Source organism: Onychomys torridus, chromosome 1 (genome assembly GCF_903995425.1).
Source record: "Onychomys torridus chromosome 1, mOncTor1.1, whole genome shotgun sequence".
NCBI lineage: Eukaryota > Metazoa > Chordata > Mammalia > Rodentia > Cricetidae > Onychomys > Onychomys torridus.
This window is the reverse complement of record NC_050443.1, coordinates 162,196,559-162,340,737: the sequence shown is the minus strand read 5'-3', so window position 1 is coordinate 162,340,737 and position 144,179 is coordinate 162,196,559. Positions and strand designations below refer to the sequence as shown.

General features: G+C 42.2%; 4 protein-coding genes and 1 pseudogene across 5 annotated transcripts in view; 2 read left to right on the top strand and 3 right to left on the bottom strand.

Moving 5' to 3' along the window:
- Abcc2 (ATP binding cassette subfamily C member 2) overlaps positions 1–24,720 on the bottom strand; it is a 58,580-nt gene extending 33,860 nt beyond the window's left edge. Inside the window, exons 1-11 of the mRNA XM_036179152.1 lie at positions 24,655–24,720; positions 23,552–23,725; positions 12,962–13,087; positions 11,532–11,666; positions 11,244–11,348; positions 10,665–10,720; positions 9,161–9,392; positions 6,663–6,826; positions 4,927–5,104; positions 1,695–1,949; positions 637–702 (exon numbers count right to left, since the gene is read on the bottom strand). Coding sequence (XP_036035045.1) covers positions 637–702; positions 1,695–1,949; positions 4,927–5,104; positions 6,663–6,826; positions 9,161–9,392; positions 10,665–10,720; positions 11,244–11,348; positions 11,532–11,666; positions 12,962–13,087; positions 23,552–23,725; positions 24,655–24,720 — 1,557 coding nt within the window. The remainder of the gene's footprint in view (positions 1–636; positions 703–1,694; positions 1,950–4,926; positions 5,105–6,662; positions 6,827–9,160; positions 9,393–10,664; positions 10,721–11,243; positions 11,349–11,531; positions 11,667–12,961; positions 13,088–23,551; positions 23,726–24,654) is intronic.
- Positions 24,721–36,144: 11,424 nt separating this feature from the next.
- LOC118578305 lies at positions 36,145–40,498 on the top strand (annotated as a pseudogene).
- A 4,233-nt stretch (positions 40,499–44,731) lies between these two features.
- On the bottom strand, positions 44,732–68,458 carry Cutc (cutC copper transporter). 2 transcript variants are annotated; one of them, XM_036180150.1, is made up of 9 exons: positions 68,305–68,458; positions 66,083–66,154; positions 62,255–62,314; positions 61,139–61,348; positions 60,037–60,072; positions 57,461–57,594; positions 49,270–49,297; positions 46,031–46,136; positions 44,732–45,172 (listed from the first exon to the last, which is right to left on the bottom strand). In XM_036180150.1, the coding sequence occupies exons 1-9, from the start codon at positions 68,360–68,362 to the stop codon at positions 45,058–45,060; spliced, it is 819 nt and encodes a 272-aa protein (XP_036036043.1). In that variant the 5' UTR covers positions 68,363–68,458; the 3' UTR covers positions 44,732–45,057. The 2 variants fall into 2 exon arrangements, with proteins under 2 accessions (XP_036036043.1, XP_036036052.1); XM_036180159.1 differs by having other exon boundaries at positions 57,461–57,564.
- An 87-nt stretch (positions 68,459–68,545) lies between these two features.
- LOC118571002 (cytochrome c oxidase assembly protein COX15 homolog) lies at positions 68,546–84,473 on the top strand. Its single transcript, XM_036169844.1, has 9 exons — positions 68,546–68,706; positions 69,955–70,145; positions 71,782–71,904; positions 73,908–74,094; positions 76,307–76,474; positions 78,728–78,809; positions 80,427–80,581; positions 82,248–82,361; positions 83,552–84,473. Exons 1-9 carry the CDS (start codon positions 68,617–68,619, stop codon positions 83,681–83,683), a joined length of 1,242 nt encoding a protein of 413 aa, XP_036025737.1. The 5' UTR covers positions 68,546–68,616; the 3' UTR covers positions 83,684–84,473.
- A 3,903-nt stretch (positions 84,474–88,376) lies between these two features.
- Entpd7 (ectonucleoside triphosphate diphosphohydrolase 7) lies at positions 88,377–128,711 on the bottom strand. The gene is made up of 13 exons (XM_036189401.1): positions 128,527–128,711; positions 128,138–128,240; positions 127,247–127,429; positions 115,809–116,014; positions 115,326–115,476; positions 108,064–108,167; positions 103,547–103,603; positions 102,807–102,940; positions 98,792–98,958; positions 95,639–95,963; positions 93,368–93,453; positions 91,428–91,589; positions 88,377–89,545 (listed from the first exon to the last, which is right to left on the bottom strand). The coding sequence occupies exons 2-13, from the start codon at positions 128,143–128,145 to the stop codon at positions 89,314–89,316; spliced, it is 1,815 nt and encodes a 604-aa protein (XP_036045294.1). The 5' UTR covers positions 128,146–128,240; positions 128,527–128,711; the 3' UTR covers positions 88,377–89,313.
- Between the last annotated feature and the right edge of the window lie 15,468 nt (positions 128,712–144,179).

Here is a 144,179-nt window from a genome sequence, read left to right as displayed (position 1 = left end):
CCCGTTTTCTGTTCATGTGACACCATGCTCATGAACTCACACAGCTGTCAGCATCTGCTGATTGAGGTCCGCAACATCCCCCCACCAGTAGGGGAGGAGCTATAGGTAGTTAATGGCTCCTAGGGAGAGGAATCATTTTTCTTCCAGTGGTAAATTTCCATCATTGAGTAAATAACTCTACACTCATGTATGTACAAATAATCCTAGTTACACTCAGTGGGTTATATTTTTAAAAAAGAGGAAATTAGAGGGGTGTGTGTCTAGAAGAAGAAAGGGTTCAGAGGGAATAGTAGGGGATAAGAGAGAGGGGATGGTGTGTGTGTGTGTGTGTGTGTGTGTGTGTGTGTGTGTGTGGTGTGTGTAAGTGTAATCAAATTTTGTTATTTATAAAATTGTTAGATAAATTTATTTTAAAACATTTCTACAGTAAAATATAAAGACAAATCATTTATTGTAAATAAATAGAAATCAAGGTTCAAGAGTATCTGGAAGGGGCAGGGACAGAAGAGGAAACAGAGACTTGTGGGTAAAGGAATCAGCAGTCATGTGACACTCAGCAGCTGCGTCAGTCCCTTGTTCTGTCTGTACCCAGAGGATTTCCTCGGCTTGGCTTTTTTTTTTTTTTTTTTTTTTTACCTTAATTCCATTGAGAATCTCATTCATGATTTTTAACCGCCTGTCTTTATACTTCATATTTTGGACCTGCCAAGAGAAAGAAAGGCAAAAACAATGTTTGCTGCTAATGGCAGGCCCTCGTGGAAAAAGTGGCTGCCACGTTATCAGAACTTGAGGTGCCCAGTGATGTCATTTATTTCTCTCCAACTCTTCCTGTCCCGTTCTGTTCCTTCTGTCCCTGTCCTCTTCCTGACCCTGGAAGATGCCTAGCTTGTCTTCCCTGCTCTCCTGCAGCCTTTGCCTGACTGTGTTCTGTCCTTGGATTGTTCTCCCCCTGCTGTTCCCAAGGCTCACTCCTTCATTGTCAGGACGCGTCACTCAGAGTTCAGCTTTAGATGGCCACCTCAGAGGACTCCTTTGACCTCCTATTGAAAACATTGACCCACTCACTACCATTTCCACTCAGTTCTTTCTCTGTGTAGTTCTCAGCAGGAGTTGATTATTTTTCTCTGTCTGTCTCTACCCTGGAAGCAGAACACAGTATCATGAGAGGAGGGTCCTTGTCTGACTTCTTGCTATGCTCTTGGCAAGACATGCAATAGAGTTTTAAGACAATCTTTGCTACTAAATGAATATGTGATTCCTGGCACAACTGTCTGCTTGGAGGGTACCACCTGGTGATGGCAGAGTGACTGTCAGGACATAAGCTGAAAGTTGGGATTACTCATGTGACAGCTAGTGTGGTTGCTTTATTTTACTATGAGGGAGAATAAGGTTTTAAAAATCACTTCTGAAGGAAGCTTTTTCTGGGTGGTTGGAAGCCAAAAGAGAAGTTAGAAAAATCTAAGTACATTTAGGGTGGTAGAAAGTCTCCCATCAGCTTTTCCCTTCCCAAGTCCCCTCTAAGAGTTAGTAGCATAGGTCAGAGTTCAAATGTTAAAGAGTTAGTAGCATGGTTCAGAGGTCAGATGTTGAAGAGTTAGTAGCATGGGTCAGAGTTCAGATGTTAAAGAGTTAGTAGCATAGGTCAGAGGTCAGATGTTAAAGAGGCGCATGCACACAGGTTACTATTCCTTTACCTGAATCTTCCTGTTCTTGGTAGCCAGTACTGCATTCACTGGGATGAGGAGAACCATTACCCCAACACCTGCTAAGACTGAAGGTCCCAACTCTCTCCACAGGAAGAAGATGGATAAGGCGATCTGTAAAACACTTGACCACACCAAGTGCATGTAGTTGGTCACATCCATTAGCTTCTGGGAATCCACAGACATCAAGTTCACTGTTTCTCCAATAGTGTACTGCCTCTTGGTCAAGTTAGATAGGCTCAGTGCCTAACGATAAAGATTAGGATTGGGGATCAGTAGATAAAACAAAAGATAGTGGGGAGCAGAAGAGGACCTCAGGAAATGAGAAAACAATAGAAGAACGGGCTCCATATGGACATAACTGTTCTATGGGACCAAACCTTAACACAACAGTGTTAGCTCATTTTTGACCACTTGTGCCTCTTATTTTCACTTTCATCAAATCCCACTCACCTATATACACTTCTTTGCCCAGAAAATTCCCATCTATCCCTTGGTATCAACTTAAATGCAACTTTTGAAATGACTACCCAGACTCCCAAATTTACAAGAGTTACCTCTTTTGTGTACCCTATACCATTCTGTGGTTAGTTCTATCTTTCCCTTAATTGTAAAGAATCATAGTGATTTTATTTTTCTATTTATTTATCAGATGTAAACTGTGAAGACAAGGTCTACATTTACCCATTTCACTATTGTATCATAGGCAATTCAATCCTGGAGAATGGGAGAAAATGAGGACACTAAAGATGGAAGAAGAGAAGGAGTAAGACAGCATTGTTGATTCTTGCCTTATAGATTTAACATTTTTACTATGTCTTATTTATTTATTGTGTGTGTGTAATGGAAGGGTCCCATAGTCATCAGCTTGGTGGCAGGCATCCTTACCTGCTGAGCCATCTCACCAGCCCCTTTGGGCTTCTGATGTAGCTAACTTATACTCGGCCACAGTCTACAGAGTGCAAGCACTATGAAAGAGGACCAGATTTTTAGACTAGAGAGGAAAACTGCAGAGGTCACACATCTGAAGTGATGTGCTTTCTCTCTTGTTCACAGGCAAGTTCTACATGCCTGAACCTCACAATATAGACTTTGTGCCTTCCCGCTAGGGAGATCAGGATACTGATACTCACACCTCTGTTCCTTACTATGCCTTACAGAACTGGAGTAGCTTATACCTGTGATCACAGCACTCGGGAGACTGAGGCAGGAGGATTGCTGGAAGCTCATAGCCAGACTGGGCTACATACTAAGTTCTAAGCCATCCTGAGCTACAGTGTGAGTGAGATGCAATATATTATGGTTGATTTTAGTGTCAACTTGCCACAAATTAGAATTTTTTTTAAAAAGTAGAGAGCCTATCCTGAAGAACTGTCCCAGTTGCTTTAATTGATTGATACCAGGTCCAGGGAGATGACTGGGGAGGTAAAGACAGTTGCTACCAAACCTATCAACCTGGATTTGATCCTCAGAACCCAAATAGCAGGAGGAGAGAACCAACCCCTGCAAGTTGTTCTCTCACTTCCACCTACCTACACACACACACACGCACACACACACGCACACACACACACACACACACACGGACATACGACTACACACACACACACACAGACACACACACACGCGCACACACACACACAGACACACACACACAGACACACACACGCACACACACACGTCTACACACACGCGCACACACACGTCTACACACATGCACACACACACGCGCACACACACACACACACGCGCGCACGCACACACACGCACACACACGCGCCTACACACACACGCACACGCACACGCACGCACACACACACACGCACACACACACACGCACACACGCCTACACACACACACACGCCTACACACACACGCACACACACACACGCACACACACACACGTCTACACACATGCACACACACACATGTCTACATACGCGCACACACACACATCTACACACACACATCTACACACATGCACACACACATGTCTACACACATGCACACACACACACACACACGTCTACACACATGCACACACACACACACACCACATCTACACACATATACATACACACATTTACACACATATACCTATATATACACATACATACACATGCACACACATAAATGTAATTTAAAAATGTAAACCATGTATCAGAGGAAAGATGAGCAAAATCATTTCAAGCAAATAGAACATCTCCCTGCAGAACTTGGTAATGAGAGAATGTAGTTGAAATAAGTAAGTAAATAAATAGGCAGAGGAAGGTTTGGTAGCTGCTAAAGATAGAAAAAGGAATTGCTAGGCTGGGGATGGAGCTCAGTGGTAGCACCTTTATGTAGCACACAGAAGCTCTCAGTTAGATTAGCAGCACCCCCAAAATAAAACAACAAACACAAAGAGAAGAAAGAATCTGGAAAATAAGTTTCTGGGAAAAATATATTCTTGGGTGATGGGGCCATGACTCACACAGCAATCTAATCCACTGGTAAGATTATAATTAGGGACAAATATACCAGGTCTTTAAACCCATGCTAGTAAGTATTTGAATTAAGTGTTGAGGGTCAGGGGCTGGAGAGAGAGATGGCTCAGTGGTTAAGGGCACTGGCTGTTCTTCCAGAGGACCTGGGTTCAATTCTCACCATCCATATGGAAGCTCACAGATGTCTGTGACTCCAGTTCTAAGGGACCTGATGCCCTCTTCTGGCCTCCACAGGCACCAGACACACATATGGTGAACATACATACATATAGATAAATACATACACCCGTGCACAGAAAATAAAACAAAAATATTTTAAAAATTAACTGTTGATGGTTTTGAGAGTGTGACCCTCAGTGCCTTCTTCTCCGACTTTATCTTATTTCCTAAGGCTCTCCATTTTGTCAGGAGAGGCAGGAGAATGGTGTCTGAGCTTTCAGGGCTGAACACAGACCCTGGGCAACTTGCTAGCTTCTCCACAGGATGCTCAGTAGCATGAACACACTTCATTTTTTTAATTTCCAAAGAAGGATTTAAGAAAACCTTATAACTAATCAAAATTAAGTGTTGACATTAATTTTCATTTCTATTAAAGTTTCCTTAATCTTGGAATAAATGTTCACATTTATTAAGTGCTTTTTCTTTGGTTTGATTCTTTTCTTTTCTTTTTTCTTTTTCTTTTTTCCCCTTCCTTTCTTTCTTTTCTCTTTTTGGGCTCACTTGACTTGATTGCTTACCTTCTTATAGACAGAAGCCATGACAGTTGTCCGCACAGTCATTCCCAATAAGAAGCACAACTGGAAATAATACTGGAGGCAGAAAGACTGGAGGAGAGTCACAGCAAACATTAGGATCGCAGACACATAGCCAAGCCATGCATATGTATCAGGATTGCTCACAAAGGCGATGAGAAATCTGCGGGAACAAAACCAGACGAGTGATACTCACTCATTAGGCCTCCAAGGGCTCCTCCTTTACTTACGCACAGCCAAAGCCTCACTCTTGCTCTATAGGTAACAAAACAACCAAAATTGTCCCCAACACAAGCTAAAGTCACCTGACAGTAGCAAACCTTAATGAAGAAAATGCCTCCATGAGATCAGGCTGGACGGGCGGTGGTGGCGCACTCCTGTAATCCCAGCACTCGGGAGGCAGAGCCAGGTGGGATCTCTGTGAGTTCAAGGCCAGCCTGGGCTACCAAGTGAGTTCCAGGAAAGGTGCAAAGATACACAGGGGAAACCCTGTCTCAAAACCCACCCCCCCCCCCCCCAAAAAAAAAGATCAGGCTGTAGTTAGGCCTGTAGGAATTTATTTTTAAGTTTTCTTTCTATTTATGTATGTATGTATATATGTATGTATGGTTTTTCAAGACAGGGTTTCTCTGTGTAACAGCCATGGCTGCCCTAGAACTCCCTTTGTAGACCAGACTGGCTTGAACTCACAGAGATCCACTTGCCTCTGCCTCCTAACTGCTGGGATTAAAAGCATGAGCCACCATGCCTGGCTGGGAATTTTTCTTAATTTGTGATTGATAAGAGAGGGCCCAGCCTGTCGTGGGTGGTATCATCCCTGGGCTGGTGGGCCTGGGTTCTATAGGAGAGCAAGCCATGGGGAACAAACCAGCAAGCAGCACCCCTTGATGGCCTCTGCATCAGCTCCTGCCTCAACGTCCCTGCCCTGTTTGGACTCTTGCCTTGACTTCCTTCACTGCTGGAGTATGATGTGGAAGCATGAGCCAAATAAACTCTATTGCCCGCAACTTGCTTTTGGTCATGGCATTTCATCAAAATAATAGTAACCCTAAGATATGCAATTCCAGTACTCAGGGACGAAGGGAGAAGAACCAAGAATTTAATGTCAGTCAGCCTGGGCTACATAGAGAGACTCCAAAAAGGAAAAAAAAAATCTTTAGAGAAATCTCTGTCTCTGTCTCTCTCTTACACACACACACACACACACACACACACACACACACACACACACCTGCTACTGTAATGTTCCAGCCCTGTCACAAGGAGTGGGAATAGTCAATTCGTTTTTAGACAAGGCCAGCTCATACCCAGATGAGGCAAAGGACCCTAGCTGGTCGTTCATTCCATACAGTGGCAGATTCAAAGATCGTGAACACCCTGGACCTCTAAAAAGGTGCTGGCTATGAAGAGATGAATTTATTCACTCTCCTGAAGCATGCTACTCATCTCTTAAATGTGGCTCAGTTCATACTAGTTCAGTTTAATAACAAAGAAGTCTAACGAGTTTGTGGCCTCCTCAAGAGAGGGACACGGAAAAGAGAGGAGCTAACGTGTCATCTTAGATCTTGGAAATGGCATTGTGCTTTTTCATGTACACAAGGCTGGAAGGCAGGGGTGCTTTTCAAAACAGGAACGCAATGACCACTCTTGCCTACACAGACACAGGGCAGGGGAGGGTGGCAGGGGAGCTCCAGACAGGACAGCAAGTCCTGGGCACTCACTTCAGTATCTGAGGATTCAGAAACAGAAGAATATCATGGATTAATTTCAATATAAATGATTTCAAGATCGTCATATAGAAGGTTTTGAAGAGGGCCTTGATCAGCCAGGATTTGGGATAGTCTTTTGTGGTCCCAGACTTCTTTTTCTTCTTTTTAGCTTCTTCCTAGGTACAAAACCAAAAACAACCATGTCCACAAAATTGCGCGGTGTAAGCCTCCTAAGCCTGTGCTCTGAATGGCTCCAGGCTCCAGCAGGGCCTAAGAGCCCACTGCCCTCTGTGGACCCTTGTAATCTTCTCTTCACCTTATTATTGTTGCCCACCTCCTGGCCTCTTCATCCCCACCTAACTGACACCATAACAGCGTTTGGGTTGGAAAGCAGCCAGCCCAACTAGAGAGAGTACATCATAAAGACAAGCCCAGACAGACACGGGAGCTCCCACACTCAGGAGGCTAGAGCAGAAGGATTACAGATTATTAACTTGAGGCCAGCCTGAGCTACACAATGAGTGCAAGGCCAGCCTTAACTACATAAAAAGACTGTTTCAGAAACTCAAGGTCAGTATGTAACAGGGCCCCAGACCTTAGCACAACTGACTCCATGATGGAAGTACCACACAGTCCCTAAAACTCAGCATGCAGGTAGTACCACCTGCCAAAACAGAAACAAAGACCTAATTCATCAAAGTCCACAGTTCTGGGAAAGTCTCTAAAATGTACATTTTAGCATTTGTGGTTCCACTTAGGGCTAACTGTGCTTGTTAACTGAAGTGTGTCGACCCAGAACATGGTTTTTGTGCTTAAAAGCTCACCCTGAAAAAGGCTCAGTGCTGCAATGGGGTCACAATATATAGATAGATATAAATGTAGAGAGAGAGAGAGAGAGATTCATACTCTAGAGAACCCCGAGTAAAAAACGTCCATTCTCAGGACTTAGAATACGCCCTTCTTTGGAAAGAGGATCTGTGTGAGTGTAAGCAAACTGGTCCTTAGACTGTAATCCAGCATGGCTGGTGTCCTTATAAGAGGAAAAGAGGCAGGGGTAAGATGGCTATGTGACCACTGAGACAGCGAATGGGATGATGCACCCGCCAGCCGAGGAATGCCTAGGATTTCTAGTCTAAAACGGAAGTAGGAAAGGCAGAAATCATTCTTCCCTCCATGTTCCAGGGAGAAAATGACCCTGCTGGTGACCTCAATTCAGATGACTGGCTTCCAGGGCTTGGGGATGATACATTTCCCCCTTCCTCTTCCCACTCCAACACACCACCCTCCTCTTTCTCTGTGTGTTTGTGGTCCTGGGAATCAAAGCCAGGGTCACCAACATGTGAAGCCAGCACTCCGTCATCCTCCCTTCTCTCCTGTGCCTCCCCATTTCGTTCCCTTCCTCTCACTGTCTTACCCAAGTTGTTCTCAAACTCCTGGTCCTGCCTGAGCTTCCTAAGCAATCACTGTGCATGCCTGTTTTTATTTTATTGATAGCATCTATCACCTTCAGCATATTGATTGTCTTATTGCCTTTTCCCTGGTTCTCTAAAGATGAGAGATCAGACTTGTTTGTTGTACCCATTACCCCAAATAGACACACACCTGTGCTCAGTAAAAATGTTTGAATAAATGAGTCAATATGTTAGCTACTAATACTGACTTTTAATACAGTGCAGTTTCTAGTAGTGATTGTGTGTGTGTGTGTGTGTGTGTGTGTGTACACACCCATGTGTGGAGGGAGAGGGAGAGAATGTTTGTGTGTGAGAGTGCAGGTTGTAGATGTGCCAAAGTGTACACCTGGGTGTCAGGACAACCTTCACGTGTTGGGCGTGGCCTTGGCCTTGTTTGAGATAGGGTCCCTCCCTTCCCTGCTGCTTAAACCTGGCTAGCTGGCCTAAGAGCTTCTGCACACTCTCCTGTCTCCACTCCCCGTTTCCTGTAGGTACCTAGAATTACAGATGCATGTTCTACTGTGTCTAGCTTTTATGTAGGTTCTAGGTATTCGAAGTCAGGCCCCCAGGCTCATGTGGAAAGTGTTTTTACCCACTAAGCCATCTATCTCCCTAGCCCTAGTAATATTATTGTTATTATTATTATTTTCATTGTTATACTGTGAAAATTTTCAAATATATCCAAAGGGAGAAACAGCAGTACATTATACACCCATGCACCCATCACTCAGGCATTACGAGAACTTTGTATATCACTAATATAAAGTGCAGCGAAACGTACAGAACAGTATGAAAATGTGAAAAAAAAATGTCACAAATGACACCGCTTCTTGCCCAAGACATACAGCACATTCACACAGACACTTGTGTTAAAGTTACCAGGACAGCCGGGTGGTGGTGGCGCATGCCTTTAATCCCAGCACTCGGGAGGCAGAGCCAGGTGGATCTCTGTGAGTTTGAGGCCAGCCTGGGCTACCAAGTGAGTTCCAGGAAAGGTGCAAAGCTACACAGAGAAACCCTGTCTCGAACCCCCCTCCCCCCCCAAAAAAAAAAAGTTACCAGGACAAGAACATCTTGGCTTTGACTCTGGTTCTTGTTCAAACCGTGTAGTGTGGCATCAGGGTTCCGCTGGGATTTCTGCCGCTGCCTCTGAAGAGCCTGCTTGGCTTTCTGCAGGTCCTTTGTCATGAACGCTTCAAACTTGCTTATGATTGACTTTGTTTGAAATTCTTCATCAACATCCAAGATGTCTTCAAGTGTCAACGGACGCTTGTAACCTTTCAGAACAGTGCTGGAACAAGAATGACCCACAGGCTGAGACCCTACGTGCTGTGTCAGCCACCTCTATCAGAACCTATCCTGCAGATCTGAGAGAGAGGGACGACGTTTTGGAAGTCTGTAGTGTTCCGCTATCTCCATCTCATGGCCCTTTAATCTAGCATAAGAGTGGGGGAACACAGAGACGACAGGATGTGTTAGAAGACAGTATGGAAAAGAGAAGGGGAGGGGCTCTACTGGGTCAAAAGTCAAAGGCATCACCCCTCCTGCTCTCGCTCCTTCTCTTTACACTCTGGCATCTCCTTGAGGGACCTCCACGATGCCCTTAGGAAATGCAGCCGATCTCACAGCTGCCTTCATACTGTATCTCTAGATTGTGACTCTCCAACTCAGAGCTTGAGGTCATGAGTGGAAAACTAATTACATCTTTATTTGTAACAACTCATAACCGAAACCCAGGCTTTTCTCCTAATATGAGCAGAATATGGTATCTTTGTTACCGGGAGAAACCATGGATGCTTTCATGGCCAACTTAGACTCATCACTACTTTCAAATTATGATCCTTACAAGATCTATCGTTAGATATTTAAATTCAATGAATTGATTTTAAAGTATATCATTACTAGATCACAAATTTGTCTCTTATTTAATTTTAATTATGTGTATGTATCTGTCTGAGAGTATGTGTACATGTGTGCAGGTGCCTGTATATGCTGGAGGCATGAGATCCTGCTGGAGCTGGAGTTACAGTGGTAAGTGAGCCACTTGATATGAGTGTAGGGAACTGAATTCAGGTGCTCTGAAAGAATAGCAAGCATCTGGGCTGTTGAGCCATCTTTCCACCCCCACAAACTTGCTTTTTAAATATTCTATGTTATAGTCAGTGTCCAATGTACGTAAAACATTTATGGACCTCACCAGCCTTTCAGAGGGTCTACAAACTACACGGACCAAAGATACCTGTTCTAGACCCTCTGGTAGCACAGGCTGCTGTGTTTTCTTTTCCCTCCAAGCCTGCACCACACCACCTGCCTCCACATCCCCCTTTCCTGTCTTGCTGTCTCCTTCTATTTCTCCCATGGAACTTTCAGGCTACCAAAAATGATTATCTCTCAGTTTCTCCTCCTCATCCTAATCAGTCCAATGAAGGGGTTGAATTAAACTAACCTAAACTCTCTAAGAGAAGAAAAATGGAGGCACTTTTAAAAAATTGAGTTTTTCTTCACTTTCAGAGAATTGAGCATATAAAGATAACAGATAACCCATAATCCAGGCACTGCCTACCTGTCAAACCAACTAAACGTAATGCTACTCAGAAATGAAGCCGTGGATGATGGACTCTGAAAAATATAAAACATTGAAAAGTGAATCAATTAGAAATAGGAACTTTATGAGACTCTAAAATCAGAAACTGCTTTTCTAGACATGGCTTTAGAGTCCAGCTATTATGCTGATGTTGGCTGCTCAGCATGCATTTGGAGGCTCAAAAGGCCTGACTTTCTGGCATAGATATGTGAGTTAGCTGTCTTTGTGGAACATTTCCAGGTGAACATGGAAGTCGGTGTTTCTACATACTTAGCACTCTGTTTCTTCATATATATAAAACATTCTATACTACTATGTAAACTTTGGGACCAATTGTGTTTCAAGTTTTGAAGTTTTTCCATTTTGCAATATTGTACAGTCTTTTTGAAAGCTTCAATGTTGGGGGATTTTGGATATTAGACTTTTGAGTCAGTGATATTCAATCTGTACCTTATTGTGGGCTCATGTGACCTCCATGAAACTCAGACATCTCCAAACTACTTATGCTCAGGTATCCTCCAGTTAAATAACATATGAAATGAATAGAGTTAGTCTCACATGTGAGTCACTTGGTTCTGAAAAGGCTGAAAGAAGAAGGATGATGGTCTGGAGCCCATAGGAGACGAAGAACAGGCAGGAGTAGACCATGTCAGACTTGCTGTCCTAAGGGCAGGAGGCAAAACAATGAGGCTTTTTAATCACCGTCTAAACAATCCATGTGCACCAGTGCTTATGAGTAAACCCTTTGTGGCAATTGTATCCTGCAACTCAGATGACTTGAGGCCATTTCCTTTGACTTGGAAGCTGCCCAGAAGTACCTTATTGCCACCTCCCCTTTCTTCTTACCTGCAGGAGTGCTCGTATTAGAGTCTGAAATTGGAATGTGCCACAGAATATTGAGAGAATCCAGAATAGGGACAGGAACCATGAGTTCTTCTGTATGCACCACAGCCTGCTGTGCTGGATCGCCAGAACCAGGAGCTAGAGGAAAATGTACATGAGACTCTGAAGCAGTGTCACCACCAAAGACAGAGGAGGAGGGTCTCAGGGAACACGGAAGAGAGGGGACCTGACGCTAATTTGGCCAGGCAGAGGATACATGAATGTCAGATTTACATTTCTGCCTTGATGCTATTGAACCCTCTTTCCAGTGCTTCATCTCTACACTTTGGTGAGAAGTTAACAAGAAAGCAGTGCTACAACTGAATTGTAGTGGAGTTACTTTAAGAGTTATGACAACCTTTTCAGGACACCAGGAAATCAGCAGCAGGCAGTATTCAGGCTGAGGAGGCAGATTCTAGTGAATAGGTACTGGTCGACTATATCTTGATTCTGTAAATTGGTCTGAGAAACTCACTTTTCTTTAAAAATCCTGAGCCTCGCCTTGTATTATTTCATTCAAACATTCTGGTTCCTATGCCTAGTGTTGTGCTAGCAAACACTATTCTGGAGGGAGAGAAGCCATGATCTGTAGCAAATATGGTGTAAAGAGTGCTGCTGTGGTAGATTCAATTTCCAAATGAAGAGTTGGGGTGAAAAGAATCTGCCCAGTCAGCTCTGTATTACCAGTTCCAGAACACCACTGTCTGAGCAGTAATCACAAAGACTCCTGGGGAGAACTGCCCGTCATGTTACTGAAAAGGCAGGGCAAGGGGGCTCCAAAGCTGTACTGAACACGGAAAAATTTAAGCTTCTCATTTTTGGAGAGTTTGTCGATTCAAATAGTTTTGTGTCAGTTTCCTCTTTTAATGTGATAACAACTATTCAATAGTTTCTTTTAAATACTATATGCTCCTCTCCCCAGATAAAATATGCCTGCAGGAGAGAGAGTAGTTTCCTTCTTTCTTTTCCTTCTCTGTCTTGAGATGGGCTGGAGTAGAACACGCCACCTGCTGGGATTGCAGGAGTGTGTCACCTGGTTTAGCAGTTTCTGTTATCAAACTCACATACAGCTTTGGACTCAGTGACCTGATTATCCATCAGCCAATTAAAAATCATATTTACAACATTTAAAAATCATCTTACATCATGAAAGTTAGATCTCATCTGTGCTCCTTTGATGGCAAGAAATGGAGTAAAATTGGAGAAGGTTCTATAGATTAGAATTTAAAACAAGAAGAAGTTTGTTTCACTCCTTTAAAATTAAGCAATATTTCTCTGTAAATTCTTGTGACAGACAGGTGAAAGTGGACTTAATTCAATACCCAAAGAGTGCATTTCAGCTGTTTTCCGGGTTAAGAGGAGATAAATGGGGTGGAAGTGGTACTGGACCTTACCCATGTGCATATGTAGAGGATTGGATTAGTATATCTAACAGGAGGAACTGTGGCTTGTCCAGAATCTTCTGTGAGTGCAAGAGCCAGGTCTATGGCTGCTACAATGAGAAGAAACAGGACGAGCACCTGAGGAGAAACAAGGCGAGTTACTGTTGGGGCTCTAGGAACCTCTAGCAAGGGGATGGTTTGCAGTGATGGACTTCAAATAACACACTTCATAATCATTTCTAGTGTAAGTGCCATACATAATTCAAGTAGGAACCAAGTTAAAAGTATGCCACAGTAACTGTAACCCCAGCACATGGGAAGTTGAGGGAGAGAGATCATGAGTTCAAAGCCAGACTGGGCTATGTAGTGAGAACATGTTTTAAAACAAAAGAAGCCATGATAAGTATTTTGATGTGATGATTTGAAAAAAGTGTCCATGATTATTGTTGTTGTCACTCCTTTCTTCACAACAGATGGCTTACAACTATTAAAAAGGTAACTCGAATTCCATTGGATTTGATGCCCTCTGCTGGCCTCCAAAGATACCTGCAGTGTGTGGCACACACACAGAGACACTTACACGCATTTAAAAAAGTCTTAAGAAAGAAAGTGATGAAAGCCACACAGCTACTCTGTGTTGGTCTCCCTCTCAGGGCAGTAGACCTCAAGAAGCCTGCTAGCCCTGTCACGAAGATGTTCAAAGTGCTCCAGGGAAAGGTCCACTTGGTTAGGAAAGGAGACTGTTTTGTAACAGCCAGTGAGAAACTGAGGACTTCTGCTAACACTCAGTGGATGAACATCTTAGAAGCAGATCCTCTAGCCAAGAACCTCATGAGAGATCTTAAAATAGAGTCAAGCAAGTAGCTCATAAATTCCTGATCCATAGAAAATATAAGGTTTATTCTTGGGAAGAATGTGTTCAACATACAATACTTTTTAATTTAAAAAATAGAAGAAAAATATATATGTTAAAGAAATTGGAGAGAGAGAGCTGGGGAGACAGCTCAGTCAGTAAAGTTCTTGCTACCCATTCATGAGGACTTGAGTTTGATACTCAGGAGTCATACAAAAAAGCTAGGCATAGGCAGCCATGGTGGCAGACACCTTTAACCCCAGCACTAAGGAGGTAAAGGCAGGCTGCTCTCTGTGAGTTTGAGGCCAGCCTGGTCTACATAGTGAGTTCCAGGACAGCCAGGGATTCATAGTGAGACCCTATCTCAAAAAATAAAATAAAATAAAATAAAATAAAATAAAATAAACAATAAAAGATGACTGGCTTGACACTACATGCTTGTAATCCCAGCTCTGGAAAGGCAGAAACGGGAGGATCCCTGGAGCTTTCCAGACAGCTGGCTTAGCGCAGTTGGTAAGCCCCAGGTTCCAGTGAGAGACTGTTTCTGAAAGAAACAAGGTGGACACACACACGCACACACACACACACTATTCTCTAAGCTGTTAATCTGGGAGGCAACTTGCTGCACAGAAACAGAAAGTTATGCACTAAGTATGAAAGGAGAATTCAAACGCAGAAGGAGCCTGTAATCTCAGCACTCAGAAACTGAGGAAGGAGGACCGAGTCTCAGGACAGCCTAGACTACAGAGTGAGTACCAGATTCCATCTTAAAAAATCCATTTCAACATTTCAACTGTTTTGATATTCTTTCCTTTGGTCATGGCCCTTTGGTCTTGACCTCACAAAACTTTTGAAGTTAATATTGCAAAAGACTGCAATTACTTCATCTCAGGTGCCCTCACCGCCCCGCCCCCAGTGTTTTTGTCCTATGAACTCCTAAAAACATTATTCGCATTGTACTAAAGACCCACCCAGCTCCAATGGGGCGGCGTACTGCTTGTTTTGAGACATTATACGAGTATCTCTGTCTCCAAACAAGGACCTTTTCTACTCTCATTCCCTTCCAGCATCCGTGTCTACTCCCACCTCCCACAAGTATAGGAAAAGTTAACTGTGGCCTTAGTTTTGACCATGAAGTGTTTGTGTATACGATGTGTATTTATACAAATGATACAAATGCATGCATCATCACTCTCCACTTTGTTACTGTAGATTTGCTGTGACCAGCTGCCTGATGCTCCTGAGACCAGGAGTTCCCTGCCATGGTCAGTTTTACCCTTGAATATAAAATACCCTCTTTCTTCCTTGAGTTACTTTTTCAGGCTATTTTATGGTAACAATAGTAAATGTAACTAAGACATCAGCAGGTCAGGTATGCTTTAGAAGAAAAAAACCAAACTATTAATAGTGGCAGATACAATAGCTGTTGTGAGATAATCTTTTTATATACTGAAAAAAATGTGTCTCTGCCTAAGGCACCTTCTAATTGGTTTAATAAAGAGCTGAACGGCCAATATGTAGGCAGGAGAAAATAGGCAGGACTTCCAGGGAAAAAAAGGAACTCAAGGAGATGAATCTAGACTCACTAAGACACCAGCAAGACGCAGACCAAGTTGGATATACAGAATGGAGGAAAGGTTGAAAAAAAAAAAAAAGGCATGTAGCAGAAAATAGGCTAACAAAAGCAGGTTAGTTTAAGTTGTAAGAACTAGTTGGGAACAAACCTAAGCTAAAGGTCAAGCTTTTATAATTAATAAGAATTCTCTCTGTATCATTATTTGGATGCTAGAGGCCTACAGGAAAGTCTGGCTACAAATAGCAGAGAAACTAAAACTTAAAATGCACCTTCAAAAGGCAGCATTGAATCTGAGCTGACCTCACTGTTGCTATGCTGGTGTCTCTGCTTGTCTTACACCATCCACCTTACACCTCGTTTCTTCCAGCCTACAGTGTGGCCACAGCTGACAGATGGTAAACCCCATGGCTGCAGTGTGAGCCTGTAACCCCATTCCTGGTGGTGGAAATGGGAGGGAGAAGCTGGAGGATTGGTGAGGACTTCTGGATGCCAGTCTAGCTCCAGCTAGAGCGAGAGACCCTGTCTCAAGGGAATGAGGTAAAGAGTCACAGAGCAGAGACCCCAACATACTCCTTTGGCCTCTGTACTTGCATACACATATACATACACACTCACTTTCTCTTTCATACATATAGAATTAATAAAAAAACAAAACTATAAGACATCACTTCATCTAACTAAAATGAAAAAGATGGACAGTAATAAGTCCTGATGAAAATTAGTATCACAAACTTTCAACATTGCTAATGGAACATAAAAGGGTATGGGTGCTTTGGAATTTTGTAAGTTCCTCAAAAGATGACCCAGTAATTCTGTCTAGGTATGTACCTAAGAAATTGGAAACCTTTGTCCACTAAAAATCTAATATATAAATGTTCCTAACAGCATCATTTAATATAGACAAAAGTGAAAACAACTCAAATGTCTATCAACTGATGAACAGGTTTAAAAAATGTGGATTAGCCATATACTATTTTTCAGTCATAAGAACAAACGATGTGTTGATGTACATTATAACATGGATATGTCTTTAAAACGTTATGCTGTGTGAAATACGCCATACACAAAAGGGCACACATTCTAAGTCACAAAGATATATAATTACACTGATATAGGAAATAGAAAAATCAAGTACATTTAGAGACTAGAAGTAGATTTGTTGTTGCCGGGGGCTAGCTAGGACAGAAGATAAATAGCAAGAAGAAACTGCTTGAGTTTCTATTTGGGGGTGGTGAAAAGTTTCTAGAGTAGCTAGTAATAATGAATAGTAACCTTGTACTTACTATAATCAAAATAAACCTACAAAGAAGTGAAATACTAATTCATGCTACAACATAGATAAACCTAAAAATACTTTGTCAAGTAAAACATAAGACATTAAAAACTATATAGTATATGATTTTTTCACATAGAAAATGTCCTGAGTAGGGAAATTCTATAACAACAAACAGGGGTGAGATGGGAATGGGGAGGAAGTGAAGAGTTACAGCTTGGGTTCAGGGTTGGTTTCAGAGTGATGAATCATCCTGGAATTAGACAGTAACAATGGTCATATAATTTTGGAAATACTCTAAAAGTCATCAAATTTCACACCTTAGTTAGTTTTATAGCCCATGAACTATAATCTTAGTAATGTTTTTTAAACAATGCATAAGAGTTGCCCGACACCTTTATTAGCCTCTGGATACTGACTTGATGGTTTGCATGGAGCTATTGCAGCCATCTTACAATCATACACTAGCTTAAGAGGCTTGATACACTGAAATTACAAGAAAATTGATTAAAAAAAAAAGAAATCAGCCATCTGTTGATGTTTCTGGACTTGTTATATATAATAAGTTGCTTAATGACTAATTCAACAGAAATGCTGTGGTGAAAACCCTAACTGACACAAATATATTCTTTGAAGTCTGCTCTGTTGGTCAGCTTTTCATCACCATGATAAAATACCTAAGACAAACATCTTATACAATGAAAAGTTTGTCTTAATTCATGGTTTCAGCTTGTGGTCACTTGTGCTGGTATCAGCAGAGAACATGCCGTAGAAGCACCTGGTGGAAGAGATCACATCGTGACAGCTAAGAAGCAAAGAGGAAAGCTAGGGGAAGGGCCAACATCCCTGTATCTCCTTCAAGGGCATGTCTTTAAAGATCAGATCTCCTTACATTACCCTGTAAGGGTTCTACCAACTCACAAAAACACCACACATTGATGACTAAGCCTTCAACACATGGACCTTTGGGAGACACTCAAGACCCAAACTACCCCAGAAAGGACAGGTAACAGGACCCAAGGTAAATGTTGAACTGACATTAGACGTTCACAATTGGTTCTGTTGTGCCAGCTGCTCCCTTCTTCCCACACACCCACTCCATGATTTAGATTCCACTGAACACATCAATCACTAAAGCAAGCCAAGTGCCCTCTAAAGAATGTGAATGCTGTCCTGAGGAGGTCTGGAACATAATGGGACTATTGGTACCCAGAGTAAACTCATCTTCATTTCCTATACATGGAGCAGACAGGTACAGTCTAGGCTGTTTCTTCCCCCAGGGGAGCTGGTGAGGGAACCCAGACAGTTGTCAAGGGCTTAGAGCTCAACATCAGGCTTCCCATCAGGGAGAGGCCAGCTGTAGAAGTTAACCCACAAAAAGAAGAGGTCTACCCAGCTGTCTATGTTAATTAACACTTTAATTTATAAATGCAAATGAAGTTAGGAGATGCTAGGAAATTGTGAAAAACAAGGGAAGCAAAGAAGACAGACAAGATCATTAAACAGAACAATTGATTCTGGGATCAAACAAAACAGCAAGTGAAGAGAATTTTAAAACTAATATTCTAAGACGGATTTGAGAAGATGATGTATCTTTTAAACAGGTGGTTTTTTAAAGAAAAGGAATATTCAGAAATTCAGAAAAATTCTTAATAATTGCTGAATATTAAAATAAAGATTCTTAGGACAACTGGAAGAAATCATTGGAAAAAAATCTCCTAGCACATAGAGGAAAAGAGAGAAAAAGTATTTGAGAGAGAGAGAGAGAGAAAGAGAGAGAGAGAGAGAGAGAGATTGGGGAGGAAAATCATCAGAGAATTCAACATCTATCTAAAAGAAACTCTGAAGACACAGAATCCCAGGTCTGAGGAAAGGAAGTGAAAGGGTAAGAAAGATAGAGTCTTTGGGCTGAATGACACCCTGAACAGGTAAAGATGTATGAAGTCAGATTCATGAGATTTCAAACTACAGAATAAAAAGCATCCAGCTGGGATCTCCTAAGCTCTCTTTCCCTCAAACCTTGCCCTTCATCACCCCTACTCACGTCCAGGTTGTTCATGTAGATCTCATCTATTTCTCTGTCATTGGGTGATCCCTGTGTCTTTCTTAGGGTCCTGTTTTTTTAGGTAGCCTCCCTGGAGTTGTGTAGCAGTCTAGTCATCTTTGTTTTACATCTAGTATCCTCCTATGAGTGAGTACATACCATGTTTGTCTTTCTGAGTCTGGGTTACCTCACTCAGGATGATTTTTTCTAGATCCATCCATTTGCCTGCAAACCACATTTTTCTCTGCTGAGTAGTACTCCATTGTGTATATGTACCACATTTTCTTTATTCATTCTTCAGTTGAAGGGCACCTAGGTTGTTTCCAGGTTCTGGCTATTACAAACAATGCTGATATGAACATAGCTGAGCAAATGCCCTTGTGGTATGATTGAGCATTCCATAGGTATATGCCCAAGAGTGGTATAGCTGGGTCTTGGGGGAGATGGATTCCCAGTTTTCTAAGACAGCGAGAACAAGGAATAACAGACCATAATAAATGAAGACCACATGAGAATAGGAAGAAGCAAAGTGCTAGAGACGTCCCCAGAAATCCACAATGATACCTCCACTGTAGACTACTGGCAATGGTCGAGAGAAAGCCCGAACTGACCTAGTCTGGTGATTGGATGGCCAAACAAACACCCTAACTGTCATGCTAGAACTCTTATCCAATAACTGATGGAAGTGGATGCAGAGATCCTCAGCCAGGCCCCAGGTGGAGCTCCAGGAGTCCAATTGGAGAGAAAGAGGAGGGACTGTAAGTGCGTGAATTGTTGAGACCAAGATCGGAAAAAGCACAGGGACAAATAGCCAAACTAATGGGAACACATGAACTATGAATAAAAGCTGAGGAGCCCCCAACTGGATCAGGCCCTCTGGATAAGTGAGACAGTTGAATAGCTTGAACTGTTTGGGAGGCACCCATGCAGTGGGACCCGGACCTGTCCTTAGTGCATGAGCTGGCTGTTTGGAACCTTGGGTTTACACAGGGACACTTTGCTCCGCCTGGGAGGAGGGGACTGGACCTGCCTGTACTGAATCTACCAGGTTGAGCTGAATCCCCAGAGGAGTCTTTGCCCTGGAGGAGATGGGAATGGGGGGTGGGCTGGGAGGAAGGCTGGGGGGAGGGCACGGGAGGGGGGAGGACAGGGGAACCCATGGCTGATATGTAAAATTAAATTAAATTACAAAAAAAAAGTTTAAAAAAGAATAAAAAGCATCTAGCGAGGACCACAGGAATAAGAATTCTTAGTAACACAAGACTCTAAGGGAAAATATAGCAAATTCTTCAGAGCTAAAAAAAAATGTGGAGCTAGAATTTCCTAAGCATATGAGCACCTTAGAGATGCAAAGACTTAGTGACTTTAAGGCTGGCCTTTCTAAAAGCCTCATTTGACAATGCTCTCCTGTAGAGGGATCTAAGGAATTTGAGAGCGCTAATCATCTAACATTTTCCAAAAGTGCATCAGGAGGTAGAATTTAAATTTAAGTATGAAGGTGACAAGTAGAAAAAATATTTTGGAAAAAAATTCACAATAAAAAAAAAATGTGAGAAGAAACAGGACAGGACAGAACTAGAAGACTTGACTGAACCTTGGTGTTCAACACGTGTGTGTGTGTGTGTGTGTGTGTGTGTGTGTGTGTGTGTGTGTTGCACGCCTATGGGAGGATGGCAGCTCTGCCAATTACTTCTTTCTCCCCAGCCCCTGCCACAACACCATGTCCAATTCCTGGGCAGAAGTACATCATTTATTACTTTATAGATGAAAAATATACATGTAAATACATCACTGACAGATACAGATATAACCATCAAAATCATTATAACTGAGGCCTCTGCAGAATAGGACTTCAAAGTAGGAGAATGAAGAAGAAATGTTTTGTTTCTGATTTGTATGTTTTCATCTTTAAAAAAAAAAAAGACTGGGTCTGGAGAGATGGCTCAGCAGTTAAGAGCACTGGCCGCAACTGATGGAGGCAGATGCAGAGATCCACAGCCAAACACCAGGCCGAGCTCCAGGAGCTCACTGGAGAGAAGAGGGATTCTATGAGCAAGGGGCATCAAGATCATGATGGGGAAATCTACAGAGACAGAACAACCCAAACTAGTGAGAACTCATGAAATTTAGACCAACACATGTGGAACCTCCATGGGACTGGACCCTCTACATAAGCAAGCCAGTTTTGTAGCTTGATCTGCTTGAGGGGCCCCTGGCCGTGGGATCAGGATCCATCCCTGGTGCATGAGCAGGCTTTTTGGGGCCCATTACCTGTGGTGGGACACCTTGCAGAGCCTTGAGGCAGGGGGAGGGGCTTGGACATGCCTCTACTGAATGTATCAGGCTCTGCTGCCTCCCCATGGGAGGCCTTACTTTATTGTAGGAGGGGATGTGGGGTGCGGGGTTTGGAGCAGGGAAGGCTGGAGGGGTAGGAGGAGGGAAGAGGGGGATCTGTAATTGGTATGTAAAATGAATTAAAAATTTTCTTAATTAGAAAAAAAAGAGCACTGATTGCTCTTCCAGAGGACCCAGGTTGAATTCCCAGCACCCACATGGCAGCTCACAACTGTCTGTAACTCCCAGGATCCAATACCCTCACATAGACATACATGCAGGCAAAACACCAATGTATATAAAATAAATTAAAAAACATTTTAAAAGATAATAATAATATATGGCAGTATTAATCTGGAATGTATCAGAGTGATGTAATTATCAATGGATTTAATTTTCTTGCTGTTTTTCTGGAGTTCCCACACTTCCTACATTAACCATATATTCCTTCTTATCATTAGAAACATGCACATACTTCAGTTTGCAACAGGAAAACACACAATCGTATAATGACTCACTAAATACCTAATATTCTTGGATCCTGGTCTTTGGTTTGTCACAGTTCAGACAGGACGGAGTTTAAAACCTTCTAGAACTCAACTTCCTTTTTTGTTGTTGTTTAATTTGAGATTATAATTTAATTACAATGTTTCTCCCTTCCTTTTCTTCCCTCTAAACTCTCCCATATACCCCTCTCAACTCTTCTTAAAGTCAAGGCCTCTTTTTTTCATTAATTGTTATTACATGCATGTATGTATTTGTATATAAATTTATATTCCTAAACATAACCTGTTGAGTCCATATAATATTACTTGTATGTATATAAGACTCAAATTTCCATAAAGCAATGTATTTCATTGGTATTAAAGAAGAGAATATTATTCACTCATATTTAATACATCTCCCAATGCAAGACCCACTTTTTCTCAGTGATTTATGAATGACGAGGTGCTCCAGCTCAATCTGCTGATGACTCAGGATGTCACTTTTACCATCTCATGAACAGACAGAACATCTGACAGTTTCAACACTGTCAGAGGTTATATCCCCCAGAAGTCCTGTCTATTATGAGCTAGCCATTTTTACTAGATTTTTTTTTTTTTTCTGTTTACTTAGCTAAACTCTCCCACCCTGGAATAACTCCATTCTCTTACCTTGGTCTTGCTTACAGGAAGTTTTCAGGACAAGTTGGGCAATGTTTTAGCTTATACTTCTGTAATTATCCCCATATCTTACTGGTTTAAACCCATTTGTTTTTGTGGTACCTCTGGATCTGACTCAGCATTTCCACAGCTATTACTATTTGTTTTAAAATTCAGTTTGTTCTTCACTGAGGTGAATCTTTAAACAAACAAATCCGGGGAGTCAGCTGGTTTCATGTTGCTCAAGCGGATTGACTAAGTCCAGAGGAGATAACACAAGGCAGATTGACTAAGTCCAGAGGAGATAGCACAAGGCGGATTGACTAAGTCCAGAGGAAACCAAACAGCTAGAGCAGGAAGTCAAAGAACAAAACAGTCCAAAGGTGGGGAGAAGAGAGGCTGAGAAGAAAAGCAAGTCTGAATGGAGATTTAACCGTGAATTTTTACTTTAGGATGAATTTACTTTAGGATGAGAGGAGGAACCAATTCTGACTTTTTTAAGAAGTTAAAGCTATACCTGCCACCCTTGGAATAGGGACCAAAACCAGAATACAAATTTTAAATGGGGACTGGATAAAGATGGGTAGGCTAGGAGTGTGTGTGTCTTTTGTTCTCTGTAGAGATTTGCACTTTCAAGTTAAACAGAATGTTTAAACAGAGTATGAATCCAACTTTCTTCGCCTTTAAGCCCCAAGCTCCAATAGGCCACAGTCATAGAAGTTTACTAAACAAGGGAGTCTAATTCGCTTTCCTAAAATCCTCTTTGAAAATGAGGACAGTCAGAAGAAGAAAGAGGTGAGAAGCTGTCAAAGAAGGAGCCGGTAGATTTTATAAGGTAGCTTCACAGAGTCACAAGGCCACTCACTGAGTTGGCTGCTGGAGCTGGCTGAGATCTACTTCTCTCATTCCTTCTGGGATCTCTGCTATAGCCTATGTTCTTCCCATTACTCCCTCCCCTGACTTGTCACCATGCATACTAACCCTTCTTTTTTCCACTATGCATGATCATCCTGACTGAGGAACTACTTGAGAAAAAGGTAAAAACTCATTTCAGATCTAAGTTTTGGGAAATAAGTGATTGTTAGATTGGTGCAAAAGATACATTATATAGTTCATCTGCATCTCATGTAGGCACCAACTGAATTACAGCCCCCTGATTTATCAGAGCAGCTTAAAGATGGGTGACCCATTCATTGTTCACGTCTCAGATGCATGGAAAGTGAGCCATAGGCAGGACCACAGCATGGCTCTGCTTGAAACAGTATTTATTACCCAGCAAACTTTTTAGAGACTGGACAAAGACACTAGCCCCCTCCCCCCTTAAAATGCCTCACCTCGACACCAAGGAAATAGAGTTTGAAAATAGTGGAGCTACTATACCTGCTTAGCAAGGTAGAATTTAGTTAGAGATGACCTCTTGGTCCTGGATCTATAGACACTGAAAAGCTGCCAAGGAGCCAAGAGCCAAAGAAAGCCCAGGGGAATCCACACGAGGACAGTTTGTTCAAAACAAAGTGGCAGGTCTGCATCTGGTCTGTCCAGTAATGAGGAATTCTGGGGGACCAAAAGGGAAAAACTGTTTAACACATATTAATACTTTTTAAAAGATGTCCATTCTCCTGGTGTTCTCCACATGCTTCCAAACAACTGGAATTCAACTCCGTGTCTATAGCAAGCTTTATCTTTTAACTACCTGTATTTTTGTGCTCATCATTTAATACAATATATCACATTAATACAGATTCACCATTTAATAACACTTAGGGCCTTTTCTGGTAATCCCACCTCTAAAAACGTATCTTTATGCAGTGTTAAGTGATTTCTACACTGACTACTCCGTGTAAAACTCATTAAAATATTTAGCAATTTATAGGAAGAAGAAAGACTATTCCTCTATCCAAAGGGGAGAATAGTTTCCCAGGTGTAAGAGCATGTCACTTGGTGGCAGACAATCTAACCTCAGGTAGCAGACAGATATTTAGTCATACTAGGACAGACTATTATGGCTGAGAAGGTTTCTGTCAAAGCCAAGGGGACCTGGTACATTTCAGTGCAGGAGTGATAATGCACTCTTGGACAGGAAGCATGTTTCATACTTTGAGTGTAATAAATGAGTCTTTGGGGATGGAGTTGGGTGGAGGTCCCTGTATTGGAATCAGGAGAAAGTAGATTTCTCTTTTTTCAACAAGTTTTGTAGTTCTCTTGGTACTGATGCTTTAAAGGAAAGGTTAAAGTGCCTGCCAAGATGATTTGTTGACTAATTCTCAGAGGGGGTTCTCAAGAGATGGTTTGCTACCTTCTGATAGTCTTCATGTGCTGGCCATGGAGGCCTGGCGGCTTAAGTTCTCCCTAACATATTCAGGACTGTCTGTAATATCATTCCCGCTCCTATCATCACTATGGAAGGTCCCCAAACATTAGAATTCAGGAAACTCACCTAACATATTTGAACATGGTGTTAAGGGTTTGCAGGCAACACTTACAATCTCACTCTCCATCCACCAAGCCATTTGGCAATGGGCTCCGTCCTGAAAGCCCCGGCTCTCCATGGCTCTACAGCATGCTATTCTTGTTTAACCCTCCCTCTAAAACACTGGCCCTTCCCCAGGACTCCCTCCTTCTTCTCTAAGGGCCATGCTGCGCACTTCTAATAGTTAGAAAATTATCTCGGGCCAGGGATGGTGGCACACACCTTTAAGCCCAGCACTCCAGAGGCAAGTGGATTCTCTGTGAGTTTAAGGCCAACCTGGTCTACATAGAGCATTCCAGGCCAGCCAGAGCTACATAGAGAGATCTTGTCTCAAAAAAAAAGACAAACAAAAATTATTTCAGTGCTCATAATGCCCAAGTTTATGATTCTGGCCTCAATTCATAGTCTATACCCTCAGTTGAGAGCACCCCTAGAACATAGAATTATCATCTCAATCAACATCAATACATTCCAAAAGAGCTCAGACATGTTCCTTCTCCTTTTCCTCCTACCCTGCAAACAAAAATGGAAATATAACAATTCCATTCCTAGCACTGAAGACACTGCATTTTTTACCATTTCTCTGATAGAAGGTGCTTCTGTAGCTAGACAGTTCAAGAAAATCACCTGCAAACACACAGCTTAAGAATAAACTGTAATATCTTTCCCAGATGGTTCAATCATGTGGAGAAATTAGGACTTTTTTTCTTAAACTAAACTTTAGGCCAAATATACTTCTAAATTTACTGATTCATACTGATGGCCACGTTTGCCTGAGTTTGAGAAGAGGAAACATGAGAAAAAATATAATTTCTCACCCAAAAAGTAGAGTTGCAGTACTCCTCCATAATGACTTCCAGAGCACTTCTGTAATGAAGACTTTTCTACGATTGTGTTGTTCTTCTTTACCTTTCCTCAAGGAAAGCAGATGTTAAGGGGCAATGTGCTTTTCCCATTGTCATGTCCCAATTAAAGGCAGGGCTCCTAACCTTTCATCCTAACCACTTAATAGTTAACTTGGCTGAAAGTCTGCTGATGTCATCCCCGTGGATAAACATGTGGCTGGGATCTCAGGTACACTGCCAGATACAGGGAGCCTTACTGGTTCTCCAAAGCCCCCTGGAATGTGGCCATATCAAAGGAGCCAATCAAAAATGTTAATGCAGCTGGCGAGTCAGGAGCCCAGTGTGCTTTTCTTCTCCTGAGTTTATGTCGTTTTGTTTTGGTTTTTGGTTTTTTGGGTTTTTTTGTTTTTTTGTTTTTTGTTTTGGCTCTTTGGGGGGGCCCACCACCCAGCTCCCAAATAAATCACACACGGAGGCTTATTCTAAATTATGAATGCCTGGCCTTAGCTTGGCTTAGTTTCTAGCCAGCTTTCCTTATGTTAAATTATTCCATCTATCTTTTGCCTTTGGGCTTTTCCTGTCTTCCTAACTTCTGTAAACCTTACTCTTACTCCTTGGCTTGCTGTGTAGCTGGGTGGCTGGCCCCTGGGGTCCTCCTCCTCCTCTGGCTCCTTGATCTTAGATCTCCCTTCCCTCTTCCCAGAGTTCTCCTCCTATTTATTGTCTCTGCCTGCCAATCCTGCCCATCTTTTCTCCTGCCTTGCTATTGGCCAGTTCTTTAGTAGACCATCAGGTGTTTTATACAGGCACAGTAAAACAGCTTCACAGTTAGACAAATGCAACATGAACAAAAGTAACACACCTTAAAATATTCTCCTACAAGTTTAGTTACTCACAAAAATGTCAATAGAGGGACACACATCTCCACATGTGGAGCTTCACTTATGTTTGAACTGTTAGGAATTCACAGAAATGTTAAATATGCATTCCTCTGAATATTCAAATAATAAACATAAAATACGGTTTAAATAAGTTAACTTTATTTGAAAAAGTCAAGATATATAAAAGAGCAAAGAACATTGTGAAACAAGAAATATAATTTAGGCAATAAAATATTCATCTTCACTGATAGGATTATAGGTAGTTTTTCTTTCCTATTTGTTTGTATTTTTCCATAATTATTAAGTGTTACTTGTATAATAACATTTAAAAGTACATAACAAAATTTATCAACATGACCAGTTAGTTCTAAGTATGTACTTAAACAGTGCTAAGTGGACTCATTGTTAACCGATTTCTAGAACTTTTTACCTTGCAAAACTGAAATTCTATGCCAACTCTGTATTGTCCCATCTCCATGTAAAGCACATGCTGTTTTGATGATAATAAAAACATTAATATACTCCTTAATATACCTTGGTTTTTGTTTTGTTTTAGGAACAGGGTCTCACTGTGTAGCCTTGGCTGACCTGGAACTCACTCTGTAGGCCACGCTGGCCTCGAACTCACAGAGATCCGCCTGCCTCTGCCACCTAGTGCCCCCACACCTACCTCATATTCTTGTTTATTGAAATAAGACATTATAAATGAGTTCTGCTATTCAACTTCAGAACTATGTTTGCATTTGTGTTGATAACAAAAATAGTTCTACACAATCCTCTAAAGTATGGTGTTTACCATGTCAGTAGGTATGTCTTGGTATTCTTGATTTAGGATGTTCTGTATTAAAATGACATCTTTGTATATTGTAAATGTTTTCAAAACAAAATGTCTAAAATTTTAGATGATGTTTAGAATATTTCACATTTTCATTTTCCTCTAGTGAAATACAACCCAAAAGCGGCAATATTTTTTTTTTCTAAACTGAGGGCTTTGCTACATTTTGTAGTTAGAGAGCTTCTCTTTAGGTGCCACCAAGCTCTGTTAGTTCAACAACCCACTTGTAAAATAAACACACAGACATTTATATTATTTAAACTGTTTGGCCATTAGCTCAGGCCTACCATTGTCTAGCTCTTACTCTTATATTTATCCCATTTCTATTAAACTTTGCCATGTGGCTCGTGGCTTACCAGTACCTTACATTTTTCTTGTCATGGCAGCGGCTGGCAGTGTCTCCCTGCCCCAGCCTTCACTTCCCAGATTCTCCTCCTCCTTGTCCCGCCTACTCTATCCTTCCTGCCTGGCTACTGGCCAATCAGCACTTTATTTATTTTAACCAATCAGATCAACACATTTAACATACAGAACATCCCACAGCAACATTTGCCATAGTTCTGAGCAGGAAACAACGGTGGTAATCAACAGAAGCAGTTAAACTCAGCAGATATTGTGATAGCCAACAAGGACTCAAAGTGGGTATCTAGATATGGTCCCAATGAGGCGAGAACAATAGCTACTAGACTTTAGAAAGTGCTGGCTTCTGAGGAAAGGGATGGCATTTGGATAAAAAAGCTGAGTATGTCAAGAGATGCCTGAATGGCTGTGATAAATTATCACCATGAAATTTTCACAACTCTTCCAGCAAGAAGAAGAACTTGCGTTCCCACTTTTTGAGTGACTGAGTTTGCTTTGATCAGGACAAGCTGGCAGGGAAGATGCTGGGTAAGTTATGAAGGCCAAGCCCAAGAGCTCATTAATTCCTTTCACTTTCTCTTCATTTCTTGAAATGTTATATTATGACAAAGACCTAACTAAAAGATTAGATACCCCATGGAAAAGAGATCAAATTGAAAGGGATTAGGTCATTCATACTCTGGCTGGGGTCCAAGACTGACAATTTCCAAGAACTTGGGTTAATGTAAGTATAACAGCTAGTTAGTTATAAGCCTGAGCAATAGGACAAAGACTTTATAATTAATAAAAGCCTCTGTGTTTTTATTTGGGACTGAACAGCTGTGGGACCAGACAGGACAGAAACTCCATCTGCAGTCCACCTCTCAGTTGATGCTCAACCAGTCCAGGTGAATGCTGACCCAGCGGTAATCCCAGGAGAGAGAACCAGAAGAATCACCCAATCAGAACACATAATTATGAAGAAAAGTGAATTGATGTTTTAAGCCACTAAGTAATTAAACTGCTTTTCTGCACTGATATCTTAAATATCTTATTATAGGGGTTTTTTTTGTTTGTTTTTTGTTTTTAATGCTGGTCATTGACTCTCTAGAGCATTTAAATGACCAGCAGGCATTTATCATGAGCTCAGTAAGGCATTTGACAAAATATATCATGATTTTTCTGAATAGTTTAAGATGGATAACATGGATATTTAGTTGAACAATTACATATTAAAAAATTAACAGAATGAAGTAACAGGTGTTCTACAAGGCTCTGTTAGAAGCGCTCATCACCATCATTTTAAAACTTTTTGTAATTAGTATTATTGTTTGTGAGAGATGTGCACTGTGCATATGTGAGATGTGTTGTCTGTGTGAGAATGGGCATAGGTATGCCACTGCATACATATAGCAGAGGTCAGAGAACAATTTTTAGGAGTTCTGAAGCTCAAACTCAGGCCATCAGGCTTGTGTGGCACTTTTACCCTCTGAGCCATCTTTCCAGCCCATATTCATTGTTTTCATCAATGGCTGGCAGGCATTAAGAAAACTTGCATTTAATGGATATCTATAACACGTCATCACCATTACAATGTTCTTTTCATCATCATGTCTGGCCATTACAGATTTCTTTCTTTCTTTCTTTTTCTTTTTTTTCTTTCTTTCTTTCTTTCTTTCTTTCTTTTTTTTTTTTTGTTTTGTTTTGTTTTGTTTGTTTCCCTGTGTAGCTTTGTGCCTTTCCTGGAACTCACTTAGTAGCCTAGGCTGGCCTCAAACTCACAGAGATCTGCCTGGCTCTGCCTCCTGAGTACTGGGATTAAAAGCATGTGCCACCACCACCTGGCCCATTATAGATTTCTTAAACAATAAATATATTTTTACATTAGGTGCTCTTTTTTGTTTCATTTATTTCTTTCAACAATTCTAAAAGGTAGGTATTTTTATTCTTTTTTTTACCAATTAGGAATCTGGGATCTAGAAAGCTTAAGAGAATTATTCTGCATACAACAAGTTACAAAGAATAATGTCCCATATCTGCTGTGGATATTGCTTTGTATGCTGTGAGTGTGTTGCTCTGATTGATTAATAAATAAAATGCTGATTGGCCAGTAGCCAGGCAGGAAGTATAGGCAAGATAAGCAGACAAGGAGAATTGTGGGAAGAGGAAGGCTGAGTCAGGAGACACCAACCCATTGTTCAGGGAGCAGCATGTAATGGCACACAGGTAAAGCCATGGAACATGTGGTGACACAGATTAACAGAAATGGGCTGAGTTTAAGTGTAAGAGCTAGTCAGTAGTAGGCCTGAGCTAATGGCTGAGCAGTTTTAATTAATAAAGCTTCTGAGTGATTGTTTAATAAGAAGCTGCAGGGTCTGTGAGGCTGGGCAGGGACCAGAGAAAACTTCAGCTACACATATCTATGTGGCAGAAATACCAACAATTCTTCTACTCCCAAATGAGGTAGGAGACACAAGAAAGGTTATCTACTTTGGGGAGAAGGTTCAACTAAAAAATCTGTAAGTTTTTATGATTCAATGAATATAAAATTTATACAAAAGACAAAAATAGTGTGACAATTTCATTTACCTAATGAAAAACAACAGGCTTTCTTTAAATTACATGCTGTCCTAGACCGTGAAGTTGTGGTCTAAGCACAATATATGTAAAATTTTAGGATGCTCCTAGTCTATCAGTGAGGCTTTTTATTTACTTAGTGAATTTCCCCCTTTTAAGAGCTACCACTCATACTTAAAGGCTGTACTTTAAAGGGCTTTAAGACATAATAAAGGAATCAGAAAACTAGTCTTATGTAAGAGGATTCTCTTAACTTCTTTTCTTCTTTAATTGTATAGACACAACCTAGGACTTTATTCAGGCTAGGCCAGAGCTCTCTACCACCCAGCTATAACCCAACCACCAAATCTTCCCTTACGTGTCTCTAAAAAAGCCTTTTAACAGGTCAGTGTGTGCACACAGAAAACCTTTACAGCATGATGTTTCAGTCAACACACTGACGTATACAGCAATACTAGTTTCATAAGGTTCTATAGTCCACTGACAGAGCTATACTAATTTGTGTGACTTCTGCAGAATGCAAATTCATTATGACACATTTTTCATCCTTGTTTAGTGATGCACTACTATAACCAATCATACAGATATAATTAAGTGACAGGGAGTGTTTAATCATAATGACTCAGGAGAAAAATGTACTATATTATTTGTTCTTAGCAAGCCAAGTCTGATTAATAAGTTATTAATTGAATAAGTTGGTAAAGAACTCTTTAAAAATTTACAGAAGTTCAATGACTAAGATAACTAAAAGAGTTGTACACTTTGGCTAATGATTAGAGATATATTTAAAGCGGGTTTTCTTTCTTGTGTAATACTCAGAGTAAATGGCAACAGTAAAAAGGTTATTTTTACCTTCACAGTTTAAAATTTACCATAGTAATCTTGTATCTAAACAAAAGTTTAAAATTTTGACTATAAAAAAAATGACTATGAGACAGGAAAATAATTCCTCCCATCAAAGGTAACATGGCTATTCTCACACTGCTAAAATGACAATGATTTTTGTTGTTTGTTTTAGATATCCAGGAACCAAGGGCTAGGGTGTAGTTCAGTGACAGAGCACTTTTCTATGTGCAAGACCCTGAGTTTTAAGTTCAGCACCTAAAACAACAAACAAACCCATGGATCAAAGAAAGATATACAAGTAATAATTAACATCACTTTAATATTTTACTGTGAATTATTTTCCTTTCAATTATTAAAACCTAGAATATAGTGAAATTCTTTCTAAGGGATAAATTGCAGAGAACATATTTAAATAATAAATAAACTCATTACACTTAAAGACCATCCCAAATAGAATAATTACTAAACGAAGGCTTATGTGGTCCTTAAAAAATCATAAAAGTTGGTCCAGCAAGTGGGCAGAGGTGATCGTTACAAGAGCCTGGAAGCCCGAGTTCCTTCCCTGGAGCCCACAGACTGGTGAAAGGTGAGAACCAACTCCACAGTTGTCCTCTGATCTGTAGAGGCACACCCTGGCACACTGGTATGTGCATATACACAAAATTAAAACGATAAAAGTTATCAATGGCACAGAATCAGAGTTCTAGTAGATTAAAAGAATATACTTTTGTCTAGTGAGTGTGGGTTTTGGAGAGAGGGATTGTTGTTTGTTTGAGATAAGGTCTTACTGCATAACCCGGGCTAGCTGGAGCTTCCAATCTTCAAGCTTCAGCCTCCTGTAAGTGTTGAGATTATAAGCAGCTTTCAACCTTTGACACACAAGACAGAATGGAATGTCCTACACAGTGTTCTTTGGACAGCAAGATATTGATATAGAAAAGCAACAATTTTTTAGATCTTTACTTCACAACATCCTATAAAATATTTTTGACAAACACAACATAGTGGAAGCAGACAGACTAGCGTGAGGAGATATTCAGGAAAAAGGAAGAAGATGCTCTTCTGTGCTCTGAAAAACAGGGTGATATAGGAAATGGAAAACACAGTTTATCATTTTTCAAAAGGGAATTTCTAAACAGAAAATACTGATAAGAAATAGCCAGATGGAAAAATCTATCTGACATAAATAATGTACAGAGAGGGCACTTTAAGCTGAGGTAAAAAAAATTAGAGATACATTTTACAATTGCAAATTGCTGACTTTGCTTCTGTAAACTTGCTTGCATTAGACACTGACCCATCCTCTCCCTGGAAATAAGTAAAAAGTTTCAGAGCCCAGCCGTCGGCCTTGGGACAAGGTCTGCAATTATAGATTAAAATAATAATAAGTCTCTGTTTAAAAAAAAATTCCTCAAAGGGGACCCAAGATAAGGACCATCTGGCGAGTCCAGCAAACTAGGTCAAATGTCAGCCAATCACAAGCATGTAACTATGCGAACTCCCCTCCAGAGTAACTGCTCCCCCTAGACCTCCCCTGAGCCAACCAGTTTACGACTAATGTTACAAAATTTCCTGCGTAACAAAATGATTGCTGAAATATATGATGATTTTTAAATTGGGCCAAACCCGGGGCACCTGGTATCTTATGCTAATTTTGTAGTTTCTGCCTTTAAAAATGCTTGTAACCGCTGCTCAGGGCTCTCTGACTGACCAGGACAGAGAGCCCACTTGAGCCAGTGCTGAATACATTCCTCATGCCTGTTGCATCTGCTGGTTTGGAATCTTGGTTTCTGGGGCAGCCCTCTCGCAGATGAAAGTATCCCAGGGGTCTGGGGCCTTTCAAAGCTATAACATCATGGAGAAACATATAACTGTACTAGCTGTAAGTGCAAGTAAATTGTATGATTTTTTTTTTTTTTTTTTTTTTTTTTGAGAAAAGCTCTCACCATATTGCCAAAACTAGCCTCAAACTCCTGGGTCCAAGCAACCCTCTTGCCTGTTTCCAAAGCATATGGGAATATAGACATGAGCCACTGCCTAGCAAGAAATTAATAGCCATTGCTTTTAAGAGAACTAGACAACTGAAGGAAATGGCATGATGCTGCCTGTAAGATTTGAATACTGTAGAATATTAGCTCCCCAAGTCATTATCAATATGACCTGGTGAGTAAAATACTTGTTAGACAAAGTTAAATCCCAACAAAAAGCATTGAAAAATAGGCATTGACATATGCCTATGAACTTGTTTAATCTCAAAATATCAAATGCATTCTTATAAGTGATGATGAATTATTATAGACAGTAATGCAAATTGACAACATGAAAATGGCCAAATTATGGGGCTCAAGAAAATTTGCTAGACAAATATCTTTAAGCCTACTGCCAAGACTATAAAATACTTGTGTTTATATATACCCATTCATATATGTAGAAAATCTGCAAGTACTTTTGTTAGTAGTTAGCTTTTATTTGTTTGAAGACACTTTTGAAGGTCTATCAATCAGTAATTTTAAGGAATTTGAAATGAGGCCCATATTTTATTTAAACAATACCTTAAAATTTATAATTTAATTTTTAAATCTTTTACTATGGAGGACGCATCTAAAGAGCAGCAGGTATAGTATGGGCATACAAATTCGGGCTAAAAAATGTTCTCAAAATCATAACTTTGAGTCTGGGTTACCTCAATCAGGATGATTTTTTCTAGATCCATCCATTTGCCTGCAAATCTCATGATGTCGTTGTTTTTCTCTGCTGAGTAGTACTCCATTGTGTATATGTACCATATTTTCTTTATCCATTCTTCAGTGGAAGGGCATCTAGGTTGTTTCCAGGTTCTGGCTATTACAAACGATGCTGATATGAACATAGCTGAGCAAATTCCCTTTTGGTATGATTGAGCATTCCTTGGGTATATGCCCAAGAGTGCTACAGCTGGGTCTTGCGGGAGATGGATTCCCAATTTTCTAAGGAAGTGCCATATTGATTTCCAAAGTGTCTGTGCAAGCTTGCATTCCCACCAGCAGTGGAGGAGAGTTCCCCTTGCTCCACATCCTCTCCAGCATAAGCTGTCTTCTGTGTTTTTGATCTTAGCCACTCTGACAGGTGTAAGGTGGTATCTCAGAGTTGTTTTGATTTGCATTTCCCAGATAATTAGGGATGTTGAGCAATTCCTTAAATGTCTTTCAGCCATTTGAACTTCCTCTGTGGAGAATTCTCTGTTTAGTTCTATAGCCCATTTCTTAATTGGACTGTTGGGCATTTTGATGTCTAATTTCTTGAGTTCTTTATATAGTCTGGATATCAGCCCTCTGTCAGATGTGGGGTTGGTGAAGACCTTTTCCCATTCTGTAGGCTGTCGCTTTGTCTTGTTGACCGTGTCCTTTGCTCTACAAAAGCTTCTCAGTTTCAACAGGTCCCATTCATTGATTGTTTCTCTCAGTGTCTGTGCTACTGGTGTTATATTTAGAAAGTGATCTCCAGTGCCAATGCGTTCAAGAGTACTTCCTACTTTCTCTTCTATCAGGTTCAGAGTAGTTGGATTTATGTTGAGGTCTTTGATCCACTGTGGTAGTATTGTGTTCCCCAAAATATTGTGTGTTCCCTGAAATAAACATATCTGGGGTCAGAGAACAGACAGCCACTAGAACAAAGCCAAAATTGGTGGCTAGAAAATGGGAAGAGTAAGCTACAGCAGAAGTTGGGCGGTGGTGGTACACACCTTTAATCCCAGCACTTGGGAGGCAGAGCTAGCTGGATCTCTGAGTTCAAGGCCACTTTAGAAACAGCTAAGCGTGGTAACCCACGCCTTTAATCCCAGAAACACAACCTTTAATCCCAGGGAGTGGGGGCAGAAAGAGAAAAGTACATAAGGCGTGAGGACCAGGAATTAGGGGAGAAAAAAGCATGTAGTGAGTAAAGCATTCGGCTGGTTAAGCATTCAGGCTTTCGAGCACAGTTCAGTTGAGAGCCATTGGGATGAGGATTCAGAAGCTTGCAGTCGGAGGAAACAAGACCAGCTGAGGAACTGGTGAGGTGAGAAAACTGTGGCTTGTTCTGCTTCTCTGATCTTCCAGCAATCACCCCAATAACTGGCCTCGGGTTTGGTTTCATTAATAAGAACTTTTAAGATTCCTACTACAATCCACTTGGACTTAAGTTTTGTGCACAGTGACAGATATGGATCTATTTGCAGCCTTCTACACATTGACATCCAGTTATGCCAGCACCATTTGTTGAAGATGCTTTCTTTTTTCCATTGTACATTTTTGGCTTCTTTGTCAAAAAATTATATGTTCATAGGTGTGTGGGTTAATGTCAGGGTCTTCAATTCAATTCCATTGGTCCACATGTTGGTTTTTATGCCAGTACCAAGCTGTTTTTATTACAGTAGCTCTATAGTAGAGCTTGAGGTCGGGGATTGTGAAGCCTCCAGAGGTTGAAGGACAAATATGGTATGTACTCACTCATAGGAGGATACTAGATGTAAAACAAAGATGACTAGACTGCTACACAACTCCAGGGAGGCTACCTAGAAAACAGGACCCTAGGAAAGACACAGGGATCACCCAATGACAGAGAAATGGATGCGATCTACATGAACAACCTGGATGACAGTGGGAGTAATGAAGGGCAAGATTTGAGGGAAAGAAAGCTTAGGGGAGCAGGAGATCCCAACTGGATCAAAAACAGAAAGGGAGAACGAGGAATAACAGACCATGATAAATGAAGACCACATGAGAACAGGAATAGGCAGAGTGCTCGAGAGGTCCCCAAAAATCCACAATGATATATCCTCTGTAGACTGATGGCAATGGTCGAGAGAAAGCCTGATCTGACCTAGTCTGGTGATCAGATGACTAAACACCCTAACAGTCATCTTGGAACTCTCATCCAATAACTGATGGAAGTGGATGCAGAGATCCTCAGCCAGGCCCCAGGTGGAGCTCCAGTTGTCCAACTGTCAAGAAAGAGGAGGGACTGCAAGAGCGTGAATTGTTGTATCCAAGATTGCAAAAAGCACAGGGACAAATAGCCAATCGAATGGAAGCACATGAACTATGAACCAAAAGCTGAGGAGCCCCCAAATGGATCAGGCCCTCTGGATAAGTGAGAAAATTGAATAGCTTGATCTGGTTGGGAGGCACCCAGTCTGTGGGACCAGGACCTGTCCTTAGTGCATGAACTTGCTGCGTGAGTTGAAAGAGATGGATGATAAAGCCCTCTTGGTGGAAGTACAGCTTTTAGAAAGCAAAACATACCATGCTTTGAGTAATCTGCCGAAAGCCCGAGCTGCCTTAATCTCTGCTCGAACCACAGCCAATGCCATCTACTGCCCCCCTAAATTGCAGGCTACCTTGGACATGCAGTCAGGCATTATTCATGCAGCAGAGGAGAAGGACTAGAAAACTGCTTACTCATATTTCTATGAGGCATTTGAAGGTTATGACTCCATTGATAGCCCCAAGGCTATCACATCTCTGAAGTACATGTTGTTGTGCAAAATCATGCTCAACACCCCAGAAGATGTCCAGGCTTTGGTGAGCGGAAAGCTTGCACTTCGGTATGCAGGGAGGCAGACAGAAGCATTGAAATGTGTGGCTCAAGCTAGCAAAAACAGATCACTGGCAGATTTTGAAAAGGCCTTGACAGACTACCGGGCAGAGCTCCGGGATGACCCAATCATCAGCACACACTTGGCCAAATTGTATGATAATTTACTGGAACAGAATCTGATCCAGGTCATTGAACCTCCCCCCACCACCCTCCGAGTACAGATTGAACACATATCTAGCCTCATCAAACTCTCCAAGGCCGACGTGGAAAGAAAATTATCACAGATGATTCTTGACAAGAAGTTTCACGGGATTTTGGACCACGGGGAGGGTGCCTGCTGTGCATGTGGCTTCTTTAACACAGTGACTAGATTAGGCATCAGTGTTTTCACCATCCCTCCTCCCCTCTTTGCTCCCCTCTTTCGGAGAGGAAGGACAGCAGAAGCAGAGAAGGGTAAGGTTTTCTGCTCTTGCTCTGACCTCGTGGTTTTTAACTCTGCAATTGGTTCTGTGTTTCTTATTGAACAAGCTGGTTACATCTACATGAGCTGGCTGTTTGGAACCTTGGGCTTACACAGGGACACTTTGCTCAGTCTGGAAGGAAGTGACAGGACTTGCCTATACTGAATCCACCAGGTTTAAATGAATCCCCAGGGGTGTCTTGGTCCTGGAGGACATGGGAATGGAGGGGAGGGGCTGGGGAGAAGGTGGGGGTGGGGGCGGGAGGGGGGAGGACAGGGGAACCCATGGCTGATGTATAAAATTAAAACACATAACAATAAAATAAAATCATGACTTTGACATGAAAGACAACTGTGCTATATTATCATTTATTTAAGAGATTGTTTTCCCTGTGGCCTCTAAAGACAAAAGGACTACCTCCTCAGTATCTTGTGATTAGAGCCTTGAGAATGAGTTACAAAATTAGCAAACATGATGACTTATGGTGTCCTACCTTCAGAGAAACATGAATTCTGAGCAATCCCAAGTATAAAGTACATTCTCTGAGAAGAAGACTTAAACTCAGAGTGGCTTCAACAAACTCCATCGAACTTTTAAGGCCTTTGAACTCAAGTCAGCCATGAGACTTACCTTACTAGAAAGATTGCATTTCCAAAGATAAGCTATCTCTTGCAAATTATTGACACTACATAGCTTTAGTTTTCTCAACCCTTAGCAACAGCCAGACTTGGATCTGTTTTTTTCCAATAATTCAGGACCCTTGCAAAGGTTATGACTAAATCAAAGTGGCTTGAATAATTTATTGTTTTATATAACTAAATAACTAAAACCTTGAGAAATTATAGTTCACAGAATTAATTCCAGTGATTCTATTTCATACCCCTCTCTCTGATTTTAAGCTTTTTTTAAATGTATTATATGTGTGTGTGTGTGTGTGTGTGTGTGTGTGTGTGTGTGTATGTGTGTTCTATTTGCATGTATGCCTGCACAACAGAAGAGGGCGTTGGATCCCATTACAGATGGTTGTGAGCCACCACATGGTTGCTGGGAATTGAACTCAGGACCTCTGGAAGAGCTGCTTGTGCTCTTAACTGCTGAGCCATCTCTCCAGCCCCCAACTTTACTCTTTACAGGTGTAAGATGACTGAGTATCTTCAGGACTCATCTCTAGATATAACATATAGTGAGAGAAAGGACCACTTTCAGAAGTGCTTTCAGAGGTAGAAGCAACTTTTCTGGCATGTTGAATGATACAAGTTCCTCCATTAAAAGGCCCATCCTAGAATCTGCAGCTGAAGATGGCCTTCTCTATGGCACTGATGCATCTTGAAAAGGATTGAGCAAAGTTTTGTTCTAGTACAGACTTGAGATAATACAGGAACAAACTCTATTCAGTTTCATATCATAAAGGGACTTAAAACAGTTTTTAAAACTACATAAAATATGACAGAAATACAAGTGAAAAAAGAACGAACAGATTGAACAAGGGACAAGTCACTTGTGCAACGTTCACTCCTGCTTCCTTCTACACAAACACTGCCAATTCGACTCTGCTGTTCTCACCGGTCAATAGAGAGAGGGAAACAGTAATTTAGTCAAGCTTTGTTTGGGTTCAAGTAATAGAGATCCAAATCAAACTGGGATAATTTTTTTTTAAATCTAAAAAATCTAAATCTAATAGAAAAGTTGACAATGTATCTGGATTTAGAGACAGGTCAAGAGGCTCAAATAATGTCTTAACAATATGTGTTTCTTCCGGTTTGATTCTGTGTGCTTTTCTCATTTGCTAGTAAAGATGGCCATAAATTTATGACTAGGAGATAAGTTTCATAGTCACTAATTCTATGGGGCAAGGCATTGGGTGGTGGGGGTGGGTGATTGAATCTTTTTTGATAGTTCTAGAAAAGGATCTTTGATAGAATTGTTTTTGTACTATGTTCCTATCTCTGGGCCAATAAATGTAGACAAACAAATGAGGAATTCTGACTGACTGGTTTGGGTCATGTGATCTCTCCTATAGGCAAGGGAAATGAAGTTATATAGCTGACAATGTTACCAAGAAAAAAAAATCATTATATTGTAGCAGGAATCTTAAAAGTTCTTATTAATAAAAACAAACCTGGAGCCAGGTATTGTGGTAAATGCTGAAAGATCAGAGAAGCAGAACAAGCCACAGCCACCTCATCTTACCAGTTCCTCACCTGATCCTGTTTCCTCAGACTGGAAGCCTCTGAATTCTCATCCAAATGGATATCAGCTGAACTGCTGCTAAAAGCCTAAAAGCTTAACCAGCCTAGTTCCTGGTTTTCACACCTTATATACCTTTTTGCTTTCTGCCATCACTTCCTGGGATTAAGGCTCACTTCTTGGGATTAAAGGCGTGTGTCACCATGCCTGGCTGTTTCCAATGTGGCCTTGAACTCACAGAAATCCAGACAGATTTCTGCCTCTGGAATGCTAGGATTGAAGGCATGAGTGCCACCATTTTCTAGCTTCTGTATCTAGTGGCTATTCTCTTCTCTGACCCCAGATAAGTTTATTAGGGTGCACAATATTTTGGGGTACACATTATATAAAGGCAGCTACAGAGACAAGAACATTCCAAATTTCATACAAATGTGTTGCAGGATATTTGTTTACACTGCATCAAGATATGTCTATGTTTTACCTTGCCTGCTTAAGGCATCTGATTGGCTTAATAAAGAGCTGAACAGCCAATAGGTAGGCAAGAGAGAATAGGCAGAACTTTTGGGGAGGGAGGAACTCAGGTTTGGAATCTAGGCTCGTGGGAAATGCCAGAGAGACACTGATGAAGTCAGATGTACAGAGTAGAGGAGAGGTAAAGAGACATGTGGGAAAACATAGATTAATAGAAACTGGTGTATTTAAGTTGTAAGAGCTAGCTAGAAACAAACCTAAGCTAAGGTCAAGCTTTCATAACTAATAATAGCCTCTGTGTAATTATTTGGGAGCTGGCGGTCACAAGGGGAAGTCCAAAAGATACAACACAAATGAAATGTTGTATGTTATTGGATATATTACATTTGTAGTTGTTATTTAAATATGGTCCCTGCCAGATTTGGTGATGTAGGCCTGTAGTCACTGTTACTCAGGTGACTTGGATTGTTAAGTTCCAAGACTCTTGAATGTTGCAATGTAGGCTGCTGTTGGGGCAAAAACAGCATCAATGGACCCTACCTAGCTGTGAACCCTAGTTATTATACTAACTTGTCAGGCAAGAAGTACCACAAGAACAAAACTGGCACAGCTGTTAGAGCGGTAGTTAACTTCTCTGCTTTGATTTGAGGCCCAGTCTACAGCAGGGAATTCATGCCTGGCATTGTAAACTTAGTCAAAACAAAATAAGAACCAAAACAAACAAACAAAAAACCAGCTGATGAGCTTTTAGGTTTTAAGAGGAAATTTAATTACTATTTAGCTAAAGTGACATGGCACCAAACTGACTTCTAACTATTTTATGTTTATACCCTTAGACCACTACGATGCCTGGCAATGAACTGCACTGAGGCAGACTCACGGCTGCTCAAGGCACTGGGTAGTAAGTGATGGCTGAGAACTCAGTCCAAAACAGGAAATTCATACCACCTTTTCTGAGCCTCAAGGAACATCACAGTAGAGAAGGCAGAAAGAATGTAAGATCTGGAAGATAGGAAGAAGGCCTATAAAATGCTACCTTCTGGGCATCACACAGCTATTGCAATCATCTCACAGTAATTGAAATTGCTTCTACTGGGCCTTCATAAAACTGGGCCTGTCATTAGTCAATCATGGATAGAGAAGTATTCACACAAGCATACTTCTGGTGAACAACTGGGTGGATTCTGGAGGAAGGGCAATTATCTTCTCCAGTTACATACCCACAAGTTGAGCCCTCCAGGCTCCAATGGATAGTTTGAAACCTATGACCACATAGATATTCCTGGTTAAGCTCAGTGAGTCACAAGACAAAGCAAAGACAAGAATGTAAGATCTACAAAGAGGTGGGGGTTAAACAAATACAGGAAGGAGATGAGAGGAGAGTAACCAGATATGTTATCTACATGTATGAAGTTGTCGAAGAAGAAATTAAGTTATATATAAATATGTGGAAAACTATACAACACACACACAAAGCAGATGAACACTGGTGCACATCTCAGTGATAAGAGTGCTTGCCTGGGATGAAAGAGGTCCCAGGTTCAGCCATTTCTGATATTACCCAAGGTTACATTTAATCATCCCAAGGGGAAGGATGGAGTGGATATTCCTTGTGTTTTATCAAAAACATACTACTGAGAGATACAAAGTAGAGAATGAGAATCAGTAGTTTGCTTTCACTGGTGTTTTCACACATATTATCTATTCCTTACTCCATTTCAGTCAGATACTATCACTTTTTGGTATCTTAGATATGAAATGTTCTAGACCAATGTAATAAAAAAAACTTCCTCACATATTTCTTTTAAAAAATCAACTTTATTGAAATATACAATTCAATCACTTTGTGAGAAAATTCTTTTTCAGCCTATTTAGAAGTATACAATTACTGTCATCACAATCTATTTGGGAACCATTTCTATCATCTCCTAAAACAAAATAAAATAAAACCCCCAAAGAATAAAATAAAACCCTCATATCCAATTCAGCACTCCTTCTTTCCAGAACCAGCTAATACTGGGGAACAAAGTGGCGTTCCTATTGTCATTTTCCTGTTTGTCAGGGCTAAAACTGAAAAAAACTCTAAAATGAGATGGTTGTCACCCTATGAGCTGAATCTGTAATTCCTTTATTAGTGTGCATATTTGTATAAAATAATGAAATGCATAATTCAGTTCTGTTTGGCCAATGGCCATCCACTACATACTTTGTTACAGTTGCTTTCCAGGTGTCTAACTCTTCAAATTCCTATCCTTTAGAAGGTCTTCCTTGGTTCAATCCAGGTATTTGCCAACCTGTGCAAAAAAGGAGTTCCTTCCATGGTCTTCCACTATGTGTAACTTAAGTTTGATAGATGAGTTATGGTGGTTTATGACCAAATAGTGAAATATAAGATCAAGTTCCCATTTTAATAACTAGTAATCTGTAAATCAACATTTCAGCACCATGCAGAAAATTTATCACCCAATCAACATTAACACAGATCATCCTTAACTCTTATTTCATCAGGAGCTGCAAAATGATTATTCTCTAAAGGATAATATTACCATGAAGATTCATGTATCAAGTTTTTGTATAGACTCATATACTTTTAGTTCTTCGGGTACATGATTGCTGAGTCAGACTGCATCTGTGTTTAACACTCTGATGATGAACTCCCAGACGGCTGTACAGAAATAGCTGTGCCATTCACACTCCCATGATCAGCTATGAAGTTTTTAGCTGCCCCGTCTTTGCCAGCACTTGGAATAAAGTCATCCTTGTACATAGAAAAAGGGAATGTATTGTGGTTTTGACTTGCAGTTCCCTAGTGACTAAAAAAGATGGAAACTATTTGTAACTTTATCATTTGCTATTTTAAAATTAGGTTGGTTTCGTGACTGAGTTTTAATGTTTTTATATATTCTAGCTACTATGCACTATCAGGTGTGATTGTCAAGATTTCCTCCCACTCTGTGCCGGCTGTCCTTCTAGTTTGTTTATTGATGTTATCCGTTGGAATATAAGGTTTTTATTCTGATACAGTCCAATTTACTCCTATTTTACATTTGCCACACGTGCTCTTTACCTAATCTATGGTCACAGACTTACTACTGCTTTCTTCTAAATGCTTTGTGCTATTGGCCTTATATTTAGGTTTAGGACTCCTTTTATTTTTGTACTTGGTATAAAGCTCTAGCTCCACTCTTTTGCATGTGGGTATTCAGTTTCTCCAGCATTATTTGTTAAGACATTGTAAACAAGCAGATTTCCCAGTGTCCTGTCTTGGAAGCCTACTGTACTAGTTACTTTTCCATTGCTGTGACCAAACATGACAACCAAGGCAAAAAGTATTAGTTATTAAGTTTTTTTGTTTTTTCAAGACAGGCTCTCTCTGTGGAGCCCTGGCTCTCCGGGAACTCACAGAGATCCTCCTGTCTCTGCCTCCGAGTGCTGGGATTAAAGGCCTGCGCCACACTGCCTGATGGCAAAAAGTATTTTAAAACAGGACTAAAATGCAGAAAAACCAAGGAAAGGGTTACCTTATTTTGTTTTCTTCTTTTATACTCATATAGTGGAGTACACAGAATAAGTGCTGGTTTCAAAACCCTACGCCTCCCGCAAGAGCTTTTCAACCATCAAAGACTGCCACCGGAAAGCTGACACGGGAGAAAAGAAGGAACAGTGAGTGTCTGGTGCTTAATATATCATCTAGCCAGAAACCATGCTTTAGTTTTTATCCCTGATTTAGGAATGAGGGAAGTAAGGCTCAAAAAGTTAGCTGTCTTCTGATGACCTTGTGAGATAAGATATGATCCCTAGTACATCTGATTCGCCCAGGAGTAACGTCCTTTGTACAACATCCACAACCCAAAGCATCTTCAAGATGACAACTTGACTTGCCAGGTTAGGAGCCCAATGTTCAGGTCTTATAAACAAACTGGATTTGTTATTAAATCTCAAAGAATTCACATCACCCTTTAGATCCTTTGTTAATTTGTTTAAATAAAGCAGAGGCTACAGAACAATTCTTTTTTTTTTTTTTTTTAAGACAGGGTTTCTCTGTGTAGCTTTGTGCCTTTCCTGGAACTCACCTGGTAGCCCAGGCTGGCCTTGAACTCACAGAGATCAGCCTGGCTCTGCCTCCCGAGTCTGGGATTAAAGGTGTGCACCACCACCACCACCACCACCACCACCACCACCACCACCACCACCACCCGGCTAGAACAATTCTTATCTCTGAGGATTAGACAATCCAAGCATGGGAGAGGGTCAGGCTAAAACACTAAATTATAATTCTTTGAAAGCATATATGGTACTGAGTCTTGAAACTTGTTTTGCTTTTTTGTGTGTATTTTATGTATATGGTGTTTTGCCTGCATGTAAGTCTGTGTGCACATGCATGCCTGGTGTCCAAAGAGGCCACGGGAAGGCTTTGGATCTCCTGGAACTCTAGTGAAAGATGACTGTGAGCCATCATGTGAGTGCTGGGAATTAAATCTGGGTCCTCTGGAAGAGCACCCCGTACTCTAAATTGCTGTTATTTCTCCAGCTCTGCTATTTGATCTTTGAGACAAGGTCTCAGTTTGTAGCCTCTCTGGAGTTGGAATCACAGGCATACACCACTGTACCTGGCTCCAGTATGACTTTACTGCCCAGTTCCCACTGGTGGCTATACTTTTTTTCCGAGTTCTGGTTTGCCTTTAACTGTGGCCATCACTATGACACCCAGCACCTTGACCCCTAAAACAGAGAAGCAGATTTTGGCTCCTATGTTGCTGCCAGCACATTTCACTGTGGCTACTGGAAGACCCAGAGAAATCTAAAAACTCACACTGGAAGACACATCATATCCCTGCCTCAACTTGGATGTCAGAATGTAAGAGAAAGAAAAAAGTCCAAGTCTGGGAATTTTTATACTATACTATTTTACTGTAACCTTTACATCCTGCCCTGAGCAACAAATCCAATGAGTATATGACAGAAAACAACAAAACAAAACAAAACAAAAAAAAAAACAAAAGAAAAAAAACTAAATGAAACAGAAAAGCAAAACAATCTCCTTTCATAGTAAGTTGCTGAAAATATTACGTGAAAGAATATGAGACTATAACACAATAGAATGAGAATTTTTATTTTACAAATGAAAAGGCAAAAAAGTGGTACTAACTGATCCTAACCCAAACTCTGATTTCAAACCTTGTAGCTGAACTTTGCCAGTTTATCAGTTAATTCCATTGAAAACTGACTAAGTCTTTCTCCATGGAAGAAGCACAGACCAATTTAGGCACAATGACAGAAATGACTAGCAAAAAATAAATGACTGCATTGTCATTCCAGTTTTGTCTTCTTAGAAACGTCCCCACGGCCACGTGGGGAACTGAAGGCTCTACCCCTGCCCGCACAGTCTGGTAGCCGCGTCTCCCAGAGGAGGGCTGACTAGACGAGGACATCCTTTGCAATAGCATTCAAAGTCCTTACTTTGGCCACATCTGTTACCTTTAGAGAATATTCTGAATGAGCAAGTGAAGCTCCCATTGCAACAGAGGAATTTCTGCAATAGAAATAACAAAGAACAGATACATAATCATATCAGTTGTTAAATACGCCCTCCTTCACTTTATAGACTAATTCATGCCTCAAGAATAAAGGAAGGTCAAAGATGCTAGACTGCTATACTCACAATTTTCATGATCAATTACTTGAAAAATCTAGTAGCTAAATCTAGCAGGCAGGAAATTGGGTTTTGTATCTGAAAATGTACATGATAAAGTATTCCTTTTTTTATGTTGAACCTTCCCCCACCAGTAAATGAGATGATTCAACTAAGTTGTAGGAATCCTCTAGGTTGTTGAAAAAAACACAGTGGTTTAAAGTCCTTAACGGTGATAAGATTTCCAAACAACTGCAAGTAGAGAGCAAAGGTAAAGGAAGACTATTTACAGAAGGAGAGATAAAAATGTTCTGAGGCTGCCTTATCCTAGTTACTAACTTTGTAAAAGGAAAGCATACAGGATGAGTGCATGTGAGTATCTGACTCACTGGATCCTTCACTGCTCAATTAATTTATTAAGTGTTTACATTCAGCAGGGCTTGAATTAGAAAATCATCCCCACTGAATTAAGTCCCTCTCTCAGTAGACCCAGACTAGACATAACCATAAAAAACGGTGATAACTAGCAAATCTAAGCAAAGGCAAGATAAAGGTTAACTTATATTCTGAAGTTACTGCTTATTTCTAGAACAACAACAATCATTTTAGGAATATTTTTCAACTGAAAAACCAATCACAATACTTACTAATCACAGCATTCCACTATTTAATAATGGCATTAACTAAAGGCAAGTTTTCTTATTTAAGCAAGCCAAGATTAATTTCATCCTCTCCTGTATATAAAGAATGTATATGTACCGAAACTTCATTCCTGAGTCTCTAGAAGACCGAGCGGAACAGTGGAATTCTGTAGCACCTGATCCCTCAAGGATCCTTTGCAGATTTTTATCTGTTATGCCACCTCCTGTTACAAAGAAAAAGTAATACATTAGGTGGAACAGAATATCACATAAAATTTAAATATAGATAAATCATTCTTCGACATAAAATCTCCATTCTAAAAATTTTCACTGATTCAAGAATTATTGTCTCTAAGATAAAATGGGATTAGGTAACAAAAAAGACCTTTGCCACAGACTCTGGAGAACTTTTAAGGACAGAGCTTATAAAGAAAACTCATTCATCCACTGGTTTATGTCACGATGCTTTGTGATACTAACTTTGGATTTAAAAAGACTATCTGGACAAGAAAAATCATTCAGCATTTCACAATTGCTTTCCCGTTAACTTTTTTTTTTTAAGGCCAACCCACCAGAACCAAGGGTTCTGATGGAGGATTTATTTATTTTTAATTTAATTTAATTTTACATATCAGCCATGGGTTCTCCTGTCCTCCCCCCTCCCGCCCCCGAACCTGCCTTCCCTCCAGCCCCCCTCCCCCATTCCCATCTCCTCCAGGGCAAAGACTCCCCTGGGGATTCAGCTCAACCTGGTGGATTCAGTACAGGCAGGTCCAGTCCCCTCCTCCCAGGCTGAGCAAAGTGTCCCTGCATAAGCCCCAGGTTCCAAATAGCCAGCTCATGCACTAAGGACAGGTCTGGGTCCTACTGCCTGGGGGCCTCCCAAACAGTTCAAGCTATTCAACTGTCTCACTTATCCAGAGGGCCTGATCCAGTTGGGGGCTCCTCAGCTTTTGGTTCATAGTTCATGTGTTTCCATTAGTTTGGCTATTTGTCCCTGTGCTTTTTCCAATCTTGGTCTCAACAATTCATGTTCTTACAATCCCTCCTCTCTCTTGACAATAGGACTCCTGGAACTCCACCTGCATCCACTTCCATCAGTTATTGGATGAGAGTTCCAGCACGACAGGGTGTTTGGCCATCCAATCACCAGACTAGGTCAGTTCGGGCTTTCTCTCGACCATTGCCAGTAGTCTACAGTGGAGGTATCATTGTGGATTTCTGGGGACGTCTCTAGCACTTTGCTTCTTCCTGTTCTCATGTGGTCTTCATTTATCATGGTCTGTTATTCCTTGTTCTACCTTTCTGTTTTTGATCCAGCTGGGATCTCCTGCTCCCCTAAGCTCTCTTTCCCTTGAACCTTGCCCTTCATCACCCCCACTCATGTCCAGGTTGTTCATGTAGTTCTCATCCATTTCTCTGTCATTGGGCAATCCCTGTGTCTTTCCTAGGGTCCTGTTTTCTAGGTAGCCTCCCTGGAGTTGTGTAGCAGTCTAGTCATCTTTGTTTTACATCTAGTATCCTCCTATTAGTGAGTACATACCATGTTTGTCTTTCTGAGTCTGGGTTACCTCACTCAGGATGACTTTTTCTAGATCCATCCATTTGCCTGCAAACCACATTTTTCTCTGCTGAGTAGTACTGCATTGTGTATATGTACCACATTTTCTTTATTCATTCTTCAGTTGAAGGGGCACCTAGGTTGTTTCCAGGTTCTGGCTATTACAAACAATGCTGATATGAACAAGCTGAGCAAATGCCCTTGTGGTATGATTGAGTATTCCATGGGTATATGCCCAAGAGTGGTATAGCTGGGTCTTGGGGGAGATGGATTCCCAATTTTCTAAGGAAGCGCCATCGCCATATTGATTTCCAAAGTGGCTGTACAAGCTTGCATTCCCACCAGCAGTGGAGAGTTCCCCTTGTTCCACATACTCTCCAGTATAAGCTGTCTTCAGTGTTTTTGATCTTAGCCATTCTGACAGGTGTAAGGTGGTATCTCAGAGTCGTTTTGAATTTGCATTTCCCAGATAATTAGGGATGTTGAGCAATTCCTTAAATGTCTTTCAGCCATTTGAGCTTCCTCTATTGAGGTCCCCTTAACTTATATATGGAAAGTTCAAGATAGGTTCAAGGAAAAGGCTACAAAAGCATCAGAAACTTATCCTCAACAGAGAACCTGTAACGACACTTTGCTCTAGCCTAGGATTTGAAGAGCGTACTGACTATACTGGAAATGAGAGTAAGCAAACTATTTCCAGCTTGTTCATCCTAAGAATAACTGCTTATTTCATTTCACTGACAAATATAATTTTACTTATTTTAAACTACATAGCCATATACTTTGTGATAATCTTTAATATATTTATGACAGCCATACTCTGAACTGATACCAGTAATTATGAATACAAAATTATTCATCATCATATTCTGATACAGAAAATATATTCAAATATTTTAAGATAGTATTAGTTATGTACTTTGTACTTTAAGCTATGTTTTTCCTATTCTTCTTCAGACTCATTAACTTGGCTTTTGTAGTTACGGTTGTTGTTAGTGCTACAGTCACACTGCTGAACTCTTAAGAGTGGAAAGAACAAGCCAGGCATAGTGGTGAATGTCTTTAATCTCAGCACTTGAGGCTGAGGCAGGATGATCTCAAGTTTGACCAGCCTGTGCAACATAACAAGACCCTATCTCACAAAACAAAACAATAAAACAATGAACAACAACAATAAAACACAATCCAACACAACACAAAATACAGGACAGAAAGAGACAAAACAGAAAGAACATAGGCTGACAAGTCACATTTGAGTAGAGTTCTGGGCTTTCCCATGGTAACTGTAAAAAGCTGTGTGATCTTACTGAAATTACTGAGTCTCAACAGACTTTAGTGGAAATACTTTGAGCTTTTTAAATGCAGGTTTCTCATATACCACCTTTTTATGTTGAGATATGTTCCTTCTAATCCCACTTTCTTCTGAACTTATCATGAAGAAGTTGGATTTTGATATGTGACTTATGTCCTAAAGTTTGTTGATACAACTGTATGAGCTGACAGAATAGTCCATTTATTCAGGCATGTTGCCTAACATTTGGATTTATCATAGGACAGCAGCACTGAACCTGCTTTGCCTCACCAAGATGAGTATTCAAATTCATAATATTCTACACAGTGAGAAAATTCCTTATTTGTTCCTCTTTGAGCCAACTTCTCTTAGAAGGCTCTTTATTTTTAAATCTTAGCAGAGACCTCCTAATCTTAAAACATTTTAATCAAACTATATATTTTTATCTCTAAGTACCACATTCTAGCACTTTCTCCTTGTTATGAGAAAAAACAGAGATACATACCTGGCATCACCACAATCCTGCCTTTGGCCTGAAAAAGGGGAAGAAAAAGGAAATTTTAGTATCTTTCTCTCAACTGAGATTAGTAAGTATACTAAAAAATTTAAGTTACTGCTAATGTTTAATTTTTCAATCTCTCTCTCTCTCTCTCTCTCTCTCTCTCTCTCTCTTTCTCTGAGGGAAAGAGTATTGAGCAGGAAAGATGTTAGCATCATAATTTTTTACAGAAAGATTTTTTATTATATTGCCTTATGAATGTATATTATAAACACAAAAAATTGGTGGAAAATATACTTTATAATCACACCATCTTAAGAAAAATCTTACTGGAAAGTCACAGAAATTTTGAGTTTGTAGTATGTAGTAGAATGAAAATAGGTGCACATAAGTAAAATTTTGGTAGAAAAGTGTAGAGAGCCGCGTGTAGCCGCACCCTAAAGATGGCTCTGGCTTCTACCCTCTGCCTTCCTGATGGCAAACACTCTTTATGGTAAACAGCTCCTTATTTGGCTATGGCTGGATTCGTGTGTTGCTGGCATATGCGTGAACCTGTGGACAGTGCCCACGTGGCTGCCTGGGGTTGGCAGCCCAGCCCTACTTAGGTGCTGGGAGAGGCTTGCCCGGAGAGAGACACAATGCAACTAATCAAAGGTCTGAATAAACTGTGATGAGAAGGATCCCGGTGTCGCGTCTTCCTTGCTGGTCGAGGCGGGCGCGACAGAAAAGACAATATAACATAATTGTAAATTATGGTGAGGGGAATGGGAAGATGGGAATCTACTCAAATCTTGGCTCCTCAACTAAATATCAACAAAATGCAGCCATACATTCATTTAACTGAGAATGTAAGAATCAATTTAATTTCTGATAATTTTGGAAGATAGGGACAAATTATAAAATTATCATATGGCCTATCCATTCTCCTAAGAGTCTATTTACCTTTCTGGAAAATCCTTTTTCTCCCATAGCTGCCCTTCTCAAGCCTCCTCTCCACCCATTAAAAATCATATGTAAGCCACTATTCTAAGCATCTTTTTGAGTTATATTTCTTTGCTAACATACACACACGAATATACAGTTATGTACAGATCCTTTTGTTGGTTTATATGCCCCAGGAACTAAACATAAGAGGGAAGAGAAAAATCTATCCTTTTGACATGGTGAACAAGAGAAAGTTCCTACTTGCATGGAACTTAAACATTAAAAGAAGACTATAACAGACAAACAATATTTATATAATAAATTTCAGATAGTAAGTACAATGAAGGTAAAATATAGTCAGGTAATGAAATACGGACTGAGAGGAAGAGGGATATTTCACAAAATTAATAATTGTTAAAAAAACTAACTGGATTAAAGATTTATCATGTTCTTAAATGTGTAAAGGTGAAGTATCCATAAAACATTCAGAAGAAGAAGTCAGGTGGTATAGCTACCCTAATACCTAACAAAATAGACTTCAAACCAAAATTAATCAAAAGAGATGGAGAAGGGCATTTCATACTCATCAAAGGAAAAAATCTACCAAGATGATGTCTCAATTCTGAACATCTATGCCCCAAATGCACGAGCAACCACATTTGTACAAGAAACATTACTAAAGCCTAAGTCACACATTGAACCCAATGCATTAATAGTGGGAGACTTCAATATCCTACTCTCACCAATGGACAAGTCATCCAGACAGAAACTAAACAGAGAAATAACGGAACTAACAGACATTATTGATTCAAATATTTACAGAACATTTCACCCAAACACAAAAGAATATACCTTCTTCTCAGCACCTCATAGAACTTTCTCCAAAACTGATCATAGACTTGGTCACAAAGCAAGTCTCAACAGATACCAAAATCTGAAATAACCTCTGTATGTTATCAGACCACCATGGATTAAAGCTGAATTTCAGCAACAGGAACAACAGAAAGCCTACAAACTCATGGAAACTGAACAACTCTCTACTGAGTTATCACTGGGTCAAGGAAGCAATAAAGGAAGAAATTAAAGACTTCCTACAATTCAATGAAGATGAATGCACAACATACTCAAACTTATGAAACACAATGAAAGCTAAGAGGAAAGTTCATAGCACTAACGGCCTGCATAAAGAATTTGAAGAGATCACATACTAGCGACTTAATAGCATACCTGAAAACTCTAGAACAGAAAGAAGCAAACACATCCAGGAGGAATAGATGGCAGGAAATAATCAAACTGAGGGCTTAAATCAATAAAATAGAAACACAAAGAACAATACAAAGAATCAAGTAAACCAAAGAGTTGGTTCTTTGAGAAAGTAAACAAGATAAACTCTTATCCAAACTAACTAAAAAACACAGAGAGAATATCCAAATTAACAAAATCAGAAATGAAAAGGGGAATGGAACAACAGACACTGACTCCACAAAATTGGAAAATCTTTAAAAAAAAAAAGTCTTGATAGAGACCACATACCAAAATTAAATCAAGATCACATAACAATTTGTTATAACCCCTAAGGAAATAGAAACAGTCATTAAGTGTTACAACCAAAAAAGCCCAAGGCCAGATGGTTTTAACACAGAATTCTACCAGACTTTCAAAGAATAGCTAATATCAATACTCCTCAAACTATTCTACAAAATAGAAACAGAAGGAACATTGCCAAATTCTTTCTATGAGGCCACAGTCACCCCAATACCCAATTCACACAAAGACTCAACAAAGAAAGAGCATTACGAACCAATTTCATTCATGAACATTAATGAATAAAAATAATAAAATACTGGCAAACTGAATCCAAGAATACATAAAAAAGATTGTATTGATGATCAAGTAGGCTTCATCCCAGAAATGCAGGGATGGTTCAACATATGAAAATCTGTCAATGTAATCCATTATATATATATATAAATAAATGAAAGAAAAAACCCCCACATGATCATCTCATTAGATACTGAAAAAGTCTTAGAGAGATCAGGGATATAAGGGACATACCTAAACATAATAAAAGCAATATACAAAAGCTGATAGCCAACATCAAATTAAATGAAGAGAAACTCAAAGCAATGCCACAAAAATCAGGAACAAGACAGGGTTGTCCACACTCTATCTATTCAATACAGTACTTGAAGTTCTAGCTAGAGCAATAAGACAACTAAAGGACATCAAGGGGATACCAGAAAGGAAGAAGTCAAAGTATCATTATTCACAGATGATATGATAGTATACATAAGCAGCTCCAAAAATTCTACCAGGGAACTCCTACAACTGATAAACACCTTTAGTCAAGTGGCTGGTTTCAAGATTAACTCCAAAAAATTAGTAGCCCTCCTATATACAAATGATAAATAGTCGGAGAAAGAAATCAGGGAATCAATATCCTTCACAATAGCCTCAAATAATATAAAATATCTTAGTTTAACTCTAAACAAGCAAGTGAAGACCTGTATGAAAAGAACTTTAAGTCTTTGAAGAAAGAAATCAGAGAAGATATCAGAAGATGAAAAGATCTCCCATGCTCATGGATTGGTAGGAATAACGTAATAAAAATGTCCATCTTGCCAAAAGCAATCTACAGATTCAATGCAATCCCCATCAAAATTTCAACATAATTCTTTACAGACCTTGTAAGAACAATACTCAACTTCAAATGGAAAAACAAAAAAAAACCCAGAATAGCTAAAACAATCCTGTACAATAAAAGAACTCCCAAGGTATCACTATCCTTGACTTCAAGCTTTAGTACAGAGCTATAGTATTAAGAACAGCATGTTACTGGCATTAAAAACAGACAGGTGGAAAAATGGAATCGAATCGAAGACCCAGACATAAATCCACATATCTTTGGACACCTGATTTTCAACAAAGAAGCCAAAATTATACAATGGGAAAATAGAAAGCATCTTCAACAAAGGGTGCTAGTATAACTGGATGTTGGCATGTAGAAAAATACAACTAGATCCATATTTATCACCTTGCACAAAACTTAAGTCCAAGTGGATAAAAGAGCTCAACATAGTGCAAACATTAAGATCACTAATTAATGAATGGGACCTCATGAAACTGAAAAGTTCTGTAAGGTAAAAAACACTGTCAATAGGACAAAACGGCAGCCTATAGAATGAGAAATGATCTTTATCAACCTCACATCTGACAGAGGGCTGACTTCCAAATTATATAAAGAACTCAAGAAACTAGACATCAAGAAACCAAATAATTCAATTAAAAATGGGGTACAGATCTAAACAGAGAATTCTCAACAGAAAAATCTCAAATGGCCAAGAAACAAAGTTCAACATCCTTAGCCATCAGGGAAATGCAAATCAAAACAACTCTGAGATTCCATCTTACACCTCTCAGAATGGCTAAGATCAAAAACACAAGTGACAGCTCATGTTGGAGAGGATGTGGAGCAAAGGGAACACTCCTCCACTGCGGTGGGAGTGCAAACTTGTACAGCACTTTGGAAATCAATATGGCAGTTTCTCAGAACACTGGAAATCAATCTACCACAAGACCCAACTATACTAATCTCTTGGGCATATACCCAAAGGTCACCTCGCCATACCATGAGGACATTTGTTCAAAATGTTTATAGCAGTTTTATCTGTAATAGCTAGAACCTGGAAATAACCTAGGTGTCTCTGAACCAAGGAATAGATAAAGAAAATGTGTTACATTTATACAATGGAGTATTACTCAGCTGTTAAAAATAAAGACATCATGAAATTGCAGGAAAATTTTCTGGAACCAGGAAAAAAAAAAATCATCCTGAGTGAGGTAATCCAGACCTAGAAAGACAAATATGGAATGTACTCACTCATAAGTAGATATTATCTATAAAATTAAAGGATAACTATGCCATAATCCATAGTCCCAGAGAGATTAGGTAACAAGAATAGTTCAAAAGGGGACATGCTGATCTCCCTGGGAAGGGGAAATATAAGAGATTTTGTGAGTGGAAGGAGTGGGAAACCAACCCAGCCATATAACCTCCGACCTACAGTCTGTCCTGCCAGTGGGATGTGCTGGGGTAAGGGTGACCTAGAGATTGAGGGAGTGGCCAACCAATGACCAGTCTAGCCTAAAACCCATGCCAGGAGAGTAAGCCAACCCTGACATTGCCCGGAGCACCAAGACCCAGAGGCTGGATGGCCCAGAGACCTAGGATAGAACCAGACACAACTGGAGAAAAAAAGTCCATGTAATGATTCCTAATGATATTCTGCTACACTCATAGACTGGTGCCTAGCCTAATTGTCATCAGAGAGGCTTCACCCAGTAACTGATGGAAACAGATGCAGGCCCACAGCCAAACATCAGGCAGAACTTGGGGAATCCTGCAGAAGAGAGGGGAAAGGATTGTAGGAGTCAGAGGGGTCAAGGACACCACAAGAAAACCCACAGAATCAACTAACCTGGGTTCACTGGAGGTCATGGAGACTGAACTGACAACCAGGGAGCTTGCAAGGCCCTCTGCATATATGTTACAGTTGTGTAGCTTAGTCTTCTTGTGGAACTCCTAACAGTGGGAGCAGGGGCCATCTCTGACTCTTTTGCTGGCTTTTAGGATCCTATTCATCATACTGGGTCCCCTTGTCCAGCCTTAATACATGGGGAGGTGCTTAGTCTTATGGCAACTTGATATGCCATGTTTTGTTGATGTCCATGGGAGAGCTGCCCTTTCCTGAACAGAAACTGAGGAGAAATGGATTGGGGTTGGGGTGACAGTTGTGATTAGGAGGAGAGGAGGGAGGGGAAATTGTGGCCGGGATGTGAAAAAAAAAAAAAAAAGGAATAGGTTATAGAATTCCAACTACAATAAATCCTGGTAAAATAAAGTTTTATTCACTGATAACGAATTTTAAATTAGATTAGGCTGTGTTTGAAAAACAAGTCTGGATTGACTTGGCAGGAGGTAGACTGTGTGGAAGGAGAGGCCTTGGAGGTGGTAGTTTACTGGGAACCTCCCCTTGAGGGCTGTATCTTGCTTTGGCCCTTCTCACTCCTACTTTCTCTGCTTCCTATGCACTATGAAGTGAGCAGCGGCCGCCACATGCTCCTGCTACTATTATGTTCTCAACTATCATGGACCCACAAGCAGCAGGGTCATGGATTCCAGACTACAACCTTGGAAGCAAGGAGCCAAAGTAAAACATTCTTCCCTTTATGTTATACATGTCAGTTATTACATCAGAGCCATCAAAATCCGACTAACAACCTTCCGACCATTTGGGGAGGGAGATACTTATTACTTCACTTTTGCAGAAAAGCAAACTAACTATAGAATGCTTAGGTAATTTGTCCAGGGAAAAACCAAGATTTAAGAATAGAGTCTAGGGGTTGGGGATTTAGCTCAGTAGTAGAGCGTTTGCCTAGCAAGCGCAAGTCCCTGGGTTCAATCCTCAGCTCAAAAAAAAAAAAAAAAAAAAGACTAGAGTCTAACCCAAAAGTCTATGCTCTGTATCATAGTAATAGATTGTTACCCAAGACGTAAAGAGTCAGTGAAAGAAAATACTTAACCTAACTGTGTCAACCAATGATTAATATGTAAACATACACACAGAGGCGCGTGCGCGCACACACACACACACCAGGAGAGGGGAGGAGGACTTTTAAAATCTAATACATGACTATAGCAACCATTATAACTTATTCTCTATTCCTCAATAATCTTTTAAAACTAGAAACCTGGTTCATCAAACCTTCTATTCCAAAACATTTTGGGCTTCCCCATAGCCAAAGATTAACTCTAAAATACTATTTAGCAAGGTTTTCAAGGTTCTACATATTCTTTCCTTCACTGCAAACTCTGTCATTCTTCAGGACCATGCCTGCTCTTGCTTCTAGGCCTTTGCACACTATTCCTTCTGCACAAACAAGGCCCTGACTTTGACAGGATAACTTCCAAATACCCTTCAAAGGAGTAAGACATTAAGTTTGAAAGTCTTTTCGTCTAGGAAGTTCTAACGACTGCCGACCTCTATCCCTGCAAATCTGGAATTAATTCCATTCCACTGTGCTTCTATAGTACCTTTCAAAAAAAATTAATCTATTAAATAGTACCTGTTGTGAAAAGATTGCATGGGCAGTACCGGTGCATGCACATGCACATATATGCCCATACTACTTGGCTACCAAATGGTATAAATATCCGGTACATAATATATCTTAATAAGTAAATATTTGTAAATAAGTAAATTCCAGAGTGAGAAAATCACATTCAATCCTTAAGTGAACTTTCTGAATATTATTTATGAAAACTGAAAATAATCACATGTCTACACAAAAATGCTAAATGATATTGTTAATAAAGGCAATAGTAATAGAGAATAACATATGCTAAGACCCACTATATGTCAATCACTGTGCTAAAATCTATACACATCTTCTTTAATTCTTAAAAAAAAAAAAAACCCTATAATGAGAAAATTAAACTTTTTTCAATTTTACACAAAGAGGTTTACGTTAGTAGTCTACTTAATATCACACAGCAAATAAATGTCAATCCTGAGCTCAAGCATAGAACTCTCATATCATAAAGTCTCTATTCAGTAACCTTAGAATGCCTCTCAACTGGTCAGAAAAACACAGATGTATTTTAATGACAAAGCAAGCCTCAGGCTGGTAAGATGGATTATGGGTAAAGGCATTTGCTGCCAAATCTGACAACCTGAATTCAATTCCCAAACCTACACAGTGGACATGGAGAAACAACTCTTGGAAATTGTCCTCTGACCTCCACATTCTATGGCAAGCATATGTGCATGCATGTACACATACATACACACACACAAATGTAAAAAAAAATTTAAAACAATTTTTGTAGACTGCTCTACAAATCTAGTTCATTAGGAGAAATCACAGGAGAAAACATATCCTTCTATATTGATAGGTGGGAAGAATTAAAAAGAACGTAAGTTTTAGGATATATGTACAGATGACAACTATAAATTTTAAAGGGGTTCCCCACATATAAATGGGTTGACAGTGGTGTAAAACTAGACAAGACTAACGACAGAGAAAAGGTAAAATTTGCTGTCTGTAATTTAATCTAAAGTTCCTTGGTTATTTAAAATACCCATGCAATAAATAAAAATCATATAAATATATCACTGGCTCTGCTTTTCTTCCATAATCACCAAGTCAGTAATATTCCTTTCTATAAACTAGCTGCAACAGAATGTTCAGAGTAACCACAATCATCTTGTACCTCATCTATGAGCTGCTTTATTAGAGGCAGTCCTTCCAGTGCTGAACTGTCACATCCACTGGTCAAAACGCGTTCAAATCCCAAGGTTAAGAGGGTCTCCAGAGCTGCCATTGGATCATGAACCATATCAAAGGCTAAAATAAGTAAAACTGATTTGAATTTTGAACAGAAATATCCTCTAATTCAATAGTTTCCAAATGTATATATATATTATAATATACATTATATATAATAGTATGCTAGATTTATACTGGCTTACAATAGAAATTATGAAAAATTCATAATTTTTTTAGTCAGACGGGCATTCAAAATTAGTCAAGGTAAAGCATTTAAACCACAGAAACAAGGAAATGCTACAAATCAGAATTTCTTTTCTTTTTGAGACAGGGTCTCATCATGTAGCTATAATTAGCCTGGTACTCACTATGTAAGCCAGGCAGGCCTCAAACTCATAGAGATCCACTTGGCTCTGTCTCTAGGGTCCCAGGATTAAAGGTGTGTGCCACCATGTCTGCTCTAAGAGTTCTTTTTCATTCCTACGCGTTCTTTTTATTTTCTAAGAGTCAGAGTTTGCCAGTACAAAAGTTTGCAGACCACCGGTAATATGCATGGTCATTTTCAGTAACCATAAGTGTGTCTCTTTAAAATAAACTTACTTAAAATTTATCTTAAAAAAGTACTAATAAAGGGCTGGAAAAATGGCTCAGAGGTTAAGAGCACTGACTGTTCTTCCAGAGGTCCTGAGTTCAATTCCCAGCACCCACATGATGGCTTACAATCATCTGTAATGAGATCTGGTGCCCTCTTCTGGCATGTAGGCAGAACACTGTATACATAATAAATAAATAAGTATTTTTTAAAAAGATATTAATACATTTATACAGGTAGCATTTAGATATGACAATGTGACATTGAATGATCACATCTGGAAAAGTGCTCGAAGGCTTCAGACAAACTACACTGCATAAAATGACACATGACACCCACCTGTCCTAGGAGAAACCTGGCCTCCCATTCACATTTAGTTTGTACTAAATCATTTACCTGATACAGTCAAGACTCACAGTGTAAGGTGGCTGTTTTCAACAGACAACATGAGCTTTCAGCTCCGTTCTACTAAGATACCTCCTTTCTCAAGTCAGGCATGGAAGCCCAGGCTTACAATTCTAGCACTCAGGAGTACTCCAAGTTCAAGGCAAGGGAGGAAAGGAGGGAGGAAAGGAGGTTAAGTGGAGAGGAAGGGACGGGACTTCTCTGTTTAGAACACTAAGAAAGGAAAGTGGCCTTTCTCTAGGAATCTTAAGAGAAACTACTTCTGCTTTGGTGCCCAGCACTATCCTATGGTACAGAATTCTGATTTATGGTGATGAGGCACTATGGGTCCTCAGGACAGACTTTCTCCACCTAAAACATCCTACAGAAGTTTTCCCCGTTCGGGGCCATCACTTTCTCAACAGTGCTTATCCTGCCTTAAATTAACAAGTGGGAAAAAGAGGAACCAAGAACACTACCAATGTTTCTATAAATTATGAAAATATTTTTGTTAGACTTATCAGAGAAAGAGAAAGGAACAGAAATTTAAAGTCATCTTTTAGTTTAAAATTTTAAAAATATATTCTATGCAACTGGTTTATTTTTTAAAACTATTAAGAATGACAAAATTTAATCTACTTTTTCAGAGAACTGTTCACTAATTTAAAAATACTTTTCATGTTTACAATTTGTTGGTGTGCCTGTCATCAAGATGCTGACAGACTAACTCTCTTAGTTATTGTTGTTTTATAAGAAACATTGCTAATATCAACTAAGACGATCGTTTCTGGTAGGGTCATACATTTCAAAGGGTAACAAATACTTTATCTTAATTGCTGTACATGGAGACAGATGCCAGCAATTCACTCTGAGCCTATTTACAAAGAAGAAAAACCTTTCACCCTTTCTCAAGTATGTCACTGTTTAGACTAAAGGTGTCTTTCTTTCCATCTGCAATGGCAGTGCCTTCTGAACACAAGTGACACTTGTCCCTCTATTTTTCCAAGGCTTAATAAGACTTAGCCATGTACATGGGAACTACAACTATTGGCATCTATTTCTTGGTAAAAATGTCTGATTCTTGTTCAAACATCTACTTTCTTTCCCAAGAAGTCTATATTTGATAAAGCTGACCTCACTGTGAGCTCTAGAAATGGTTTTGCCTGGCATAAGCCAGGAGATACATTTCATTTCAATGACCATGGTGATTTATTCATTGTAGGGCTATATATGATCTAAGGCAATCTAATAAATAATGAATCTTAGGATTGCTACTTGGATGGACACATACACTTACAGGCAATGTTTACTCTCTTCTCGAGTACATGCTACCACCACCTTCTTAACATTTCATAACAAAGCTTCAAGTTTTCTGGGCACTGAACACCATCTCTAAATCTGTAACTCTTCTTCCCAAGAACTAATATACTAACTAGTATCACTGTAACACTATATAACAGTGTTCATTAGAAGGGTTGTGCCAGCTGGTAAAATTTAAAAACTGACACCATTTAACAAACCTATTAAAAACAGAAATGACTCACCTCGGTGAAAAGTGACTGGCAGAGGACGGCTAAGAGCTATAAAAAGAAAGTCATACAACACATGAAGAGGCTGATGACTATATGCAGAATCCTCCTTCTTTATACTCTCTTCTGCTAGGATAGAGAACTAAAATATAACAAAATGGCAACTTTGGCAGTCTTATAGACTCAAAAGCCCCACCTTTCCACTAAGCTCTGACTCTTACATAAACTATAGCTATCTACACCTTCCGGGCACCAGACAAAAATCACATCAACTGCAAAGACAACACTACATCTATTGGCTACTCTGAGGATCTTCAAGAAGAACTTTGACCTTATAATGTAGGTAGTTTGCATCTATCCTTTCCACCTCCTCTCCTCATTATTGACTAGAATAACTTCTCAAGTTTTGGTGCATTGGTTAATGCAATCAACGTACATTTATCTTAAATTCTGCAAGCACAGTACCTGATCAACAACAAAGGAATGTTGAGAGCCCTTTGCCACATATGCCCTCTACCCCAAATACTTAGACAACTTTTTTTTAATGGACCCATTATCCTTTATTACTCAGTATTTCATAATGTACACAGATGATCTTTAAGGGGGGCAGGTAACCATTCTTCCACAAACCTGTAGTGTACTTTAGGGAATACAAACAAAACAATTCACTGACTATGAAAATTAAAGTACATTATCATTTTAAAGAATCAAATAATAGCTAATTCTTTTTTTTTGAGGGTTTTAAATTTTTATTTCATTTGTTTTCATTTTTCTTTATTAAGAAATTTTCTACTAATTCCACATACTATCCACAGATCCCCCCTCTCCCTCCTCCCACCCCCAGGCCTCTTTTCCCAAGCCACCCCACATCCCCACATCCCCCAAATCGAGGTCTCCCATGGGGAATCAGCAGAGCCCAGCACAATGAGCCTAGGCAGGTCCAAGCCCCTTCCCACTGCACCAAGGCTGTGCAAGGTTAGACAACTTCTTTTTAAGATAGGTTAATTTAAGTGTCTGTAGGTATGGCTGAAAAATCAATTTTGTGATTTTTTTTTTCTGCATTAGGAGTGTGTGTGTCTGTTTTAGAAGCTTTTACACCTCAGCTATAAATTCTTACCCAAAAGAGACATGCATAACTCTTTGTCAACGTTTCCATCTTCAGTCAATGCCCCAAATACCAAACCATCAGCACCATAAAGCTTGGCAAGACGAATGTCAGTCTTCATCACTTCAACTTCACGATCTGAATATAAAAAATCACCTCCCCGTGGTCGAATCATCACAAAAACTGGAATCTGGACACTTTGTTTTACTACTTGAAGAATACCTTTAAGAACAGAAGCAAACTAAAGTTCAACTGTGAGCTAAAGATCTGGAGAAGTTATTAAAATATCATTGGTCATATACGGTTATTCTTAGGTATTATTTCTGAAAGAAAAGAGTGAACAGGAGAAATCAGAGAATGCCGATAGACAGGGAAGGAGGCCTGTGGGGAACAGAGGACACCTTGAGTGAATGTGTAAAGAATGGATGAAGTTCTTAGTGAATGTGTACTATTAACAAAGACTAAAGCCTCAGACTCATAGAAATGGGCAAAGCCTTCCTCTGGTCCAAGTATGAGCATTTACAAATGACTGACCAGTGTGTGTAAAAACTAGCAACTGCAGCTTCCCTCCTCCCAGATGACTGCAACCTAAGACTGCTCCCCAACGGAGACCACATGCGAGACTGGCTTACTCCTCCACCCTGCTGTACACAGTAAACACTGAGGCCCCAGGTTGTTGTTGCACAGTTGATGCCACTCCATCAGAGTAAGCATGATCCATCATATCCCAGCTTCTCTGTATGTGTGAGGGTGTGTGTGTGTGCCTTTGCTTCATTTCTTCATTGCCTGAGTAAAGTTTCCAGGACCAAGCCATGCAGGATGCAGTGGAGGCCAAAAGTGTTTATAGTAGAAGGTAAGTAATAGGAAAGTCATGAGGTAAAGAAGAGCAATTTACAAAGACTGAAGATACTTAAAAGCACTTGTCAGTTGATACAATAAAAACTATTTACCTTCCAATTTTTTGATGTTTGAGGACAAAAATAAGTTTAATTAAATCTTTTGATGATGTTATTTACAACCATAAGCAATTCTAATTGGTATCACAGTCATCATATACTTAACATAACATTAAATAATCAGTTGTCCCAATCTATGTATGAGAAATTTAGTGACAAAAAAGATACTTACCCATGCTGGGTGTGGTTCCTCCCTCTAGTAAACCAGAACATAATTCAATCCGACCAGCACCTTTTTAAAAACACATGTTTTTGTTTTTTTTTAAAGTTCCTATGACAAAGCAAACTATTTATCTAAACATAAAAAGAACCTGAGAACTTAATTGAAAGAAATCAAATTATAAAATTAAGAGTAAAAATATTTTAAATCTCAATTGTATTATACAACCCTCATTGTATTACTGATAGCCAAATTAAGAGTTAATTCAAGTTAAGCCAGTTCTCTTAAAACTTGTATTAGAGCTGGGTGGTGGTGGTGGCGCACGCCTGTAATCCCAGCACTTGGGAGGCAGACAGACCTCTGTGAGTTCGAGGCCAGCCTGGGCTACCAAGTGAGTTCCAGGAAAGGTGCAAAGCTACTACACAGGGAAACCCTGTCTCAGAAAAACCAAAAACAAACAAACAAACAAATTAAAAAATTGTATTAGAGTTGCCATGCATTGGGAATAAAGACATTATTGGATAAAAAATAGTAGAATGTTAACTGTCAAATAATAAGAAAGTAATATCAACTTTTCAAAACATTCCTCATTACTCTAAGCTTTAAAACAAAACAAAATAGTTACTTTGGAGTAGTTATCAAGAAAATTTCAAGATACAGTGAACACTGATAGCAAAAGAACTATCAAACGGTTGGGGTCATGTTAAAAGGTCTCAGGGACAAGGCTCTCGTTAGCCAAAGATAGGATATTTTAAACATCAATAAAATAACTATGATAGATTAAAACACCTATGTCTAAATCTAGTTTTATAATGTGGAAACAACTCATTGGAAGATAGCAAACAGATGTGTTATTTTGAAAATCAGTGAACAAAGAAGCCAGCCTTTCTCCCTTCCTCTCTCATACAAACCAAATTTCAACTTGACAAAATGGTGAGAAAGTTGTTCTTTCTATTTGTATACTAGTTAATAAATAAATATTAAGCATGGCATGGTGATATATACCTGTAATTATAGTCCTTGGAATGCTGAGGTAGAAAGATTGTCATGAGTTCAAGGCCAGTGTCAACTACATAGTGATACACTATGTCCCTCCAAAGTCAAAAGAACAAACAAAACTCAACCTTATATGTGTGTGTGTGTGTGTGTGTGTGTGTGTGTGTGTGTGTTATATACTAAATTATTAGATTAACAAATGACTGGAAAACTTATAAAAGATCAGGTTGGTAACACCTGAATCCACTGAATAATCTTAACATTACACACAGACACACACAGACAGACATACAGACAGACACATACACAAAAACACAAGATGCCCTCCTATTATAATACAACAGAATATTGCCTATAAAGCATTTTTTAAAATATTTTTTATTTCTAAATTTTTATTTTAATTTCAGTGTTTTGAGACAGGGTCTCTCTCCATAGCCCTGGCTGTTCTAGAACCGGCTGCATAGACCAGGCTCGCCTCAAACTCAGAGTTCTGTTTGCCTCCACCTCCTGAGTGTTGGGATTAAAGACATGCACAACCTTGCCCAGTTTATTCATTTAATTTTTTATGTATAGGTGTTTTGCCTGCATGTCTGTGCATGCCTACTACCCATAGAGGCCAGAAGAGGGCATCAGTTTCCCTGGAATTGAAGTTAAAGACAGTTGTGAACCACCATGAAGGTGCTAGGGATGGAACCCATTATCTTCTGGAAAAACACCCAGTATGTGCAACCAATGAGCCATCTCTCCAGCCCTATTTATTAAAACTGAATTCTGAATTGGATTTTAAACTGCTGGGTTAACAACTCAACAGGGAATGAAGTAATTAGAAAAGAATATCATATGGCACCACTTACATAATCAGCAAAATTGAGACTGTGGTGCTCTGAATGATGAACATCATAGTGCATGTAACAAATCAACTACAAAAAAAGAGAAAAATAAACCTTTTTAAAAAAAAAAACGAGGAAATCATAAAGAACGGTAGTACATGTCTTCAATCATAGCACTTGAAAGGCTTAGGCGAGAGTATCACAGTGTGAGGTCACCCTGGTTATAGCAAGACTCTCTCAAAACAACCTAGAATAAGGGATGTAGCTCAGTAATACAGCACCCAGCATGTACAAAGCCCTGGGTTCAAGCCCCATAGGGCACCAGGGGAACAAACCATCTGTTATAGCAACTATCAATCTTTCATTCCTTTTTATTGCCACAAAAAGATTGAGTCACAATAATCAAATGTGTTCCACAAAACTGAAAACATGTAAATTGTTCCCCACCAAAATCATCTGCTGAAAATGACTGACCGTGACTTAAAAATGGTTGAATTTGTAATGATCCTTTTCATTGTCAATTTGATTAGATTTGGAATCACATGGGAGACACATCTCCGAGTCCATCTTTGAGGGCGTTTCCAGAGAAGTTTAACTGAGGAGGAAAGACCCACATTGAATGTGGGTGGCACTGTTTTATGGGTTGAAATCCCAAACAAGAAAAGAACAAGGAAGCCAACTGAGCATCAGCACCCACTTCTGTCTGCTTCCTGACGGTTGACACAATGTCATCAGCAGCCTCAGTGCCTTCAGTGACATGATGGACTATGTCCCTCAAACCGTGAGCCAAAATAAATGCTTCCTCCTTCTGTCCAGAAATCTGTCACAGAAAAGTAACTAATACAAAATCGAGTGATGAATAGATGGGAAACATTATGACCAAAAGCAACTTAGGGAAGAGTTTACTTCACCTTCTAAGTCCATCATTAAGGGAAGCTAGGGCAGGAACTAGAGAAGCCATGGAGGAGTGCTGTTTACTGGCTTGCTCAGCCTGTTTTCTTATAGCACCCAGGACCACCAGCCCACGGGGTGGTATTATCCACAGTGAGCTGGGTCCTCCTATATCAATCATTAATCAAGAAAATGTGCCCATAGGCCAAACTGGTGGGGATAGTTTATATTCTGAGGTTCCTTCTCCCAAATGATAAAACTAGCCAGCACATGGGAATTTACATGTTATACCCAATTCATTTGTTTGAAAATGTTCCTTAATTAAAAATAAAGGTTTGGAGACATAGCTTAGTAGAATGCTTGTCCAATATGCACAAGATCCTGGTTCTATCTCTAGTATTACCAAAAAATGAGTTAAAATTATTTTTCTGATCTTGAGATGATGTAAATGTCTATGCTTCTCACAAAAACAAATTTAAAACACAAAACAAATCAGCATCTACGTTAAAAAGTCCAGAACCATCTTTAATTTTAATTCTTATTCAATACTGGGGACTGCACACAACACAAGTAAGTACTTTACCACCGAGCTACATGCTCAGTCCCCTAAAGAGATCTTTAAACTGTTTCAAATTCTTAAATTCGTGTCAAGTTCAATAAAATAATCATGTTAATGAGCAAGCAGGATTATAGACGCTTGACTTAAAATGTGACCTGCTGGGCGAAAGGGGAGATTAGACAGTAATTTTCCAAAAAAAATGTGTTTTGCTTTACTTTCTAAAGCAAGATCTCCCTATCTAGCTCTATCTGGCCAAACTTTGAACCTCCATGCCTCAAGCTCCCCAATGCTGGGATTATAAGCATGTGCCACCATGCCAAGCTCTCCAGTAGGTTTTCTAGTTAGTTGTTTCTGAAAAGACTATTACTATCCAAGAGATGACAAGGGCTTTTTTTTTTTTAAATGGATTCTCACTCTATAGCCCAAACTGACTTCACAGTGACCCTTCTGCCACAGCCTCCCAAGTGCCCAGCTTGGCAAGGGTTATTTGAGGTCAGACCATAGGATTCATTGTCAGACTCTAAAAAAGTTGTAAGCCGAGATTCATTGTCTAGTTTCCCTTACCTCCTCTCTCTGCATTCACAGCCGACTCCACTGAATCTACACATATTTCCATAAGAAATCCATTTTGTGCTCCTGAAATACATGAACAACAAAAATGCTTGAAGGAACTAGAGTCATACCAATCTTCCACGAATACTTCAGTTTTTGCTGCCTGAATCCAAATGTGCAATAGAGAAACAAATAGGTGTACTCAGACCCACCCATGTGGTAAAATTAAAACCAGTGTCTCCAGACTGTGAAGCAGATATACAGACATCTGTAGAAGAAACCAAACTGAAACAATCTTTAGTACATGGTGAATGTGAAATTAATCTTTCTAAAACACAGATCTCATCATGTGCCGGCTCAGACTCTTGGAATGTTTCTCAATGCTAGCAGTTATAAGGACTACATATTTAAAAACAAGGATTGGATTTCAAATCCTGGTCCCACCATTTTATTCACTGTGTAACCCTAGACAAGTTACTTTTCTATAAATCAGAGGTTTTAATTCCTCCCTCAGAGTAATGAACACTGAGGTAATTTACTTAAAGGGTACACCCACTGAGCATCCATTATCATTAATAAACTACTTATTATTTCCTCTTTATGACTCCAGTTTTCTTCAGGCTCCAGCTTTTGCCAATGGTTATACTAGCTACTTGACAAAACCCTTCTAGTTCCATCTTCAAATGCTAAACTTTCCCAAGGATTGGACCAAGTCACATTTCCACGTTTTGCCCCCCAAAGTAGAAAAGTTTATCTCCTTTTGAACTCCAATAACTTGAGTTACATATTTCCATTAAAACCCTAGTTTCACCTCTTACTTATGAGATAATATCTGATCTCTATTGGTTGACATGAAGTTCCTTAATAAGGACATTATTTAAGAATTCTTTATCTTCACCTCTCAGCTAGCATAGGAGCTACCATACTAATAAGTCATTCAAATATAGACTAAAACCTGAATTACAAATTCACACATTAATACTAAAAAGTATGGTATAAGCAGCTTTGGGTTGTTAAACGTGTAACTTATTTTTAATTAAAGATTTGAACGTTGGAGCCCAGGAAATGGTTCAGTGGGTAAAGCCATTTACTGTGCAAGCCTGACAACTTGAATTTATGCCCTGAATGTATTTAAGATTGGAAGAAAAGAGCTAACACCACAAAGTTGTCCTCTGACCTCCACACACTATGCCACATGGACCCACCCCCACACAATAATGATCAACACAATTTAAAAATGTTTAATTCTTACTTCATGTACTGACTCTGTAAGAACAGTCACCGTTTTGTGGTAGTGGTTACTAAAGGGCGGTGAATTTGTAATTAATTTTACTTTTCTATATTGTTTGGCTATTTCTACCCAATATTGCTTTTATGATGAAAAGTTACTTCGAGAAACAAAAATCTGTCACCTCCTGATATGAAGGTGAAATTGTCATTAATAAAAGACTGGTTCCATAGATTGGCATTCCAATGTTAGCCTATGGTCTTAAACAACAATGCACTAACTCCACAAATCCGATAGCCACATCAACAGTCACACCAGTGAGCCTGACAATGCTGAAGGAATGTCGGTGGCTTCACACAGAGGATGGGAATGGCTACAACAGGAGCCTGAGCAACTAAGTTTTTTTGGTAGGGACCAAAAAAATAGTGCTCCCAGTATGATAGTCCAGGTGGCTTCGGGGACTCCGAGTCTGTGGCTTCACTTCCCTTTTCCTCAGTGGACTGTAGTTTTCAGGACACTACTAAACGTGCCAGATGAAATGCAGATGTCGGTGTGAGAATCCAGCTATGTCCACTATTAAAGAGATCTGCAAAATACAGAGCACTGCCACTTACACTATCTTGTTGGGGGATATTTATCCTTCATGAAAGCTAGTTGTGTTAACACATAATAGTTATAGTCGTTTTAGGGCCGTGAGTCCTGAGAACAGCAATGGGAGAAGGAAGAGAAGAAGTTGCCGATGTCTGTCTGCCTCGACAGGCAGCCCAACTCCGGCAGCCTGTCACCCGTCCCCCGAGGCTGTGGCACATTTATTACCCACCACGGCGACAGGGAGGTGGGTGGGTTCGGTGCCCTCTTGTGGCCCGAGGGACCCCGGAGAAGCTGAGGGCACTCGCGGCAAGCGTGCCTGCCCGGGACCCACGCGGAGCGGAGGAAACTCGACCGCAGGCCGGACCCACCCCGGGGTCGACCGGCCGACCACCCCCGGCCCCGCCACCTTCCGCACCCGCCTTCCCCGTCGGCATCCACGCGGGTTTCCGCTCGCAGGCAGCCCCTTTCCTCATGCTTCCCGCGTTGCGCCCTCGCTCGCCTGGTTTCCACGGAGTCTCCGCGGCTGCGCGAGCGACCGAGCAAGCGCGTTCCCGACGCCCGCGCCCCGCAGCCCCAGCCGAGCGGAAGCGCAGGCGCAGGCGCGGTGACCAGCCTCCGGCGGAGGGGGCGCGCGCGGTGCCTGACCCGGAAGTGCTTCCCCTTTCCGGAGGGGAGACGAGGACCGCAGGTTGTTGGGCTGTTCTGGCGGAGGCGGTGCACTGTCAGTATGCAACGGTTGCTCCTTCCGCCCCTGAAGTTCTTCACGGGGAGCCACAGTGTCGGGCTCCTTGTCCCTAGGGCGGCGTCCAGAGCACAGGTACCCACTGCAGCTGGCTCCGATCACGGAAGCCCGGCTGGGGTGAAAAAGGCTAGAATAAACTCAGCGAACCCCCGGCCTGTTGTTAATCTCCTTATCATTTCACGAAACATTTCCACGTCTCCAGACCGCCCCTTGAATGCGGATCCGGAAATGCTGCCCCCTGTTTGTGTATTACCAATTGTATATTGACCAGTTTATTTAGCTTTTATGTTTCAATTTCCTAATCTGCAGAATGCGGTAACTACTATTTCACAAGGTGTTGGTGAGGATTACTTTTTTAAATATGCATCAAACCTTTAGCACAGGATAAAAGCTCAGTATTTTTGTACATGGGTTTTTGCTACAAGTATAACCCCATTCTACAGAGAAGGGAATTGAGGCTTATTTTGAGTTGCTTGTCTACCATTTCTTTTTGTTTCTTCCTCTTTTTTTTTTTTTTTTTTGAGCTGAGGCTCGAACCCAGGGCCTTACGCTTGCTAGGCAAGCGCTCTACCACTGAGCTAAATCCTCAACCTATTAAGTTGTTTGTCTAAGCTACTCAGGTAAATTGGAAGTAGGAAACTGAACATACATCTTACTCATAGGGGTAGAACCAAAAGAGGACATTCATTCTCTTATCTGACAGTTATTAGTAGAAGGTGATTTGTGTGATGTGGAGAGAAGCCAGAGAATTCTAGTAATTATCACTGTGTTATGATCTAGGAAGAGAAAAATAAATGCTCACATGGCTCCTGCCCTGGAGAAGTCAGTTCCTTCCATTGTTCGTTCACTTGTTAAATATGTACTAGGTCTTGCTATGTAAGGGACCAGTGCCACAAATAAAGGCAGAGAGAGAGAGAGAGCACGCCCAAGATTGATCAGAACCTGCAGAGCTCCCAGATTAGTGAGACACACGACAGATCACCTGAAGCTACATGACAGTGTGTTAAGAGTTGTGGTAGGGGAGATCCTTGTGCTTTGAGAGTGGCCTGTTGTAAGCCTCTAGAGCGTTGGGGAGTACCAATGCAAGCCCAGTTCTACAGTGGGGAGTATCAGTCAGGGAAGTGTATGGGAGGGGATAGCACGTTTAGAGACTGAAAGGAGAAACCCATTAGGAAGAGGGTTCCAGTAATCCAGATGAGAGACAACCATCAGCCAGAGTGGTAGCTGTGAAAATGCAGGCTCATGGGGTACTTTTCTCCAGGCAAATTGAGGCTGAGTGTGGGTAGCAGTCTTTCAGTTATAGTTTTCTGTCTTGCTCCTTAGTGTGGTTGCAGCTGTGGCAGCAGGCATCCTCTGAGGCCAGGACAATATTACACCATTGCTGAAGTGGCTTTGCAGTCTAGAAAAGGTACCATGTTCCTTCCTTCAAAGGCAGCTGAGCAGGCAGTGGGCCGATGGCTCCTGGTGTGCAGCGGAACAGTAGCTGGAGCAGTTATTCTTGGAGGAGTAACTAGGTGAGTCATTTGCTCTTGGTGAGTCGGGTTATCAGTGGGAAAACGGGACTTTGGGCATCGTCTGGTTTAGCTCTCTCAATTTACAGATGGAGAAACTTAATAGCTTGCTCTGTCTTAGAACAGAGTAGTGTTTTATTAGTAGGAACCTATCATAAGGACAGGCTTCGGTCTTCCCTGATAGCTGGGCATTGTTTCTGTAGAGTTTACCTCTCCAGTGTTGAGATTTGTCTTTTTACCCTGCAGTTTGTTTGCTTAAACTAAACACGTAAGTTCAAGTTCACCATTGCTTCATATGTCTCTTAGGTTCTCTTTATATCTGTAAACAGACTTGATTCTTTCTCTTCATTTACTAATTTTCAAAATGACAAATCTGTTCCCAAGATCCTCCAAAGGTTACAAATAAAGGATTTGGGTTTTAAAGTTTTGTTATGAGTTCACACATTTAAATACATTGGATATGTCTTAGTCCACAGTGAGGATTGTGTTGATAGCTTCCTTAAATTCTCCCATCTTAATCTCTTGAGATTGGTCCCAGCATCCTTTGACAAGGCCCTTTGATAGCATCTTTGCTTTCTGATACAATAGGTTTTCCAGGCTTATTTTGTATTTCTTGCCTTGGCCTTTAGATTAGGAACTCTGATTCCTTTTTATTGAAAGGAATCACGTGTGTGTGCATGTGCATCTGTATGCATGTAGAAGTCAGAAGATGACTTCTGGTTTCATTCCTAGGTGCTGCCCACTGTTTTGGGTTTTGTTTGTTTTGTTTTATTTTTTTGAGACAAGGCCTGTCACTGACCTTGAACTTGTGAAATAGACCATCAAGTTTCCAGAATCTGTTTATCTCTACCTGTCCATAACTGGGATTACAAGTGTGTGCTTATTTTTTGTTTTTTTAAACAGGTTCTGGGGCTTGTGTTCGGGAAAACACTTTACTGGATGAGCTGCCTCTCCAGCCCTGCTTTTTAATATAATGAAGTGTGTGTGTTTGTCTTCATATTCGTTACGCTCCTGTTTCAAAGTACTATGTTGGACTTTGAACATGGCTGCTATGGGAAATTTAACAAATTTAAATATTGTTATCTTGAACTTGTACTTCTGTAATAAGTCTCTTTTCCTGATGTAGAGAATGTTAGTTTTAGCTGGTATTATATATAACTCAGTGGTTGAATGAATACTTAGTGTATGCAAGGCCCTGGGTCCTTAGCACCAAAGTAATAAGGGTGTATTTATTACTCATTTCTTGAATCTAAACATTGTTTTTGTCTGTAAAGAAATGCTAGTGACAGAATTAAGTGGGACCCAGTCATGGCGGCAGATGCCTGTAATCTTAACACTTAGGAAGTGTTAAGAGGCAAACTCAGGCTACCTCAGAGACCTTGTTTCAGGAAAGAAAAAAAAATCAACAAACAATAAATGGGATGTGGGGCTGAGTAAAAGAATTGAGAGAATAAACTAAAAGTGTAAAGAAATAAGAGCTGGCATGCAGGGCCTGGTTTATGCAAGAACCTGGATTCCATTTCCAACAGTGCAAACAAAAAAGGAATCCCTATCCAAGGGTTAAGTTCACAGCTGCTTGTTGCCATAAACTATTTATGAATAACCTAGAATCACACACTCAAAACTGTTCTCTCCTAAGGCTGACAGAATCTGGCCTCTCAATGGTAGACTGGCATTTAATAAAGGAGATGAAGCCTCCCACAAGCAGAGAAGAATGGGAAGCTGAATTCCAAAAATACCAGCAATTTCCAGAATTTAAAATGTAAGTGTTAGAAAAAAAATCAGGGAAATGTCTTTATTTGTGTGTGATGAAGGCACATGTGTGTTTGTGCGCAGCATGCTTGGAGACATGGTTTCTCACTGAACCTAGTGCTAAGCTCACTGCTGGCAGGTCTCAATGATTTTCTTGTCTCTGTCCCCCACAGCACCAGAGTTACAAGAACACACGGCCATGCCAACCTTTTTATATGGGTGCTGGGGATTTGAACTAACTTCATGCTTGTGCAGCAAGCATTCTTACACACTGAGCCATCTCCGAAGCCCCTTAAGTAAATATCCTGTCTTAGTTAGGGTCACTATTGATAAAGCACCATGACCAAAGGCAACGTGGGAGAAAAGGGTTTATTTCACTCACAGCTCCATATAACAGTCCATCATTAAGAACAGTGAGGGCGGGAACCTGGAGGCAGGAGCTGATGCAGAGGCCATGGAGGATGTTTACCACCTAAAGGCAGTGGAACCTGGGAGAATGGAGCCTAAAAATGAAGCAGACTAAAGTCTCATGCAATAACTAACTTTATTCAGAGCATCAGGGTAACTTACACTCTGAGGGCTAAGAAGGACCACATGAGAAAGGTGTTCAGTCACAAGGAGAAGTGACACACAGCAAAAACATGTTTTTCCATCGAGGCACATGAATAACAACAGCTAAAGTCAGCTCACTCCTATCCGCTACCCCTGGGAGGAGCATGAACTCACATTCTAAGAACAAGTTCTGTGCTTTGGAGAAACCGAGGTCACAAGACTCTTGTCTTGTTTTCTTGAAGTTTTCTCACGAGCTCTCAGAGTTCTCCCACGAGTGAGAACTTGGATTGTGTTCTGACAGAGGGATGCTGTTTACTGGCTTGCTCCCCATGGCTTGTTCAGACTGCTTTCTTTTTTTGTTTTGTTTTGTTTTGTTTTTCAAGACAAGGTTTCTCTGTGTAGCTTTGCGCCTTTCCTGGAACTCACTTGGTAGACCAGGCTGGCCTCGAACTCACAGAGATCCACCTGCCTCTGCCTCCCGAGTGCTGGGATTAAAGGCGTGTGCCACCATCACCGGGCCAGCCTGCTTTCTTATAGAACCCAGGACCATCAGCCTAGTGATGATCCCACCCACAATGGGCTGGGCCCTCGTCCATCAATCACTAATTAAGAAAATGCTCAGCCGGGCGGTGGTGGCATAGGCCTTTAATCCCAGCACTCGGGAGGTAGAGGCAGGTGGATCTCTGTGAGTTTGAGGACAGTCTGGTCTACAGAGTGAGATCCAGGACAGCCAGGACTACCCAGAGAAACCTGGTCTGGAAAATACTCTACAGGCTTGCCTACAGCTCAATCTTAGGAGGCATTTTCTCAATGGGAATTCCTCTCAGATGACTCTAGCCTGTGTCAAGTACATAAAATTAACCAGCACATATCCTGTGCATTTTTTGCTTCTTTAAATCCTTTATAGTGGTTAGATTGATTTCCTGACCTTAGATTCACTTGAACGTAGTGAGCTGCTTATTCTAAGCCTTTAAGTCCAGAATCACGTTAAAGGTACTGACGAGGAAGAGTGCAGATCTATGAAGCTGCAAGACTGAGAATAGTTCTGCATCTCATAGGTAAACAAATGAGTGGAGGGACTGAGGAGACGGCTTAGCAGTAAAAGTACTTGCCCCATTACCTTGATGACTTAAAGTCAACCCCAGAACCTGTGGGACAAGCCCAATGTAAGTAATGGTATACATCTATAATCCCAGCACTGTTGTGAGATGGGAGGTGGAAGCAGGAAAATTAGCCAGAAATTCAAGGGCCAGACTAGCTGGAGTATGTAATGCATTGGTAGATACAAGAGAGACTCTGCCTCAAACACAAGGTGGAAAGAGAGAACAAAAAACTGATTCCCAAAAAGTTGTCTCTGACCCACACACATGCTGTGGCACTTATGTGTCCATGTACACAGAATAAGTAAATAAACCCAATAGAGGTTTCTCTCTCTTCATTTTTGACTCCCATTTCACCTAGCCTGAATCATGACATGACACTGGCGGAATTCAAGTTTATCTGGTACATGGAATACTCGCACCGAATGTGGGGTCGAGCTGTAGGCCTTGCGTACATCCTGCCTGCTGCCTACTTTTGGAGAAAGGGTTGGCTCAGTCGTGGCATGAAAGGACGTGTTCTTGCCCTCTGTGGCTTAGTCTGTTTCCAGGTAAGACTTATTCAAGATCGGGAAACCAGAGATACTCCAAAGAGCTGCCTCTTTGGCATTGTTTAAGAGAGTCAGATTTGAAGCACTAGAATCAGACGGTAAGAATGAGCATTTTAGAGCAGCACGCTTGGCTTTAGACCTCGGTTCTGCCACTTAGGGCAAGCCGCCTGACTTTGTCATGTATGGTTTCCTTCCTGTAGGTGGAGATAGTATTAGTGCCCTGTAGGGAGTGTGGATACTAAATGAGATAATAGCTGTAAAGCAGTTAGCTGGGTGTCTCAACTCAGTAAGCCCTCGATAAGTACATTTTCTTAGGCCACTAGAAGTAGCGCTCGTGCCCCATTGAGGTCCTCTTCCTGTGCTCTCTTCCCTTCTTTCTAACTCTTCTGCAGTCTTAGAAAGAATGATCCCTATTGTAGAGTGACTACAGAGGAAAACTCCAAAAGAAACGGTGGTTGAAAGTTGGGACACAGATGTAGCTGATGTTCAGTATAAGTGGTATTTAAAATCCTGTAAGCTGAACTTAAAGAAAAGAGCTTTGGGAGAGTCTCACAGTTAGAGCTAAGAACCAAGAAAAGGAACTAGAAAAGACACCTGCAAGTATTTGGGTCAAAATGTAAAGGTCCTGATGATGTCATGGCATCAAAGAAACATCAACATTTGACCAGTAGGAAACCAGGTGGTTAATTTAACTCAGAAGTGGTAAGGAAATGGACTAATTAAGAAGCAATTAACGAGGCAACAGAGGTAAAGAATCAGACACTAAAAAAAAATATTTTATAGAGTTTGTTACAAAAGTTAACTTTTATTATATTTTAGTAACTAAGCAAATTAGATGGAATAAACATTAAAAAATGAAGGTAGAAATTTAAGATGTCAGATAGGGTTGTAGCAGGAAGCAAGTTAGGCTAGAGAATTCACACTGTATGTATCATCATTTCTCCAGTGTTCCTGAAGATGAAAGGTAATTACAATAGCCACGCTAATCTTGAAAGAGGAAGGAAATATTACCTGAAGAAGCAGTAGAAACTCTCCATTGACCTGATTCTTGGGGTTGGAGGCAGTGGGTGAAATGATTGTGTCTTATCTGCTAAGATCGGAATGGATGAAGTTGGATTATTTGCTGGTTAAAACAGAGGATCGTGGAGTGTGATACATCCTGTGAGCTTTCTAACCGTAAACTTGCATTTTGTTGGGGAATGGTGGGGTTCTCTTGTTATTGTTTGGTTGGTTGGTTTGACTTGAATTTTTGAGACAGTCTCGTGTAGCCAAATCTGACCTACAACCTACTGTGTAGCCAAGTATGACCTCAAATTGCTGATCCTGATGCTCTACTTCCCAAGGGCTGGGATTACAAGTCTGTGCCACCACATCTGGTTTAAACATGCACTTTTTTTTTTTAACCTATCTTCTTCCTCCCTCCCCCGTTTTTTCTTCCTTCCTTCCTAAGAGCTGAAGTCTTTCTTTGACAGAATTTGGAATTTAAAGTTCAACTTTAAATTTCTTCATCTCCACAAACTATAGTTCTAGTTTCATTTTTCTTAGGGTAGAAATACATTTTTGCAGAGCAATCTACATGCAAAATCTTACATGTTTGTATGACTTCCCCCCACGCTTTTGTGTTGGTCTAATACCCAACTATCTTTACAGTAATTTTTTTAAGGTTTATTTATTTATTATGTATACAGTATTCTGTCTGCACATTTGTCTGTAGGCCAGAAGAGGGCACCAGATTTCATTACAGATGGTTGGGAGCCACCATGTGGGTGCTGGGAATTGAACTCAGGACCTCTGGAAGAACAGCCAGTGTTCTTAACCTCTGAGCCATCTCTCCAGCCCCCCAGTAATTGTTTTTAAACAGTTAACCTTTATTAAGCTTTTTCCAAATACAATCTAGTTTTCATAGAATAAACTATTCTGTTTCACTGGTTTACATGTTAAATTATATAGAGTATTTGTAAAACTTGGAGTGTAAACTTTTGTGTGATTTCATATACCTGAACTATACTTCAACAAAACGTAAGTCTAAACAGTGACCAAGCACTAATATTGTTAATACAGAATTGCCAACAGTTCACACTTCCTGAGCGCTGGCTATGAACACTAGGCAGGTTTGGAAGCGGGTAGGAAGGGTGTTCTGATAATGTGCTTTCTCAGTAGAGCCTAACAGGTCAAACCTTGTGTGATTTGCCCCTCTCTACTCCAATTCTAGGGTCTCCTGGGTTGGTACATGGTGAAAAGTGGACTAGAGGAAAAGCCGGAGTCCTATGATATCCCTCGGGTCAGTCAGTACCGCCTGGCAGCCCACCTGGGATCAGCGCTTGTTCTTTACTGTGCCAGCCTGTGGACCTCACTGTCCCTGCTCCTCCCTCAGCACAAGGTAAACGTCGTTGTTAGCACAGCTGCACAGGTGCCCACAGGGCAGGGAAGTGGGAATCTGGTTCTGATGGAAAGTTAGTAAGTCAGACTTCAGCCCCCTCTAACAGCTGCTGCTCTCACTGGCCGTTGTAAAGAAAGTGTCTGTGAGCGTGGGTGCATAGCTAGCTCCTTAAGATGCTGCTTTCAGGTCTCTGGGATATATAGATATAGATATCCAGAAGTGAAATTGCTGGTAATATAGAATTGTCAATGCTGTCTAATGAGGACTGTGAAAACACACATTTTAGGAAAAAGGCAAGGTGAACTGAACATAAGACGTAACCCAACCACTTTGGCCCTGACTCCCCAGTGGAGACAAGACAGGAAGACCAGAACAAGAGCTGTAGCTGAACTTGTGCTGGTGAACAGTAGCCCAGGGTGTCATTAAGTGAGGACCTAGCATTTAATCTAACACTGTGTTTATTAAACCATAGCGATTTGTGTCTAAAAGCTACTTTTCTGTGTGCTAGTTTTCCTTCAGGGTATTGTCCGTTTTTTTATATTTTATGCTTTGACTCAAAATACAACTTTTCTTTTTTCTTTTTTGGGGGATGGAGGGGTTCATTTATAATAGAAGTCTCCAGTTACCAAACTTGTTTAGGACACTGTTTTCTTCCTTTCTGTCTTTTTTTTTTTTTCCTTTTTTTTTTTCTCTTTAGGTTTTTCGAGACAGGGGTTTCTCTGTGTAGTCCTGGCTGTTCTGGAACTCGCTCAGTAGACCAGGCTGGCCTCAAAGTCACAGAGGTCTGCCTGCCTCTGCCTCCCAAGTGTGGGATTAAAGGTGTACTTCTACCAACTCACTTTTTTCCTGATATTCACAACTAGTGATTGTTGGGTTGGTAAAATGGCTCAACAGGCCTGGAAACCTGAGTTCAGTCCTCTAACCCACATGAAAGTGGATCAGGAGAATGAATCACACACAATTGTATTTTGATATCCACACTTGTGCTGGGGCACAAGCATGAACACACACTTACATACACACTAATAACAAATAAACATTTAAAATGTTTAATTTAAAAAGTGATAATCAAATAAATATTAAATCGTGAGTCGACCTGGAGGCAAGTTCATGGAGAACATTTTGATAATATCTAGTAGATATTTAGACCTAAGGGCTTGGATCCCAGTAAGGACTGGAGATGTTCACAGGAAAGCCACATATTGAAGCATTTTCATAGTAAATATTCCTCATCTGAAAAATTGTTCTTCCTCTGACTTCCAAGACAAATATATAAAATAAATTGCCTGCATCTACAGCTGTTTACTGACAACCTGTTCTTCCTTTTCAACCCCAAACACGCCCACACACTCACACACATACCCGCCCCCAAACATACGCCCACACACTCACACACATACCCTCCCCCAAACATTCGCCCACACACTCACACACATATCCTCCCCCAAACATTCACCCACACACTCACACACATACCCACCCCCAAACATACGCCCACACACTCACACACATACCCGCCCCCAAACATACGCCCACACACTCACACACATACCCGCCCCCAAACATACGCCCACACACTCACACACATACCCGCCCCCAAACATTCGCCCACACACTCACACACATACCCGCCCCCAAACATACGCCCACACACTCACACACATACCCACCCCCAAACATTCACCCACACACTCACACACATACCCTCCCCCAAACATACGCCCACACACTCACACACATATCCTCCCCCAAACATTCGCCCACACACTCACACACATACCCTCCCCCAAACATACGCCCACACACTCACACACATACCCGCCCCTAAACATACACCCATACACTCATCCAAAAAAGGAATTGGACTGTGGTGGCTTACTGATAACTTTCATCCATTTTCCCTTTTCTTTGTTTATATTCTGCCTAATTATAGAAAGAATTAGAAATGATAGCTAGTTAAGTGATATAGTGATAAGTTCTCTAGCCCAGTAACCACTAGCTACTGGGAACTACTTAAATTTAATTAATTGAGATGTCTGGGAAGATACATAATAAATGTCTAACAATGAAATCGATGTATGTTGGAACAGTGCCTGCTGGGGACTTATCCTGTTAGAACAATATCTGCTGAGAGTCTTTATCCTATGTTAGCAGACAGAGATAACCTGACCTTAAATTGTCTGGGTTTGAATTTGGGAGATCTCGCTGCCTCCATAGTTCCTACCAAAGAGATTCCCTGATTATCCTTTTCAGTTACCTGAAACCCGACAGCTCCTGTGGTTGAGACGCTTTGCTGGCGGAACAGCCGGCCTGGTGTTCCTCACGGCTCTCTCAGGTAGGCTTCGTCCCAGCACACATGGTGCCTGCCCTTCCAGTATGAATGTGCGGCCTTTCCTGCCGAACCGCCTCTTTCTCTTTTCCTGTCACATTTGGCTCCTTCACTCGCACATCTACCCTGTTTTCTGCTTCTGTGGTCTACTCAATTGAACAAAACTATGGAACATTTAATTTACTTAAATCCATACTGCCCAAGTTCAGATCAATTGCCAGCCTCACCGGGACTGCAGGCTGTGTATAAAACATGATGATGACTGTAAGTCATGTACAAGAAATGCTCAGAACAGTGCCCGGCACGTAGCAGAAGCTGTGTTACGTGCTATTTAAACATCATTTTTACACATTACACGAGAGTAAGACAGATGGCCTCTCCTCAGTGATGGTCAAAGACATTCAAGTTCACTGGAGCTGGGACCAGTTTCCTCCTAAGAGTTTTAAACTTGTTTTATTTGTGTGTGTGTGTGTGTGTGTGTATGCCATGTGTGTGCACAGGTGCACACAGAGGCCAGAAGAGGGCATTGAGTCCGCTGTAGCTGGAGTTACATGTAGTTGGGAGCCACCCAACGTGGGTGTTGGCAATCAAACTCAGGTCTTCTGGAAGAGCTGCAACCATTGAGCCATTGCTCCAGCCCCAGACTTCTCTTCCTTAAATCATATGTTCACCTTTACCTTTTTCACTGTGGAATGCTCTAATACAGGAATCAGAAGCCCCATGTGGTTGAACTTAAGTTAAAGCTAAATAACATTTAGCTTTCATTTGGTTACACTAGCCACACTGAGTGATCAACAGGCATGTGTGCCTTATGGCTAATGTATTGTAGGACAGACATGGAACACTTCCATTATAACAAAGTTTTATTGGACAGCACTGCTCGCTCATGAAAATAACATTAATTCAAACCAAGAGCACCCACCCCTGATTCTCTGCTCTTTATTCTCTCCTATATATGTGTATTTTGATCTTATAAGTCATGTTTATAAAAATGATTCACATTCCTTTGACTCACTATTGGTAATAATGGATCGATCATCCGTCCATTCCTACCTGCCTTCTTTTTGTGCTCATCCAGGGTTTAGTTTGTCAGTTTGTGAAATTTTTTTTTGTATCTTCTTTATTCCTTCAACCAATATTTATTGAATCCTTGGAAGAAAGACAGAAATGCACAACCAAAGCACATCCAGTAACGTTCAGTGCTGTATGGAAAATAAAGTAAGGTGAAGGGAGAGGAGTGGAGCAGAAGATTCCCACATCAGAGCATGGGGCAGAAACTGAGGAAGTCAGGGGCACAGTTCCAAGCTAGATCAGCAGAAGTTAGGGACAGGAAGGACACAGAATCAAAAACAAGGACTTTTCAAATGACGAGGCATCTCCTCTAGAGCTTCTGCTCTCTAGCAGAGATACACTAGTCTTGGGATCAGAGCAGATAAGGGTCCGAGGTGTTGCTGAGTTCCTATGGAGATTGTGATGTATGTTCTTTACCTGAGAAGCCCAATTGCCTATTTTTCTATTATCCTCCAAATAGTTCCTTTGTCTAGCTCTGGGCTAGGAGACTTCTGTGTTCAGAGCTAATATTTGGTCTTTATTTTGAGAAGTCCTGTGTATCTTGGCATGCAGGGGCTTTTGTAGCAGGGCTGGATGCTGGGCTTGTTTACAACTCCTTCCCAAAAATGGGAGACTCCTGGATCCCAGAGGACCTCCTTACCTTCTCTCCCATCCTGAAGAATGTTTTTGAGAACCCCACCATGGTACAGTTTGATCACCGGCTTCTGGTAAGTGTGCTGGTTTGTGCTGCTGGGCATAGGGACCCTAACACATTTGGAGTGCCAGTGAGGTGTGAGGCACTGGGCATCGGGACCTTCACACGTTTGGGAGTGCCAGTGAGGTGTGAGGCACTGGGCATCAGGACCCTCACACACGTTTCGGGGTACCAGCAAGGCACTGGCAGCTGCAGTTAGCACAGCTGTAGCCCCTTGTTCTTTGGCAGCAATTCTAGGACTGACCGGATGTCTAATCTGACATTTTTGTCATTACACCCAAATTCTAGCTTAAAATCAGATAGGCAAGTTAATACTAACCCCCTCAGTCCTGAACATGCCTAAGTGTCATTTCAGCGAGATGCAGTTGACTAGAGAACAGACTATAGTCTTTGGCTGAGCACACAGCTATGGAAGAGCCCCAGAGGTGCTTCATTAATAAGTTTCCATGTATTTAAGTCCATAGGTACTGACAGTGAGAACAGTACTAAGACTGGCCTGGCAGCCTGAGTGTGATGAACTGGTGTGCCCAGGAGACCCAGTGTTAGAGAAAGCAGAATAGGCTCACAGGGAACAAGACGTAAGTGAAAGCCTTGATAGCTGGCAGATCTCAGGGGAGCTTTAAAGGAACATGAAGTTAAGATGGGCTGTTAAGAATACATGTAGAAAGAGATCAAAGGAGACCCCAGAGTTTCTCCTGCAGCATTCATAAAACATGACCAGTGGAGATGCAGCCGCTAGAGGGAGTGTTAAGCTAAAGTCAAGTTGACATCAGATGGAGGCATGCTGAGTGTGAGATGGTAGATGAGGAGATGCAGAGAGGATGCAAATCCATGCCTAGGACTGACATTCCCAGGTAGTCTCAGTCCCACCCCTACACAGTATTTTAGCATAAGTAAAGTGTGGTTGAATCTGCCCCTATGGCTCGTTTTGAAACATAAAAATATGACAGAAAACCTTCTCTCTGGCATGGATGGAAAAGAAACCTTATTGCCAACCCCAGGCTCTTGTTCTGGTATAATTAAAACCAAGATTTGCGTTGTTTTTACCAGCTGGAAGCACTACCATCTCCACTCAACCCAGGAAAGTTAAGCCCTTGATGTGCTGCGGTCAGCCCTGCTTTAATAGTGGTTTAGGGCTGGAGAGATGGCTCAGTGGTGAAGAGTACTTGTTGCTCTTGCAGAAGACCCAAGTTCAGTTCCCAGCACCCACATAGGGGCTCACACTAACTCCACTTCCAGAGGCTCCAACACCCTTTTCTGTGAGTAGAGATGGTAGTGTTTCAGACAATGCATGTACATAGTGTACAGAAATGCATGCAGGCAAAATACCTATGCACATAAGAGAAATCTTTGAAAAAAAAAGAATTTAAAATTAGATATAAAATTACAGCTAAAGGTCTGTGGTCTGATTTAAAAGGCAAGGCTCTTACCCAAGGGAAGGTAAGTGTGTATAAAGTAGTAAACACAAACTCAGATGGTACCCTGGGTACAGTGCTGCCTCAGTTCAAGCAGAAGAGGACTGTGGGTGATGCTAATGAGGTACAACAGGGGTGGAGCAGTGTTCTTTGTGACTAGTACAGGTCTTCCTGATTGCTCAGGGTTCCTGAGCGGTAGGAGTTGAACGGGAGTCAGTGTAGCGGAAGGCCTAGCATGCATAATGATAACCTTTCTTTCTCCAGGGAATCACGTCTGTCACTGCCATTACAATGCTCTATTTCCTGTCCCGGAGAATCCCCCTTCCTCGGAGGACCAAGATGGCAGCAGTGACTCTGCTCGCTTTGGCATATGCACAGGTTCAAAGCCCTTCTTGATCTGATGCCATCCCCCAAGTTAATGTTAATGGTAGAGTAATCATGAAGAAGGTGAAGTACACTTTGTCATAAGAGGACAACAAATGGCAATTAAACACACAGCTTCTTAATATCAGAGAGGAGCAACTGATAGCATCTTGTGCTTATGACTCTGGAGAGCTCAAGTTTGAATGTGCGGGGAGCAGGCAAAGAGATAATGTTATTAGCCTAAGTATAGGAAAATGGATAGATTTTGATATTCTTGGTGAGACCATGACTCTATACTAGCTTTCTTCAGAGGGCAATTAGACAATATAATATATATGATATATGTAATATATAATGCTTTGGTCCAGAAAACTGACGGTTGTATATGCCTTAGAAATACCCAATACATTGCCAGGTGGTGGTGGCACACGCCTTTAATCCCAGCAACTCGGGAGGCAGAGCCAGGTGGATCTCTGTGAGTTCAAGGCCACCCTGGGCTACCAAGTGAGTTCCAGGAAAGGCACAAAGCTACACAGAGAAACCCTGTCTCGAAAAACCAAAAAAAAAGAAAAGAAAAACCTAATACTCTAAGAATTTAGTGTGAGGAAACTCAAAATTGTGCTGATTAAAATTGGAAACAACCAACCATGCTATGGCATACTACACAGCAGTTTAAGGAAATTCAAGGGCAGAACACAAATCTATGTATCTGTGTATTCCAGCACTTGGAAGACAGAGGCAGCTGAGTTCCAGACTAACCTGCTCTACATAGTAAGTTCTAGGCTAGCCAGGGCTACACAGAGAAACTGTCTCCAACAAACACAAACAAAAACCATGTATCTCTCAATAACCGTATATATGAAAGTAAGGCATATAGAAACTGGAACGCTAACTGCCAGTGTGGATTAAGACAGGTAGAAGCTGGGTATGGCAGCTCCTGCCTACAATCCTAGCACTCAGGAGACCAAGGAAGAGGGCTGCTCTAACCATGAGTTCCAGGCCAGCATGGCCTAGAGGAGAGCCATTCTCAAGGGAAACAGACTGTTAGAGGACACTAGGGAGTTTAGGTTACCGTTTCTATTTGAGTTTCCTTGTTTTATGTTTACTTATGTTAAATGCGTGCTTCCTACCCTTCTGATGAGACTGGAGTGTGTGTCTCTGGTCACGCAGTCACTTTCAGTATTACCTTTCTTCCTCTACAACAGGTGGCCTTGGGCATTAGCACTCTGCTTCTGTATGTTCCAACTCCTCTGGCTGCCACACACCAGTCAGGCTCCCTGGCTCTGCTCAGTGGTGCCCTTTGGCTCATGAATGAACTCCGAAGAATCCCAAAATAATTCTGAGAATCACTTCCTAGGACTGGAACTGCCTTGGGAATTCATAAGCAAGCACCAGACTGGTCAAGTCTCTCAAGACTGTTTTGAGATGGGCACTGGATCAAGAATGTCACTAAGGTGTGCTTACACCAGAGGTTCCCTTTAAAATCTATCACGGAAGGAAGTGTCTGTCATTTGCTGCTGCTTAGTAGGCAGTCTGGCTTTTCCTAGTGTTAGGAGGACCTTGGGTTTCTGTGTCCTGTGCTGCAGAGTCGTGTCACTAGTCAGGCTGGTGATGCCAGTGATAGACTCAAGAACAGGTGCCCAGTGGACTCACTGGACCAGTCGACAGGTAACTGAACGTTGGTTTGTTACCAAGGTCTAGGGTTGTCCTATCTTCTGGTTTTTAAAAGCAGCTAACTAGCTAGATTCTGAAGTTAAGATCCTCTTTTATGTATGTGTGTATCTTTGTGTTCCTGTTGTGTACAGATGCCCGTGGAGGTCAGGGAAAGTGCTTCAGGAAAGTTACTTCACTTTTCTCTTACTACAGTTGAGCGCATGGCAGGAAACAGGCCTGGTGTTTAGCTATTAACTGCAGGGCGGTTTCTATGCGCTCCTGGTGAACAGCTATATCGTAACTATTTTTGTACTTTTATGGTTTACTGTCCCCAGATAGATACCAAATACTGAATGAGGGAAGCATGAATTGGTGGGAATAATACAGTTACTGATTTTATGTTCCAATGTCTAGTTCAGAAAAAGCCATTACACACTGAAAGGATCAAATAAAGTTCTTTTAATGTTTTCAACAGTCTGTCAACAGTTTTGTCAATTGTTTTTAAACATAAAGGTAATTAAAACATGTATTTTCAATCAGCTAACCCAGGGTTTAATTTTTCCCTTTTACCAGCCCCTTTGGGTTGATTAGGCCATAACTGTCATTACATCATTTAATTTTTTAAAAGAATTTACTTATTATTTTGTGAGCATGTAAATGACAGGGGAATACACACTATACATGCATGTGCATGCAAAGGTCAGGGAACAACTCATGTGAATCAGTTCTCTCCTGCCACCTTGGTGTGGGTTCTGGGGTCAAACTCAGGTTGCCAGGCTTGTGTGGCAAGTGGTTTTCCCTGCTGAGCTGTCGCAGTGACTAACCTACACTGAGATAATGACTGCCACAAGTGAAGTTGGTCGCAAAGACCGACTCTTGACTATCATGGTCTTAGTTGCCCTGCAGCTGCCCTCCTCTGGCCCTGGGGCGAATGGTGGGTTATATAGGCATCTGTAACACCGAGCTACCCCACATGAGGGTGACTGAGTCACCATCCCAGCACATGGCACATTTGCCAGAACTTCATGTCTATCAGAATATTAAGAACTATTCATGAAACTTAAGGATTCCACAAAATTCTCATCTAATGAGAAGCATCTGGAAAGCGTCCTAGCCACCTGAAGCAGCGCGGTGCGGCACACCTGGCCGTAGCTCGCCGTGGAGACGCCATGGCCACTGCAGAGACCACAGTAGAGGTCAAACCCATCTTCAGTAGACAGAAAGTGTGAAGGAGAATTTGAAGCAGAAATACCTGCTGGCGAGCAGCCTTAAGACGCTAAAGAGGCAAATGATTTACTGCCAAACTCAGGCTGTGCTCCATGGGGTGTGGGCTGCTTAGGAACTGCCAGGACTGCCTTCAAATCATGCTGTAGTTTAGAGCTGGAATGTCCTCCGAGGACTCATGTGTAAAGGCTTGGTCCCAGGGTGACATTATTGGGAGGTGGTGGGACCCTTGCAGGCGTAGCTTCATAGGTCACTGGAGGACATAGGAGACTCCCTCTCTTGCATCCCGGCCGGCAGTAAGCTAGGCAGTTCTGCTTTGCTACATATGTCTGCCACAATGTACACTTCTTCATCAGGCTCAGAGCAAAAGGGACGCTGGACTACTGAGCTGAACTCTAAAGCTGTGAATCCTTACATCCCTTTTCTCTTCGTAAGTGGTCTCAGGGGTTTCACGACAGTAAACAGAGTAACACCACAGAGGGAGCAGAATAGCAGGCTGGGGGGGGGGGTGAGGGAGAGTTGTCTATCAGCAGTTGTCCTACTTTAAGGAGGGCTCAGGAGGAGGCACATCTTCAAGCTTGTCTGACATGCATGCATGACTAGACCTCCTATTACTCAGAATATAATGGAAGCAATGATCTCCTTATAATTGAAAAAAAAATGGAAGCCCTTATGTATGAGCAATAATTCCAGTTTATAATATAAAAGGGTCCCTTTATTGCTCAGATTTCCAAAGAACAAAATGTGTGTGATTTTTCTGATGTCCCTCTGACAATAATATTAAGAAACAAAAATAATGAAATACTAGGGCAAAGGGGAAATGTGAAATACTACAATAACAGCTTACTCAGCTATAAAACAAGACAAAGATGGCTTAAAATAGAACCTTAAGGAGCCACCCACAGAAACAGAAACCCCAGGATTAACAAACCCAAGTAGGGTGCAAGAGCTTTCCAGTTAGATCAGATCCCAGTTAGGAGGCCCAGGATAGAGTCACTCAGAATTCAGAACATTACCTAAAAGTATTTGATTTCAGATGCATTCATTGTTTACAAAAATATTAGTTATTCTGTGTTAGTCAAAGGTGCCAAAACTTGGTTTTGACACCTCACTTTTGAACATAGTAATTTTTGTAACACCAACAAAATCTTCACAAGATTGGCAGAAGTCTATCATCCCGACAGCAAGACTGAAGCTAAGCATAAACTAGGAGACTGGTTAAGGAGACGGAAAGAGTCACTGCTACTAATCCCAACCGAAATGAAATCATACAAATCCCAATCTGGAAACTGCCCAAATCACCACCAAGTTCTCCAGTGAGGTAGATATCTCTGTTAGGCATTTGTACCTTCATTCAGATTGTAGTTAGGTGTTTGGAATGTGGTTAGGGAAAAAAAAAAAAAAAAAAAGACTCCAACAGATGCAGTGAAAAGTTGCCTGAGAAGATTCCACTGGAAATCTACCTGACAGGAGAGACGGAAGTACCCAGGAGCAGTCAAGAGCAAATGCTCAGTTCTTCTCAATCACACAACAAAGTGTCCCTTCTTCTTCTTAGTCTATGGAACTCAGGGAAGTCTTACATCAGTAAAGGTAAGTCTGGATCCCATAATATTAAGACAATGAACAGGATATAATGTACCAAACAAAAACTCAAAGACTAATTGAAATAAATTATGAAATATATTTATATGAAAAATGATAAAGATAGGCATCCTGAGATTTTTTTTTTCAACTATAAAAGGGATGTAGGGCTATCAATCCAAAAGGCTGTCATAATGATTAAATAATATACAAAGAGCACAAAGTTTTAAAGAGCAATACAAAGTAAGTGCTTGGCAAAGGGCAGCTACTGGTACCATGAGGGTGAAGAGCATGTTCAGTGAGGAGAGCTTCCAAACTGGACTGTCCCCCTCCTCCCTTCTCCAGCCTCAGCAATGGAGTCACACAAACCCCAGTCACTGGGAACTAGATCTCCCAAGAACACCAAAACTGGTATATAGAAACCAAGATGAAATTAAAAGTTCCCTGAGGAGGCAAATGGCTAGCAAGAACATCTTTGTCATCTTAAAGCAGCATTAAAAAGGCAAAGGCTCACTCATGGGACATAAAAATCAGAATTAAAAAGATGCTTAAAATTTAAAATGTCAATGGCAGTCCTGATGAAAAGTCAACTATGTAAAACTGAAGGATTCTTTGCTAGATGTCTCCTTATCTAATGTGCACACGCTGTGGTACACACCTGTAATCCCAGCACTCAGGAGGCTAAGGCAGGAGGCTCATTGAGTTCCAGGCCAGCCTGGGTCACACGATGAGACCCTGCCTCAAAAAAGGGGAAAAGAAAATAATTCAGAACTTGCCTAACCACAGAGTCAATACACTCATTTTCACCTTGGCTTCCCTAGGACCATCTTAGTTTTTTTCTCTATTTTGTAAAGTATTTCATTCCTTTCTGTTCCCAATATGGAATATATTTTCAAAGAAATCAATTTTCATTCTATAAATTTAGATTTTTTTTTATTCACTATTCTAACCCTACAAATAAAAGGAACTGACGAAAGGAAAGGCCACGAGCCGGGTCCAGGGGTACGCACCTTTAAACCCAGCACTTGGAGGAATGAAAGCAGGATCAGCAGTTGAAGGCCAGCCTTGGCCACCTAAAAAATTGGGCTCAAGAGACTTGCCTTGCTCCCCAAAAGAAGAAATCAAGCTACTGCTTCACTCTGGGAACAATCCCAGGCAGGCCCTCATGGATGTCTATGGGAAACAGAGTCCATGGCGGCAGGGAGGAGCTAGTGAACACCTGACTCCTCATCACACTGCAAGACGGGCTGCACAGGCGCCGTGGGAGAGGCCGAGGGTGAGAACATGGACATGGCTTTCCTCTCCCCAGTAAAGGAAGTGCTGTTTGTGACAGACGTCCAAAAAGTGGCCAGGCTGCTCCATGGGAAATTTATCCAGTTATTTCAAAGTTTAGAATTTGCTCTCTTTCAAGCATCCCCAAAATAGGTAAGAACTTTGATTTTAAGCCAGGCATAGTGGCACACACCTTTAATCCCAGCACTCAGGAGGCAGAGGCAGGCGGATCTCTGTGAGTTCGAGTTCAGGCCAGCCTGGTCTACAGAGTGAATTTCAGAACAGCCAAGGCTACCCAGAGAAACCCTGTCTGAAAAACCAAAAGAAAAAAAACAAAACAAAACTGATTTTTATTGCCTTTGCCCAGTCTCTTGATACTCTTTTTCCTTAAACAAACCCCCAAATACATCCTATCCCCAATATATAAGATCTCAGCGCTGAAATGAGTAAAGTTGCTTTGAATCTTATGACAGGAAAATATGCCTGTGAGACAGGTCCCCAGCTCCCATCACAGCTGCTCCATTCTAGAAGCACACTTAAGGCTCAAAAGGCAATGCTGATGCCCAAGCAGCCGTGAGGCATAGACATGGAAATGTCTTCTCTACTGGTCAGACCAAGTATCAGATACAATACTGTCAGATCTCCAGTGGAGCATTCACTGAAAAGGGGTTTTAACCTCTCCAATCTAGATAACTAAACAGCAAGCCTGTCAGGGAGGTCAAGTAAGCAAGGAGCTTACATCCTTTTGGTTGCCTTGAGATCCTGGTCCACTGAGCCTCAGAGATCTTGGGTCCCTCTTCAGGGCTCCACATAAGGATATCTCTGTTACAGAGAAAGCAGGGCAACTGCACTTGCTGGAATGCCTCTGGCTTTGTATCAGTTGATCCAAGTTGGTTTCAACCGCGATTCCAGTTGCCCAATCAAAAACTTGCTTCAGCAAGAGGGGAAAATGCTACATCCCAGAAACATACCAGATTTCCGAGACAAAGGAGAAGCATGCTTCATTCGGGCTAAGCTTAGTCCCCTATGTTAGCACCAGCCTCTCACCATGTAGTCCCTCACAGATTAGGTCACAGCTTCTGAGAAAGGGTCCTGTCCTGGGCACTAAAAAGAAATGAAAAGTGAAAAAGTAGAAATTCCCAGACCAAAGCAGCATCTGAGGCCAGTTCAGCAAAGTGGAGGCATTCAGTGAGCAGCAATCCTAAAGTCCTGGAGTTTCTCCAGGTCCGGTCCAGCCTCAGGGTCCCACCTGCACCCCAATCATCGGCACCACTTGTTCGATCCACAGCAGGTCCAGTGGAGCTGAGGCTCGAGTTTGTCGGCGGTGAATTCTGTGGATTCGCAGAAGGTACAAGATGATGGCCAGCAGCACCACCAGGGTACAAGCGAAAAAGAGATGGTGGTTGTAGACAAAGGAGAGACGGAACCAGCTGCCATGGGCCTGCCGGACACCGCCCTGCCGAAGGTCCCTAGGGAGTGGAAAGAACTATTAGTTCCAGAGTGAAACATTTGCTGAGATTTGAGGGGTCCATCCGAGCTTATCCCACTTATTCACTCAAACGTCCTAAGAAACCAGCTGCACCGAGCTAGCTAAGCTTGAGGACATCCCCAAGCAAGGGCTGATTTCTCTTGAACCTTCCTTTCCCCGGCCTACAGGAGGAGGAGCCCCGTGGGCTCAGATGCTGCAGAATGTGGAGACAAAATCTAAAGGCCATTGAAACTAAAGTGGGTTTTATTTTTGTTTGTTTTTTTATAAGTAAAGACAAAACTGGTCACCTGCAAAGTAAATTTTTTTATTGTTATTATTTGTTGCTTTTTGGTTTGTTTATTTTGAGACAGGGTCTATGTGCCCCTGGCTATCCTGGAACTCAGTATTGTAGATCAGACTGGCCTCCAATTTAGAGATCCACCTGCCTCTGCCTCCTAAATGCTGGGATTAAAAGTGTGCACCACCACCCTGGTTGTGACATAAATCTTAAAATATAGTTTGCCAATAAAGTACTAAGAACAAAGTATCCCTTGAATCCAAACAAGACAAAATGAATGTGTATACACCTTAAAAAAAAGTTGCAATATTCCTTAGGATCTAGCATTTATATACACGAAGGCAGTTGTGGCCTGCCCAGCTGCAGCATCACCTGGAAAAACAGCAGTGTGTAAACCAAGAGCACTGGTTTACTGGCCTGGCTAGGATGCCACTCTTGCATCATCCAGGCACTAGATCCTTTTGTTTTTTGTCTTCGAGGCAGGGTTTCTCTGTGTAGCTTTGCACCTTTCCTGGATCTCACTCTGTAAACCAGGTTGGCCTCGAACTCACAGAGATCCGCCTGCCTCTTCCTCCTGAGAGCTGGGATTACAGGCGTGCGCCGCCACCGCCCGGTTTTAGATCCATTTTTGTTTGTATGACCTGCAATGTTTTTTAAAAATGTAATTTTTCAAATGGAAAGATTTCGTATAAAATATGGATTTCTGATTTCTCTGGACAAATGAGAACTGGCGAATGCTGGGACAGACAGACAGCACCTCTGAGTGACAAGAATCAATCAGTACTTTAGTTGGTACACACTGTCTGGTTCCTGATCACAGAGTTTGGAGGATCAGAGAGTAAAAGCCCATCTTATCTTGAACCTGTCCTAGGAAAGAGGACCTAAAACATGTCCCAAATATCTTACAGCACATAGCGGTAAGGCATGGGTCTCCCATAACTGGATGAAAATACCCATCTTTAATCCCACAGCACTTGGGAGGCAGAGCCAAGCAGTCTCTGTGGATTTGAGGCCAACTTGGTCTACAGAGCAAGATCCAGGACAGGGACCAAAACTACACAGAGAAACCCTGTCTCAAAAAACCAAAAAAAAAAAAAAAAAAAAAAAAAAAAAAAAGAAAAGAAAAGAAAGAAAACCCAAACAAAAAACACAAAAAAACCATGTCAGGTCCTTTTTCTAATGCTAGACCACCAGACTGCGCCAGGTCAATGACACCATTTCTGGAATGCTTCTATCCACTAGAAAAGAGTGCTTTGCCCAGACAGCCTCCTTCAACGCCTTGTCAAATATGTTTTGTAGACTAAGATTCACATTTCAGGTCATCAGTGCATATCCTAGAAGTGTTTGGTGTGAGCCTAAACCTAAAAACCAATCTGTTGGAGGAAAGCTGGCTTGCTGAAACGGCAAAGGAGAGAAGTGGTTCCAGGCCAACGGTCTCAACCTTTCTGCTTCAGCGCGCCTGACTGGAACAGCAGCGGGGGGTCTCTGGAGGGTGGAGGAGTTGAGCGGTTCGCTGGAGAAACCTACTCTGAGGCACTGATTTAACATCCTTTGAGGTCAAGCAGTCTGGTTAGTCTGACTTTACCTGAGTGGCAGGAATCGGGTTTTATACAGAATTGCTCCCAGCGTCCACTGCACCTCTCGGTCATATACCAGCTGTGCTGTCTGCAGGTTTGGGTAGTCATAGGGAAAGTGGAACCCCTCGTGCAGGACTTGGTACATCCAAGCTGACTTAAAACACTGATACCTGAGTGGCGAGAAGGAAGTTTATCAAGCTTTAAAATCTAAAAAAAAAATTACAACTGTAATGCATTCCTTTGAAGGAACCCATGCTTTTCTGTCAGATGTCAGGTAACCAGCCTCTCTTCTTGCTTTATCTTTTCACCTCTATGTTGTGGAAAATTCATTGAAGATGTGTTACATTTGTTTATGCTGTGGAACATTTGTTTAATGATGCAAAGGTGTGTTGCATTCTTTTATGTTGCATTTCTTTAACGCTGTGAAGCTGTGTTACTGTGCCTGTCTAAAACACCTGATGGTCTAATAAAGAGCTGAACAGCCAATAGCTAGGCAGGAGAAAGGCTACGTGGGCTGGCAGGCAGAATAAATAGGAGGAGAAATCTGGGAAGAAAAGATCGAGAAGCAAAAAAGAGGACGAGGGAAGATTCCAGGTGCTGTCCACCCAGCTACACAGAAGGCCACAAAGAAAGAGGTAAACAAAGGCATATAGAATACAGAAAGGTGAAAGCCCAGAGGCAAAAGGTAGATGGGATAAGTTAAGAAAAGCTGACTAGAAACAAGCCAAGCTAAGGCCAGGCATTCATAAGCAAGAATAAGACTCCGCGTACTGATTTGGGCTGGGTGGTGGCCCCAAAGAGTCAAAAGAGTAAAATGAGAACAACCAGCCAAGTACAGCCAAAGTGAGCCTGTGGCTGTGGTTTTCTCCCATTTTGATTTTCAAGATCTGTCATCAGAGAACATCCTGAAATAACTATGATGTGTTTGTACAGCATCCATGATTTGCATAATGAAAAACCAGACTGGCAGGAGTCACTGTCATTAGGGAAGCTGGGTGACAGATGCACAGGGATGCGTTGCACTATTTTATGTTTGCTTGTGCCTTTGAACTTGTCTTTTCTTTCTTTTTCTTTGTTTTTTGTTTTGTTTTGTTTTGTTTTGTTTTGTTTTCTCTTTGTAGCCCCGGTCATCCTGGAACTCACTCTGTAGACCAGGCTGGCCTCGAACTCAGAGATTCGCCTGCCTCTGCCTCCCAAGTTCTGGGATTAAACGTATGCACCACCATGCCTGGCACCTTTGAATTTTTGAAACTAAACATTTACAAATGGGGGGATTATGAATCCTTGAAAAAATGTTGATCTAGGTAATAGTTACATTTTCACTCTTTCTACTTGTGGTGGTTTGAAAATGGCCCCCAAAGGGAGTGGCACTATTAGGAGGTCTGACCTTGTTGGAGGAGGTGTGTCACTGTGAGGGAGGGCTTTGAGGTCTCTTATATGCTCAAGCCATACCCAGTGTTTCAGACCACTTCCTGTTGCCTGTGAGTCAAGATGTAAGAACTCTCAGCTCCTTCTCCAGCACCATGTCTGCCTGCATGCTGCCTTGCTTCCCGCCATGATGATAAAGGACTAAACTTCTGAAAAAGTAAGCCACCACAATGAAATGCTTTCATTTATAAGAGTTGCCATGGCCATGGTGACTCTTCACAGCTATAGAAACCCTAAGACACTACTTTTCAGCTAATTTTCTATAATAAAATGTTCAAAGTAAAAAGGTCATCACTGTTGACACTCATCACTTGGACAGAGTTCTTTGGTAACTATTGGTTTCCTGCCATAGAAATGAACACACTGTTTGCTCCCAATCCTCCAGAAAACCAAAATCTGAAATAACCAAATTCTCCTTCAGCCTAAAATGTGATCTGTACTGTTCCCTGAGTCTCCATTATAATCTGCCACCCATATTTTAAGGCTGTGTCTAAAGCAGAAAGAAAAGAAATCTACTTACTTGAGTCGATGCTCATCTGCATGTGAAGAAAAGAGGCCATTTTTGAATCTCTGTGTTAGTACTGACCACGCCATGCCACAGTAATCCTGGACAAGCACAGAAAAAACAGTGCAACACAAAATTACAGGCGAATTCTCCAACTTCCCCACAGGCACAGCTGTTCCATTTCTAGTTATCGTGGGCTACTATCTCACCAAGGAAAATGAATGGCACACTGTACCACTGAACACGATGCTATGCCTCCTCTCCTCCCATTGCATCCACCTCTATGAACCAGCCCAAGCTGGCTCTGAGGCTCTTAGGCTTCAGAGAGCCTCAAGAATAACATCAAAAGCCAGGGAGCTAGTACCCTCCCACTCTGTGGGGAACTCATATGGGCATGGAGAGCAGCCCATCAGCCTGCCTGGGGGGTTACAACTCTCAAAGAACTGTTTCTGGTTGGTTCAGGAAAAGGACATTTGCTGACTATCGGGTGCCAGGTGCTCGCCTATGTGTCAGAAGGAAGAAAAAAAAATCCTGTCCCCATGAAGCTTGCATTCTACTGGTAAGAGAATAAACAAATGGGCATCACAGAGTCTGCAGGATGGCACAGTACTCAGTGGAAAAACAAAGCAGGAAAGGCAATGGGCAATAGGAGATGGTAACCGTGGGCAGCTTATCTAGGAAAGGTGGGAAGACAACACTGGCATCGGAATCATAAAAAGTCAAGGACAGATCACAGAATTATATAAAAGTCAAAAACATGACTCTTCTGAATCTAGAATGTTCCCTAAGACTCATGTAACAGAGATTTGGGCCCCTGTGTGGCACTGTTGAGACACGGTGGGACACAGTCCTTAAATGAGGACTAGTGAGCAGATCATCGGGGCAGCCCTTTAAAGGACATTATGGGACCCCAGCTCCCTCTACACTCTCTTTGCTCCCAGACTCATGATGTAAACAGTTTAGCTCTGCCATGAATTTCCACCATGATATGCCCAAAGCAAAGGTGCCAGTTGACCAATGGATTGGAACCTATAAACTGTGAAAACAAATTTTTGTTCTTTTTAAGTTGAACATTGCAAGTATTTTGTTATAATACTCTTTTTACTTTTTATTTATTTTTAGTGATCCTTTTAAATTGACTAACAAATCCACGTGTAGTGACACATGCCTTTCATCCTAGCAAAGGTAGGGAGGCCAGCCTGGTCTATATAGCAAGTTCCAGGCTAGCCAGGGCAACATAGTGAGACTCTGTCTCAAAAACAATTAACAACACCAAAAAAATAAAATGAGAAACAACAACAAACTTAACACAGACTCTAAACAAAGGCAGGAGCTACAGAGAGCTGGTCAAATTTTTAGTTGTGCTGGTAACTAAAGATGCGGTAAGCCTGTAAGATGTTTAAGTTCTATATATGTGCAAAGTGAATTTTTACTCTTCACTTAGAAAAATATTTCTACCACCACTGGGGTTCATAATACCTTATATCCATGACCTTATATCATGCCATTCTGGCCTCTTCTTAAGATTTCTTTTAAGTGTGTGTGGGGGGGAGGCATGTATGTGCCACGTGTGTGTGGGTACCCAAGAAGACCAGAAAACAGCATCAGAGCTGGAATTTTACAGGAGTTTGTTGTAAGCTACCCAACATGGATGCTGGGAACTGAACACTGGTCCTCTGGAAGAACAATGGCTTAGCCACTTTGCCATCTTTGCAGCCCCAACTCTGGCTCAAATCAAGAGAAGAAAAGCAGACTTGTCCACCAAGAGCACCTTACAAGTCAGACACCTAGCAAAGGGGAAAACATATGAGATGATACTTTTGAGCCATAAATATCAGGGAAGTTGGAAGAAAAACTATGTACCATTAGAACAATTTTATACCTTGGTGATAATATACCCATGGAAACCTAAACATATTTGGTCAGAAGGCAGTTCAGCAGAGATGGTCCCTTAACCTCTGAGGTCACTTTCTCCTCTTAAAATGAGGGCTCAAGCCGGGCGGTGGTGGCTCACGCCTTTAATCCCAGCACTTAGGAGGCAGAGCTAGGCAGATCTCTGTGAGTTCGAGGCCAACCTGGGCTACCAAGTGAGTTCCAGGAAAGGCGCAAAGCTACACAGAGAAACCCTATCTCAGAAAAAAAAAAAAAAATGAGGGCTCATAGGCCCTTATAAAGACTCAAATGAGATCATGAATGCAATACCCTTTGTATACTGCCTGGCACAAAGGCAGGCATCCAATAAATGGTAGCTGCCAGCATGAGTCATCTTGATTGTTAATGAGTTACCTGAGCAGCCTTGGCAAACGTTGGCCCGTGGTAGTGGCCACCGATGCGCAACACATCCTCTGTACAGTAAAAAAACTCAGAGAAGCCATAGAACTCGCTGTTGTTGAAATCGATTGGAGACTGGTAAATGCCATTCAATGAGGCCTGGCTGGTGTTGGAGCAGGCCAGCAGGGGGCTCAGCATGGCCCTACAGGTGGCCCAGTCCCCCTTTCCTCGGACATGCAGGACCTGGCTGTTCCTCTCCACCACATCTGTGAGTCCCACAGGCAGACAGGGGTCCAGAAATGGATTGTCAGGACTCAGGCCTGTCTTCTGGCCCAGCAATCTGTTGCAATGACAAAAACAGAACATTGAGAGTGCTGACCCTGACTGACCTCTCCTAAGAACTAAGTTCACTTCGTAAATATCTTCTGATTTTCAATGACAACCCTAGCAACGAAGACTGAGTATCACTACACAGCAGCAACATGTTCATAGTTAAACAAATTACGTTTAGAAAAAGAGAGATGTACCAGTGATGGATCTCACTCAACCCTACCATCAACGTTTATTTCCCAGTGTACAAACAGGGGCTGTGCATGTGCTGCGCTCCCTTCAGCCTTCATTCCCACAAACCTCTGCAAAGTGCAAGGGATTCAGGTTTGACACACACTGGGGGCTGGAGAGACGCCTCGGTGAGTAAAGCACTCAGTGCACACAAGTGTGAGGATCTGAGTTTGAATCCCCGGAACCCACAGAACAGCCAGATGAGGAGATATGTGACTGTAATCCCAGTGCCTTACAGAGAGAGACAGGAGGCAGACAGAAAACTCCCTGGAAGCTAAGGGGTCGGCTAGCCTGGTGAGCACAGTAGGGGACTGTCAGAACCCGGTCCAGGAATAGAGTCGTGTGAGAATTCTGAGTGCTTGTGGGAACACTCCAAGAAAACAAGACAAGGGTCTTCTGACCTCAGTTTCTTCAAAACACAGAATTGTTCTTGGACTGGTCTCACACTCCTCCTAGGTGGAGCGGGTAGAAGTGAATTTACTTCGGATTATTAATCATTGCTTGCTGCTGTTATTCAATTAAATGTTTCAACTCTCCCTTATAATACCTCTATGGAGAAACATGTTTTTGTCGCATGTGGCTTGTGCTTGTGATTGCATACAGCTTGAACTCATGAGAATTTCCTCATATGCCCTTTCTTTACACTCAGAGTACAAACTGAGGCTCTGAATAAAGCTGGCTGTTACATGAGACTCTGGTCGCTTCACGTATCGGCTCCGTTCTCCCAGATCCCACTGCTTTAGAGCACGGACGGTGGACAACCAAAGCGACCCTGCTCTCCAACAAGGTGAAGGTGAGGACTGAGGCAAGACCTCAAGTGTCCCCTGACAAACACATGCCCACATTCACACCTATCAACATGAACACCACCCCATATACACACGAAGATACACAAACACACAACTGGGAAGAACTCAGAGAGGAGAGCTTCCCGAAGAGGGAACCATGGCAGCGACACAGTGGCAACGTCTGACCTTGAGTGAGTGGTGCTGGGACAGAGCAGGCGGAGTGACAGCCCCAGAGAGGGAATCACAAACCCCTCAGCTGCTGGGAAGGGAGGAGGGGCAGGACTTGACTCAGTTCATGGGTCATACAGTTCTACGTCTCTTGTCTAGCAATCATGTTCTCGCTACTAAGGAGATTGATATGCAGATCTGGCCAAGGACAGAACTCACATGGAGACCACTGGTACCTGCATCAGTTGTTCATTATCAGTTCCTAGACAGGCAGGTATGAAGGCGTGGACTCTGCGGGGTGGAGATGCACGAACCACTAGAAACTGAAGGAGGACATGGGGCAGGGCAAGGCAACAGAACGCCAGGGAATAAATGGAATCTGACTGTGTTAAGGCATGTCACTAACTACAAGGAAAACTCAAATGTTTATGAGGAAGTGAGGACCATCCCAGGAGGATAGGTTTGTCTGGTAGACTGGCAGCTATGGGAGCCATACTTGGACCTCAACAATCCTAAAGTGGGCAACTTCAGGGCTTGCCCAGGAAGTACCAAGGCGATGGGTGGATGCAGCCCAGCAAGAAAGAGCACACGCAGCAGGAGGGGAGCATAGCAGTTCCCGAAGAAGGAGAGAACCGAAACCAACTCGAAGCCTTAGGAGCCAGTTCTCACAGCAGCACCAGCAGGAACGAGTGTCCCAGCTCACATCAGCTGTGCGGACTAACAAAAACACTCTGCAGGCTGTTCATGCAACCACCCAGAACACCTGAATCCCTCAACTCTCCGTGAGCTCCTGTAACGGAGGCTTAAACAGTTAAAAAGACGATGAGTCAGTATTCAACATTCTCTAAATCTACGACAACTACTATGGAGAAATTATTACAAGTGGGATACACCAGTAAGTACCTCTTTAAATAGAAAAGAACCGTTGTTTATTTTACCTTCAACAATACTATGATAAATAACTTAAAATAATCAAAACAAACAAATAAGAACAATTCATAGCTATTCATTATGGCCTGAAGGTATTGAAATGAAAAATCAGTGATCTCGGGGCTGAAGAGCAGCTCAGCCATTAAGAGTACTTCCTGCTTTTGAATGGACCCAAGACCAGTTCCCGGCACCCACATGAGGCAGTTCACAATCAAGTATAACTCCAGCTCCTGGGGATCCAATGCCCTCTTCTCACGTCTACAGGTACCTACACACATTCAGACATACATGTACACGTAAATAAAAATAAAAGCAAACCTTTTTAAAGAAATCGGTGATCTTTGCAGTTCTGGATGAAAAACTGACTATTCAAGACTTGGACACTATTTTAAAAGCAATTTAACTTTATGCACTTGTTAAATTCAATATACACAAGCAAATCTAACTCTCACATGAGAGGAGCTGATCCACTTTTCCTAGCCATAAACATCTCATGATGTCAGGTGTGGTTGTGTTTACAGCAAAATAACACAAAAGATGGGTATTTTTGCCAGCCTTATTATTAAAGGACAGAATGTACCCCTGAAAAGCAAAGGCTGAAATCGGCCCCTAGAAATATGGCAGGAAAGGAGGAGGCAAACGTAGACATTGTAGCTGGATGTCACCATTTTCCCCTAACATCTGCAGTCTGGCAGAAATGAGGATTCCGAGTCAAAAGTACCTGTTTTTGTTGAGCGTTTCATTCAGCACAAGCTCTTCATAGCGCTGCCGGGCAAAGTTGCCTCCAAAGCCCAGAAAGGTGGTGACGTAAACCCTGTACACATGCTCCGTGTGCTGCACATCACAGCCCAGGTTGAACTCGGCCAACAGGATCTTGGCCGCTTCTTCCTGTAACACAACATCAAGAGGAAAAAAAGAGGGTTCCAGTTCCTTTCCAGAAAGTGGTAGCACTGTGAAGCCATGAGGCTCCACTCCTGTGACTGCTATTTAAAATGGCCTTTCAGCTCATGGCCAGGCGCAGTAATGCACTCCTGTACTCCCAGCACCCATGCAGCACAAATTCAAAGACAAGGCCCTGTGTGTGTCTGTGAGGTCATTTACTGAGAGGGTTAACTGGAGAGAGAGGACCCAGCCTGCATGTGGGCAGTACAATCCACAGGTCTGGGTCTTGACCGGGGGGAGAGAGAGAGAGAGAGAGAGAGAGAGAGAGAGAGAGAGAGAGAGGCAGCTGAGCATGCGCATTCTCCTCTCCCTGCGCTTCCTGACTACAGATCCCATATGACCTTACGCCTGCCACGCCTTCCACATCATGAGGACTGTGTCCCCTCAAGAAGGAAGCCGAAGTGACCCTTCCTCAGGCATTCTGTGACCGTGGAGAGAAGCAGCTGATGCAGGGGAGGTAGGTCCACTTACAACGGATGCCATTTTCTGGTCTGCACCTGTATATTTTCTAGTTCTCCACAATGGGAATGTACTATTTTCATAATTAGAAAAAATCCTCTAGCAAAGAAAAGATCGTCGTGGGATCTATTTTATGACCTTGTCTAGAACTATTCAAAAAGCTTTACTATTTCCTGTGACAGGCTTGGGCATTGGGAAAGTTCAGTTTTATCTTCAAAATAAAGGTGGTTTTGTTGTTTTGGGGTGTTTTCTGTTTATTTGTTTCAAGCAGGGTCTCACTGTGTAGCCACGGCTGGCCTGATACTCACTACGTAGACTAAGATAGTCTCAAACTCATAAAAATTCACTTGTCTCTGCCTCCCAAGTGCTGGGATTAAAGGAGTGTGCCACCAACACCCAGCCTTGTTTTGGGTTTTAACTTTAAATGTAGAGATTAAATTATGTTCCTGAGCTGGTAGTCCAATGCCATAGCAAAGCCCCTCTTCTGGCCTAATTACTCCTGCTCACTCTCATATTACCCCTGCTATGACGGACTATCCCAAAGTACTTCTTGTGTAATTTTGTTTAATGTGTATTATTGCAAAATGGAAATAACTATTTGGATTGTGTATTTTTAATTTGTGAACATATTACTGCACCTAGCAACTCTACTCCCAGATTTATACCCAAGAGGCTGAAAAACTAAATCTATGCAAACATGTGTTCATGAATATTCACAGCACCACTCTCCTTAATAGCCCAAGTGTGGAGGCAGCTCAACTATGAATCCAGTGATGAATGAACAAAATGTGGAACGGTGCTTCCATGGACAGTTACTCTGCCCCAAACCAGTGATGGCTGCTACGGACAACGCCCATTACCTTGTGGACGGTTTTCTAAGAGTCAAACATAAAGGGCCATTCTGCATGATTTCATTATGTGAAACTCCAGAATAAGCAGATCCCTGGAGGGGAGAAAGCGACCGGAAGTTGGGACAATGGGAGAGAACTGCTAAGGAATATGGCGTTTCCTTTTGGCGCTGTTGAAATGTTATGAATTCAAAGCAACAGCTGCGCAGGCTGTTTTTTAACCAAACACTGACATCCATCTTTGAGTCACTACTGCTGTGTCTGCATCTAAGTTGGTGCCTGGAAGGCCTTCCACTGCTGCATTCTAAATCTGTACACAGGAGTCACTTACGGCCTAGCACTCAATGACCACAAATGTGGATTCATTTGAACTTGGGAAGTCTTAGGACTTGAGAGCTAGAAGACCAAAAGGATGCTCTGACCCCCCACTGTTGGCTCTGACCCCAGCCCAGGACCCCACTGTTGGCTCTGACCCCGGCCCAGGACCCCACTGTTGGCTCTGATCCAGTCTCTGGACCCCACTGTTGCCCTTCCCTGGCCTTCTCCCCTCTTCACCCTCCTAGTTCCCCAGCCTGGACCATCAGAACTTCTGCTGATCCGTCCCTGTTCTTACAACACCACATCCACTCACCTAAATATATATTGGATTTTTGCTCCAAATATTTGTTGAAATGTGTTCCCATCCATCCAATTCCATTTCCAGTGTCTACTTCAACCCTGCAACTTCTCACTGAAGGCTCTCTGACCTACATTTTTCTTTCCTACTTATACCAAAATTACTTTACTAAAAAGAGAGAGAGACAGAGAGACACAGACAGAGAGACCGGCACATAGCCAATGTGGCCACAAAACTTACACCTGGGAATCACCTTCAGAGTTTGTCTAACTGTGGAACTGAGGCTCATATGCCTGCCTTGCTTGAAACTTCCTCTCTGGGTCCTTACAAGCAACAGAACTGAAAAGCCCTACAACATTCAAGACTCCTCATGATCCAATTCCATCCTGTCCTCAGAACCTCTCCCTGAAACTCCAACACTGGATCAGGCCACTGACTACTCCGTAGACGTTCCAGATTCTGCTGCCTGCTCTGTGCCTCTGCACACACTGGGAGAGTGGGAGATGGCCTCTGCTCAGCTTGATCTCTGATCCTATCTATGCCCAGGTAAACATAGCACCTTCCATGAAGGCAGCATGGTTCCTGCTCAAGCCTTCCCAGATGCGGCTGACCCTGCCACTCCCTAGCTCCTCACAGCTGGCATTACAAGAGGGTCTCTGATATGCAGGATATTTGATATTCAACCCCCTCCCCCCAAGGGGGTCACAACCCACAGGTTGAGAAGCAATTATTTAGCTTAAATTGCAGGACTGCCGTGGTCTGACCTGGCTGACTCACTGACTTCTGGAGGCAATGCAAACGACAGGTCCTATTTCTTGTGCATACTACATGTTTAAAAAGGGACGCTTCTTTTTCCTCTCTGTAATGAATCTTTTCCCTATAAGTACGTTCTTGACTGGTGATGCAGCTCATTGGTACAGCACTTGTCCAGCATATAAAGAACCCTGAGATTAACCCACAGTGCCACAAAGAAAAACTCAAAGTCAGAATCAAAATATATTCTTAAGGGGCCAGAACTCAGTAAAGTATTTGCCATGAACAGAATGAGGGCTGGAGTTTGATCCCTACTACTCACATGAAAAAGCAGATGTGTATTGTCAATCTGGGTCTCCACATTCCCTCTCACCTACACAAGCACCCCCACACACACACACATACACACACACTCAAGTGGCAGTACATGCCCATAATCCCAGTGTTGGGGAAGAGAGAACAGAAGGGAGCCTGGGACTTGCTGACTAGTGGGTCTAACAGGCAAGTTCCAAGTTCAGTGAGAGGCTCTGTCGCAAAGAGGAAGGAGACGCAAGATCAAGGAAGACACCGACCTTCACATACTTAGGCACACAAATGTGTGTACACCCACACACATGAACACACAGGTAAACAGTATCAGAGCTGAAGGAAAGGAACAGTAGGGAAAGGGTATGTATAAATGGTGTCTAGGACTGACCTGTGTATTAACTCTTCAGGCAATCCCCAAAGATACACAGTGTTAACTATAATTGCTAGAATGTATCAAGCACTTATGTAACACTCTGATCTCTTCACAACTTTATGAGATAGATACTATTTTGCCTTTTGGACACTCAGGCTCAGGGAGCTAACCTACTCATGATAATGCAAGCAAGTGCCAGGGTGGTGGCAGGCACAGACCTTTACCAAGGCAACGGTAGGCAGATGACTGTGAGTTCAAGGCCAGCCAGTGCCACACAGTGAGACCCACATCTCCAGGCGGGGAAAAAAAAAAAGATGAGAACCAAAGCTACCAACTATCTGAACAGATCCTGGACTCTGGCCCAGGTGGTACGGCTTCAAACAGGGACCTTCCTTCACTGGCACGTCTAACTGAACTCCCACACAAGGCAAAATACCTGTTTGGGAGGAAGGACAGAGGTTGAGGTAGGGACTTCATAGGCAATTTGGAGAGAAGCTCCTCCCATGTCCAGTATCCCCACGGTCCTCCGGCGTCCTGCTGCCGAGTCCAGAGAAGTGTCCGCATCTGACTCTGAAATCAAGGACAGGATTCAAATAATTAAGAACAAAAACCAAATCCAAAGGGAAAGACACCCCCAACCCCCACCCCTCGCACACCCCACACCCCAACAACTACTCCCTCTGAAAAAAAAAAAAGGACGAAATTTGCCAGGCCAGCAAGATGGCTTATCTGGTAAATCTGGTAAAAGCTCCAGCTTTTAACTTGAAAGTAACTAAAATAAATCAATCTAATTACTGAGTGTATATTACATAGAGAATAATTCTTTCAGAGGGCTAGGAGAGAACCAACTCTAGCACATTGTCTTCTACATAGCACCATGGCACGTGCATGTCTACCCTCATACACATACAATAAGGATTGCTTAAACCATAGAAACAATGGAGGATTTTGTTTTTTTTTTTAATGTGTTCAGTGGAAAGAGAGCAGACACAAAAAATAGCAAAATATACTGAGTGTTGAGACTGGGAGATGGGTTCATCCATGTTCATTTTGTTGAAGCTTTCCATAAAAGATGACAAGGACAGAGAAAAGCTCACAGCAAGCTTGTACACACTACTGAGAGCCTGAAGAGAAGCTGCCGCCCTCGGAGACTATCACACGGCAGAACTGACTTACCATCTTCATGGTCAAATCGTCCCAGAACAAAGTTGATTCCAATCCATGCATAAACTCCTAAGGAAGAGATGGACAGGGCCTCTCTGTAATTCTCTACTGCTGGACCACACCCCTCCCAAGGGTGCCCTTTTTCTCCCTTTCTTGGGAAAATCAAAATAAAAAGAACCATAATATTCTACTCCATACTCCTTTTTTTAAGATTTATTTATTTTTATTTTATGTGCATTGGTGTTTTGCCTGCATGTATGTGTTAGGATGCCAGATCCTCAGGAACTGGAGTTACAGACAATTATGAGCTGCCATGTGGGTCCTGGGAATTGAACCTGGGTCCTCTGGAAGAGCAGCCAGTGCATAACCACTGAGCCATCTCTCCACACTCTTAGTACATGGACCTTAAATCTTCTTTTTCCTCTCTCTCTTCCCTCCTCCTTTCTCCACCTAGCATACTGCTCTCCACCCCCATCCCTACTGGGGCTCACCTCATGCTGGGGCTCATGCACCCTAGTTACCTACATCCCCAATCACCTACATCTTTTCTTCCTTTCTACAATCATTTGTAACTTCTAATAATTCTACAAAGACTAAGAACTAATTATATAAAAAAATCAACTCTTCCAAAAATAATGTTTAAAACTGCATCAAGGGCCAGGCATGGTAGCATACGTCTCTAACCTCAGCACTCAGGAGGCAGAGGCAGGTGGATTTCTATGAATTCCGGGCCAGCCTGGTCTAAACAGCTTGTCTCAGGCCAACCAGGGCTATATAGTGAGACCCTGGTGAGAGATGAGAGGCCTGGGGTGCCGCTGGCTGGAGGGTTTGATCTTGGCACTGGGGGAGAAGAGCGAATCTTGTAGCGTGGCTTCTGAGAAAAGTGGGGGAACGCACCAACCCAGGGTCCCCACAAGATGCAGAATAACCTCTGGGTGAGACACACACAGCAGTTTTGTAAGAACTCTGAAAGTGAGAGACAAGAATTTAAAATGTCCCAAACTAGACTGAGTCTCTCATCGCCCCCCCCACCCCCCCAGGTATTTCTCGGCTTCAACTCAAAAGCAGTTTGAGGGTTGGCAATTTAGCTCAGTGGTAGAGTGCTTGCCTGGCAAGTGCAAGGCCCTGGGTTCGAACCTCAGCTAAAAAAAAAAAAAAAAAAAAAAGCAATCTGAGATAAAGTATAAACCAGGTGTGGATAGAAAACTCCCAGGCTGTTTTCTAGCTCAAGAAGTAGGACAACAGACCCCAGAGGCTCAGAGGCAGCAGGGGAACTCCAGAGGGATTTGTTGTTGCTTGTCTGTCCAGTTGTTAATGGTGGTATGGTGGTTATGGTGGTGTGGTGATGTGGTGGTCGTGGTTATGGTGGTATAGTGGTATGGTAGTGGTTATGGTGGTGTGGTGGTTGTGGTTATGGTGGTATAGTGGTATGGTAGTGGTTATGGTGGTGTGGTGGTGTGGTGTGGTGGTATGGTGGTATGGTAGTGGTTATGGTGGTGTGGTGGTGTGGTGGTATGGTGGTATGGTAGTGGTTATGGTGGTGTGGTGGTGTGGTGGTGTGGTGGTGTGGTGGTGGTTATGGTGGTGTGGTGGTGTGGTGGTGGTTATGGTGGTGTGGTAGTGGTGTGGTGTGTGTCTACGTGTCTATGTGTGTGTGTGTGGGGGGGGGGATCTTGCTTGCTCTATAGCGTATTTTTTTGAGACACGATCACTCCCTGAACCAAGTTCACTACCTCAGCAAGGCTGACTGGCCACCAAGCCCCAGGATTTCTTCTGCCTGCCTCCCCAGTGATGGGTTTACAGGCACATGCTATCATGCCTAGCTTTCTATGTGAGTGCTGGGGAGCCACACTCAGCCCCCGGTGCTGACATCACCAAGCTTTACTGAGCCGTCTTCCTAGAAAATTTCATTTTGTTGTTGACAGTCTTGCTCTGTAGCCCAGGCTGGCCGGCAATTCACTGCACTATGCACCTTCAGACTTGGGGCAATCCTCCTGTCTCAGTCCAAGGGCTAGGATTACAGGCATGGGCCACCACACTGGGCCTGGCTTGCCTCTGTTTCATTCTGTTCCTCCCTACCTGGGAATTCCTGCCACGGAAAGGTACAGATGGGTAGACACCTAAAGTACTAAAGGAAGTGAATTCTCTTTGGTCAGAGGAGCTATAGCCTCAAGCACATTGGGAAAATACATTTATTTTTTCTCCCTTTATTCTCCAGCCACTTGGCTCTGGATGCAGTCCAGAGCACTGGATGTGGATGCAGTCCAGAGCACTGGATGCGGATGCAGTCCAGAGCACTGGATGCGGATGCAGTGGATGCTGTGCTGGCTTGGCAGAGTGATCAAACCAAAAGCCTATTTTCTGACCACAGGACCATGAACACAAGCTCCCAGGAACCAGAAAGTGTTGGAAAGCCATGAGGACACAGAGCACAGCTTGATAAACTTCCCGGCTCACCTCCAAGGTTCACATGCATGGATCTGATCCTAAACTATACTCAGAGCTTTCGGAACTGAATTGTGGGACAGTTCATCACCCAGTCCCAGACTGGCCACCAGCTGATATACATGGGACAAATGCAAACAGTGATGTCAAAGCTTTGATTAAGAAACTAATAACTGAGGGCCAGCGAGCAGCTCATCAGACAAAGGTGTTTACAATGAGCACACTACACACATACTGTGGTACAGAGCAGAATAAACCATTGGTACGGGGCCAGTGATACACATGCACAATAAATAAGAATAAAATAAAACAATAAAATCAATCCACATAAGGAATGTACGAAGTTGAATGCAAACCTGATGGGAGTAACTGCCTACTCAAAAATGAATATTCTCTTTCTGACACGAACAAGACCCAGAATCTCACGATATTCATGAATAGAATAAAAAGTTATTGGGCACACGAAGAGCAAGAAAGTGTCACCTCATAAGTGAAAAACAGTAAAAAGATGTCAACTTTGAGACGATAAAGATGCCACTTGGAATGAAAAAGATGGAAAAGTGGCTGTGAGAGAGAAAGAGACAGACAGACAGACAGACAGACAGACAGAGAAATAGAACATTAAGAAGGAAATGGAAACTTTAGGATTAAATTTTTAAAAATAAATCTTGCTGGGCGGAAGCAGCACACGCCTGTAACCCCAGCACTCGGGAGGCAGAGGCAGGTGGATCTCTGTGAGTTCGAGGCCAGCCTGGGCTACAGAGACAGGCTCCAAAGCTAGAGAAACCCTGTCTCAAAAAACCAAAAATAAATAAATAAATAAAAATAAAAATAAATCTCTTCCCTTTGGTGGACTGCAACTGTAAGACATACAAAAACACCTCCTTTTAAAAGATTTTCTTTAATTGTGCGTGTGTGTGTGTGTGTGTGTGTGTGTGTGTGTGTGTGTGTGTGTGTGTGGTAAGTGTACATGGAGACCAGACATGACACTGGATGTCTTCCTCTGTCACCTTCTGCCTTCTGTTTTGAAGACAGGGTCTCTCATAAATTCAGCTAGGCTGGCTGGTCAGCAAGCTTCAAGGATTCCCCTTTCTCTGCCTCCCCAGCTCTGGGATTACAGGTGTGTGTCACCATACCTGGCTTTTTATGTGAGTACTAAAGGATCCAACTCAACTCCTCATGCTTGTGCGGTGAATACTTTACCAGCTGAGCCATCTTCCCAGCCCCAAGATCACCTCCTTTCAAGAAATGGGAATAAGCTGGATCTCTGAGTTCGAGGATAACTTGGTCTACAGAGTGAGTTCCAAGACAGCCAGGGATACTCAGAGAAACCCTGACTCACCAAAAAAAAAAAAAAAAAAAAAAAAAAGCAAGAAAGAAAGAGGGAAAGAAAAGAAGAGAGAAAAGAAAAAAGGAAATTGGAATAGCTGGGCATATAGGTGCATGCCTGTAATCCCAGCACTAGGAAGCATAGGCAGGAGGATTGCTCTAAATTTTAAGCCAGCCAGCAAGTTCTTGACCATCAGGGCTTCATAGTGAGATCTTGTCTCAAAAAACAGAAAAGAAGTGCAGCAACTGATAATTCTGGGCACGCCCGGGCCACATGAGACTATCAGTGCAGTGCTCTAAGGAAGTCACAGAAGCACACAGTAATTACAACAAAGGAAAGCCCAAGACACAGCAAAATTACGTAACTCAGTAATCATTCCTTAAATGAAGGTCTCCCCACACCTTAATGTAAGAACTTGCTTTCACATTTAAATTAGGAAAACTACACATAACATACACAGAACTGTATGTTCCCAAAAGTGCAATTAGCTAATCAAAGATCCATTTGGAATCATTTAATACTAATTATAGTGCTTTGAGCTAAGTGAAAACCAGTTACAAACGTGAGACTTCTAGAAACAGCCGTCTGAAACAGTTTACTAGTGCAGATGTACAAACAGACGGTACACCTAATCGAGACAGCTCTTACAGGAAAATGGAAAGTGGGCACACACTGTAATCCCATGCTCCTGCTAAGGAAGCTGAGCCCCGAGTGCCTCAGAGGCGACTCAGCTCCAGCCCGCCAGGCCCAGTACCTTCCTGCTTCCCAGAGATCACTTCAGCCTGAGACTGTGAAAAGAGGAAGTCAAACTCCAGCGGCAAATCTTTCACTAAATCAGCCAAGATGGCCAGCTGCTGCCTGCGGGAAAAGAACACAAAAATCCCAACGTTAACTATTAACCATCTTTTCAAAAGTGGCCCAGGGGCAGAAGAAGGGCTTTCCCAAGGGCAAGGGCTAGCCTGGGACACAGACAACAAACAGAAACCTCTTAGCACAAACGCCCTTCCATTTAATCCTGCTATGACACCTCCCCACCAGCCCCATCCACTTGTCTAGCTCCTACCTATTTTGGTTAGACTTCAGAGGGTCAGACCACATCCAAAGAACAGCCTCCTACATAAAGGCTATCCCTTATTCAGGGACCAGTATCAGCTCTGGACCCCCAAGACCAAGTTCTCAGCATGAAGGAGATTTATTTGCCCCAGAGGGACAGAAGGCAGAGACAAAGTTGGGAGACAGAGGCTGAGGGAGAAAGGGAAGTGAACAAGGGGGAGGGCAGGGACAGTTGTCCTACAGGGTCAAAGGACTGCCTCAGGATAGAGAGGAGACAGACTCGGCCCACAGGGAAATGGCGGCTTCCAAAGGTAAAGGGGAAATCCTGTGTCAGGATGGCTGTTTAATTTTACTAGGGCATGTTAATTAGGTGAGCCACAAGGGGGCTTTTGACTGGGGGACTTCAGTGCTTTGATGGTGGGACCTTGGCGGTCAGCCTCGGGAGGAGGAAGTGGCCACATAAGGGAGCAGAGCATGGGGGCTAGCTTCAGGACTGTGATCTAACGGTTTTTAACAGGGTTGAAGGAAAATGGCAAGAGCCATATTCGCCATGCTTGGGCTGGCTAGAGTCCCTTCACCTTAACTAATGCTGTAACCCAAACTGTTAAATGAGGGGCACATGGCTGTATATCTCTGGGAGGGTATGAGTAAGTCATAGGAAATGACAGCACAGAGTGACAGGCTGTAAAATAATCCTAACTACATTGTTCCAACTATGTAGGGGAATATGTCAATTACAGAACATAATTTCACCCTCAGATCTTATACAAGACAGACAATGCCTAATCTTTTATATGAGCTAACAATTAACTTTTCTATGTTTCAAGGGTTGGCTTTTTTTTCCTTTATAAAAACCTTATCATTTGAAAAACCCAGATGAGGTTCAGAACCCAAAGTTCATAAGAATTTCCACTTCAAGGGTGACATTTGAAACTATGTGCGTATTTTTCTTCCAAGGCTTTAAGTGTTTTCCTAGGATTATTAGACACAGTAAAAGTAAACAAATAAAGCAAAGGATAATAAAATGAATCCAAGGAAAACATTAGCTAAAATGAGATCAGCAATCATCTCAGATTTGCACTGTGCCTGTGAGTGCGTGTGCGTGTGCGTGTGCGTGTGCGTGTGTGTGTGTGTGTGTGTGTGTGTGTATACATGTACATATGTGGAGGCCAGAAGTTGGCATTGGGTATCTTCCTCAAGTAGGTACCTTTTTTAAAAAATTAGTTTTATTCATTTTTTTTTATGTGTGTTTGGCCTACATGTATATATGTGTACCACATGCATGCTTGATGCCCGTGGAGGTCAGAAGAGGACATCAGAAGCAAGTACTTTCTCAACTGAGCCCTCTCTCCACCCATCTTGGATTTTTAAAGTTATTTATCACAGGAATATTCTACTGTCAACATGACTCAGTGAAAAATATTGCTACTATTAAAAGTGCAGAATTATACTCGAGGAACCAATTTTCCAATACAATTTCATGTACACTGTTTTAAATTGTTTTTTTGTTTGTTTGTTTGTTTGGTTGGTTGGTTGGTTTGGTTTTTTCGAGACAAGGTTTCTCTGTGTAGCTTTGCGCCTTTACTGGAACTCGCTCTGTAGCCCAGGTTGGCCTCGAACTCACAGAGATGCGCCTGCCTCTGCCTCCCGAGTGCTGGGATTAAAGATATGTGCCACCACTGCCCATTTGTTTAAAACTGTTAACTGTTACACATAATTAAGTTTTGTGGAGAGTTTACAGGGGTAACAAGGAGCTATCTATCTCTCCAGACTGGATATGCTTCTGAGTGACCCACAAGGGAGGGCTTGCTGGATCTGGTGATGACAGGGAGGAATGGGCACCGCCTTTCGTTGCTGGTTGCCATGTAAACTACCTGTATCACCTTGCTGAAGTTCACTTGTGGTTACTCTTTCGTTCAGCCAGGACAAATTTTTGTTCTAGATTTGGTTCCATTTCATGTATTCATGTGTTCTTGACTGTCTAGCCATCTCTCCAACCCAAGCCACTACACTTTAAAAATAAAATCCAAGTAATAACAACTATAATAATACTTACTATAATAATCTGGGGAAATAAGGTGACAGCAAGGGAATTAGTTAATTTATGGAGCATCTATATAATGAAATTAATATCATATTGATGTTACAAGGAATGAGGTCAATTTATACTTTTATATGATAACATGAGAAGATTTTCAATATACTTGGTTGAGTTTGTAAAAAAATAAAAACAGAGGCAGAGGGCTGGAGATGGCTCAGAATTTAGGAGTGCTTGTCGCTCTGGCAGAGGACCTGAGTTGAGGTCCCAGCACTGTCATCAAGTGTCACAACCGCCTGAGACTCCAGCTTCTTCTGGTCTCTCATGTGCACATACACACCCACACGGACACATACAATTGAAGATAGATAAAATCTTTAAATTTTTCAAAAGAAATAAAATGAAAATAAAAAAACTCATATACTGCACCAGAATGAAACTTTTATTTTCAACACCATTTCTTTCTCTCTCTCTCTCTCCCTTTTTGTTTTGTTTTGTTTTGTTTTGTTTTGTTTTGTTTTGTTTTTCAAGACAGAGTTTCTCTGTGTAGCTTTGCTCCTTTCCTGGATCTCGCTCTGTAGCCCAGGCTGGCCTCGAACTCACAGAGATCCGCCTGCCTCTGCCTCCCAAGTGCTGGGATTAAAGGCGTGCGTCACCACTGCCCGGCTCAACACCATTTCTTTACTTTAAACTTAGTGACAAAAATCTTGCGAGCTACCCCACAGAGCCCTAGGTTAAAGAAGACAGGCTGCACTGCCCTCTCTCCTTCCAAACACTTCCATGGTTGAAATTTCCTACCGTTAAAAAAACAAACACTCACCAACATGACTTCCCAAACACAAACTCAACAATGACCACACCAATAGACGGGCCAAAGTGAATGGGGACAGCCCACGAGGCCTCAACCCTAAACAAGAACCACAAGCACCGAGGAAAACTGGCAGCCGGAGAGGTGGTCTTCCCCAGGGAAGAGAACACCAACGGGCTGTCCAGTATCAAACGGTCAGCCCTGAAAACACACGTACAAGTAACGTGATCCACACTGAGCAGGTTATTTTCAGGAACACACATGTGTACAGATAATGCATGTAAGAACAATGAGAGAAGAGGACACGGATTTGAAGAAGAGTAAGAAGGGGGATATATGAAAGGGTTTGCAGGGAGGGAAGGGAAGAAAGAAATGCTGTAATTATATTATAATCTCAAAGACTTCTTTAAAAGTTAAATGAAATAAGACCCTGTGAATACCTTTATGTAATTTTAAAGGTTATTTCCATCATAAAATAAAAAGGGCCGGGCAGTGGTGGTGCACGCCTGTAATCCCAGCACTCAGGAGGCAGAGGCAGGTGGATCTCTGTGAGTTCGAGACCAGCCTGATCTACAGAGCTAGTCCAGAACAGGCTCCAAAGCTACAGAGAAACCCTGTCTCAAAAAACCAAAAAAAAAAACAAAAGCAAAAACAAAAAACAAAAAAAGGAAGCAGAAAAAATATCTGCTTGATTGTTGGCAAAGAAATAAAACCTAGTGCAAATATATTCAAATACAGTCCAGATGACTCACGAGCACTACCCACAAATACTAATAAAATAGCAAGGTATTAATCATACAAGGCAGGTTCTTACAGTTAACAGGCAGATGTATATCAGTAACTGACTTGCCTTAGAGGCAGCCATGATTTCATGAAGCCCAGAACGGACATAGGCACTACTGAAGTCGATCAGAAAAGAGAAGGTACAATGCTTGGGAAATGCTCAACATAGTAAAGACAAACATTCAGAGCTTCCAGACTCATGGGGTGGACCTACACAGTGAGTTTTGTCTCCATGGAAACTTCTGGGACAGAGGCAATGCCAGGAGATGAACCGTCGTCTTTGCTCCACACACACAAATGATGGCTAAACCATACCCAGGTTCCTGGGCCCAGCCCTGCTGGGAGGCTCTTTGATCTTTGTCCTGGGTTTCCTCCCCTGCCTAGGTGGTGGGACCTCGGGCAAGGCACAGGCTGTGTGATCTGGCACCCTCACCCTCTGCCATCTGTTCTCTTCCCAGGATTTCAGAAGTTCACAAACAAAGCATATTATTACTTACTTCAAAAAACAAAAACTCTGGAGTTGGAAATTTGGCTCAGTGATTAAGAGCAGCACGTGTTGCTTTTACAGAGGATCTGGGTGCCATTCCCAGCATCCACATGGAGGCTCACAACCAGCTGTAACTCCAGTCCCAGAGGATCTGAAGCCCTCTTCTGAACTCCTTGGACACCAGGCACATATGTGGTGCACATACATACATGTAGCCAAAACATTCATACAAATAAAATAATAAAATAAATCTAAAAGAAAAGTCTAGGAGTGGAGGATGTAGCTTGATTAGTAGAGTGCTTGCCTCGCATGAACAAAGCCCTAGGTTCAGCCCTAGTACCACACTAAAAAACAAGCAGGGATTGGGGATTTAGCTCAGTGGTAGAGCGCTTGTCTAGCAAGCACAAGGCTCTGGGTTCGGTCCTCAGCTCCAGAAAAAAAAAAAAAAAAAAAAAGAAAAAGAAAAAGGAAAAACAACTAGGCATGATGGAGCATGCATACCACTAATCTCAGTGCTTGGAGTAGAGGCAGAAAGATCTCTAATTCAAGGTCATCCTTTAATCTCAGCACTTGGGTGGCAGAGGCAAGAGGATCTCTGTGAATTTGAGGATATACAGGGAGATCCTGTCTAAAATAAATCAATAATATAAATTATAGGATGATTATAACTTCATAGAAATTACATACAGATACACAAAGAAAAGGCACCAACACAAAATGAAGAGGCTGAGAGGCAGAATGAACAGCTTTCTTTGGCTTGGTGCATGTGCTTTTAGGACTTCCTGTAATGATGTAAGGTTATAGCTTTAACATTTAAAGTGTGGCTGGTAAAATCGAAATGAAATTTTGTCAACAGAGAACTAGAAGGCCTCTCATGACAACATAAATGATCTGCCTCTCACCAGAAAGCCAGCAGGCAAATGACTCAGGAGTCTAGAGAGAGGCAAGAAGTCCACTGAGCAGAGCACTGCAAGGTATTACCCTGCTCAGCACACCCAGATCAAAGCTCTACATCAACAGCTAGGGTGTTCATTACTGCAGTTTAGGAAACACCAAGTGAGAAAATTTAAATGTGTGGAAAAGAAAACTGCTATTTATCAAGGAAAAATACTTTCATTAATAAGAAATGCCCAATGCTTATGAGACTATGCTCACTCCTGGAGGCTCAATTCCAACATCGACATTGGCACTGAGCTCATTAATATGGCACCAAAGGCACAGGCAACAAAATCAAAGTCAGCAAGTGGGAGCACGCCAAACTAAGAAGCCTCTGGAACAAGCAACCGAAAGAAAAAGCAAGCTTTGTAATGACGTATTTACAAACCGCACATCTGATGAGGGGCTAGTCCTCAAAACTAAACAAAACCAAACAGGAGAAACTTCTACAGCTTAATAGAAAGAAACCTACAACCTGATTTTAAAATGGGACTTGATCAGATATTCCTCTAAAGACAAACAAATGGCCAACTGGTATATGAAAATTTCCTAAGGTCTGCAAGAGGAAAACACAAACCAACATCGCAGGCAAAGACTACACCTGCTGGGGTGCCTATTGCCAGAAAAATAAAAGACAGGTATTAGCAGAAATGTGGAAAAACAAGAACCCTTGACAGTGGGGATAGCAATCGGTAGAGCGGCCATGAAAAACAACTTCCAGCTAGTGGAGAAAGTACGTAGGGAGGGCGGTGGGATGTCTCTACAGGGAAAGGCGCTTGCTGCCAACCCTGACAAGCAAACTTCAATCCCTGGAGCCTGCATGTTAGAAGGAAAGAATCAACTCCTGCACGTTGTTCTCTGACCTCTGTTCGAACACACACACACACACACACAAAGTATTTAAAAAAAACAAAACTTTAAAAGTACATATAGATGGCTGGAGAGTTGGCTCAGTGGTTAAGAACACCTGCTGCTCTTGCAGAGGACCCAGGTTTGGTTCTTGGTATCCACATGGTGGCTCACAACCATCTGTAACCTCTAGTTCCAGGGCACCCAATGCCATCTTCTAGCATCTGTGGGCTCTACACGCAGGCGGTGCAATACATACATGGAGGCAAACAGCCATACACATAAAATAAAAATAAACCTTTTTTTTTTAATGTATATAGGTAGGGAGGGGTAAAGTCTTAGTGGTGGATCACCTCCCTAGCTAGGCTCTGTACTCAGCCCTACCATCTTTCTTGAAGTGGTGGTGCACACCTTTGATCCTAGCACTCGGGAGACAGAGGCAGGCAAATCTCTGAGTTCGAGGCCAGCCTGGTCTACAAAAAGAGTTCCAGGACAGTCAGGACTACATAGAGAAACCCTGCCTCAAAAGTAAGCACAAAGATGTCAGGCTGAATTCAGGGATCAGGTGGGAAAGACTGAACTGGTTGGGTCTGAGGAAGCTGTCTGAAGCAACAGAGACTGAGGAGGTTTGTGCAAGAGGAAGAGGGGGGACTCACCGGTCGTCACAGCACCCAGGCAGAGTTACAGAGAAAGTCAAATTGCTGCCCTAGACTCCCAATAGCCCTCAGTCTGAATCCTGTTTCTCAGGTGACTCTTCTACTGCCTTTGTGCAAACACACTTACTTCATGAACCAGTCACCCCTGCCACCACTCCCAATTGCCACCACACCCTCAATCCAAACTCAGAACCCCTTTGTCATCTCAGATACTGATCCCAAAGCAACAAGGACAGGAGGACGTGCCTGCCTGGCTGTGCAGTAACGGGCTACAGGGATGTCTCCACTCTGTTTCTGAGCAAGCAGCCTTCGCCACCTGTGAACTCTGTGTGGTGTCCCCTCACCTGCCTCCATCCTGGCTGCAAGGGACTCGCTTCCCTACGTCCCCAAAAGTCCTGAGTCTCACCTCTCAGGGAGCAACCTCATGCCTGCTGTGCAGAGGATGTAAAGGGGGGTCTCCTTGTGCTTCTTCACAGGCACATGAGCAGCAGCAAAGCTCAGCAGAGGTCGCAGGTAATCGCTGGCATGTTCTGGAGTGTCTGCCATTGCGGAGATTCCTTAAGAAAAACCAAACATTTATACATACATATGTGTGTGTGTGTGTGTGTGTGTGTGTGTGTGTGTGTGTGTGTGTGTAGATAGATACATAGATACATAGATAGATATAGAGAGAAGATCACATAAGACTCAGAAAGTGAACGCTCATAAGATTCTGTCCAAAGACCTACATTTATGTTTTTGAAAGAAGTGTAGGACGACAGACAGTTAAGTGAGAGATTCCTCCCACTGCCCAGATCCCCAAAAAAACAAGGGGGGCTCCCTTCCTCCCCTTTCTCTGCTTACCCCTACAGTAGGTAAGAGATTAGTAACAAACTATTCTGATGAGTACCTGGCTTAATTTTTTTAACCACAGGCTGGCTGTTTCGGTCTCTCATCTGTTTGATGTCCAGTAAGTCATGTGGGTTCCCATTATGTCTTGGCCAGAAGTAAACAAAAATCCGGGAGCCACTGCTACCACAGTCCACCACAAGCCCGTAATTCAGACTTGGGTCTTCGGTGTTGGTGGCTTCAAGGTCTCCCACCCGAGCCAGATACCTAAGACGGATAAAAGAGAAATGAGTTGGATCCATGGAGAGGACCAGCACTCACTTCAGCTGATCATGAGTCGTCACTAACGTCCTCACATCCTATTGGGTCCCCAAGCTTTTGTGTACTTGGGTTATATCTATGTACACTTGGTATCTTACAAAATAAAGAGAAAAATGGTGGGGGTTTTTTGTTTGTTTGTCTTTGTTTTGTGAGACAGGATTTCACTACGTAGCCCCTGGCTAGCCTGGAGCTCATTACATAGACCAGGCTGGCCTTGAACTCACAAAGATCTACCTGCCTCGGTCTCCTGAGTGCTAGGATTAAAGGTGTGAGTGAGCCACTAGACCCAGCAAATGTTTAAATATTAATCACCTAGATAATGATAAATTCCTTCCATATTAACACAACATATTTATATATACATACATACATACATATCTATGCTACACTTTCTAAAACAAGTCGTTTTGGTTCATAATTTCGCAAACGTCTTTTGCGCCTTGATCAACATTCTCACATTTGCTTCAGTATTCAATGTGCTACAGACAGCTTTAGTTGAGTGTGTGATAGTCTAACCTTCCACACCTGCTGCAACAGGGAAGAGGTTTTCTTTCTTTTCAGATTTTATTTTTATTTATTCATTGGTTGAATGATGTAAGGACTGAACCTCACACATGCTAGGCAAGTATTCTACCACCGAGTTACATCCCCAGACCAAGAGTTTTGACAGACCTTCAGAATGCTGGAGACACTCTGCTTCTATACTATAATCTCAAATAAGTAGAGTTTCTTAGAGATTTGCTACAATTGGAACCTCAACTGTCTTAGTTAAGGTTTGTACTCTGTGATAAACACCGTGACCAAAAGCACTTTGGAAGGGAAAGGGTGTATTTCATCTTACACTTCAGGTCACCTTCCATCACTGTCAGAAGTCAGAGTAAGAGGAACACAAGGCAGGAATCTGGAGGCAGGAACTGATGGAGAAGCCATGGAGGAGTGCTGCTCACTGGCTTGCTCCTTGTGGTTTGCTCAGCCTGGTTTCTAATGCCACCCAGTACCATCTGCCCAAGGATGGTACCACTCACAGTGGTCTATGCCCTCTGTCATGGATCATTAATCAAGACTTAGGGACGCATTTTCACAGTTGAGGTGTCCTTCTTCCAAGAAGAACCTAGCTTGCGTCAAGTTGACAAAAAAAAAAACCTAACAAGCCAGGTGTTACTGCTCAGGCCCTTAACCTCAACACTCAGAGGCAGAAGCAGGTGGATCTCTGTAAGTTGGAGGCCAGTTTGGTCTACATAGTGTGCTCCAGGCTAGCAAACGCTACATAAAAAGACCCTGTCTCAACAAAAAAAAAAAAAAAAAAAAAAAAAAAAAAAAAGAAAGAAAGAAAGAAAGAAAGAAAACAAACTACCAAAACCTAAACCAACACAAAAACCCTACGTGTGTGTGTGTGTGTGTGTGTGTGAATTCTGTTACATTAAATTCTATTGGTTTATCATGCTCTACAGAAAGGTTGGCTTTTTGTAACAAGGCATGATTCTGTAACATCATTATTGGAAAAAATTGATTCTATTAATTATGCAAATCTTCCTAATGCTGACATATTTCATTCTAGAGTTTTAAAAAATCACTAATATCAGCACCAGTGTTTCTCATAAAAAATCTTTAACATCCTGGGAAGTGCCAAATTCACAGCTGCAAAGATGAACTTGAAATTCTAATTCCCACTTGGAAGCTCAACTATTTTCTATTTAAATACTGACATTAGTTTCTTTTAAAGGTAACAGGTTTATCATTCATTTTCAAGAGAAGGTCTACAGGTTAGAAGTGTAATTTAGTGGTAGACTGCTTGCCTAGCATATACAAAGTCTGAGGCTTAAACCTTTGTATACCTTGTGTCTGAGTTTTTCCACTGAGCCGTTTCATGTAGCTCTGGCTGACCTAGAATTTACTAAGTACACCAGGTTGATCTTGAACTCACAGAGTTCAAGAACTCCCCTCTGCCTCCTGAGTGCTGAGATTAGAGGCACAGACCACCACACCCAGATTTAAGATAGAATCTTTAGAAATAAATAAAATATCTATGAAATACCTAAATCTGAAAACTACAATTTTTCTCCGCTTAACTGCCCAAGGATTCTCCCTCGGACAGCTTTGGTGTGCAGGAGTGTCGAATGCCTATTTCTCATCTCATTACACAGTAAACAAAATGCCACCAAGTGCATTAGATCCCCACCCATTACAACTGTATCGCAAAGCGAAATGCAGGAACTACACATACAGTTTACTACTGCTGTCTTAGTTTGTGCTAAGCCATCACAACTGCATGCCCTCTTACATCATGTCCTCAACCTGCTGAAAAAACGGCAAACAGCAAGCACCACAGTCAGGAAGTGGAAGCCTCGCAAACCTCCAGCAGGGGATGAAGGGTAAGACAGGGCCTCTGCATACAAAGAAACACTATTCAGCTTGACAAAGGAGACTCTCCTTACAAGCTACTGCCGGACCTTACGCCAAGAAATAAGCTGGCCACAATAAGATAAATGCTCTCTTTATTCCACTTGCAGGAGGTGTGTGAGAGTCAAAGTCACAGAAACCAAAGTGAGATGGTTGGGGACCACTGGCTGGCAGGAGAAATAAAGGGGAGTTGTTATTTGATGGGCAGAGAGCTTCAGGCTTGCAAGATGACCAAGTCCTGGAGATCTGTTTTGTAACAATGTAACCACGCTGAACACCACTGAACTGCACACTTAAACTCTATGTGAATTACTACAATGAAAAGGTGCCTAATATCTCAGTATTATTACATCAGTTTTGAACTCACAGCTCTCCAAGTGGTCCAGGGACCCCAAGGACTCACATTCTGGCAGCCAATGCTGCAATGCAACCCTTGTCCTTCCAAGCATCCGCCCTCTCACTCTGGTTTCTACTTATTCTTTCTCATCGCCTTTGGAATGGTTTCCCAAACTTTTTTTTTCTTTCTTTCTTTCTTTCTTTTTTTCTTTTTTTTTTTTTTGAGGCAGGGTCTCTTGTATCTCGTCCTCCACTTCCCAAGTGCTGGGGTTACTTGGTTAATACGGCATTAGGGATCAAACCTAGGCTAATGACTGCCCAGCCTGGTCTCTCAGAAGAAGCCACTGTGCAGCAATGCTGGCTCTAATAATACCCACAGTGCTTTCAAAAGCCTTTATTTTTAATTTTTTTATTTTTGACAGGGTCTCACTAAGTAGCTTCGACTCAAGTGGAACTCACTCTGTAGAACAGGCCTCATACTCACAGAGATATACCTGCCTCTGCCTCCCGAGTGCTGAAACTAAAGATGTGCACCTATAACCTGGCCCAAGTGCCCTTAAGAAGCAAGGAGCCTAGATCCCCTGGAGCTGGAGTAACAGGTGGTTGTGAAGCATCTAAAGGGCACTGGTGCTGGGAACCATACTCAAGTCCTCTGCAAGGTCGGTATACACTCTGAACCATCTCTAGGGCCACTGAAAACGCCTTCTGTTCTAAGAGTGCCATTATGCCCTTTGAGGAGTAGTAGCTCATTTACATTTCAGCATGTTTTTCTTAAGGTTTTTCTCCATTTGTTTAAGCCATTCTCCCATCCCTGCTTAGCTTCTGAGATCAGACAAGATTGGGCGCTTTCAGGGTGGTATGGCCGTAGACAGCTTAGGCCATTCTCAAGAGCCTGAGACTACTTGCAGGACTTGTCAATGGTCCCTACATTCCTGCGCCTAGGACTCGGTCACACAGTACTCACTGCTCCCGGGGCACACAGCGTTCACTCGGTGTTCACTGCTCCCGGGGCACACAGTGTGGAGCTATTGGCTTGCTCACAACTCTTCCATGTCTTCCTTCTGCGATCCTCAAAATCAACCGGCCTCTGAGACAGTCTTGATGACTTTGCAGAATGGCCTGTTATCCTTCCTGATTCTTGCTGGAATAAGCAATTTCCCAGTTTTACTTCTGGTACAGCTCAACTTAGCTTTCTCTTCCTTTAGACTTCGCCAGGAGAGCAACAGCAAAAGGAAGAAAATGTCAGCTGGCTTCAGACCCCAGGGCAGAAAGGAAGGACCAGATGGCTTTATTTTCTGCTCCCTAGTTCAGTCTTGGAGCAATCACTGCAGGCAGCAGGAAGTCTCCTTTTCTCATCTTGTCTGTAGACAGGAACCGAGAAGAGCTTTCCCTCTGGAGTAGAGGTCCCACCTTCTGGAGTGCTAACCTCAGATAACCTCATCCACCCGCTCACTCTTTCCCGTCTCCTGAATGTCTTCATTTATGATTTGCAGAATCATGGTGAATCATGTGCACCATTGGACCCAGCTCCTTGGCTGACGCCACACAAAGCAATTTCTAGAAAGGACCCAAAGCCTAAGAGAAAATGTCTAAAAGCTTTGGAATTCTTCAGCCACCTTCCCAAGAAAGAGCCAGTTTTCCAGCACACACCTCACTGACCTTCCCCTCTCTCTTACAGCTCATCTCTTCCATGCCCCCCCCCATCTCTTCTTCCCACCTCTCTCTCTAACAAGACCTTCCTCGAGTCACTGCTGAGTCAATGAAAGCTAACCACAAACACATCCCCTCAAGTAGAAATGAAAGACAAGGGCTTTGCACCGCCATTATCCTGAAAAGATTAACAGCGTTACAGCTATAAGTGACCGAACCATTACCTGGCTTGCTTGATCAACACCAATTAAACCCCTTTCAGAGTTCAAATAGAACTCAGCAATGTGCCAAAAGTCAATACATGAGGCCTGCATCGGTATGGACCTACTAGCTCTTTGCTGAATGTCATCGTATTTTATGACCCGACTCATAACTCAAAATCAAACACAGGGGCATTACAGTAGTCATGACAGCAATACATACCCAGAAAAAGTTTGAAAGATTACTGTTTACCACCTAACAAGATTAACCAAAGCAGATAAGAACATTTATAACTTAAATCCCTGCTTTTAAGTGGAATAAATGACATTAAGATAAAGCAAATGAATGCATGTGGAGAGGTGTCTTCAATTTCACCAGAAAAGGGCTCACTCAAACTTTTTTTAGATTTTTTTATGTATTATGTAGACAGTGTTCTGTCTGTATGTATGCCTGCATGCCAGAAGAGAGCACCAGATCTCATTACAGATGGTTGTGAGCCACCATGTAGTTGCTGGGAATTGAACTCAGGACCTCTGGAAGAGCAGCCAGTGCTCTTAACCTCTGAGCCATCTCTCCAGTGCTTCTTTCAAACTCTTATAAAGAAAACCTAACTTCAAATGTATATCCTGAAGTGAACCATTTCTATTTTAATTTAATGCCATGCTTCGTTTTGACCTCCAGAAATAATATGAGTATGTGCTCACAATAACAAAGAAAAGACAACTCTTTTGTTTTGAAACTGCCTTGGTTTCCAGTTGTATTACCTCAGAAATGGTATATCACTAAGAGATGAATAAAATGCAAATTAAAGTTCTCTAACAGAAAATAGTTAAAGTATTAGGAAACATTACTTCCACACGTATTGAAACAAAAAGATGCAGATCACCATAGGCTTAAGCCTTATTTACTGAGACCACTGGCACATTCTCCTGAGCAAAGGTCTCCACATTCCTGTGAGGACACCTGTGGTCTGTTCCCAGCAGCATGGCACCCTCTGTGGAACACCACAGGACATGGATTCAAATTTTAGCATGTGACTTAGGAAGAACTCAAGTAGGAAAAAAGTGACTATATTATAACTGTGTAATATCAAGTCACAAACACATGGGCTTGCCGTCAGTCTTTCAGAACTGCTGAGAAAGCTTTCCCCATGATCCCTAGCTACCTGATTTGCAATTCTATAGGCAGCTAATGCTTCCTGTACTCAAGCAGCAGCAATAGCTGCTACAGAAAAAGGAAGAGAGAGAGAGAGAGAGAGAGAGAGAGAGAGAGAGAGAGAGAGAAAGTACAACTTTTAACAGAGACAGTGTTGGCCGTCATCTTCAGAATATACTTTAGGGCAGAGAAGGGAATTAAAGAAGAGAAAAATCAACATTATTTCAAATAATATCCTAGGGCTAACATTTGCTTAAGTCAATCAATGTGTCGGGAAGTCTAGACACTTTATTTCTTTATTTGTTGCTGGGTTTGTTTTTCCAAGACAGGACTCAGCACCTCTGCCTCTCAAGTGCTGGGATTACAGGCATGTACCACTCCAGCCGGTTAGATGCTTTATTCCTATTCAAATGACAAGATAAGAAATCATTTTCACTCCCTCTTTATGCATTAAAATGAATAGGATTCTAAAATATTAAGATGCCTCCCGGGCTGGAGAGATGGCTCAGAGGTTAAGAGCACTGATTGCTCTTCCAGAGGTCCTGAGTTCAATTCCCAGCACCCACATGCACCCACATGGTGGCTCACAACCATCTGTAATGAGATCTGGTATCCTCTTCTGGCCTGCAGGTGTACATGCAGACAGAACACTGTGTACATAATAAATAAATAAATCTAAAAAAAAAAAAAAAAACTGCAGTGTATGAGGGTCTGAGGCTGGAAGAGTGCTAACCCTTGAGGCTGCCCTGGGGCATCCTCAGGCCAACCTGACCTCTGGAGTGAGAACAAGCAAAAACAAAAAAAAATGCAGAGGAGGAGAGAAGTAAGAGGAGGAAAAGGAGGAAGAAGAAAAGCAAGCTGTAGATGACAGCCTATCTTATCAGTGAAGTACACGAACTCATGGGATAGGAACTTAGTGATAGCGCATCTGGTCAGTTACTCATGGGTCTCTTTGGATTCATTTATGATTAACTTTGTTCCTGATCTGAATGATTATCTCAATTATCTCCTCAGGTCTGCTCTCTAATGAGGTTATGAACTCTGTGTTCAGAAGCCACGTTTTATTCATCTTTGTACCCCAGTGTCTAACACGATAAGAACACACAGTCTCGTGGAGGCTGCCACAGTGGAATTTATAGCATACAGCTGTTTGTGGCAGTGTGTACACGGCCACTAATTAAACAACAATAAGCTTTAGGATACCAGGCTGCTGGCTGCTTGACCAAAGCGTTTCAAGGTGTGAGGACTTTAGTAATGTCCTTACAGCAGACAATCGTGTGCTCCACAGTCCCAGAGATCCTCTCTCACTTAAATCAGGCTAAGGAGGAGTTAGTTATTGGATCTGGTCCCTTGGAATACAGAGGTTAATAAGAACCACGATCACTCTACCATCCAACTTCAGCTGCTCTCATCTCTACTCAAGTATTACAGTAAGTCTCTCCGCTTCCTTTTTCCTTCCAATTCATTCTCCACAATGCCATCAAAGTGAGCGTTTTGTTTGTTTGTTTGTTTGTTTGTTGAGACAGGGTTTCTCTGTGTAGCCCTGACTGTCCCAAAATTCATTCTGTAAACCATGCTGGCCTCAAACTCAGATCTACCTGACTCTGTCTCCTGAGGATTAAAAGGGTGCGCTGCCACCGCCGCCCCACCCCTCACCCCACCCCCACCACCGTTGAGCTTTTTAAAGAGCAAATTGTAACACTCCGATCTTCAAAACCTTCTAAGCCTTTTCTCTACCCTGATGAACTCTGCACATTCCCCCCCACACACACCCTCCCACTCCTATCCCTACCCGTGATCCAACAGCTTAAGAAGCCAGGCCCTAATCTACCTTTACCACATAGCTCACTCTTAACAGTCTACCCTGGCCATGTTAGCTAATCTAGATGGAATACCATAGTTAGACCATGCCATCTTCCAATGGGAAACTGTGTTAAGGTCTAATCCCACTCGGCAGCAAAGAAATTCAATTTATGAATTTGGATTTTAAATTTATGGTTTTAATTAACAAGTTTCTTAAGATCAACTGCTGGCTACTATGGTCACCCAAACAGTGAGTCTCTCCTGGAAAGGACGACTCCAAACTACAAATGAACAGAAGTTCTAACAGAAGGAAGGTTGGCCATACAAGCAGCTTGAGAAGAGGTACCAAATCATCTACGTCCCAGCAGTACCTGCACATCATGGCTTTCAACACATATTTAGCTGACTAACAACAAAATGAAATATGAAATGAGAAATTCTGGGGACCGAACCATTGAAAACTAAGAACAGGCATCTGTCACAATTCCGACCACAGAAGCTTCAAGGAACATGTTGCTAAAGGATTCTGGCAAGATCCCCCTCCATCCTCATGAGAAGGCCACTCAGAACCTATTTCTCTCTCGAAGGACCTGAGGGTGCCTATGGCCCTGGGTGCTATCGGCTGCTATTTTACAACCATTAAATAAGCTAACCCTGTAGCAACTTGCATCCTGCAGGTGAATGTGGCGCCCATGGTCCCTCTGTCATTGGATATCAAGTTATATGAGCCAGTAAGGGTGTTTTTTGGTTTTTTTGTTGTTGGTGGTGGTTTTTTGGTTTTTGTTTTTGTTTTTGTTTTTTTTTTGGTAATTATTATTATTTAAGTCAGCCTGAGTATTACTTGGAGCCCAAAGTCTCCTGACACATGTCTGAGAGCAATTTTTTTTAAAAGATAGAAGACAATTGTGTTGAAAATGATGAGTACAGCATGACATCATTTAATTCTGTAGCCTCAGCAGAATTAATCTAAAAAATATAGCAACATGAGTTTTCTATAAAAGAATATAGGCCTTCATGTGCAGTTGGTAGGACACTGAAAGCATAGGAAATCATTTAGGAGAATTTTCTATGAGAAAAGGATATTTTGCATTCACTGAGTAAATTAACAGTAGATGAAGCATTGCGGAAGACAATATTAATGAGCCAGGTAATGGTATGCCTTTAATCTCAGCACATAGAAAGCAGAAGCAGACAGATCTCTGCTTTGAGGCTAGCCTGGTCTGAGGCTAGCAGGGCTACATAGTGAGACTCTATCAAAAAATAAATAGAAATAAAATATTCAGAATAAAACACAGAGAGAGAGAAAAAAAAATAAGATCATCAGTTAATTTGGGGAAAGCATCCCGGGCTCAATACATATGTAAGTAGGGTCCTCAAAGGAGAAGGGGAAAACAGAAAAATATATGAAGAAATGATGGTCAACATTTGTCCAAATTTGGCTTTTAAAGTCTAGCCTTATGTATCTAAATATCTAAGGGCCAGGCTGTACTCGGCTCCGTAGCTCAGTATCGTGCAGAGCGAGCACGCCGAAAATGACTGCTCCTGAACAATTGTCTCTAATCATGTAGCAAACACAAAGCACAAAGCACACAAAGCTCTCACAAAGCACATCCCAATCAAACTGCTTAAAACAGCAACCAGGAGGAAAGGACACAGGTGTACAGAGAGAACTAAGACACACGCGACAGCAGACTTCTCAGAGCATGCAAGCCAAGAAGAAAGCAATCAATTGGACTTCCTTAACAATGGATCTTTTTCCCAAAATGAAAGCAAAGTAAGGACGTTCTCCGTTGCATAAAAGTCGACATGCCAGGCAGTGGTGGTACACACCTCTAATCTCAGCACTTGGGAGGCAGGGATAGGCAGATATCTGAGTTCGAAGCCAGCCTAGTCTACAGAGTGAATTCCAGGACAGCCTGAGCTACACAGAGAAACCTTGTCTTGAAAAAAGTGTGAAATAGTTCACTCCCTGTAGACTCACCCTACCAGGAATGGGAAAGAAGTTTTTATTATTTTAGACAACAAGAACTATGATGCTAGAAGCACTGGAGAATATATGAGTAAACACACAATACTTTCTTCAGTTTTAAAAATCCTTGAAAAGATAATTGACTGTTCGACAGCAGTATATCATGGAACTGACACCATTTGCAGAAATAAAATGTATGACAATAGCTTAAAGACTATGGGGAAAGGAGGACCAAGAGTTTCCTGCTGTTAAACTCTGTTACAACACATTGCTTCAAGCACAAGCAATGTGATAAGCTGTGCACTGTAAATCCTAAAGCCAGTATTGAAGGAAATGAAATCGTATCTGATGATCCAACAAGAGGGGTAAAATAGACAATGTGCTCAATTCCAAAGAAAGGACAAGGAGTGGGGACAAACACAAATGATGAGACAGCATTAATAGACAAAATGCAAATGGCTTGACCACCCCGCTTAAAAGGAAGACACGGATGGCCAAAACGGATAAAACGTAAGGCTGAACTAATGATCCACAAGAAGCCCACCTTGAACATAAGACAAAAATGGGGACTGCCAGAGGTATCTCAGCCATTTAGAGCACTGACTGCTCTTCTAGAGGACCCAGGTTTGGTTCCCAGCACCCACATGGTGACTGGCAGCCATCCGTTAACTCCAGTTCCAGGGGATCAAATACCCTCTGGCCTCTTCAGGCATGAGGTGCACATAAATTCACACAGTATGGGGACACACACACACACACACACACACACACACACACTCTGTCTTTTTCTCTCTCTAAAAACATTTTTTTCTTTTCTTTTCTTTCTTTTATTTTTATTTTTATTTATTTATTTATTTATTTATTGCTTTTCAAGACAGGGTTTCTTTGTGTAGCCCAGGCTGTCCCGGAACTTGCTTTATAGACCAGGCTGTCCTCACAAGTTGAACTCACAGAAATCTACCTGGCTCTGCCTCACAAGTGCAGGGATTCAAAGCGTGTACCACCACACTAGCTAATAATAAATATTTTAAAGACAAACTTAAAAGACCAGAAGTATCACATTAACATGATTCAGAAGAAATCTGAAATAGATATATGAATTTCACACTAGTAGACCAGAACAAAAAATAAAATCAAGGCTAGAGACTCTTTAGCAAAGACAGAGAAGTCATCAACTCACCAAAAGCACACGGCAATCCTAAACATGCATGTACCCAGTGAGCCTCAATCCACCCAGGCAAGAAAACAGAAAGCTGTCTTTCATGGTTAAAATACAGCGTCAGCATTCTCAAACCAAAACTGAACAGAGGCAAAATGGGTCTTAGGACCTTCCTATGTAATAAATTGCATGCATTTTTACTAATAAAAGTATCATATCTCTCATAAATCAAAGTTTGCATTAAAGAGTTTATTTAAAAAAAAGAAAGAAAGAAAGAAAAGGAAAGATAGCCAAGTCTGGTGACACAGACTGCTAGCCCCCTCTCTAGTCAAGAGGCTGAGCTGTATGCTGACTGCAAGTTCCAAGATCAGCCTACAGAGTGAGTTCCAGGTCATTCTGGGTCTGGGAAACTTAGTGAGTGAAGACCCTGGTGCAGCCCCCAGCCGCAAAAGTAAGTTTATAACTTCAACACCAGGCTGGCCAAAGTGATGTAAAGCTGACTCACCTCTCGTACTGCCTATCTCGTGGTGACGAAGTGCCCCGATGTCCTAAGTCCATGATTAATAGAAGCAAAAGGAGACAGGGTATAAAAAAGAGTCCCAGGAATGCCACCCGCTGACGGAGAAATGGGCTCACTGTGGGCACAGTGAAGTACCAGGAGGCTGGGCAGAGGTAGGAAAAACTGATCCTGGAATGAGACAAACATTTGTTAAGCCTTAAACTCTCTGTGACTGCTTTAAAAAGGTTTTAAAACTAGATGAAAGCCCTCAAGGCAAAAATTCATGACAAGAGAAGGCTAAATGTTTTTTATCCCCCATTCTCACACGAGAGAAAAACACCTGTATGGCTCATAGTATTTCTATCATGCAGTTCAGAAAGACCTCATCTGCTGTTTCCAAACTCTGGGCTGAGTGTAATTCAAAGATTTCATCTTGTGTTAATGGAAAGATCATGAGTCTCCTGGGGGCCACTTCCTAACACCGATTAATCAGAGAAACCGTGACATGCCCACTAGGTAATGCTATCAAGAAGCCTAGCTAGAAAAGTTATTTAACTGATTGTTTTAAATGCTTTAACAAATTATACACAGAGAGAGACTTTTTTAAACATTAGCTTTAACTGATACATAGTAAAATGTGAATCTGGCTCTGACCTGGGCAACCACTGCTACTCCCACGACCCCGGGCTAAGGGGAGGAAATTATTGCACTGGCCTTTCAAAAGAAAACCACTTTGACGTCTTTGCATACACCTGACCAAGATGCAAAGTTCAGGTGAAGCCTCAGGGCAAACCTCACCCACCGCTCCCCACCGTCCCCAACCCACCCACTCAACCCACTTACTACCCTCCACTGAGCCCTTTGCCAGAGATAACGGGTGCAGGGTGCAAACTTTACCTAGCCATGGGTTCCCTTCAGTGGTCTCAACGTCTGTCACCTTCTTTTCCTTTTGCCCTGAGAGGGTGGCCTCCTTGTCCCCGGCATCTCCTAAGGCAGCAGCCTGGAAAGGGTTGGCTGGCTTTCAGACATACCTCCAGCAGTGCCCAAAGGACCAGATCCCCGCAATGACTGTACACGTCCCTCCCACTGTACTGATCCCCAACTCCGTGTCGGGTCTCTCTCTTCCAACGGGCCCAGAGGACCCTAACGCGCATCCCGGACGCAAGGCTTTCCTGCGGGCCGGCTCCGTGCGCCTGGAGCACGCCACCCCAGGTGGTAAGGATGGGGGACCCCGCTTCCTCTTCCCGTCCCTCTCCTCCCAGCAGCTCTCCCGCGATCCCACTCACGGGATGCCGAGGCCCGCTCGTCCCTCTGCACAGCCCAACCTGGTCCCCAGCGGCTCCCCGTGGCTCCCGGCTCACAGGCCGGAAGGAGGCCTGGCCGCCAGCGGCGCCACGTCCCCAAGGAAACCGCACAGAGCCAATGACTGCAGGGCACCGTGAGAAGCCCGCCCTGCGCGCAGCCCGAGCTGCAGACGAACCCGCGGCGTCCACAAACTGAGAGTCTGTTCACGACCGGGCCAATCCCCAAGGGCAGCCGGCCCCGAATGCCCGCCCCCGGACTTAGTGCCGCGGCCAATCGAAAAGGCGTCGCACCCAAGCTCCGCCTGGAGGGCGGGCAGTGGCCGCACAGGTAAGAGGCCACCCCTGTGTCACCAGCAGCTCCCTGCAGGTGGCCTCCTCCTCTGCTGCTCCCACAGTTGAACCGTTCCCGTGGGTGGGTCTCGGGGTGTTCACCACAGCAGTACACCCCTTGCCCACAACCTTTCTTCCCACAGTGGCAGTTCCTCCATCCCGTTCCTTTTGCCCACAAATTGATGTCCTGGGCTCACTGTCATCTCTCGTGATAGAAACATCGTGGGGAAAGAATTGGAGACAGTGATGTTTGCATCAAAGCACTTATGTCCGTTCCTTCAACGTTGATTGTCTACTTGTGCGGATCATGAACATTTGTGTCATTGTCCTGGACCTTACGGTGATACACACGAAAGCAATGGTCGTTTGGTGCTTTTATTCTTGCTGACACAGGCCCTGTGTCTCATTTGCATAAAGAAGCCTCTTGAATGGCAGAAGTCTAAGGTTTGCTCAACTGTCTCTTCCACTACTGTACACGGTGCACCCGCGGCGTGTCCTCGCCTCGTGGTTAAGCTCTGCACGTACCCTTGAGGATTTGGACCTGATAGTTTTTGTTCATTCTGGTCCTTCTTCTACCCACTTTGACTATCAGCCCTTGCTCATATGTTACCTTTGGCTTAAGGGTCATCTTCCTCCAAAAATCTTTTTTCTTTTTTTCTTTTTTTTTTTTTTTTTTTTTTTTGTTTTTTGAGACAGGGTTTCTCGGTGTAGCTTTGCACCTTTCTCTGTAGACCAGGCTGGCCTCGAACTCACAGAGATCAGCCTGCCTCTGCCTCCCGAGTGCTGGGATTAAAGGCATGCGCCACCACCCGACCCACACATCCCTTTATAAACACCTCTGTTCCAGTTACCTCTTGAATTACAATCATGTGCCTGTCTGCTCCACTAGCTGGAATATCCTTGAGGGCAGGACTGTCTGCTTTTCCACATTCCCAAAGCCAGGCCACCCTTTCGCACATAAAACACTGCTAGCTTAGGATATACATGAACCCTGGGACAGCGACGAAGACCAAGATGAGATCAATAGTGGCTATTTCATTCAAAGCTAGCTATACAGTGACAGTCACTGTCACTGCATTTGACAGAGAATCAACGCTGTCAGGGGAGCAAAACAGCTTAATAATGAAAGGGACAGGGTTCATGTATCTATGACTTCAGGGTATTATTAATAGCAGAGAGGCTAAGGCTGGGTGGCTGGGTCAGAGAATTACGTTCAGCGCTCTCTGGCTGGGCCTGAGTTGGAAAGGAAAGAAGCAGATGAAAAGAGAAGTTAGCTGAGGGTGGGGATGGGGTACACATGTCTTTAATTCTATCACTTGGGAGGCAGAGGCAGGCAGATCTGTCAGTTTGAGGCCAGCCTGGTCTGCATAGTAAGTTCCAGGAGAGGCAGGAGTAAGGAGAAAGACCCTGTTGAAGATGGAGGAGAAGAGGGAAGGGGAGGGCAAAAAGGAGGAGGAGATGAGGGAGGAGGAGCAGCAGCAGCAGCTACAATTGATCAGGTTCTGCTCATTCTGCTGATCAACATTCTGTCATCTGTGATCTGACCGGCTGCTACTCCGTCTGTCAGGCTGCCGTCTTGTCCCCTTGAATTCTCATCTCTCAACTTTCTTCCCTCTTAAGCACCACACTGCTTTAGTGTTCTACTTAACCTGGGACACTGAAACCAGACTGAGGAAAAAGTATACAGGCAAGCATAGGGGCTGGGAATGTAGGTCAGCAGGAGAGACCATAAAACCCTGTGCCTGACGCCCAGCATCACACTGAAAAATCAAAAAAAATAAATAAATAATCTGAGCATGATGGTGCAAGACTGAAATTCCTGCAATCAAAGGTAGAGGCAGAGGATCATTGTTCAAGGTCATTGTCTTAAGGTCTCTATTGCTGTGAAGAGACACTATGGCCACAGCAACTCTTATAAAGGAAAACATTTAATTGGGGCTGGCTTACAGTTCAGAGATTTAGTCCATTATCATCATGGTGGGAAGCATGGCAGCATGCAGGCAGACATGGTCCTGGAGAGGTAGCTGAGAGTTCTACTTCTGGATTCAAAGGCAGGAGGAGGAGACTGTGTGCCACACTAGGCCAGGCTTGAGCTTCTAAAACCTCAAAGCCTGCCCCCAAAGACACACTTCCTCCAGCAAGGCCACACCTACTCCAAGGCAACAACTTCCAATAGTGCCAGTCTCTATGGGCCTATGGGACTCTTTTCATTCAGACCATGACAGGCATCCTCTGATACATAGCAAATTTGAGGCCGGCTTGAACTACATGAAACTCTGTCTCAAGGAAGACAAGGTGGGACTGGGTTTGATGGCTCAGTTACCTGAGCACTTCACTAGGAAGCTGAAGTGGGAAGATTGCTGTGAGGCAGTCCGGACTACTTGGTGAGAGCTTACCCTAAACACACACATACTCACACACACACACACACACACACACACACACACACACACACACACACACACACACACACACACACACACACACACACTTTCAAACACATGCACACACATGCACACACACTCATGCAAACATATCCACCCACACACGCATGCACATTGCATAAAGTTGGTATTAACCACAAAATTATATAAATATCAGATAATTTTATTATTCCAGAGAACAGTTCAGTGCCTTAAGAAAGGAAGACATGGAAATAATTCAAAGGCTATTTTGGAATACTTTTTTTTTTTAAACTTTTTGAACCTTTGTTCTTTGAATTTTAAGTCTAAAATACGTATATTTCAAACTCCAGTACTCCACTAAATAGGTGTTTTAGAGTATAAGCAAGATTCCTACCTATTTGGAAACAATGTCTAATTCATGGGGTTTATAAGCTACATTAACGTTACAATCCAAAGGGGCGTTGAAACATCCTCTAAAGTTAGAGCGTATAACTACTGTCATAAACAGAAAACTATATTTTAATCCAAATAGTTGCTCATTACACCTTCCTTGCCAATTTCCCTTTGACTGGCTTGGACAGTACTTCCTCTAAGAAACCTGCCTGCCCCCAGGCATGTGCTCAGCATGATTCCCTACAAAGCCTTGCCATGCTTATCTGATTAGCAGTTCACCAGGTTGGCTTCTGAGGTTTCCAGTCAGCAGAGCAAATCACAAAAGGTTGAGACCATTTCTCTTGCTCATTTGCTGTAGGCCAGTGACGTGTTGAAACAAACGATAGAAAGCCACATTTCAAAACAGGTTTTGAAATGCTCCTTAAAGGTTTGTCCACACTGACATTAAAAGTTTTATCGATACACCCTCCATGCTCAACCCTGAACACGCTCTCCCTCCTCCCCCTGCCCCCACGGCCCCCTACCCCACCCCTGAACACACTCTCCCTCCACGGGCCACCTACCCCACCTCAACACTGGTGTCCTGCTGCATTGTTTCCCCCTAATCAATTCTCCATCTTTCACACCATCACTTGTCTAACTTCCAAAGGTTTCTCTCCCATGTTTAACCACCCTTCTTTGTGTGCCTTTCAGGCATCTCATTGTTCAAAACCAAACCTGCAACCCCCCCCCACATCCTCCACCAAACGCTCATCTTGGTCAGTGATTACCCCGTGGGTTCCTACCCATGTGGGAACCTATGCAGGAGTCATTCTAGAATCTCTCCTCTCTCTTTCTTTCCTCATTTCCATCCAGTCTGTGTTCTCAAGTGTTGTGGGGTATTCCCCAGAGAAGACTGCTCAGACATGGGTTTAAGCCAATGGAAAGTCTTTATTAGCCAGCTGTTAACTACACTGGGTGTTCAGGATCCCAGTGTAGCCCCGAGCCTTCTCAGAGTGAGATTTTAAACATAAAAAAAGCCTTCAGTTCACAAGAACAGTTAGCCAGAAGAGGAGCTGCAGAAGCCAAAAAGAAAGGTCAATACATTTAGAGACCCTCCCAGAACTATGAACTTCGATGGATTAGGTCTTTTAGTTTTGGCAGGTGGTGCTGTCCGCATGCTGAGTTTTAGGGCCTGGATGGTACTTCCATCATGGAGCCAGTTGTGCTAAGGTCTTAGTGCCTATTAAGGTCTGGGGCCCTGTGGTGGTATTATGTTCCCCGAAATATTGTGCACGCTAATAAACTTATCTGGGGTCAGAGACAGAACAGCCACAATATTAAACATAAAGGCTAGGCAGTGGTGGCACATGCCTTTACTCCTAGCATTCCAGAGACCGATATCCAGGATAAAGCCAAGCATGGTGACTCTCGCCTTTAATCCCAGAAAGCAAGCCTTTAATCCCAGGGAGTGATGGTAGAAAACAGAAAGATATATAAGGCGTGAGGACCAGAAACTAGCAGCATTTTGGCTGGTTAAGCATTTGGCTGGTTAAGCTTTTAGGCTTTGGAGCAGCACAGTTCAGCTGAGATTCATTCGAGATGAGGATTGAGAAGCTTCCAGTCTGAGGAAATGGGATCAGCTGAGGAATTGGCGAGGTGAGGTAGCTGTGGCTTGTTCTGTCTCTCTGATCTTCCAGCATTCACCCCCAAAACTGGCCTCAGGTTTGATCTTATTAATAAGACCATTTAAGATTACTGCTACAGGGCCCTATTATATAAGGACTTAAAATCCTCCCCCCCACCTTGGAACCTTCTGAGAAATTTTCTGATTATTAGCCCTACCTCTACTCTAGACTGTGTGCCCTCCAGGACCCCATCATGATTATTGTGAAATTTAATCATGCTACTTCCTGACTCAAAATGCTTTAACAATTTATTTTGTTTTATTTTGTGTGTATAGGTATTTGCTTTCATGTATATATGTGCACCATATGTGTGCAATGCCTCTGAAGGCCAGAAGAGAGAATTGGATCCCCTGGAACTAGAGTTTCAGGTGATTGTGAGCCACTAGGTGGGTGCTGAGAACTGAACCCAGGTCCCCTGCAAGAGCAGTAAATGCTCTTAACCATTTATTTAAAATTGTAACTCTTCCCACTCACTTCCAATTGCCCTGTTTCCTCTACTGTTGTTTTACTACAAAGTATTTTACTCATTCAGTAGTTATTTTGTTTTTCAGTACTGGGTAGCAAACCTAGAGCTGCTTGAGTGCTGGGCAAACACTATTCCACTGAGCGACATCCCAGTCTTACTGACTGGTTTGCTGTCTTCCTACAGCTAGAGTAATAATTCCATCAAAGCAAAAATGAAAAAGAAAGCTCATTGTGTACACATAGAAGAAGGTCTCAAAGAAATATTGTTAAATAAAAACACTTCCCACCTCAAAAGATTTGGATTACAGGTGGGTCTTCCTACTTCAAATGACTTAATAAAGAAAATCTCTCACAGGCATATGCAGTCACTCAGGTTTTGATAATTCCAGATGTAGTCAAGTCAACAAGCAAGAATAGCCACCATATACACCATATACATAAAAACTAATTTAAATAAATCCTAGTGTTAGATACGATGGACAAAACTCTTGTAAGAGAAAAAAATGAGACTACCTTAGTAATGTTGTGGGATAGTTGCCCCCTGTGTGAAGGTGTATTGCTGTGATTGGTGTAATAAAAAGCTGAATGGCCAATAGCTAGGCAGGAGGTATAGGTGGGATTTCCAGGGAGAGAAAGGAAGTGGAGGAGGAATCTAGGCATGCAGGAGAAGTCAGGAGACACAGAGAGGAAACTGGAGGTGCAAGGTGAAAGAAAAGTGATACCACATGACAATTTAAATTAATGTAAAGGGTTCATTGAAGTTATAAGAGCTAGTTAGGAACAAGCCTACGCTACAGGCCAAGCTTTCATAATTAATAAGAAGTCTCTGTGTCATTATTTGGGAGCTGGCTGATGATACAAAGAAAGACTCATTACATAGTGGCCTTGGGCCTGGAAAACTCCTTAACACTTGACAGTAAAAGCAAGTTCCCCAACAGAGACTTTAAGATGTGGTCTTTGTCTTAGTTAAGACTTCTGTTGCTGTGAAGAGACACCATGACCACAGAAACTCTTTTTTTTTTCTCTCTCTCTCTTTTCTTTTTTTGGTTTTTCAAGACAGGGTTTCTCTGTGTAGTTTTGGTACCTGTCTTGGATCTCCCTCTGTAGACCAGGCTGGCCACAAACTCACAGAGATCTGCCTGGCTCTGCCTCTCAAGTGCTAGGATTAAAGGTGTGTGCCACAGTAACTCTTATAAAGAAAGACATTTAATTGGGGCTGGCTTACATTTTCAGAGGTTTAGTTAATTATCATCATGGCAGGAAACATGGAAGCATGTAGGTAGATATGGTGCCGGAGAAGGAGCTAAGAGTTCTACATCTTGATCTGTAGGCCCCAGAGGGAGACTGTGTGCCACAATGGGCATAGCTTGAGCATATATGAGACTTCAAAGCCCACCCCCACAGTGACACACTTCCTCCAACAAGGCCACACCTCCTAATAGTGCCACTCCATATGGGCGAGGCATTAAAACACATCAGTCTATGGGGGCCATACCTATTCAAACCACTCAGTCTTTATTAAAAATAAGACCTACTCTTTAAAATGTTTTATTAGAAAAATAAAAGATAAGCCACACGCTGCAGGGGGGATATTTGTACATCATGTATTTAATAAAGGACTTTTATAGAGATATAAAAAAGAATTCTTAAAACCAAAGAAGAAAAATTCCCAAATATAAATGAAAAATATTACGACACCACACTAGACAAGACTCACACAGCAAATAAACACATGAAGTCAATTTCAACATTAATTATTGATAAAATTCAAACTAAAACTACAATGAAATAGTACCTTAATATATATCATCTAGAATGGCTATGGTTAAAAAAATATGATAAACAGACATTTTGGAATATACCTATAATCCTAGCACTTGGGAAGCAGAAATAGTAGTAACAAGAGTTCAAGGCCAGCCTGGGGTACACAGAGACTTTGAGGCCAGCCTCAGCCAGTGAGACCCAATCTTTGGTCATAACCTTAAGGTTAAGATGCCTGGTGCTGCTGCAGCACAAGCCTTGGAATAACAGAATAGAAATGTGTGAAAACTCCCAGGTCTTTGTTAGCATCAGCTAAAACTAACAGGGACCTACATGTTTGATAATACTCTATAGTGATGTAGTCCAGGATGGCCTGGAACTTACTACGTAGCTGAGGATGATACAGTAATTTGCTAAGAATGTGGTACCATGCACTACTATGTCACAAAGACACTTAAGCAGCCCTCTGGAGAGGTCAGAGTGGAAAGGAACTGAGGCCAACTTCCAGTAGCCACCATCAGCTTGCCAGTCAAGGGAGTCAGCCACTGGAAAGGTACATTCACCATCATGGAAAGCCTTCAGGTATCTGCAGTACCAGCCAACTGTATCAGATTCCCCAGCCACAGAGATAATAAATGTTTATTGTTTTAAGCCATTAAAGTGTGTGGTAACTTGTCACTGAACAGCAGATAACCAAAATACAACCACAGAGGCTTAAAATAAATGTATATGTTAGGTGGAACTTGTAAGCCCTTCATAATAGGTGTTATCATTATTGTGTAATGTATGAATGTCTATTTTTCACCAGATTGCTGCTCAAGCCTCCTCCCTGGCCCCTCTGCCTGAGGACAGGCCTGAGCATATGCATAACTGAAGTCCAACAGCTAACTCCTGAGTTGAGCCAATCAAATCCAAAAGTAGTTTTGGAGAGTTTGTAACTATGGGGAAACTTCCTATTTTACCTGTTCTGGTGTAGCTGATGATGTTTCTAAATTTCCCCTCCCCACTATAACTACCACCATTCTAGTCCACCCACCCCCATAGGCTCTTGTTATTAATTTAGGCTGCCCTTGGACTCAGATCCTCTACCTCAGCCTCCAAAGCGCTAAAATTACAAATTTACATTATTTGTAAAATTACATTATTACACCTGGAATATCTGCCCTGTAGGTGCTAGTCTGTAATGTGTAAGCTGTAAAAACAAGGAAGTTTAACAGGTCAAGAGTTGACAAATTAAAAGAATTAAAAGAGCCAGGTGGTGGAGGAGCATGCCTTTAATGCCAGCACTTGGGAGGCAGAGGCAGGCAGATCTCTGTGAGTTCAAGGCCAGCCTAGTCAACAGAGCTAGTTCCAGGACAAACAGGACTACACAAAGGAAAAAAAGGAATTAAAAGGAAGAGGACATTTTATAAGTAGAAGTATAGATGTGTCTGCAGTAAAAGTGTAAGCAGGGCTGGGGACTCAGTAGTATAGTGCTTGCCTAGCATGTGCACAGCACTGGGCACAGCTGGGGAAGAGAGGGAGACAGAGGGAGGGAGAGGCAGAAAGAGGGAGAGATTATTAATGAATGAATGAATGAATGAATGAATGAATGAATGGAGTGTATAAAAATGCAACACAGAGAACAGCCAGGAAAACCACATGCAGATAGCTCAGGAGGTCTGTGGGTCTGAGGCCCACATATGCTGCCCTAAGTTGTTTATTAATGATGAAGCTATTATGTTGATGTTTGCTGACTCAGAACCTTGTTTGGTTGCTTTGATAATGTGTCTCATATTTATATCACAAAGCATTAAAAAACAACAACAACAAAAAAAAAACCCCAAAAACCAATCCAAACCTCATTCCTGCTGATAGCCTATGTTCTTTGTATGTCAAGGACAACAGACCATTACTTTATTTGGTAACATTCAGGAAAGCTTCTTCTTTTTTTTTTTTAATTGAGATAAGCTCTACTCATATAGGCCAGCTTAGCTTTAAACTACCATGTAGCTGAGGATTGACCTTCAACTTCTGATCCTTCCTAGTGCTCAGCTTACAAGCAAGTGACCACTATGTGCAGCTGAGGAAAATGTCCTAATGCTAGCCATTGTATGTAAGGGTTTTATCTAGTCTTCTTAATACAATGATTAAGAGCACATATGACCTGGGCCTGGAGTTCACTGAGGCTGTTGTGAGAAGAAAAAGGTTATTTGTGAGATATGTCAAATTTACAACTGTAGTCTAGCAACAGGATAGTTGCATAAACAAGTGCCCTGATATGCGTTCTGTTGCTTCAATAAAACACTGGGAAAAAGAAGCTTGGGAAGGAAGGAGTTTATTTGGCTTATATGTTCAAGTCACAGTCCATCACAGAGAGAAGTCAGGGCAGGAATTCAGGAAGGAACTGAAGCAGAAGCCTCAGAGGAAGGCCACTGTAGTTGGAAGTTTCTCCCATCCTGCCCGGCCCTGCAGTTAGGACAAATCTCTCCCACCCACGGCCCCGCAGCCACTTATAAAATGATCACTCAGAGGCTTATATTAATTACACTATATGGCCTATGTGTCAGCTTAAATTAGCTATTTCAACTTAATTCGACATATTCCTATTAATCTGTATGTTGCCACATGGCTGTGGTGTTACCGGTCTGCTGGCATGTTGTTTCTTCCACCTCTACCTTTCTTCTTCCTGTCTCTCTCCTGGATTTCCTGCTTGGCTATAATCTGACTCGCCACAGGCCAATCATAGCAACACATATTCACAGCATACAGAAAAACCAGTCCACAGCAGGCCACTTAATGGCTGTCATCTAGCTTTCTTGTACAGTCTAGGCTCATTTGCTTAGTGATGGTACTGCCCACTTTGGGTTGGACTTACCCACATCAATCAAAAATCAAGACAATTCTCAATAGACATAGCCACAGGCCAATCTGAGCTGGGCACTTCCTTAATTGAGACACTTTCCTTCCAAACTGACAGAAAAAAAAAAAAACAACACAAAAAACACAAACAAAAAACAGGACAACAAACAAAGGACAGTATCACTTGGTCATTTTAGTTAGTTGCTTGGGAGGGGATAATATGATGACATAGATTTCTGCAATGGTTCACAAACATTTATAGAGGAAAAGTGAATAATAATAGCAATATCATTTTTGTTTTGTAATTTGAGACAGGGTTTCTCTATGTAGCCTTGGCTGTCCCAGAACTTGTTCTGTAGACAAGGCAAGCCTCAAATTCAGAGATCCTCCTGCTTCTGCCTCTTGTGTGCTGGGATTAAAAAGGTGTGAGCCACCACATGAAGCTAGTAACAGTATTAAGAGCAACCAACATTTGCTGAGTTCTGACTTCATGCCTAATAGAGTACTAAGCATGTGACATTCTTTTTCTTTTCTTGTTTGTTGTTTTTTCTCCCCCCTCCCTCCAGACAGGGTTTCTCCATGTAGTTTTGGTGCCTGTCCTGGATCTCGCCCTATAGACCAGACTGGCCTTGAACTTACAGTTCAACCTGGCTCTGCCTCCTAAGTGCTGGGATTAAAGGCATGCGCCACCACTACCTAGTTTTTTGTTTTTTTTTGTTTTTTTTTTTTTTTTTTTTTTTGAGTTAGGGTTTCTCTGTGTAGCCCTGGCCACTTTAGAACTCACTTATAGACCAGGATGGCCTTGAACTCACAGATTCTCCTGCCTCTGCCTCCCAAGTACTGGCACCCCCAGCTCAGGCTAACATTCTTTTTCTAATTTAACTCTCAATCATAATACCTATTGTGTAACAGTTTTCTCTGAGTATTGAAACATTATAGTGTGCAGAAAGCTCCTAAAGCTTCTTAAGCAGAAAGGTAAACAACTCAAAAAAGTTTCAGGAAGTCCCTGAAACTGACCAGATTCACTAGGCCCCTCCATGACAGAGTAAACAAGAAAAGCCGAGAGTGCCTCCCAGACTAAGTGAAGCCAAGCTGCAAAGAAGAGTCTTAGACAACTTTCAAAGACTCTGAGACCACCAGCTGTCTGTCTGGAAGAGGCAGAAACCCTCTGAGCTGCCTGGAAGAAGTTTAGACCAAACGTGGCATCTGGAAAATACACCATCTAACCTGTTGGGGTGCCTGCAGGCTCACTGTGCTCCAGGTTCCCAGCTTTGTGAGCTGTCACCTGTGTTGGGATGGGCTTTGGTGACACAGATGTCTTTGAGTCATTTCTGCTCCTGTAGATAACCTCTCATCCTTATTCCTGTAAGTAATCTCAATTAAAACTCATGGTTCACCAAGTTGGACTTTGGTGTTATCTGTGCTTTGGTCTGTCATGGGCTCCTTATCTGGGATCAGTAGATCTGTGTGTTGCATCTTCCCGGATAAGTCTTGTCACACAACAAGTACTGCTGTTGTTCTAATTATCACCACGTTGCAGAAGAAGAAAGTGGAGAAGAGAACCCTGTGCTGTCTTCCTTGCTCTTATTCCCTGCTGGGGAGTCAAGATGAACCCAGATTCAATGTGTTTGATAAAGCTCTTCCTTCCTTCTCTCTTCCTTCCTTCCTCATTCTAATTCAGTTGTCAGTTTGTTACAGACTTGATCTAGAGAGGAAGTAGGCTGTGTTCATACTGTGTAATAAACTGTGGACTGGCCAGGCCTGGTCTCACAGCCCTATAACCACAACTACTTGGGGACCTGCAGCAGGAGGATCAGCAATTCAAAGTCTGCCTTAACTACAAGATGGGTTTGAGGAGGGAGGGGCTCACGCGGAGAGAACTTACCTAAATGCATAGAGCTCTAGCTTCAGTCTCCAGCACCACAAAACCCCAAAACACCGTTGATCTTCTTTGTAGAAATAAACAGCATAGCTGGGCGGTGGTGGCACATGCCTTTCATCCCAGCACTCAGGAGGCAGAGCCAGGCGGATTTCTGTGAGTTCCAGGAAAGGCTCAAAGCTACAGAGAAACCCTGTCTTGAAAAACCAGAAAAAAAAAAAAAAAAAAAAAAAAACAGCCAAAAGGACTTGTAGGACTGTTAGGACTTACAAAATCCTGCAATTGGGTTGGGGATTTAGCTCAGTGGTAGAGCACTTGCCTAGCAAGCACAAGGCCCTGGGTTCGATCCTCAGCTCAAACAAACAAACAAACAAAAAAAATCCTGCAATTGTTTGGGGAGACTTATTTACAGAATTTATAACATTCTGTCAACGCAATGCAGATATTAGAAATGTATGTACCGGTTTCCTTTCAAAGCTAAATGATACTGTGTTTATATACTGCATATACACAGAATTTACTGTCCTTCTACTGATGGACATTTGCAATGTTTCTACCTTTTGCCTGCTGTGGAAAGGTCCACTCTTAACCCATGAGCACTTATCTCCGTGAAACTGCTGGGTCACACAGCAGTTCTCTTTGACTGTGTATGGAGGTCAGGGGATAACTTAGGAGCCGGTGCTCTCATTCAATCAACAGGGTAAACTCAGGCTGTCGGGCTTGAGCAGCAAGCACCTTTGCTCTGAGTCACCTCGCCAGCCCCAGCTTCAACTTTTGAGGACTCACCAAACTGAAACACTGGCTTGCACATTCCCATCTTCAATGGGTGAGAATTTCGATTTCTCCACCCCCTCAACAGTGGTTGTTTTTCAGCCATGATTAAGGCTTTCTGTTTGGTTTTGGAGGCTGAATCTATGTGGGTTCAGGTTGGCCTGAAACTGGAGATCCTCCTGCCTTGGCCTCCTAAGTGCTAGGAATACAGATTTATGCCATGGCTTAGTGGTTGTATTTTTATTATAGCCATTGTATTGGGTATAAAGTGTCACATAATCTTTTGACAAAGGGAAATGAAAATGTTGTCACTACTAACTTAGATATTAAACAATATAAGACACAAGTTCACTTTGGCTTTTTTCTTTTTCAAAAAATGTTAATGTGTGTCAGTGCTTTGCCTGCATATATGTTTGTGCACCACATACATTCTGGTGCCTATCGAAGCCAGAGTAAGGATGGGCTCTCCTAGGACTGGCGTTGCAGATGGTGGTGAGTCACCACGTGGGTGCTGGGAATCGAACCCAGGTCCTTGGAAGAGCAGCCAGAGCTCTTAACCACTGAGCCTTCTCTCCAGCCCCTACATCTTTTATTGCAGTCATAATGTTCACTTGTGAAAATATGTAGGAATATACTTTCCCCAGACTTCTAGAAATACCATAATGAAGCTGGGGTTATAGTTCAGTGGTACAGCATTTGTCTTGTATGAAGCTCCAGGTTCCATCCCCAATACTATCTACAAGGGGGTTGGAATCATAGAAATAACACAAAATATAAAATTAAGACCTAATAAAGCCATTCCCCAAAGTGAGTATCATTCAGCTTTTTATTTATTTGAGTAACAGGGCACTGCCTTTGCAGCACATTCTTAGCTCCCAGCACAAAAATGGAAAGTATAAATCTCTAATATCCTAGTCCCAAAATAAATAGGTAAGACACAGCTCTTACCTGAATGAAATTAGACATTACCACCATGTTTCATATTGCATTTTTTTGGCTTTGATCTCAGGGAATACAGTAGCATATCCTTTGGAAGCAGTCGGGGGTTAGAATAGGTGAATAAGATTTAAAACCCTCGGTTCCACTGTAACACACACACACACACACACACACACACACACACACGCGCGCGCGCGCGTCTAATAGGGCCAAAGGACACAAGTTCTTAGCAGGAATATATTTAAACCAGGAAAGACAAAAAGTCTACAACTGTTGAGTAAAGATGGGAGACTTGCCAACATAGGATCCCTTGAAAAGTGGGAGGTTTTTACACACCTGGAAGTGAATCAGCTGGTGAAGGATGGCTGAGGTCACCTCTTTCTTTTGTAAGGGTAAAAAAAAAGCTGATTGAGAAACAAGAGAAAGAACTGCCTTGCTTCAGAACTGCTTTTCCAGGAAAAGGCTGGGTGTTTAGACTTACTCATATTATGTCTGTGCACCTCATGCATGCTTACTGGTCAAGGAAGTCAGAAAAGGGTATTGGATTCCCTGGAACTGGAATTAAGGAAGGTTGAGAATCACCATATGGATGCTGGTTAGTGAACCCAGTCCTTGGCAACAAATGTTTTTGTTTGGCTTTGTTTTGGTTTTGGTTTTTTGAGACACAGTTTCTCTGTACAGCCTTGGCTGAGATCCCCCGGCCTCTGCCTCCAGAGGGCTGAGAGTAAGGGCGTGCGCCAGCACCCTGGCTGCAACGAGCATTCTTAACGGGGGAGCCATCTCTCCAGCTCCTCCATGAAGTTTTAGGAAAGAGTCCACAAAGAGAAGAACAGCAGACAGATTCTCTTGAAACTCTTTCCCACATATCCTTCAGGGAGGGAGTCTTCCTCTACAGTTTCAGATCGAGAACCATCACCTCATTCACTTTGTTGATTACCACAGTTCTCATGGTCAGACCATCACTTAGAAGTCTTTTCGGACAGTAATCAGTCTCATTTTATTCTCCACTGATATGCCAGGTACAATGCCAGCTTGGGGGGGGGGGGATGTTAAGTTTTGGACTTTCAAGAATGAATGTTTTGATTTTTAAAAGGGGAGAGAGAAGAAATGTATTCTTGGGAAGTGCGTATCTCCATATATAATTCAGCTGTGTAACAAACATTCAGATTAACCCCAATTGGGTAATAAGCAAGCCTCACTTTTCTTTAACCTGTTCTCACCTGAGGGTAATCGTACCTGGCCTCCTGGAATGCTCTTCTCCAAATCTGTCATCACTGACCTCTGCTTGCCACTCAGAACTCACTGTGTTGTCTCAAAGGCCTTCCCTGACCGTGCTGATAGAACCACTCAGCCACACTGCAGTAAGGGGCTGGAGATGTAGAGCACTTCCCCAGAATGCTCTCCAGTGCCACAAAAACAAAATAAGCATGCAACAGGAGAACAGAAGGCTCCTGGGAGGAAAACAGGTTTGGAATGGCAAAATTCTACCACGTATTAAAGACCGGTAAGAAACATTGAATCTTCAGGAATATTCCTCTTTAGTGGCCAGAGCAGTGAAAGAGACTTGGAAATCTAAAAGGTGGTGTTGGAATTTTCTTTGGGGAGGAGAATGTTTTAGTGAGGTATGTGTCAATGGAGGACCAATGTTGTTCCTCACCATGAGGAGCCACTGAATTTGGAAAGATCATTTTATGATCATAAAATAAGTAAATATGTGGCATAAGGAGAGGGCACAGTAGGTATTAATTATCACTGGAGCAATTTGATAGGAAATAATTGATAGTCTAACAGGATTGAGGGATCCTTTTTGTGAGACCTATTCATCTCTCTCAAGAGAAATGTAAGGGATAACAACAGAAAAGACTGAACAAGCTGTGGGGAAATCTCCTTCTCGCTGAAATACGAAATGAAATGTAAGCAATTTTATGCGTGGCTGGGGATGGGGACTTTATTTTCCAAAAGGTCACGATCCAAATGTTAGTAACCCTTGCCAAAGATGAGCTGAGACCCACAGAAGGGTTAAGTTTTAGGGAGGAAATGGGAAACCTTTCTACCGTCCTAAGGAAACGCTATGGAAAGATGGAAAAGTTTGCAATTGCGTCATCATCTCATTAAAATAGGTTACAAAGGCAGAGCTTGAAGCTGGGGAAGCGTGTGCAAACACGCCGCGGGGAAGGGGAACCT

Excerpts from the sequence above, each read along its gene's own strand:
- LOC118571002 (XM_036169844.1), top strand. The coding sequence starts at position 68,617 with ATGCAACGGTTGCTCCTTCCGCCCCTGAAGTTCTTCACGGGGAGCCAC. Across the intron at positions 76,475-78,727 it reads TGCTCCTCCCTCAGCACAAG|TTACCTGAAACCCGACAGCT; the intron begins GTAAACGTCGTT and ends TATCCTTTTCAG. Across the intron at positions 82,362-83,551 it reads TCGCTTTGGCATATGCACAG|GTGGCCTTGGGCATTAGCAC; the intron begins GTTCAAAGCCCT and ends CCTCTACAACAG.
- Cutc (XM_036180150.1), bottom strand. The coding sequence starts at position 68,362 with ATGAGGAAAGGGGCTGCCTGCGAGCGGAAACCCGCGTGGATGCCGACG. Across the intron at positions 66,155-68,304 it reads GATGCCGACGGGGAAGGCGG|GAGCACAAAATGGATTTCTT; the intron begins GTGCGGAAGGTG and ends CATGTATTTCAG. Across the intron at positions 62,315-66,082 it reads TGTGAATGCAGAGAGAGGAG|GTGCTGGTCGGATTGAATTA; the intron begins GTAAGGGAAACT and ends GTTTTTAAAAAG.
- Entpd7 (XM_036189401.1), bottom strand. Across the intron at positions 95,964-98,791 it reads GAAACGCTCAACAAAAACAG|ATTGCTGGGCCAGAAGACAG; the intron begins GTACTTTTGACT and ends TCATTGCAACAG. Across the intron at positions 93,454-95,638 it reads CGTTTGCCAAGGCTGCTCAG|GATTACTGTGGCATGGCGTG; the intron begins GTAACTCATTAA and ends GTGCTTGTCCAG.